The sequence below is a fragment of the Tachysurus vachellii genome, chromosome 1, assembly GCF_030014155.1.
Source record: "Tachysurus vachellii isolate PV-2020 chromosome 1, HZAU_Pvac_v1, whole genome shotgun sequence".
NCBI classification, from domain to species: domain Eukaryota; kingdom Metazoa; phylum Chordata; class Actinopteri; order Siluriformes; family Bagridae; genus Tachysurus; species Tachysurus vachellii.
The window spans coordinates 34615655-34745553 of NC_083460.1; the positions used below are offsets into that span (position 1 = coordinate 34615655).

At 37.8% G+C, this 129899-nt stretch overlaps 5 protein-coding genes, 1 long non-coding RNA gene and 1 pseudogene across 6 annotated transcripts; 5 read left to right on the forward strand and 2 right to left on the reverse strand.

Moving 5' to 3' along the window:
• The first annotated feature begins 11885 nt into the window (after positions 1-11885).
• On the forward strand, positions 11886-12197 carry LOC132842444 (histone H4-like; annotated as a pseudogene).
• Positions 12198-14780: 2583 nt separating this feature from the next.
• Positions 14781-17981, forward strand: LOC132842451 (uncharacterized). The gene is made up of 10 exons (XM_060865127.1): positions 14781-15008; positions 15129-15307; positions 15445-15538; positions 15615-15958; positions 16066-16183; positions 16260-16351; positions 16625-16739; positions 16855-17127; positions 17228-17404; positions 17739-17981. The coding sequence occupies exons 4-10, from the start codon at positions 15827-15829 to the stop codon at positions 17948-17950; spliced, it is 1119 nt and encodes a 372-aa protein (XP_060721110.1). The 5' UTR covers positions 14781-15008; positions 15129-15307; positions 15445-15538; positions 15615-15826; the 3' UTR covers positions 17951-17981.
• Positions 17982-27111: 9130 nt separating this feature from the next.
• On the forward strand, positions 27112-28238 carry LOC132842462 (uncharacterized). Its single transcript, XR_009648030.1, has 3 exons — positions 27112-27229; positions 27347-27978; positions 28080-28238. It is a non-coding gene; the product is annotated as an uncharacterized LOC132842462 (long non-coding RNA).
• Positions 28239-29998: 1760 nt separating this feature from the next.
• LOC132854536 (uncharacterized) lies at positions 29999-34141 on the forward strand. Its single transcript, XM_060883052.1, has 4 exons — positions 29999-30180; positions 30297-30472; positions 30611-30920; positions 33555-34141. Exons 1-4 carry the CDS (start codon positions 30015-30017, stop codon positions 34139-34141), a joined length of 1239 nt encoding a protein of 412 aa, XP_060739035.1. The 5' UTR covers positions 29999-30014.
• Positions 34142-34145: 4 nt separating this feature from the next.
• Positions 34146-36726, forward strand: LOC132842463 (E3 ubiquitin-protein ligase TRIM39-like). The gene is made up of 4 exons (XM_060865145.1): positions 34146-34196; positions 34293-34455; positions 34607-34642; positions 36147-36726. Exons 2-4 carry the CDS (start codon positions 34305-34307, stop codon positions 36692-36694), a joined length of 735 nt encoding a protein of 244 aa, XP_060721128.1. The 5' UTR covers positions 34146-34196; positions 34293-34304; the 3' UTR covers positions 36695-36726.
• A 4125-nt stretch (positions 36727-40851) lies between these two features.
• Positions 40852-47682, reverse strand: snrpa1 (small nuclear ribonucleoprotein polypeptide A'). Its single transcript, XM_060884345.1, has 9 exons — positions 47486-47682; positions 47035-47182; positions 45151-45229; positions 44673-44719; positions 43893-43995; positions 43088-43167; positions 42660-42735; positions 42480-42573; positions 40852-41156 (listed from the first exon to the last, which is right to left on the reverse strand). Exons 1-9 carry the CDS (start codon positions 47565-47567, stop codon positions 41005-41007), a joined length of 861 nt encoding a protein of 286 aa, XP_060740328.1. The 5' UTR covers positions 47568-47682; the 3' UTR covers positions 40852-41004.
• Positions 47683-57074: 9392 nt separating this feature from the next.
• Positions 57075-113445, reverse strand: pcsk6 (proprotein convertase subtilisin/kexin type 6). The gene is made up of 21 exons (XM_060884355.1): positions 113022-113445; positions 109131-109235; positions 106817-106927; positions 104841-104984; positions 103190-103266; positions 100734-100822; positions 93037-93209; positions 91185-91397; positions 89281-89381; positions 84663-84766; positions 84419-84536; positions 78808-78996; positions 74515-74654; positions 73382-73555; positions 72822-72924; positions 71661-71857; positions 70714-70801; positions 68605-68708; positions 66007-66136; positions 61125-61237; positions 57075-57322 (listed from the first exon to the last, which is right to left on the reverse strand). The coding sequence occupies exons 1-21, from the start codon at positions 113181-113183 to the stop codon at positions 57225-57227; spliced, it is 2733 nt and encodes a 910-aa protein (XP_060740338.1). The 5' UTR covers positions 113184-113445; the 3' UTR covers positions 57075-57224.
• Between the last annotated feature and the right edge of the window lie 16454 nt (positions 113446-129899).

The following is a 129899-nucleotide window of genomic DNA, read 5'->3' on the forward strand; positions in this document are numbered from 1 at the left end:
GGAGATGTTGTGTGGTATGCCCTCCCCTGATTTCTGTTTGAACACAGTATGACATAATTTTGAGTTGATGTGTCAAGGTATTTTCTCAAAACAATAATTCAGTTTTACACAGAAAAAAAGGTACTTACCTGCAAATGTGAGGCAACACCTCAGGCAATGTCATAGACTACTCGCAGGTGTATGTTCTTGTCCTCACATCTTTGAAGTAGCGCATCGATGACACACAGGGGATAGGCTAATCTATTTCAACACAAAAATGTGAATGATAAAACACTTTATACTGAGGAAAGGTTACAAATAATTACACAATCTCAATAAGAACACTCAGAATGATCCAAAACATTTTTCATGTTTTCTTATATTAGTGAATATTATAGAATTGTGGTAAAGTTTACATTTTGTAATATTTTGGAATCTCTAATATACATTCCATGAGGTTTATATTTGGTGACTAAAAAAATTAAATAAAATATGGCTTATGTTAGGGTCATGCTATTTTAGGCATTTTATGAATAGCTAGAATCAAACAGGGGAATTATCATTCTGGAACACTGGGTAAATAGTAAGAGATGTCACTACAATGGCACAGACTTGCCGTTCTCCTTGGCTCATGTTGACAAACATTAGGGGCATTTCATGACGACAGGATGCTCCAAACACTCCTGTAACATCAAGTTTCTTTGCTTGTTGTTGTGTCCTCAACACGTTGCCAGCCTTAAAGTTATTGAAGTCCTAAAGATTTAATGAAAACATTGAATTTATGGAAGGAATAATGGTCTTTTTCCCACAAGTTAAATCTAATATTTTATGGACTCAGTCCTAATAAAGTATTCTGCAACTATGACTAACTTCGTGGGGCTTTGAACTGTCAAGATGTGATAGCAGGTAGTCCTCCACATCCTTTTCATCAACAAACATGCGGGTTCCATGTAATGGCTCAACCGCACTTGTCCCTGAGCTTTGCTTCCTCACACGGTCAAAGTTGGCATCCAATGTCACTATCATATCTCCATCCACCTAGAAAACAAACAGTTACAGTAAACCTGGTTTTGTGCCTGCACCAGGTTTATACACTTATGCTGTTACTGTTTTAGTATAATACTTTAACCATAATTGCATTTTCCATGACCTGATGGCATTGAATTGATATCTGCAAATCAGATAATTTTGTATAATCAAAAAAGAACCATGCTAGAACTAGAACCAACCTTTGGACATGCTGGGCATGTGGTCCCATCATCTAATTGTGAGCAAACATCTACCAAACTTCTTTGTCGGAAGTGGTGATGCCTAAAATGGGCAATGGATTCTCCCACCAGGGCTCTGTGAAGGGTGTTAACCTACGGTATAAGCAGCAGTCAGTGAAAACATTACAGTTTCACATATTACATCTGGTGATGGTGGTTCACTCAGTTGTTGTTATTTTATAGAAAAATATCAAGAATACTTTTGCATGCAACTGTACAATCCTAGATGGTTCCATAAATGTTTATTTTTAGTTGTGATATTTAATCATGTAGTACAATCAAGGAAGAAAGTGTAATTTTCACATCTATATGCTAGGGCTGCTCAATTATGAGCAAAATCATAATCACGATTATTTTGGTAAATATCATAATCACAATTATTTAACACGATTACCCAGTGACTTTGAAAACATGCATTTATTTAACCTTTTTGTCATGTAAATGTTGAAATAGGCTACACATGTCAAAGCAGTGGTGCCTTCGAAGTGCCTTACAAACACATCGGTCCAGCAGCACGCAATTTATAATTGCACAATAATTGTTGCACAATATTGTTTTACCTCAATTATCTTCTTTTTGTAATTGTTTGAGCCAAAATTTAAATTGAAAATCAAAAACAATTAATTGCACAGCCCTACAATATGGACTCGTTAGTCTTCCATGAAAGGAACAGAAATGGGTTGGCGCAAAACTCTGCAGGAAATTGGATCTCGAGTAGGTCATGTATTGATCTAACAATAGTCTCTGGAACTATAGCTTTAGAATGTAAATAGGAAGTACTAGAGCAATCTACATTGGGAAGTGATCATTTTCCAATTTTATGCAATGTGGGATTAGAAATTTATCAACAATGCCAAATAGATGGAGATTTGATAAAGCTGATTGGGATAAATTTAACAGGTTATGTATTGATGGAATGGTGAATTATAGCTTAGATGATGATATAGATTTGTGTTCTGATCGATTAATTACAATTATTATAAATGCAGCTTAAGAATCCATTCCTAAATCAGAAGGTAAAGTAAGATTGAAAATTGTTCCATGGTGGAATGATGAATGCACTAAAGCTGTTAAAGATAGAAATAAGGCTTTTAGAGAGCTTAAGAAAACCTTAATACCTATAACTTTAATTAGTTATCAGAACAAACGGGCTCAGGCAAGGAAGATAATAAAGCAAGCTAAAAGGAAGTATTGGCAATCATTCTGCTCCACAATAGGAAGGGAAACCCAAATAGGAGAGGTATGGGGTGTCCTCAAAAAAATGGTTGGGGTTTATAGAACTCAGAATATACCAGTACTAGTAGATGAAGGGAAAACAGCAGTGACGCAAGAAGATAAAGCGGAAATGTTTGCTTCCATCTTTCAAAAGGCACACAGCTCAGATAACCTAGGCATAAATTATAAGAGACAGAGAGAAGAAATATTAAAGCAAAATCAAGATTTTTTAAATAAAAAAATGGCTAGTAAAACAGCTTTGGATGCTGCTTTTAATTTGTGAGAAAAGAGTTTTAATGAGGGTTAGAAGTACTGCTCCTGGGAAAGATAGAATCTGCTATATTATGATTAAACAGATGGATGATGTAATACTTAAAGTAATATTAGATCTTTGTAACAAAATTTGGAGGGAAGGATAATTACCGCTATCATGGAAACAAGCAATTGTAATCCCGATTCACAAACCAGGGAAAGATGCTACTATAGCAAGAAATTATAGGCCGATAGCGCTGACGTCTAACCTCTGTAAAGTAATGGAAAAAATGATCGTTAATCGACTATATTATGTATTGGAAAGCAAATGATTAATGGCTCCTTATCAGTATGGTTTTCGACCAGGTAGATCCACCCTAGATGCACTAATTAGATTAGAAATAGCAATGTAAGTGGTGTTAGTGGCAGTATACTTTGACATTGAAAAAGCATACGATATGATGTGGAGAGAAGGATTGCTGTTAAAGTTGCAAAGAATGAGAATTGAAGGAAGATTTTATAATTGGGTTTTAAGTTTCTTATTCGGACGATCAATACAAGTCAAGGTAGGAAATACAATTTCTGAGATGGTGAAAGTAGAAAATGGAACACCACAGGGAAGTGCCATTAGTCCTTCATTATTTAACATGATTAATGATTAATGATGTATTTGAAGGAATTCATCCAGGAATTAAAACAGCTTTATATGCAGATGATGGAGCAATGGTGAAAAGGGGAAGAAACGCGAAATATATAGTGAAAAAATTCAAGAAGCAATTGAGATTGTAGAGAATTGGTCATTGGAATGGGGATTTAGATTTTCTATATCCAAAACGTGTTGTCAGTTTTCTTACTAAAGAGGATTGCAGAAAATATTAAACTTCATCTGTATAAACAGCCACTAGACATTTTAAATATTTAGGTTTATGGTTTCACTCAAAATTAACATGGAAAATTCATGTCAAATATATTGAAGAGGGATGCAGCAAAGTTTATTCTCAAATTTAATGAGATGTATAGTAGGCCAGGAATGGGGAACTGACAAACAATCTATGATCAACATATACTGTACTCTTTTAAGATCCGTTTTGGATTATGAATGCATTATATATGGATCTGCAACAGATAGTATGCTTAAAAGGTTATACTTAATTCAGGCACGAGCGTTGAGATGTATTACAGGAGCAATTAAAACAACTCCAATCTCAGCAATGCAAGTGGAAACAGGAGAGTACCCATTAGAATTAAGATGCCAAAAACTAGCGGTTGCTTACTGGATCAGTTTACAAGGGCATAAACATGAACAATGTACTAAAGCAATTATTGAGGGGAGTTGGGAGACTATAAACTTAAAAGGAAATGGTTTTGCTTGGAAAGCAAAGGAGTGGGCTTCAGGAATGTCGCTAGATAACATATCATTCTCATTAACGGCAACTATTTCCCCAATACCCCCGTGGTTTTTTAGCCAACCTGAAGTTGATTTACTAATTCATGAGAGTGTTAAAAAAGGAAATATTGATATTAAGAACTATACAACTGAATATATTAGAACAGTTTATTTTTCATTTCTCCCAATATACACAGATGGATCAAGAAACCCAGAGATAGGTCGTACTGGATCAGCATTATGTTCCTGAATTTAAAATAGGAAAATATGGGAGATTAACTGATGGGACCTCAGTATATACTGCTGAACTGGTGGCAATTCAGATGGCACTTAGTTGGGTGGAAGAGGTGATGCCAAACAAAGTTGTGATTTGTTCAGATTCTGTGGCATCACTTATAAGCCTACTAACTTATCAAACAGTTAGATCTGATATTTATGTAGAAATATTGAATATTTTGTATAGATTAAGGCAAAGTGGAATAATAATTAAATTTGTTTGGGTACCAGCTCACGCAGATATACCAGGAAATGAAAGATCAGATAGAATGGCTAAAGATTCACTTAAATTGAACTCCCCCAATATTACTGTTGCATTAATTAGGATAGAAGGAAAAGATCATCAAAGAAGCTTGTAACTAGAAATGGCAAATGAATTGGAATGAGTGTAAAACGGGAAGGCATTTATATAATATACAAAAAACCGTAAGACAAAGTAAAACGACACTAAATTTAAGTAGGGAGGATCAGGTTATTTTAACAAGACTAAGGATGGGACATACTAAACTCAATTCTACACTTTATATTATAGGGAAACATGGTACGGGATTATGCGAATTATGCCAAGTAAAGGAAACAGTTGAACATGTGCTGGTTTTCGGCCCCAAGTATGATCAGGAAAGGAATGAGTTAATAAGAGAGCTACAGGGAATAGGTTGCAAAGTATTTACAACCAATAGCCTATTAAACACAAAACTTGGATCCGGGAAAATTGTAAGGTTAGTTTTAAAATTCATTAAGCATAGTGGTCTTAGAAATAGAATATAGACATATTTTGACATACTCCTACACCAGAGGTATTCAACTAAAATTTAAAGAGGTCCAGTAAGAGAAAATTTCTTGAAGCAAAGGTCCGGAAGATCATAATGTCTAACTAGTTAGTGTGATATATATTTAAGTAGCCTAGTAGTTGTATCAACATCTGCAAGCAATCAATACCTGACTGTCAAATCAAATAAATTCAGTACAATTCAAAAACTAAATATTTATTGTATGATTGTAGATATGTATAACGTTCTCTCGTTAAATAAATAAAAGTAGGGCTACATTTCAATAAGAGAAAATAAATAAAATGTGAAAATTGTGTTTGTTTAAATAAAGTGTTTAACTTTCCCTTTTATATCTCAGTGAGAGAACTGAGCTCTAGCTTGGCTTGGGGTTAAACCTGGGCTTGAATGGAGTCAGGGCCGCTCTCATACACATGTGGAGGTGCTCATTAATGACCCTGGAACCATATTTAGATTGGATTATGTTCATTGTAGAGAAAGCTGCACAGTTGTATGTAGAGCCAAATATGGTCAGGATGTGTAGGGCTACTTCCCTCACACTGTCTTCAGATTTGAGTGGAAATGTTTGTTCAAAACCTTTATGTTTTGTCTCTTAATGGTGTTTCACATTGTCACTTTTAATAAGTGCCACAGTTTCTGTACATATGAGACACACTGGTTTAGTGTGAACATAAATGAGTCTGTATATTCTGGAGTAAATGTTTTCGTTGTCCACTTTTCTTTTTTTTTGGAGAGCGGAATTTGTTCTTTATTCTTCCTTTCTCCGTCTCACTCTGTTTCTCTCCCTTTATTTTCTACATGTATCGCTATCTTTCTTTCTTTCTTTGTGTAACTTTACTCTAATTCTCTCTCATCTGTCTCGCACTGTTGAGTCACAGGGTTTACTTCAGGAATGCACAGACTTGATTGGCTGAGTGGTATCACGTGGGATGGTTTAACTCATATGCAATTGGTCTGTGTGTTTACATTACCTTTACCGTAAATATAGCAAAAGCTGCACCGGTGAAATAGAAGCGCCCCGTCAAGTTTTAAATCATAACCTTTTGTTTTGGCTGTAGGTCCGGGTAGTGACCTATGTCCTAGACTGAAATCACTTCACACTCCAGCACAGGTGGTGGCGGTATACACCATAAAGTTGATATACGCCAATAAATCCAAAGAAGAAGAAGAAGATTGGTTGTCTGGTCCAGGGAGGCGGGGCCTATGGGGTAACAGAGAAGGCAATGGCCATAAGGCGGCTATAAACTCACCCTCGGCTGGTCTTTAGTGATGGGGAAGAATCTCCGATTGAAGCTGTCAGCAATCAGCACGGCCTGGAGCGGCTGTTCCTCCTCATCCTGCTCCCCAGAGCCGCTTTTCCTCCACACACAAACACTTACAATAAACAACACCAGTCATAATCTCTTTCTCTCTCTCTCTCACTCTCACAAACACGCACACACACACACACAAATTAATAAATGGAAATTAAACTAATACTTTGTATTTGGTTAAATTTGCGGTCAGCGATCCTTACCCAACACAACAACGCCCCCATTATTGATTTTTTTTGTTTTGTTTTGTTTTTTAGGGGGGGATGTCACGCTTGCCTGTCTTGCCTGAGCCCTGATTTCATGTGTATTTTGCCTGTTTGTACAAGGCTTTTGTACCCACTTCTGTAGGTATCCTCTTTGGCCTGGCGAAGCTGATTGAGTCTTGTGCTGAACCAAAGGTTTATCGTTGTTGAATGTTTAATAAGACCCAAATGTCCTTACAAAATCTGATGTCACAGTGTCAGTGAACTCATCCACATCAGTAACTACAGCCTCAAACACACTGTGAGGTCGAAGCTCTGTTTAATTTGTCAGTCTGTACAGGTCTTACAAAAGGACTACATGACTATTGGTTGTCAGTTTTGTTTTTGCCTTTCATCGGGCTTGCTATACAACTTTTACCGGAGAAACGTAAAAGCAACGTTCAGAAACATAACAAACGCAGACGCGCCCCCTGTAAATCGAATGATGTCCGGGTCATCACGCACATCCTCCACGAACCGTCTGGTGTGACGTCATGACGTAACGTTGTACCGCTCATGTCCATCCATCCATCCATCTTCTACCACTTATCCGGGCAGCAGTCTAAGCAGGGACACCCAGACTTCCCTCTCCCCAGACACTTCGTCCAGCTCTTCCGGGGGAATACCGAGTCGTTCCTAGGCCATAGTCCCTCCAGCGTGTCCTAGGTCTTCCCCGGGGCCTCCTCCCGGTCGGACATGCCCGGAACACCTCCCCAGGGAGGCGTCCAGGAGGCATCCGAAACAGATGCCCGAGCCACCTCAGCTGACTCCACTCGATGTGGAGGAGCAGCGGCTCTACTCTGAGCTCCTCCCAAGTGATCGAGCTCCTCACCCTATCTCTAAGGGAGCGCCCAGCCACCCTGCGGAGGAAACTCATTTCGGCTGCCTGTATCCGGGATCTTGTCCCTTCGGTCATGACCCAAAGCTCATGACCATAGGTGAGGGTAGGAACGTAGATCGACTGGTAAATAGAGAGCTTCGCCTTGCTCTTTCTTCACCACAACAGACCGGTATATCGACTGCATCACTGCAGAAGATACACCGATCCGCCTGTTGATCTCCTGCTCCATCCTTCCCTCACTCGTGAACAAGACCCCAAGATACTTAAACTCCTCCACTTGAGGCAGGAGCTCTCTGCCATGACAGGCACGGGAGACCTTATGGCCACAGCTCTGCACGGCCACGTCGACAATGGAGGTGGAGAACATGGTCCACTCGGACTCAATGTTTCCAACCTCCCTCGGGATCTGGTTGAAGCTCTGCCGGAGGTGGGAGTTGAAGATCTCTCTGACCGGAGACTCTGCCAAACGTTCCCAGTGGACCCTCACAGTACGTTTGGGTCTGCCAAGTCTGTCCAACTTCCTCCCCTGCCATCGGATCCAACTCACCACCAGGAGGTGATCGGTTGACAGTTCCGCCCCTCTCTTTACCCGAGTGTCCAAGACATATGGCCGGAGGTCAGATGAAACAACCACAAAGTCGATCATCGACTTCCGACCTAGGGTGTCATGGTGCCATGTGTACTGATGGACACACTTATGCTTGAACATGGTGTTTGTTATGGACAAACTGTGACTAGCACAGAAGGGGGGGGGCGTTCCTCCCAATCACGCCCCTCCAGGTGTCACTGTCGCTGCCTATGTGAGCATTGAAGTCCCCCAGTAGAGCGACGGAGTCGCCAGTCGGAGCACTTTCCAGCACCCCTCCCGGAGCCGCCAAGAAGGTCGGGTACTCTACACTGCCATTTGGCCCGTTAGCACAAATAACAGTGAGAGACCTCTCCCCGACCTGAATGCACAGGGAAACGACCCTCTCATTGGGGTGAACTCCAACACATGGCTGCTGAGCTGGGGGCTTTGAGCAAGCCCACACCAGCCCACCGCCTCTCACCGCGGGCAACTCCAGTGTAGTAGAGAGTCCAGCCTCTCTCGAGGAGTTGGGTTCCAGAGCCCAAGCTGTGTGTGGAGGTGAGCTCGACTATCTCTAGTCGGTATCTCTCAACCTCCCGCACCAGCTCAGGCTCCTTCCCCCCCAGCGAGGTGACAGTCCATGTCCCTAGAGCCAGATTCCGTGTCCGGGGATTGGGTCGCCGAGGCTCTCGCCTTCGACTGCCACCCAATCCACATTGCACCAGCCCCTTACGGTTTCTCCTGCTGGTGGTGGGCCCACAGGAGATCAGCCCTTCGGGCCGAGCCCTGCCGGGCCCTGTGGGGTAAGACCCGGCCACCAGGCGTTCGCATGCGAGCCCCAACCCCGGGCCTGGCTCCAGGGTGGGGCCCCGGGTTGCGCCATACCGGGCGACGTCACGGACCTTGCTTTATTTTTTTTCATAAGAGGTTTTGAACTGCTTTTTGTCTGGCCTGTCACCCAGGACCTGTTTGCCTTGTGAGACCCTACCAGGGGCAGAAAGCCCCAGACAACATAGCTCCTAGGATCATTCAGACACGCAAACCCCTCCACCACAATAAGGTGGCGGTTCAAGGAGGGGTACCGCTCATGTGTTTGAGTTATTTAGTTAAGATGGCGGCGGAGTGTAGAAGTGAATGGGCGACGCGAAGTGTACAACTGTAAAGAATGTTTCCAGCTCTTTTACCGGATCCCGCTTTACGACAAATACCCAATTCGAAACTCGCTAAAGGCATTGAAATCAACTAGGATGGTTATATTATGACACAGAGCAAAAAGAAGAAGCGGGTGAATCGCAGTCTCCTGCTGGCCAAAAAGATCATCATCAAAGATGGCGGCACGGTGAGTTCACTAAATAACAACATTCACCTCCTACAGCACTCTGTCCTGTCTGTTACTTATTCATTCTGTGGTTAAACAGCAGATAAACACCACTACACACTACATACAGTCACATAGACAAGTTCATCAGGACAACTTCCTCTGTTTTAGACAAACAGCAACTTTCACCTGTACTGAAATTTATTAACGATCATCTCTAAAACCTACCAGTTTTTACTGTGTAAACACTGTCATCATTAGTGTCATCACAGACACTGGGTAACAGGAGTAATACTGTAGGTGTCATTATCACACATGTACGTTGATTAATCTCCTGTATACACACATCCTGAAGTGTTTATCCCTCTTATACAATAACAAAATTGGCTGTTCCTGTTAGCACTAATGTTATAGCAGCTATAAGCATCAGCCTCTTTCTCTCTCTCTCTTTGTCTCTGTCTCGCTCTCTCTTTCTCTCTCTCTCTCTCTCTCTTTCTTTTTCTCTCACTTTTGCTCAAAAATGTTAGGGGAAAAACTCCAGTATTTCTTAATTGACTAATGGTTTTCAAATGTGGATCACTTTAGTTTAGGTTTTTATTCATGACTGTTTAGAATCTTTTGAAAACGTAATTCTTTATCACTATAACATTGTTATTCAATCCTAAACACATTTTGCACCCAAGGGACATCAGTTACTGTATTGTGGGAACAGCCACTGGTTAATCCATGCAGTGTCAGACTGCCTGGGGAATGTTTCACAATGGCATGTCAGCAGTAGATTGTGTCAGAGATGATTTATTTCAGGCATACTTATTTACTAATTGTTTAGCATTTTGGTTCCTGGTTTTAGGATATATCTGTGGATCCATATCCATCTTTGGCCATACTGTATATGGTGTTGTGTTCCTTAAGAACTCCAGCTGTTACTGTGTTCACACTTTGTTTATGAGTACAGAAAGACAACCAGTTATCCTATGCTCAGTGATTAAACATGCCCCTTCTTCCTATAACAGAAAATAAAGTATTTTCTTAGTGTAGAAGAGTAAAAAAATATCCACTCTTCTTTCACACCTGTTTTTTTGGGACTTTGTCACAGTGTACATGATGTAACTCAGCTTCTGGTTTGTTCTTTCATGGAAACGTACTGATTTCTGTATGAAAATAAATTCACAAACCTTGAATTTCCCCCACAGGGGCACGGTGGCTTAGTGGTTAGCACGTTCACCTCACAACTCCAGGGTCGGGGTTCGATTCCCGCCTCCGCCTTGTGTGTGTGGAGTTTGCATGTTCTCCCCGTGCCTCTGGGGTTTCCTCCGGGTACTCCGGTTTCCTCCCCCCAGTCCAAAGACATGCATGGTAGGTTGATTGGCATCTCTGGAAAATTGTCCCTAGCGTGTGATTGTGTGAGTGAATGAGAGTGTGTGTGTGTGTGCCCTGCGATGGGTTGGCACTCCGTCCAGGGCGTATCCTGCCTTGATGCCCGATGACGCCTGAGATAGGCACAGGCTCCCCGTGACCCGAGGTAGTTCGGATAAGCGGTAGAAGATGAATGAATGAATGAATGAATTTCCCCCTGAGTTTTTAAATTTGTTAAATTGTGTCAAAGAGCTGATATATAAGAAAAAAATCTGTTTGTAGTTTTGTGACTTCACAACTAAGTCTCTTTTTAAACTTGTTTTAAATTATTTAGATACAGATTTCTTCACAGAAATGTCTTTATAGCTGTAATATATATTTACATTTACTCACTGCGGTTAGGACCGGTGATTAGAGGGTTTAGTGTTTGGAATGGTATTAATTGACTATTTAAAAACATAGAAGCCACTGGTTAAACTAAAAGGAATCGTTTATTATGAAGTCGCTAATTGTCAGAAGTGTAGCGGTGTTCAAAGCTGAGTAGCCAGAACTAGACAGGAGTTTGTTTTAGTTGTGGTCAGTAACTCTGTGTTCTTGAGTGTGTTTGATATAAGATATCATAAAAGATAAATTTGGGGACATGACTGATTGAAACAGATTAAACGCAGACACAGATGTGCTCAAATGGATGTTTTACATCTAAACAGTGCAGGTTAATGGTGTACAACCACAGAGTGCTGTTACTAACCTCCATACATTGCTGGGTGTTTGTCTGTATATTTTTATTGAAATACTCACTTTGCATACCTTAGCTTAAATTCTGCTATTACTACTAAGCCTTATAACAATAATAATCGTTATAATGATGATCCTTGTTTGTATATAGAGGTTGCAGCAGAAAAATACACTAGTAAGTTAAAAGCTGTGGCTTTCTCTTTGTTTCTGAACGTGTTCTATCGTGTGAGCGCTGGACTTAGACCCGCCTCCTCGCCTGTTCTCAACTGGGTCCAGGAGACGGGGAATAAGTATTCGGCATCTGTGTGGTGTATTTTATTGAGCGGCTTCACTTCGAGAGCAGCATCATGTCTGGTAGGGGTAAATGCGGTAAGGGACTCGGCAAAGGGAGCGCAAAGTGTCATCGTAAGGTCCTTCGCGATAACATCCAGGGAATCACCAAGCCGGCTATTCGCCGTCTGGCTCGCCGTGGCGGTGTTTAGCGTATTTCCGGCCTGATCTACGGAGAGACTCGCGGTGTGATGAAAGTCTTCTTGGAGAACGTCACCCGCGACGCCGTCACCTACACCGAGCACGCCAAAAGAAAGACCGTCACCGCCATGGATGTGGTGTACGTCCTGAAACGCCAAGGACGCACTCTGTACGGCTTCGGCGGATAAACGTTCAACACCGAACTACGTGAATACAACGGCTCTTTTAAGAGCCAGCCAAATATCCACAAAGAGATGTTCTTTCTTTACTGCGTGTGTGTGTGTGTGTCACAAATGACGTCAAAAGCCGATATATATATTTATATAATGGATGCTCTTGAGTACAATAATATACAAGTTAATTGATTTTATGTACATCTATCGTTCTCTTTTGCTTTCATATAGTGTGTGTGTGTGTGTGTGTGTGTGTGTGTGTGTGTGTGAGAAGACTGTTGGTAGGGACAGGATTTTTTCCCCCCTTTTCTTTTGTCAGAAAGCACAAATTTGTACATAATAAAAAATAAATAAACGTTAGGAAGTTAGGAAACACCAGACCACATGCTCTGGAGGATCTGAGAGGAACCTTTACAGCTCGGCTGTCACAACTAATCTGTTCAGAATGACAAAATGTTCATGAAAACCTGATTATCTACTGCTTTGTTTCTCTTCGTCAGGACACACACACACACACACACACTCACAATAGCAAAAGGCACTTTTAAGAGCCACGTCTGTCTTGTTATCCTGCTCTCTCTCTCTCTCTCTCTCTCTCTCTCTCTCTCTCTCTCTCTCTCTCTCTCTCACCCTCTCTCTCTGTCTCTTTCTCTCTCACTGTTTACATCTGTTGTTGTTGTTGTTGTTGTATCTGTTCGTCTTTCTGTCTGTTTCTGTTTCTGCCCCTCACCATGAGTGATTCAGAACTACAAGAACAGTTTATGCTGCTGGATAACCTGGTTGAGCATCAAGAAATCAATGATGAGCTCCAAAGTCTTGATGACTTACTTCAAGAGCTGCAGGGAGAGGAGGAAGCAGCACCAGTAAAAACACCTGAACCAAGGGTACATTGGAGAAAGAGAGACAGTGATGGAAACCTTGTCTATGCAAGACCAAGATCAAGCAGGAATCAGTCAAACGAGGGTCAGTATAATTTTTCATTCAAGATATATTGAACATCTGGATTGTTTAGGCACTTATGAATGTATCAAACAAGGAATATGATGGAAACAATCAAACCAGAAGCACTGATTTTTAACATGAAAATAAATTGTATTTGTGTAAAGAAGTATAAACTTCACTAAATGATTGGTCTTGGTAAGGTTTGTTTGAAGCAGTTTGTTCTGAGTGTGTTGTCAGTGGCCAACCAGCTTTTTTTTATGATCTGCTTCTACAACAAGCATTTTTTTGCTTTCCTCATCTATTTGACAACTTATATACAGATAACTGCAAGCAATTGAACTGTCTACATTTGGGTTTGGGAAATAAAAAGTCTGCTAGTCCTCTCGACTAAATGTTAAACAGTGAGTTGGGACCAATTTACACTGGTAATAAGGGAGATAAAATTGTGGGACAAGTTGTAAATGTTCTGAATGTTGTTCTTTATTGTTTTTATGTGGTACAGCTGATCACATTCGGAAAAAAAAGGATGCTCACTTCAATGCTCCTGACACTAACTGTGAGGTGACCTTTTCTCCAGAGACTGTTGGTGTGTACTTCATTCTGTAAATTACATTATTTATGTATATATATGTGTGTGTGTGTGTGTGTGTGTCTGTGTGTGTGTATGTGAGTGTTTAATATTCCATACTATTTTAACAGAGTGTTTCATGCAAGATCTCCAGCACTCACTGAGTGATTCTTTAGATGATGATGCATCAGCTCTTGGAACCTCAAGAGATCCTCTCCTAGTTTCCTCAAACTGGAGTACAAGACAAAGTCTCATTTCAGAGAAGTGGGGGGCAGAGAGACCCCGCCTGGTGAATATGGCTGTGGCACGAGAAAATGTGGTAACACACATCTGTGTGGAATAAATCCAGCTGCAGTCCGGTGTTGTGACTGTCGACCACGGCCCTTCTTTTGTGCTGAATGTGATGTCATCATGCACACCAGACATGTTCTCCATAACCGAGATGCCATGACTCCTGGATTCTACCAGCCATTGCCTCCAACAACTTTTGTTGTAGATAAGGCTCTTTCCCATTGTGGTAAGTTCTTGTTTGTGTCTGGACAACATAAATATCATTCTAGGAATTGTTACATAAGCTTTATTATTTAAATATGCCTTTTTGTCTCTTGTTGTTTGATATTGAATTTATGTGTACACTTCATGTCAGTCAGCTTTTTGAGCATCTCTGTATACTTTTTCAGCAATGTACTTCAATACCATAGAATCGTTCCAATGTTATATTACTCAGTCAATCCAGATGAGCTTAATTCAGCTTTGATCTTGTTCAGTGCACCATGTGCCTGTGGAGGTTCCTGACAAAAATTGAGGTTGTTCACCAGAGTCATTGAGGGTCAGCCCAGGGAAGACTGTTGCTGTGATCACAATGAATGGTAAGTGTGTGAAGATAAAAATGTATACATGCTCATGATCACAGCAACCAGCAATGGTATTGAAGTACTGTACATTGTAAGATCTACACATGACTTCTGAGTAATGTTTAACAAAGTCTACAAAGTATACAAAGTCATGTAAAAAAAGGTTGAAATAATCCTATAATAATGTAAAAAGGTTTACATTAAAGTGGAAATGTTTCTGATTTTTTCAGGACGATATGATCTAAGCATGCCTGAGTTGAGTTGTGAGGCATGCCAAGCCACTTGGGCTGCTGGAGTGGTCGAGTTAAATCGAAGTGACTACTGGCCTGCGACCCTTAACCTTGCCACAATTTATGCCACAGATGTCTTTTTTCATTTGAAGAAATGAAGATGGTAGCACCAGGACTGTCCTGCCAAGCTTTTTCAAGAATGCTGGATCAGCGAACTGTCCGTTTTGGTCGTGTGAGTATTGCATTTATTTATCCTACAGTATTGGTTCTTTCTGTATTCTGGGTTGAAAGGTGTTTGATGCTAATGCATTTGTTTTACATTATTATCTGTTGGTTTCCTTACTTTTAATAGACTGGCAAGATCTCCACAGACAGTTTTCAGAAAAGCTTTTTTGAGTGGGTGGATGTCCGTTTTGAGGTGGACAAAATCTGCAAGGAAGAGCCTTTCATCTGTCCTGCATGCACCCCAGATATTCTGGCAGTTTCAGTAGATGGAAACCGCAAGCTTTACCCTTTCAAGAATGCAGCTAGGTATACCAAAACTGTGTATAATGTCACACTGTTGAAACAATATTAATAAGAAAAAATATCCATTTAATCTGCACACTAAAGTTAAATTAGATTACAATGTATCATTAACTTTTGTGTGCGTTTTTTTTTTTGTATAGATCTGAAGAACAGGCCATATTTGAAGACGTCTTTATAGCTATGGATGAAGATGTGACAAGATTTGTGGACTACATTCACAAGGCATCCAAATATGTACTGTAAAATCACAGATGATTAGATTTTATACAGGAGTACAATTGCCTCCAACTACAAATTTTCTATATTATAGGTCAGTGGAAGAGGTGTTTGTGGAGGGGAGTGGTCAGCAGCCAGAGAGACCTCCCAAAGATCTGCTAGAAAGGTAGACGAGGAGGGACTGGAGCTTGCGGTGTGTCGGCATGGAGTGCTACTCTGTGCGTTAAATATGTACGGGGGGAAATTTATGCTTATCCCCTGTACCTGCAAAAATGGCTGGCTAGTAGGCAAATCACCTTTTTTTGTATGGATGTGACCTGCAAATATTGGCCTTACCTCCAAAGAATTGCAAAAAGCTGCCCAGAGCTCCAGCACCTTCTTAACATGAAGCCCTTTCTTTCAGTATTCCATGCCAAAGCCCATGATTTTAAGTGCGAAGTAGGTGTACTTTGCTATGAGATTAATAAAATCTGCAAATGAATATCAAAAATATCAAAACTGAAAAATATCTCAGCATTATATTATTATTTTTCATTCCTAATCAGGTAAAATGGAGTGGAGCATATCAGGATGGGGCTGGTTTAACACTAGGAGAAGAGGTGGAACAGTGCAATGCTTTCCTCTCCAGGATTGCAGTGACCACAAAACACATGTCTAAAGCAGGTAAAATGACCTTCTACTGCACTTGTTACATCATTACAGGGGGAATATGGTAACATGATATTTTCTGTGTTTGCAGGACACACAGACATGCTGACTCTCATGGCCATGTGCTGGAATCAACAAAAGTTCAACAATTTGGCCACCACACTGAGCTACCGATATCAGAAGGTAAGATAGAATCAGTAGAATTAGTTTTAGATGCTCAGTAATGAATGTCATTAATTTTTGAAGCTGTACAGGGTTATTCAAAACGAATGAACCGATATCATGACGCATTGCTTCAGTTCTCAAGCATTGTCATGGAATGAGTCAGTGACCGTGAGTTATCTAAGTTGATTGTGAATATAATACTTGTGACTTGGCTGGAGTTTTCTTTTTTAATTAACCCTGTATTTTGAAGATTTATTTGTTTTTATACTATCTGATTTCTTGTCATTTCAGACCACGAAAGCTCTGCAAAGCCAGTTGCAAAACCTAGAGTGCATGAAGGTCGAACTGACAGTGACAGAGAGCCAATTGGAAGACTGGGTCAATGATGTAAAGGAGTGGGCAGACGGTGAGGAAATGACTAGTGTGTGTGTGTGTGTGTATACTGTGTATATTTATGTTACTAGTAATACATTTAGTTGTAATTAATTGTAATTGTTACTCTTGTTGTAATTTCTTCTCAGCAACAACAACAACCACCACAAGTGATGTTGATGCTTTGGCCAGCAGAATTGAGGTGCTGGTGGCGAGTATCAAGAGGCGTTCCCAGCGTCTCTATAAAGATACAGATGGCAACAAAGGTCGTGCCAGGATCCGCCGCAAGATCAGGGAAGAGAAGGGGATCCTGACATCGGTTGTGGAGAAATACAACATAATGGTTCCAAAAACAGAAACTCTGTGCTTGGAAACCATTTTGTCTGGTGAGACAGCTTGGCCATGGCAGCTACCACACAGTGGTATGTACAATAGTCTGACAATTCTTTTACATAATGACACATCAGCCACACATGTCAATCTGCAACCCGATATGACGTAATTTTTTCTCATGCATTCCAGACACTGTTGATTTAAGGACAAAAAGAAAGGCATTCGACATCATCATGTCACTAAGGCGACTTCAGGAAGAGCAGAAAATTGTTGTTGCAGAGATGAATCAACATTGGAAATATCTTTCAACTCGTGCAGAGACCCTCCGAGAACTGTCTTGCTTGTTTGCCAGCGAGAGTCTGAAAAGTAAGAATTTGTAATATATGGCACAAACATAAGCATAAACAAAGGGCTGCCCCATTTTTTTTTCTGGAAAATGAACTCAAAACACAGTTCCAGTTCCATAGCTGAGAAAGAATGTTATAAGTTAAGTTATTTCAGCCATCACAACTGTAAGCTTATCTTTATTTTACTGTTAGTAAGAGTCTGACTGTTTTGACTAGTGCATATTCCTATAACTACATAGGACATGTCCTGTCTAATCATTAAAGTAAAAATCCCTAATAAACATGCACAACAATGATGATTTTTTATAAGGTTTCTAACGGAGGGTTAATGTTATTTTGTTTTTCTTTTTAAGATTCACAATGTGGCCTAAGTGAAGAAGGTTTAAAAGGTCTGCAGAGCATCATCCACAGAAAGCAACATAAAATCAGAGATATGAGGGTGCAAGCAAGAGACTGTTACCGGCATGTTTTGTCTGGAGCTGAGAACATCAACTTTTTAAACAAATCGCCAGCTGATGACTATGACAGTGACAGTGACTTTGAAAATTCTGATGATGAACTGTAATGTAAAAACCTTTTTTTTTCTTGACAGTGAACCAGTGACCTTAATCATGAATCTAAAGTGTGTAATAAAATCTGCTTTTTGTCATTTTATAAATATAACCAAACTGTAGTCTTTTTTTCCCATACATAGAAATACAAGCAGTCAGTGATGGAAATGAAGTGTGTTATTGTAAGGCTAAGTACTGTACTGTACTAAAGTATAGATTTCAGGTACTTGTACTCTAGATGATTTGTTACTTCTCATGGCTCTTTGTAGTTGTAAAGTACTAGGCTGCAAAATACTTTTTACTGAGCTTATAAAATACGATATTTTGGTATGAATAAAACTACTCAGTAGTTCTCATATAGAATAAATACAGCCAAAAGAATATTAATATGCCAAGAAAAAAACAAAGATTTATAACTCGTTGTACAGTAATACAGTTGTCTACAAAATAGTTCAAAATGACCTCCACCAACTACAACACTAAATAATCATGAGTTTAATGAGTAATAATAATCAAAGGAAATTTGAGTCATATTGGAAATATGAAGAGTTCAGGTGCAAAAGCCTCTAATCCATTTGGAATTTTTTTTTTTTTATAAAATGAGCATTTTTCTTAGGTGCCAATGTTTATGTTCAGATTATTCACTTTAATGGCAATAAAAATAACCTATTTCATGCCATTAAAGTGGAATTAATGGACAGAAAAAGGAGTCTAAGAAAATGCCCATTTCAGAAAAAAATTTTAAACACCACTTACAGGCTTTTGCATCTAAACACTTTAAATGAAATTTTAGGTCTTCATCCCTGGGCTGAGGAAAAACAACTGTGGCCACATGCCTGTGTTCTATATTAGGGTACTGTATAACAGTTGAAACCTGTTTATAGACATGGAATAAGCAGCTTATAATAAGGACATAGACAAGCAAGACAAAGAAATCTATTATGATAAGGAGGAATCCTTATTTCCCAACACTTCCACAAGTTCATTTATTGCTGTTTTGCTATTCAGGTGTTCAAATTATGCAGACTGCTTTTACGAACATTTGTGAAAGAATGAGTTGCTCTCAGGAGCTCAGTGAATTCCAGCATGGTACCTTGACAGGATGCCACCTGTGCAATAATTTCCTCACTACTAAATATTCCACAGTAAACTGTTAAAGGTGTTATAACAAAGTGGACGCGATTGGGAACGACAGCAACTCAGCCAAGTGATAGAACATGTAAAACCACAGAGCGGGTCAGAGGATGCTGAGACACATAGTGCACAGAGGTCATCAACTTTCTGCAGGGTCAATAGCGACAGTCCTCCAAACTTCATGTGGCCTTCAGATTAGCTCAAGAACAGTACACAGAGAGTTTCATGGTCGAACAGCTGCATCCAAGCCTTACATCAGCAAGTGCAATGCAAAGCATGGGATGCAGTGGTGTAAAGCACGCCGCCACTCGACTCTAGAGCAGTGAAGACTTGTTCTCTGGAGTGACTTATTACGCTTCACTGTCTGGCAATCCTATAGACAAGCCTGGTTTGGGGGTTACCAGGGGAACGGTACTTGTCTGCACTGTGCCAAGTGTAAAGTTTGGTGGAGGGGGATTATTATGTGGGGTTGTGTTTAAATAGTTGGGCTCGGCCCCTTAGCTCTAGTGAAAGGGACACTTAATGCTTCAGCATACCAAGACATTTTGGACAGTTTCATGCTACCTATTGTACTTTGTCGGAGCAGATTGGGGACGGCCCGTTCCTGTTCCAACATGACTGAACACAAGTGCAGAAAGCAAGATCCATAAAGACATGGATGAGTGAGTTTAGTGTGGAAGAACTCGACCGTCCTGCACAAGAGTCCTGACTTCAACCCGATAGAACACATTTGGGATGAATTAGATCAGAGACTGTAATCCAGGCCTTCTTGTCCAACATCAGTGTCTGACCTGCCGGTGCTTGAACAGGAGCAGCATCTAGTAAGTCCGTCTTTATTTGTGCAGAAGTATAGAAATTTCCACATAATTTATTGATTTTCTATACATTGAATTTTTTTCGCCGGATAAATCTGCAATATGAAAAAAAAAATCATTTTCATTACTGAGCTTAAGGGTCTGAGTGGCATTTTAGTCAATAACTCCTGAGCTAAACGCTGTTACTACATAAATAACACCTCTGTTCTATCGTAGTAATGTAGAGAAGCAGCTACAACTGCGTTGTGCTAGTAACAGCGTTTAGCTCAGGAGTTATTGACTCGGGAAACTTCAATCTGTTTATACATATACAATATACATATGCGGCCAACTTCCCGCTCCTTCAGTTCTCTCCAGCGCTGGAAAGCTGATCCTATACTAACACGGGTCCTACTTCTGGCCTTATCGTAAGCCTTTCTTAGCTTTCTTTCTTTGTTTTTATCCTCCATGTCAATGTTAAAACCGCTTTCAGCAGGTTGACGGCGGCGACAACCCGCCGGAGCAGCAGCAGGTTGACGGCGGCGACAACCCGCCGGAGCAGCAGCAGGTTGACGGCGGCGGCGACACGCCGGAGCAGCAGCAGGTTGACGGCGGCGACACGCCGGAGCAGCAGCAGGTTGACGGCGGCGACACGCCGGAGCTTGAACAGGAGCAGCATCTAGTAAGTCCATCTTTATTTGTGCAGAAGTATAGAAATTTCCACATAATTTATTGATTTTCTATAAATTGAATTTTTTTCGCGGGATAAATCTGCAATATAAAAAAAATCATTTTCATTTTTGGCAGAACTAACAGCAGATGGTGGTACTGAGCTTAAGGGTCTGAGTGGCATTTTAGTCAATAACTCCTGAGCTAAACGCTGTTACTACATAAATAACACCTCTGTTCTATCGTAGTAATGTAGAGAAGCAGCTACAACTGCGTTGTGCTAGTAACAGCGTTTAGCTCAGGAGTTATTGACTCGGGAAACTTCAATCTGTTTATACATATACAATATACATATGCGGCCAACTTCCCGCTCCTTCAGTTCTCTCCAGCGCTGGAAAGCTGATCCTATACTAACACGGGTCCTACTTCTGGCCTTATCGTAAGCCTTTCTTCGCTTTCTTTCTTTGTTTTTATCCTCCATGTCAATGTTAAAACCGCTTTCTGCTAATGTCACACATGCACACTGAACACTCTCTCCGCCGCATATTGACAAGACCCGCCCCTTACTGCTCATTGGCTACACGTTTGTTTTGATTTTTGTTTTGTTTGGTGGCCCGTTGCACAAAACAAAACCTTATTCAATAAAGGACAATTCATTCAGTATAAAGATTTATAGTTTACTACTTCTTTGCACTAATACAAAGAAAAAAGTGGACTTATTGTTAGTTCTATGTAATTTTGCTATGAGTTTACCGGTCTGGCCCCCTTGAGATCAGATTAATGTGTTTGTGGGCTCCAGACCAAAATGAGTTTGACACCCCTGTACTAAAATGTAGGTCATGCTAATGTGGTCATGTGGTGTTTCTCTCTTGCAGCCTATCAACATAAATGCTTATGCTACAGTGAAAACCACAGCTGAGTTTTTAATGTCAGGGTCTGCACTGTTCGGCAATATAGCCGAGATGGCTATATCGAAGGAAACCTCTGTAATCTGCCTGGCTGCCATCATCATTACTGTCCAATTAGTGTTGATGGGTCTCCTTTTGTTCATGGGTGAGTATTGCAAAATTATTTCTTTTTCAGCCATAAAGGTGTATATATAGCAACAAGCTTTCCAGATATGTTCTGGCTGTTAATGTTTTCAGAAGGAACATCTGATTTATGGACTTTCTTTTTTCTTATCCCCTATCAGCATGCAAAGACCTGAACAGAAGGAATAATTTGGTTTGTTTAAGAAAGATGAATTTAATTAATTTAACAATTGCTATTTTGCTTTTTTTTTTTAATCTTGCTTTCACAATAGTGGTCAGTACATTAAGAGCCAATGAACAGCCAAAATAAAAAGAATGAAGTTTGTGATGTACTGACCACTATTGTGAAAGCAAGATTTTGAATGTAATTTATGTAATTTGTTTAATTTTTTGTAATTTTTAATGAAATGTTTTTAATGTAGTTTAATTTGTTAGTAATTTTTTAATGTAATATGTTCAATTTGTTTATTATTTTTTAATATCATTTTTTGATAATTTTTTTTATCAATTTAATAAATATTTTTTAAAAATTAATTGTTGTGGTTTTTATTATTTTATTTCACAGTTTAGCTCCAACTTTTTATATATATGTGTGCACTGTAAAAAATTTCTGTAAATTTACATAGAAATTTAACAGCAAATTGCTGTTATCATGAAATATCAGTAGATATTTTGCAGTGCATTGTGGGAAGGCTTGTTCATTTCAGGTTAGTGGTCGAGCAACAACAGTATTTCACTGTTATTTTAACGGTATTATATCATATTTTTTTATTTGTGCGACGTGGATTATCACCACAAGGTAGTTTGCACCTTTATCTATGTTTGTCATATCTTTAAAAAATAAATATTACATGGGAATTTTAAATGTTTTAATCAGAGAAAGCAATAGTTATCGCAAAATATATCCGTTAAATATAATGTGTTGCAATGTATTTCTAAAAATAAAGTCATGAAAATATATGGGTAACGGATCAGTCAAAACATAGACCGTCCTCATAATTGTGTGCCGCGGACTGATTACGAAAATTGTGAAATTCAAAGCTCTGGAGCGAAGCAGCGCGGACCTGCGCAACTCTCCCGGTGTGCGACCCCCCATAATGCCTGAAATCTGCCATCGTGTTGTTAACAGGTAAGAGTTCGCTTTTATTCTGCTTATTTGACTAAAAATCTGCAAACTCGGCTCTCAAATTAGATTTTTGTATTATTTTACAATTTAACGTTTGATTACACCATATGTTACTCACTGTTTTATTGGTATTGCTTTCTAAAAAGCATGCGGTAAAGATTCGGTCAAGTCGTTAGCCGTTAGGGGCTTGAAACTTTCCAAAATTGTGATCGGGTGACGTTAACGTTCAAATACAAGAGATATGCTTGTGCCATTTTACCTCAGTTTAACTTTACATTGTCAAACTCTGTACGTGTACCTGTAGTTGGAAAGACAGGTTTATTTTATGCTGGTTTATAGTGAATGGTTATAGGCTATAATTATCGGCAGATTACTGTGAATGTGTTCATTAAAAAAAAAATCTAACGTCAAATCATCTTGCACTTTCGTCAGCCATTTTATCTTTTGAGCGCGACTCGAATTCATCAGTAATTTGTTAGATATTGTTCCTGCTGTCCTTTGCATTATGTTTCCCTGTCATTTCTGTGGGGAAACATGTGCTACCCCTGCGACTTACGTGAAACACATGAGAATACACAGTCATGTCTCAAATTGTGCATTCCGTTGCTGCATACGTAACTGTAATCGACAGGCACCATAAAAGATATAAGTCAGAAGCCACAATGTGCACAACAAATTCATTATAATGTCATGTTGATTTGTGTGGTGCCAAAAGTACTAGTTTACCTGACTTTATTTCTCATGTTAAAAAACACATTAAATAGGGTCGAGGAGTCACATGTCCTTTTATGCAGTGTGGTAAAACGTTTGCTGTTATATCAACATTTACCTCTCATTTGTCCAGAAAACATAAAGACACAAGTCAATCAGTCACACCACCTGAAGCCAGCTGCTCGCAGATTCAGGAGGATAATTTTCAGTCTGATACACAGAGTGATGAAGGTGAGAACTGTGAGGAACCAGATGTAAGTCCTGAGTTTTTAAGGAATCTTGCTCTGTTCTATTTGAAACTGCAAGCAAAACTATTGCTTCCAGCCTCAGTAATTCAGACAATCATTGAAGATATTCAGTCAATCCAAAAACTCAACTCAAAACAGAGTGAACAACTAAAATAATCTCTTTTTTCACTGTGCATCTAGGTGTTCCATTCTGACTTTCATTCTGTGCACTGTATAGACAGTTAGATATTAAATGTTGAAAATATGTATTTTGTGTCAATATTAACAAAAAAAGTAAATAAACGGTAAGAAGTATACATTTGGATAAGCTATTCTTGTTTTAATACGTACACTGTGGAATATTATTGGGACAAATGTTTTTTTTTGGAGATTTTAATTTCTAATTCTTATCTTTACCAATAGATGTCTGCCACTCCTGCTGACCTTGAGAAGACTGGTAACTTACCTGTGACTCCTCGATTGATTCTGCTTGGTAAGTATATGAAATATGACATGACTTCATGTTCAGTAAACAAGGATCACACTCTAGGCTGGCTGGCACAACTTTTTACCATCAGTAGAAAATCCATCATTATGTGCCTCATTCTGGCCACTGTATAAAAATGTTTGATTAAAGTGTACTTGTGTAAAACAGGAAAATATTTTGTTATGCCTGAAAGAGTTTGTGATGTTTAGTTCGCATATCCCTTATTATTTTCAGAAGATTTGTTGGAATAAATCCAGAAAAAGGGACCAAGGCTGCAAAAGGAAAAGTGACGTCTAAAAAGACAGGGAAAACAGTACAAAAGAAGACCATGACAGTCAATCTGAAAGTGTCAAATCTTTTAAAAAGATTGATGAGCTTTGAGTGACACTTTATTTAAAATGTTTTTTTTGTTTGTTTGTTTTTTGTTTTTTGTTTTACAGTGGTTTGTATATACTGTTATTATTTTTGTGTTCTATTGTTTATATCCAGAAAGGGTTGGTGTTTGTTAAAGTCTTAAATAAGGTAAGGTAATATTTTGATGATTTATTGTACTTTTTTTTGCCACAACAGCCTAACAATTCATTTAATGTTAAAGAGAAATAAAAAAGGACTAAAACAATAAGTTGGCCTTATTTATTTAGTTTTCCACAAATGTAAAATGCAGGGTATAATAGCATTTGCAATTTAGAATAATTGGGTTGTGATTGTAAATATAAACAGCAAGATGCTGTTTTGTTAGCAACAGTATCCTACTGCTAAATAACAGTTGTATGCTGTTTCTAACAAAACAGCATCTTGCTGTTAATTTTGATAACAGTAACCCACTGTATTTTAACAGTACAATGCTGGCAACCACAGCTGCCAGTAGGTTTCTGTTTTTTTACAGAATTTTTTTTACTGTGTGTGTGTGTGTGTGTGTGTGCGCACCCGCTTTGAATGTTATCCTTCTATGGATGTTATTCAGTCCTGCCTTCGAAGTGCCTTACAAACACATCGGTCCAGCAGCACGCAATTTATAATTGCATAATAATTGTTGCACAATATTGTTTTACCTCAATTATCTTGTTTTTGTAATTGTTTGAATCAAAATTTTAATTGAAAATCATTCATTCATTCATTCATTCATCTTCTACCGCTTATCCGAACTACCTCGGGTCACGGGGAGCCTGTGCCTATCTCAGGCGTCATCGGGCATCAAGGCAGGATACACCCTGGACGGAGTGCCAACCCATCGCAGGGCACACACACACACACTCATTCACTCACTACGGACAATTTTTCCAGAGATGCCAATCAACCTACCATGCATGTCTTTGGACCGGGGGAGGAAACCGGAGTACCCGGAGGAAACCCCCGAGGCACGGGGAGAACATGCAAACTCCACACACACAAGGTGGAGGCGGGAATCGAACCCCCGACCCTGGAGGTGTGAGGCGAACGTGCTGACCACTAAGCCACCGTGCCCCCTAATTGAAAATCAAAAACAATTAATTGCACAGCCCTACAATATGGACTCGTTAGTCTTCCATGAAAGTAAGAGAAATGGGTTGGCGCAACCTCTGTGTTAATGTCTTGAGTTTTAAAATCTTTCTTACAGAATGCCTACTATGAGCCATCCTCCCTGGGGTTATTCCTATATTTACCTGAAGGCCATAACACCCATACTGTGTACACAAAGGACATGAAGGTCATTGTTAGCACAGGTTTGTTATTTTACAAAATCCTGCTTGCTTTAAATCCTGATTCCAATAATATGCTGATATGGTTGTCTCAATAGTAGTAGTTGTTTATGTTTTCATTTACCTCTTTTAATTTGGCAGTATGGCTCTGCACCGTCACAGTCAATATGTGTGCGTGTGAACCAGAAACCTGCACACTGCTAAGGTATGGGCTCTGGCCAACAACAGCCGACAAGCCCCAGACAGCCTTCTCCATCCCTCTGCTTGAGCTTTTTGTTTGTCTGTCACTGGAGTGTCAGGTTTCTGTTGAGGGTTTTTGCAACACCCTGCGCTGGAAAAATAACCTCACACTTGCAGAGGTAAGTCAGTTTACAGAGGTCAGTTTGAAGTCTTGTCTGAGAAGTGAACATTTCTGTTACTTTCATAGAAGACTAACGAGTCCATATTGTAGGGCTGTGCAATTAATTGTTTTTGATTTTCAATTAAAATTTTGATTCAAACAATTACAAAAACAAGATAATTGAGGTAAAACAATATTGTGCAACAATTATTGTGCAATTATAAATTGCATGCTTCGAAGGCACCGCTGCTTTGACATGTGTAGCCTATTTCAACATTTACATGACAAAAAGGTTAAATAAATGCATGTTTTCAAAGTCACTGGGTAATCGTGTTAAATAATTGTGATCATGATTTTTACCAAAATAATCGTGATTATGATTTTGCTCATAATTGAGCAGCCCTAAAATATAGATGTGAAAATTGCACTTTCTTCCTTGATTGTACTACATGATTAAATATCACAACTAAAAGTAAACATTTATGGAACCATCTAGGATTGTACAGTTGCATGCAAAAGTATTCTTGATATTTTTCTGTAAAATAACAACTGAGTGAACCACCATCACCAGATATAATATGTGAAACTGTAATATTTTCACTGACTGCTGCTTATACCGTAGGTTAACACCCTTCACAGAGCCCTGGTGGGAGAATCCATTGCCCATTTTAGGCATCACACAAAGAAGTTTGGTAGATGTTTGCTCATAATTAGATGATGGGACCACATGCCCAGCATGTCCAAAGGTTGGTTCTAGTTCTAGCATGGTTCTTTTTTGATTATACAAAATTATCTGATTTGCAGATATCAATTCAATGCCATCAGGTCATGGAAAATGCAATTATGGTTAAAGTATTATACTAAAACAGTAACAGCATAAGTGTATAAACCTGGTGCAGGCACAAAATCAGGTTTACTGTAACTGTTTGTTTTCTAGGCGGATGGAGATATGATAGTGACATTGGATGCCGTGTGAGGAAGCAAAGCTCAGGGACAAGTGCGGTTGAGCCATTACATGGAACCCGCATGTTTGTTGATGAAAAGGATGTGGAGGACTACCTGCTATCACATCTTGACAGCTCAAAGCCCCACGAAGTTAGTCATAGTTGCAGAATACTTTATTAGGACTGAGTCCATAAAATATTAGATTTAACTTGTGGGAAAAAGACCATTATTCCTTCCATAAATTCAATGTTTTCATTAAATCTTTAGGACTTCAATAACTTTAAGGCTGGCAACGTGTTGAGGACACAACAACAAGCAAAGAAACTTGATGTTACAGGAGTGTTTGGAGCATCCTGTCGTCATGAAATGCCCCTAATGTTTGTCAACATGAGCCAAGGAGAACGGCAAGTCTATGCCATTGTAGTGACATCTCTTACTATTTACCCAGTGTTCCAGAATGATAATTCCCCTGTTTGATTCTAGCTATTCATAAAATGCCTAAAATAGCATGACCCTAACATAAGCCATATTTTATTTAATTTTTTTAGTCACCAAATATAAACCTCATGGAATGTATATTAGAGATTCCAAAATATTACAAAATGTAAACTTTACCACAATTCTATGATATTCACTAATATAAGAAAACATGAAAAATGTTTTGGATCATTCTGAGTGTTCTTATTGAGTATTTAGGTATTGAATGTGATGCTGGAGATTGTATAATTATTTGTAACTTTTCCTCAGTATAAAGTGTTTTATCATTCACATTTTTGTGTTGAAATAGATTAGCCTATCCGCTGTGTGTCATCGATGCGCTACTTCAAAGATGTGAGGACAAGAACATACACCTGCGAGTAGTCTATGACATTGCCTGTGTTGTTGCCTCACATTTGCAGGTAAGTACCTTTTTTCTGTGTAAAAATGAATTATTGTTTTGAGAAAATACCTTGACACATCAACTCAAAATTATGTCATACTGTGTTCAAACAGAAATCAGGGGAGGGCATACCACACAACATCTCCTTGGCAGTACCAGCATTTCATGTTTATGGACACAAATTGCCCTGCCAGGTAATTCACATGACTTCATAGGGACATCAGGACATGTTACACACATCATTCACTCCCTGTTTGGCCTCCATTTTTCCTGTCTATCCACTGCAAAGTGAAGTAATTATACTGACATACGTGTCCTCTAGTGACACTTGTTTTCCGATTGCGTAGGAAACCCTTCCACAATCCCACTAAAGGATGTGTCCTAGTTTGCATGGGTTAGTATTGAAAACACAAGATCAACAATTAGAGTTGACGACATCTCTTGCCTCCAGGTGAATGCACACCGATAACTGGTTCTAAAACCCTATTTATACTATTTATTAGTATGATTTTATAACGTCATTCTGCTTCTGTCAGCATCCTGTCACTTCTCTCATGAGCTCATACTTTTGCAAAACATCCTGAGAAGTCTCAGTGGTTGCATGGCTGACTGTGTGTTCTTATTCTGCTGGCACAAAGCTGCTGACACAAAACTTGTGATTTCTTTTTAAGCTTTCACTGTTACTCTCTGTCTTAATATCTAAACATACTAATGAAAATTATATAATTTCTTAATCACACAATGGTTACATAAATTCATATAAAGGTAAAGGAAACTTATCATTCTATAAAATGGAAAAGAAAACTTAAAACAATTCTATAATCTTCTTTCAGCAAGATGATGGGTCTTGATCTAACTGTCTGGGTACAGTGTCTGTTCCTCTTTGGGTTGAATCAGGTTCCTTCTAGATCTTTTTCTTTACAGTTTTAATCAGATATATTTAATTTCTTTGTCATATAACAATTTCCCCATTTCTTTTAGTTTATTTTCCACAGCTTCCTTTTTCCTTGCTCTCTGTCTTTGTTGTCTTTTATTTCGTTTCTCTCTTTTTGCTGCATTAATTTCACTCTGTTTCTTTATAGTATTGGATGAGATAATATAAGGATAACCATGTGCATGTTGTATGGCAGTTACTCCACTCCTAACATTTCTATTCACAAAAGCTGAAATTAGCTAGAAATACCTAAAAATAATTTTTAATCTAACTTTTTTCTAACCTGGTGTTTGTCTAAACTTGTTTCAGAGATACAATGTGTAGGACAATCCAGTGGAAACCGCTTATCTCAAATCTGTCTGGGTCAAACTAATCACTATAAGCAGAGGATTGTTATAACCAATTTAGTTTCCTTTGTTTAATTTTATGCAGATTACCATCTATTTTTTTATAATAATTACATGAATATAAAGTAATAAAATTAACAGCTTTGCTATTTTTATTAATTTAAGATAAAATAACATAAGCTGACCCCTAAGGCCCTCTCCTGCTCCGGGCCTTGTCTGAATGGTCAGGGTGAAGGCATTGCACTCCACTTACATTACATACAGTATACCTCTCTGCTGCTGTGAGAGTGCAGGGATTTTAATTATGCACCATTAAAGTCCCATAACACCAGCAGCGCATTTAACAATAGTTGAAGATGGGAGAATTTTACATTCCATTTACAAGTGCATTTTGCACAAAAGTGTGTAGGATTGACATCTTGGTTTCTGTTATTTTTGTTGTGTAGTGATGGTTTCTGAAGGAGACATGGAGAGATGGAAAAAAGGGGAGATGAAGCTAGCCCAACAGAAACCAATAAGTAAGGAACTGAAGTTAATGTCTTGAATACTGTAAGAAGGTCATGCATGTTATTAAAAAATAACATTGCAAATGTTATACATACCTTTCCGTGTACAGTAATAAAATATAATCCTGTAAGCTATGTGAAGAAGTTACATGAAATTAAGGAGGGTGAAACAGAATAAGTAAGCAGTAATCTGTCTGTCAAGTGTGTACATAACATTTAATAATAATTATTTGCTTTCCATTGTATAATTGAGGACTCTCTGCTGAACATGGAGAAAAAACACCGCATTAGGAGAAGATGGCAAGAGTCTGATTCAGACTTCCAGTCTACCCTTAAAGATGTGGAACGTGAGCTCAGAGGCCAACTGATCTGCAAGGCTAGAACTGAATCAAGGGAGAGAGCAGTCCTCCTCCACCTGAAAAGAAAATATCCAGGTAAAGTGCTGTGGATAAATAGATACAATAAGACATTAAGTTTCAACTTAAAAAGGACTATAATGCAAACGAATACATTCATTTTTCTGCATGCGTGTTTCCTAACTTTGCTTCAGATGGGCAGGGCATTAGGCTCTCTAAGCAGGTAGCCAGCTCCAGCAAGAGACTGAGACAGGCAATAAAAGAATACAACAGCATTCAATGGCCCCCGCAGATGAGCATCTTCCCTGCGATTGATTTTCAAGAAGCATGTGATCCTTCTTGGTATGTCTACTTCTGCTCTGATGACACTGTAAGTATAGTTACTTAACCCTAATAACCACACAGCAGTCACTCTAGTAACCATCTGACAAACTAACTACCTGCCAATCATATTAGAAACCACCTGGTAACATGACATAGCACTTTGTTTTCTTTTGTCTTCTCCTAGATTGAAGAAGATGATGTTTCGAGGAGTCTAAAAAGGCGAGGGATTGATGCCTTACATATGAAGACTCGGGCAGCTATGGAAAAGCGCATGCTTTATCAGGAAATGAGAAGTGTACCTGAACACCTCCATCAGCAGCATGCCTTTCTGTGCTCTGCCATCAAAGACACTGAGCAGCCTGGTGCAAAAGCTGCTCTCATTCAACGTCTCCAACAGCTGGAAAGAAAACGACATCAAGCCATTGTGATGTTTCACCCACATGTACCAGACATTGTTCCTGCAGACAACCCCCACTTTTATTTTTACATTCTTTGTTCAGTGAATTTATATTACATTTAGTTTTATATAGTTCGTTGCTATGGTGGTTGCTATTGACCCTGCTATCACTGAAACCATCTAGCCAGAACCGATGTTTCTATCCGAATTCTACCCCAAACCTAACCCTAAATCGCGTAGCTGTATCCCATCTAGCCAAAAACACTGTTTCGGCTAAAATATCTTAAAAAAACAACTTATTTACATTTGCTTAACGTAGATCATCTAGATGCAGTATAATTAATAGTTTGACTGAACCAGATGTTGATATATTCAGTAGATAAATGTTTTAACAGCCCTATTTTGCAAACCAGAAAAACTACAATTTTGGTAGTTTGCTTTTTTTTTTTGTCAAGCTGCATTGCGCACCTGTAGGTAATTGTACTTTTTTAAAACATTTGTGTTTTTCTTGTAATTGGAGCTCGTAAATAGTGAGTTGAAAGTACAGTGAGGAGTTTAGGGGATTGTAAACACATTTATGCAATCAGATTTTAAATATTTAATTGTTAAATAGGATGAAATTAATTTTAAACATATTTGACAGTGTCCCAAGTTGTTGACTGTATTGACATGATAACTGAGGTCAAGAGCTCTCATTAACAGTTGGTCCCATGTCTGTAGCCCCTTTTGTTGCCTAATTATAAGCCTTCAAAAATGCACCAAGGTGATGTTTCAAAGGTCAGTATTTCAAAGCAGGAGCCATGTAGATTCTTCATACTGACATAATGTTATTCTCCAGGTCAAGACCTTTCTAACGATGTATTTGGCTTAGCTCTACAACAAACTTTTCATGTTCTCATTTCAACGTACACAAGCCATCTCAGGTGTAGTTTCAGAGAGCACTTTGAAGGCTCAATAGGGTTAGATAAAATAAAGCTTTTTGTTTGTTTGTTTGTTTCTGGCTGTGTAAACAGACCCCACACCTTGAGGAATACCTGGTCAGTGGTCCATTTCTGTTTGGGCTTATATGCATAGGCTATGCATATCTATGTATGTTAATGCTGCTATGATAATTAAAAACATACCATTAATAAACAAGACCATGGTCTGATGGGTAGTCATCTCCGATTGTTGGCTACTTGTAGTAGATGACTATTAGGCCTGTTGGTTGCCAAAACCTAGATTAGCAAACATTATACATTATCTTTTGCATCTTCTGTAGCCTATTTATTTCTGTTAAAATGTTTTCTTTTGAGCTCTACTAAAAATGGCAAACAGGCCTATTTAGTTTATCCATTAGAGTACCATTTCCCTCCTTCCAAAACCTGTCACTGTGAGAATGTAAATGCTTCAGCTAGGTGTGCCAAATCCAGTATATGAAGCCTACAGTATGTATTGTTTAATGTTCCTTCTTGTCCAGGTTTCTAAGCACAAAGACAGGCCTGAGCAGTATGCAAACTATACCGTGAATGTCTATGGATCGGGTGTGTCCGGTCATAAAAATTCTGCCCACATAAAAAAGTACTAAAGTAATTTATAGTAAATAAATGCTACAGCATACTGTAGAGTAATAACTACACTCTAAAAACAGATGTGTTAAAACAACACAATCAGTGTTATTTTGGGAACAACACACTAAATGCATCTCTGTGTTATTAATGGAACACCACATTTTGTGTTACTTGGGTTGTCACTGATTAATTTTAACACAAAATGACACATAATGTGAAATTACTTAATCATTCCAAAACATTCCTTACAACTGAGCATAGCCAGTTTTTTAACTCATGATTTCTGAGTTTTTTTACTCATGATTTCTGAGGTTTTTTTTTAACTCATGATTTCTGCTTTCTGGTCTCAAATTTTTTGTATTACTTTCAATTCATATATAAATATATATTTCTGTCATGACGGTTCATTTCATAACATTAAATGTGGTAAAAGTTGCTACAACTTTTATCTGTATGATGGAGAAAAATAACTTTGATAAAGCAGATACATATAACATCATCATCCTCATCATCGTTCATAGCAACCATTATATTTAAAGTTTAAAAATTAAATTGTACTGTTCAACTGTATATCAAAGTACAGTATCTACAAGTATCACTTCTGCTCTGACATACAGTAAACCAACTTTTCAATATCCATTTTGCCAAATACCTCTCAGTGACAGCAAGACTGCGAAAAAGAAGTGAAAGTTATGTGAAGTATCTAATCATAAAATGAAATTGTACTGTGACTCACTGTATTGTACGTATTCTGTAAAAGTATGGTGAGGTCCTTGCCAACACCCAACCCTACTGAACCATTGATAAAAGATGAAACAATAGGCTACTTATCATTTACAACCTGTGGACTAAATACAGTACAACACCCGCTTCGAATGTTATCCTACTATTGAATGGATGTTATCAGTGGTTAATGAGACCATCGATACGGTCCAGTTGGGGTATGTTGTGGCTACTGGAAGGCTCAGAATGTTGTTATCATCTATCAAATGTTCAATCAATGATAACATTTGAATCGGGTGCATTTTTACACTAACAGTAACTGACACCCCAACAAGTGCCTTTACACAGTTTAGGAAAACTTGTAGACATTCTGGTCTGTGATTTTCACAACTAAACTACAGATGCAGTTTACTCTATTTACACCGTTTATCAACAATGTGTGACATTTTCTTTTCTAGTTTCTCATGACTCCAGCAGTCTCCTGTCTAAAGATCAGCTGCTGTGTTCGATCTGTGTGGATGTGCTCACTGATCTAGTCCCCACTCCATGTGGTCACAACCTCTGTAAGAGCTGCATTATACAGTGCTGGGACAAGAATCAACTCTGTCACTGTCCATTATGTAACCAGATACTCTCCAAGAGAACTAAACTGAAGATTAATATAACACTGAGAAAGGTTGCAGATTACTTCAAGAAGAAAAGTGGTTCTGACAAACCTGAGGTTCTTTGTGATGCCTGCAGTGGAGAGAAGCTGAAGGCCCTGAAATCCTGTCTGGATTGTTGTGCTAGTTTGTGTAAAACCCATTTAGAGTTTCATAATAAAATGCCCAAACTTAAGAAACACAAACTATTAAACCCTGTGGAGAACCTGGCGGCCAACATATGCCAGAAACATGAGAGAGCTCTGGAGCTGTTCTGTAGAGATGATCAGACGTGTATGTGTCAGTTCTGTATTGAGACAAAACACAAGAATCACAACACTGTTCCTATAGAGGAGGAGAGCAGAAAGAGGAAGGTGAGAAATGCTGATAAACTTCCAGAGTAGAGACACTGAGCTGGAGCAGCTCTCACACACTGAGGAGCATCTCCACCTCCTACAGGTCAGTGTTCCTCTCTCTGCTCACTGACAATGCAGAACATCACAGAACAACACTAACCATGCTGAGGGATTTCTCCTCTTTCCTGCTCTACTGTAGATTTACTCCTCCATGTGCAGCCTTCCACACACCAAGAACTGGACTGAGATCAGCATTAACACTGATGTGAGTGTGGACACTGTGAGGACAGCTCTGTCTCAGCTTCAGCAGACTCTGAATGAGAAACTCACTAAATCACTCAATGACAAGTTAAAGGAAACAGGTGAGAAATTATTTTGTACTTTAGATTTGATTAAAAAAAGTCTAATAATAGACTAAAGTAGATGTTTTAGATAAATGTTTTGAAAAACCTAAATGAAATCAACCAATAACTGATCTGAAATCTAATGACAGTGATGTTTTGTTGTAATTAGTTTCCACAGAACTGAAGAGGATTCAGCAGTATGCAGGTACAGTGAGCTTTCTGAATTCCTCTCATATTAAAATGTACATATCAGCATTACACCACTGCATCATCAGACTTATTTTCATCTCTAGATCTTTCCAGATAAAAGGAGTATTAAATTGTTTCATTATCCTCCTCACTATAGCTAATTATTACTTTCAGGCACTAAAGCCCTTAAACCCTTTTCTACTTTAGAAACACTGATCATCTTCTTACATTTCACTAATAAAATAATGCAGGAAACCTGTATGTTTGTACAGAGATTAACTTTATACCTTTTTTAACTGCATGATAAAAGATGGATTTCTTTGACTATCAGTGGTAAAGGTAATCTTTATGTTGTCCAAAAGGTGAGAGTTTTAAAGTGATGCAGTTAGAAAAGAGTTTTTACACCATGCAGTGTTTCTGTCATTTACAAATAAGCTTGAACATAAAAGTCATGAATGTATTCTACAAAAATATATTTTTTACACTAACACTAACTGACTATCAATAACTGAGAGAGCTTCATTTAGTACAGAGAGAGAGTGTGTTTGGGAATGTGCTGTGTGTGTGTGTGTGTGTGTGTGTGTGTGTGTGTGTGTGTGTGTGTGTGTGTGTGTGTGTGTGTGTGTGTGTGTGTGTGTGTGTCTGTGTGTGTGTGTGTGTGTGTGTGTGTGTGTGTGTGTGTGCTTATGGTGGTGTGATTTATGATTTCTTCAATCTTCATCATTTACCCAAACGTCTAGCTTTTAGTGTAAAACTCTACAAAACAAACAAGTAAACAAACAAATAACTAAAAAACCTGAGAGGAAACATTTAAAATGTGATTATTCAGTATCCTATCAGGTAACACAATACATACCTGTCAAGTTCATCAACATTTTACTGAATTCATATGGGTCATTTTATTCTCACAAAACACAGAAACAAGGCATTATGTATTGGAACAAAGCTACAGTAAGTTCAGAAGTAAAGACTCTAGGAAAATCCACTGGTGTCCTAGGGGCAGAAACCAGAGGTGTAGATTCTCCTCTGTCTTCATCATATACATAGTAAAATGTTAAAATCTCACTATAAGTAGAAGCAGCACCTCTGGAGCAGAGGGCTTTTTTCTCAGGGGCCCAGCAGGGGCACCTTTAAACCCAATCCTGATCATCAACACAGAGACTTAACCACTTTAACTACCAGTGCCCCCAAAAAATAACACCAAATAACAAACAAATAAATAAATAAATGATGTTTACATGTTTTAATCAGTTACAGACTGCCTTCATTTGGACATATAATATTTTTAATGAAACAATAATAAATGCTTGTGGACAACAGCTAGATTAGACATGAATGGATGGACTGAATCAGTAGATTGATTGAATGCTAGATAAAATGATGGGAATTTCATTTTTAAAGAGAGCTTTTAAAAAATCTTCTACAAATCCTTTTATAAATCGATAATGAATATGATCCACTGGATGATGATTTAATATTTTTTACCTGTTTACTCATATCACACATTGTGTTTCTCTCAGTGGATGTGACTCTGGATCCTGATACAGCTCATCCATATCTCATCCTGTCTGCTGATGGAAAACAAGTGACACATGGAGACAAAAGACAGAATCTCCCTGATACACCACAGAGGTTTAATCAGTGTATCTGTGTTCTGGGAAATCAGAGTTTCTCCTCGGGGAGATTTTATTATGAGGTGCAGGTCAGAGGGAAAACTGGCTGGTCATTAGGAGTCGTGAGAGAGAACATTAACAAGAAGGGGAAGATTACACCGACTCCTCAGAATGGATTCTGGACTGTGAACTTGAGGAACGAGAATCAGTATGCTGCTTGTACTAGTCCCTATACCCCCCTCACACTGAGAGAGAAGGTGGAGGTGGTGGGGGTGTTTGTGGATTATGAGGAGGGTCTGGTCTCCTTTTATGATGTGAAGTCCAGATCACATATCTACTCTTTCACTGGTCAGTCTTTCACTGAGAAACTCTATCCATTCTTCAGTCCTTATTTAAATGAAGGAGGTAAAAATTCAGCACCACTGATCATCTCTCCTGTATTTAAAACCGAATGAGTTTTCACCAAACAAAATCAATCAGATATTAAATGTTGAGAATAAAAATAAATAATTTCCTATTTTGTGAATTTTAGAAATACATATATCCTTTTAAAATGCTGTACATATTATTTTAATACCTGGTTTTGATTGTAATCCTACAGTCTGCTTGTTATGATTATGGGACATTATGACTGTGGAACTTTGTCATTACAAATCACATATAAATAAAGATCATTTACAGTTTACTCTGAGTTTTACTGCAAAATTTAATTTGATCAAAAATTGTATAAAGTTCAGCTGCTGATGTCTGTAGATAAAAACAAACAAAACTTTGTTTCTCTTTAAAACTTCATCAAACACAAACACAATCAGATTCATATTTTATTTAGAAATAAAAATCTCAGGTTAAAATCTCTTTATCAGCACTAATAAGCAAATTTCTAAAAGGATGGACAGCAGAGAGAGCTTCAATAATATTCACAATGTAAGTGCTATCTACAGTAATATCACTAACATAATGTAAGTGGTCAGTGAAATGTTTCATATGGATGTAACTGTATGTTTTTAAATTCTTTTTATCTGTATGATTATAAATCTCTCAGCCTTCTTTGTCCAGCAAAACAACAACATTCCCCTCTGATAGACAGAGTTTTATACTCATCACTTTTCCACATACATGGTGTAACAAATCATTCTGTCAGAATCATTCATTATTTCCACACAATGTTTTATTAACATCTACAATCTTTCATTTCTACAAGTGAAGCTGAATTTAATCCAATCATAAAGCTGAACAGTGAAGGTATAGCTGCACTGATCCAATAAATAACAGCCACCAACCATACAGATGTCTTGTGCAATTTTACTTTGTGCTCTCTCTCTCTCTCTCTCTCTCTCTCTCATTCTGAATACCAAACAACAAAGAAAGAAACAAACACTGTGTGCGTCTCTTGGACCATATACAGAGTTTATAAGTTTTTAAGAAGCCGCATGTCACAGCTTGTTCACATCCATATTGCATCTTCTCTGACCCACAGGAACATTACATTTTAACTATATTTTTATATCTACATGAACTTAAACAACATGAATTTATGTAAGCAACAACAACAGTCATTACAACGTGTCTTGAGACATTTACAGAAGGGGAAAGAACAGTGGAAATTGGGTTCTAACCTTTGGGGGCGTATTTAATATCAGGGAACACAAAACAGTACAACATGCTCCAGGCTCGATTGTCTTTACCTAGCACTGAGAAACCTGGACGATAAACTTCACTTTACTATGTTGAAAAGCTGAAATACTGAATCTGAATTTGTGAACACTGAAAAAATATATTTGATTATTGACTTGATTTTTTTTTATCTGAATTTTAAAATGTGAATCTCTAAAAATCTCTCTAAAATCTTTTAAACTCTTGAACACAGGCACTCGAAACTTCTCATTACATAAGAAAATTTAAAAAAGAAAAGTAAGAATAAAGGTAGTTAGTGTAATGTTTACTTCCGGTTAGTTATCATCAATAATGTCTCTGCACTAGAGCTTCAAACCAAATGTCACATTGGGAATGATTATACAGTGATGAATGTAAATGTAAGAGATTTTACACTCCATGATAACAGTGTTGCTATACAGAACAGAGGCTTTTCTCCCATAGACAGCTCTCTGATCTTCATGCAGGTTTTTCCTTTTTAACAACACATTCTGTATTCACAAGTAAAACTGGAGACTAAAACCAAGTGTAGATGTTCAGAACTATTTATTATTTAAATGATCAATCTAACAGGACACACCTGGGTAATAAGAAACACATCACATTACATTTATATATTTTTAATATTTTTCTCATCTAAAAATTGCGTGGTTTGATACAAAATGCACCATGATCTATGTTATTTACCATAGAAACAAATCTGCATATAAATATTAGTAAATAAAATATTCATCGTTAAACATTTTTTTTTATTTGTAAGAACATCATCTGCTTTCGGGTTAACTTAAATATAAATTTATTATTATTATTATTATTATTATTATTATTATTAATGGTGCTTGCAAAGCAACATTACTACTATTGTGCCGGACAAAACTTTGGCCTGTAACTTGTCCCACAGCTTTTGTCCTAGACCCATGAATGATATGTCAAATCGACCGGCTCATTGAGGAGAGGTGTGCTATGATTTTTATAAGCGATCCAAGTACCGGTACTTCCGGTACCGGTCTCAAAGTGGCCTTTTTTCCCCATAGACTCCCATTATACCATATAACTCTGCAAGCTTTTGAACTATCTACACCAAACTCGGCCAGCTGCTTTAGGGTGATACTCTGAACAAACTTTTAAATTGGTGTACCAACTGGCCTTCGGTTGTGCCGCAGCCCCGCCCCCAAAATATGCAAAATCAAAAAACTTCTTACAACATGGACAAGTGACATATCAAAACATTCAGAACAATGAGGGGAATTTGCCATGTGCAAGCACCATTCACATTTTCTTCAGGAAATGTACGTTCTAGTTATTAATGGTGCTTGCAAAGCAACATTCTTACTATCCTGCAAACTCTTCCGGACAAAACTTCGGCGCGTAACTTGTCCTGCAGCTTTTGTCCTAGACCCATGAATGAGGTGTCAAATTGACCGGCTCATTGAGGAGAGGTGTGAGGAGAGCGATCCGAGTACCGGTACTTCTGGTACCGGGTCTCAAAGTGGTCTTTTTTACCATAGACTCCCATTATAAACTTTCGAACTAACTACACCACGTGACGTCACGTGAAAATCAAAATTTAGCACAACATGGACATGTGACGTATCAAAACACTCAGCACAATGAGGGGAACTTCCTCAAGAGTATTCAGATGACATCACATGCTCGTCTCCACTAGCCTCCGAGATTTGCCACTTTTTTGGCACGTAACTTGTCCCGCAGCTTTTGTCCTAGACCCATGAATTGACCGGCTCAGGAGAGGTGTGCTATGACTTTTATAAGCGATCCGACCAACGATGTTCGCACAGCGGATGAAAAAGCGGCCAAAAAAATCCCATAGAAGTGAATGGGAAATTCCTAACATTCCTTTAATCTCTCACACACGGCGTGCACAGAGCTCAGGCATGGCTTCTCTTCTGTGTTCTCCTAGTCAATGTAGATGTGAAGGAGACTGTCAATACATGTAACTATCAACTCCACACTATCAAGCCGATGATTCTAAAAGAATTGGCCCCCAGTCAATACATTTACCACACCTCTATCTATCTATCTATCTATCTATCTATAAGTAGAATCCCATAATGACTGCAGTATTCACATGAAATGTCCAAACCCTCAGTAGCCACTTTTGTCCAAAAGTATTGCCACCCCACCGGGTATTCTGGTGACGGCACTCACAATGAGGGAAATTGCGTCACGAGTATTTGGATCATGTCACATGCTCATGTCCGCTCGCCTCCAAAAGTATTGCCAACCTAGCGGTCTTCACAAGCTTTCTGTCCACTTGCCTCAAAAAGTCTCACATACCCATATGTCCAGTCACTTCCAAAAAGCACCGGCCTTTGCCAATACTTGCATCATCAAAGCCAACATCAAAGTTTGTCACGACCCATTCAACTAAATAGGTTAATATCTATATTTAATAACTTTTATTAAACAATTATATTTAATAACCACATAATAGAACTCAATAATTTCTGCAATTTCTATTATTACTCATCAAATTATATAACATTAGTTTTGTTTACTATGTTACTGTATAATTTATTGGGACACCAATCAGATAAAAAAAAACACTACAAGCCTTTTAAGCAGCACATAATTATATACACCAACTGTACCTCATTTCTAAAGTAGAACAGTGTTTCTTCTTACAAGGACCAACTATTGGCTTCCCTGAGAACGAACAAGATTATTGGATAACTTTAATTTCTTATTCTCCAAGTGGTACACTTCAATTACATCTAAGTTCAACTCTTGCTTCATTTGGAGTTGTGCAAATGTTTTTGTTTAATAAAAATGCATCATAATCCCATTTGTGAGTTTATTGAGAAGATTGTGTACTGGACAGGTTATATAAATTTTAAATACAGACATGCTGACTGTAGCTTATCTGTTACTCAGTTAGACTTCAGCTAAAATGTAAAATTAAATTATAAAGTATTTACACACATTCAAGATAGTATGAAACTAGAAGAAAGTACAATTTTATTTTTAAATCATAAAAAAACACTGGTTGAATGTTTCACTCAAAACAAAAAAAAAAAAAAGAAGAATACAAAGTACTCTGTCCAACATTTATACACAAGAGATTTTACTGACAATCCATACAACATGAAATCAACTACGATCCATTAACATGCATGTCCTCCTCTCCGTTTTCCACACCGTCATCTTCTATCGCATCCGCACCAGCAATATTGTACATGGACACAGACTCCTCCATCCCCATTTCAGGCTCATCTTCCTCTTCTTCCTCAACCATGCCCTGTACACCTGGAAGATTGTGCAAATGAAAGACAGTGTGAACAATGTCTCAAAGCAGATTTTACAGGAAAATGTCTTTTGATTGGCAGTGGCATCAATTTAACTTGGTTCCGTTTATTCTCAAATCTAGTTGTTCAGAAGGTGGTGGATATTCTGAACAGGCAGCAAAGGCAAACAACAGGCTTACATTAAAGGTGGGGTGCATGGTTGAAAGCCAATGTTGACATTTGAAATCACCAAAACAAACACCCCTAACCCAAATGGGTGTCACCCCTGTTTTGATAGCTCCGCCCCACACATACATACGCAACCCAGGCAACTATTATGGCGGAACCTGCTGGGGCAGCTGGCCGAGGGGATATTTTTATCAAAAAATGAACTCAATGAGTAATACTATGGTAATACAGGTCAAATGTGTTTTTGTAGTACTGTGTGATGTACCATGAAAGGTTTACGCGGAAGACCAGTTCTCTCCAGTGTTAGAAAGCTAAACCCATATTAACACGGGTCTTGCTTCTTGCCTAATCGTAAGCCTTTTCGCTTTTTGTTTTTATCCACCAGGTCAATGTTTCAATCGCTTTCTGCTAACGTCACACATGCGCACTGAACACTCTCTCCGCCCCATATTGACAAGACCCGCCCCTTTCTGCTAATTGGCTACAAGTTTGTTTTGTTTGTCGGCCCGACTCAGTTTTCTGAAGCATTTTTCAAACATCGTGCACCCTACCTTTAACACCCTTGTTTGAATACACAACGTTGTTTCTGTAGTAGACACTCCATATAAACCAACATTAATAAATGGGTTAAAAAATAGATGCTGTCAGTTAACAAGGAAAAGCGTAATCACTGATATAGTGAGAGTTTCTGGAAGTCTATGTTTCTCACATTGCGTTGTAATATGCAGAGTAAAAGCTATACGAATTTGGGTGCAGATATCTGTATCTGACAGGATATCAGATCCTCCTTAGCACCAATCAGATTAAGACATTTAATTAGATCAGATATTTGCTGATCTGACACTTTCTTCCATTCAGCCAATCTAAATGATGTGACTTCTTTCCTGTTCACTTAGACTCTTTGTGCCTGAGTGACATCTAAAGAAACTGAGCTTTTTGCTTAAACATGCTAGCATTGTAGTTTGTAATCAAATGAGCGACGATCTAATAGAAAACACAAATAACATCATCTAATATGCTGGCAAACAAGCTGTGATTTTACCACAACAGTATTATTCAGTGAATGTGCGATTTTTATTCCAGCTGTTCCAACTGAGCAGTGCCACAAAATGAAAGCAATAGTTACTATAGAGAACTGAAGTGATCCCTGTGTTACCTTGTCTACTTTCTCTTCCAGGGATCTGTCCAGACTGCAACATTCCCTTCAGCCTCTCCACTTCAGCCAGCGATGTCGCGTTTGCAATAGCAGCCTGTTTGGGGTGAAAGAAGCCACCTTTAGACATTTAATTGATCAATCACCTCCACATTTTATTAGGGGAACAAACAAATCAATGACCTTGATGGCCTCCACGTCTGCCGCAGAAGGCCCCATTTTCACTTTCTCAGCCTGCAGCCCGGCTCCTGGTGTGAACCTGAACAAAACATTCAAAGGGTTTCTCAGGGGCTTGTTCATGCAGTGCTGCTTTTTCAGCCTTTTAACCACTGTTCTTCCAGTCAGTGTAGTATCTTGTAGATCTTATCATTTTTTTAATAAGCTGATACAAAGAGAGAAATGCCTTGAGCCAGCTCTCCTGGAATACACTGCAGATGGGTTACAGTTGTGGAGATTGTGGTTTTTTTTTTGTGTGTGTAAGTTTTTAGTAAAGCCAATTGAACAGTTTGCGTTGAAAGCCAGATCACTTCACTAAGGTCTGAAGGCCCAATAACACACTTCAATTCCAGTGATTCAGAAGAGCTATGCTTGATCAAGGGCTTTCGTCTTACGTTTTTGTGCGCTTGGCAATATCCTTTGCAAGCTGAGCGCCCCGTTTGCCTTTGAACATTTTCTCAGCCTCTTGACGTTCCTAAGGCAATACATCACAGAGTTAATGCGAAAAAGATATCAAGCACGATTTGACTCCATTCGAAATGAGGAACAGTTAAGCACCACAGAAGAAAAGAATGTACTTGAAATAAGGAAGGTCTTCAGGAACACAGGTTAGGCTGCAGTGGCAGATTAGGATTAATCAACTATTCTGTGCTAGTTTAGAGCTCCAGCTCTTTTGAACCTTCAGATCAATGACTAGACCAGATCTTGTGTCACATCAGAGGATAATAAGGGCTTCGTTTTTTTAAGACAGGACTATTGCAAAAGATGCTTTAAAACTCAGATTATCCTTTTGTGCATACAATCCAATCTCAACACCCATTTCCCCCCACTTCAGTCATGACAGACCTAATTTACAAACAAATACTAACTGTTTAGTACATATGGTGGTTTATGACTGAAGGACATAAGTTAAATCCATCACTGCGTCCAGTGTCTCACTCAATCACTGAGGATGTCTGTAGAAATGTGACCCAGGGGTTAATCAGATTTGATAAAAGCATCTTCCACCAAATGCTCTTGCAGATCAGCCAACTCTGATCATTACCTAGCAGCGTCGCTCTATTAACACAGCTACTGACTCTAAAGAGAAACTGGTTTTAGGAAAAGTGAGAGATTTCCTGCTTCATACAGTGTTACATTTTAAAGTCTGGCCTTCCGCATTGAGCTTAATGCTTTCTCTTCATCATCATCATACCCTACCTTTAATTTCACCTTCTGGAAATCCAGAACACGTATCTGTGGAAGTTTGTTGATGACATACAGCCTGTAATGCTTCTTGTTGGTTACTGGGTTCCTTAAGAGACTGGAGGAAAAAACAAAAATGGAAATGTTTACCTTCTCTAAAGAGCAGAAGGCTTTGAACATGATTGTTCAGCTGTGCATGGATAAAGTAACCTCCTCGAACCTACATTTACATTCAGCCTTATAATGTGCCATTCCACAGCGCAGTTGAACGCTCAAATCTGATTGGTCGGAAAGGTGTGTGTTACTTCCGGAATATAGTTCTGACTGTAACTTGATTGATGGGTTAATATTTATACGTTGCCATTTGTTTAGTTGATTGATTTAAATCTGTGTTCTTAGCTACGATAGTCATTCTTATATTTGTGGATGTGGAGGGTTTTTATTTAGGGAAATGTTAAACATTGATGGAAGGCTTTTTTTGTTTCGGTTGTCAAGTAAATGGTTGTGATAGAAGCAGAAGAACACGATAGACTGTCTTATGAAGCCTGTGTTGAAGCGTGTTGTTCCTTATTTATTTTATAACTTAACCATCTTAAACAAATCATTTATTTGTAGCCAATAGAAAAGGTGCATATTCTATTAATCAGAAGGATGACCATCATGTACACAAATCTGAACTCTGATTACTTCTCCACTTAGAGAACCGCAATCAAATAAAGCTAATAACACACTGTTTCTGCTTGCAGGATATTTATTTTACACTTATACTATGTGAGAGATTGTGATCACAAATACCTGAGAAGATTCAAGGACTTGACTGAAGCGAGAGGATCCAGATCACCCTGTTAAATAAACACAAAGACAACACAGTGTTTAAACATGACAAGAGGATGTTCACAGCCTGTTGGTGCTTTAGAGCAGGAGGTCCCGGGCCACGGCAATGAGAGGGCGGGATCCTGCAGCTGGACCACCAGGAGGCCATATGTGATGTAGTGTATGTAATATTATTTAAACTTAACTTTTATTGTTCTAGTTAAATTTATAACACTGTTCACGTGTAATATGTAATAAAGTGCAGTATCTCAGCTGTTTACTACTACAACTACACAGTATTTTACCTGATCACTTGCTTATACTTTTCTTTTTACTATTGTATGCACCATAAGAACTAACACTTCATTTCATTCTACCATGTGCAATGGCATCTTTACATCCATCCATCCATCCATCCGTGTGAGCAGATTCTACATCATCTCAGCGGAACATTACTCACCAGCTCTTGGATGTTGTTACTTGTAAGTATCAGCTCCTTAAGATTTGGCAACGAATGCTCAAGGTTTTCACCGATCCGGCTGCAACAAAAGCACATCAGCGTTCACATTTACGTTTCTTAAACAACTACATCTGATGTTGTACGTTTGCATACATCATGTAGAATATGCAAAATGTGAATCTTTTTTTTTTTTATTAAATTCATAAAAGAATTTTTTTTTTTTTTTTCTTCATTGAGTTCTGCCCAGAATAACTTTACTGCAGTTTAATCTTTCCAAATCATCCAAGAATCCTTGACAGCAAGAGGCTGCTTGGCACTACTGCTCGTGTATATACCTGCAAGGAGAGCTGGTATAAATGCTTTAGAAGAGCCACGCGCATTCCAAAAATAAATAAATAAAAAATTAAAGCCATCATAGTTAAAAATGCCTCAAACATATACTGAACTTTCACATAAGAGGCGTAAAGCCATCAACGCTCTTCAGACATTAACAAAAGCTTGTGATGGAGTCTGGAGTACAGATGTGTTGCTCAGGATTTTCCAGCAAATACCGACAACTGATTGTGTATCATGGTAATTGGCTGAGCCCGATCTTCAAGCTTTATAGAACTTATGTAAGCTCTCTGCTAACTCTCTCTCTTAACCTCTTTTTCAGACAAAGTAGTGGCACAGATGCTGGTTATATTATTCACAATACATATGTATATTACTGTTAGAGGATCAAATAAATAAGCATAATTAATATTCAATTTACACCGAGTTATTTAATATGGCTCTAAAAACTTTATCTATATTAGAATACTTAAAAACAAATACACTGCAACCCATAAGGTGCTTGTAGACATTTTGATAACTTCTGAAGAGCTACATCGGTGAAGTATTTGCACCCTGGTATACGTTCTCGTGGTTCAAGATGTGCAATAAGGCATTTAAATCCAACGTCTACTGTGATGTCTACATCAACTAGTAGCCGTTGGTCGTTTTAAATTTCCCGTGGTCAGGATTGTCGTATTAAATTCTTTAGCCGGTGTTCCTCCATGAGATATTTCTTTTGAACATACACAGAAAATGAAAAATTTCAATGTTTCTTGAGACGTCAACTATTCCACACCAGAGATGAAATGACTGTTGGTGCTAAAGTTTGATATTATGCGTGTCCTTAAGTTAAGTGTTACTTCAGCACATTGCGACCGGTTCATAAGTTCGGGCAAATTTAATAATTAACAATCGAGGTGTTGAATGTGGCTGATGGATCGATCTGAGCGTCCCCAGTCTGGAGCGGTCTCTTCAGTTAAAATCCCCACGAAAGCCGGGCGTTTGTTTTTGAGGGATGCCAGAATTCGAAGCCATGACTGTTAATCTCAGGAAATTCAGCTGTCGAGAAATTTCAGTTTCTGTAGGTAAATAAACTACACTGGCTTCTTCAATCAAAAACTAGGGTTTAAATCTGCATCCCATCACAAAAGCACAATCAAGAGCTTCAGATTTTGAGCCAACCGCAAAGTTTACTTTATTCCACCAGAGACTTAAAATCTGTTAGTGTGACTTTTTAGTTCTTGTTTTTTGTTTTAGAACCAAAGAGTTGAATATTTTCGGTGTAAAGTTGGAGCAAAACCCCACATGAAACACAATAAACAAGTGTGGACTTGAATCATTAAAGTTTGCTCACATCATTCCAACTATGCCGTTAATGAGACTTTATGTATGAATGTTGATATTGGATTTCAATCCTCTCCAACCCTATCCTTTATCATCAACACCAGAATTCACTTTAACACCAGAAACCAAACTCAGAAGTTCATCTAATCATTAATAGTAACATTAACAGTAATGTTGACCTAACAAACACGTTATACTGTTACACTGTCCCTCCCTCGGACTCACCAGATGCGGTTGTTGTTCATCAGCACGGTTTTCAGTCTCCCGAGTAGCGGGAATCCGTCCAGCTTTCTGATCTCATTATCGGAAAAGTCAATGGTATCAAACTGATCCAGAGTCGCGCCTAGGTTCTCTAAAACCGGGATTTTATAACCTGCAACAACATAAACACAGGATTTAAAGACACAGACTAGAAGGGAGGCGTTAAATGGGGAAAAACACAACAAGTAGAAGATAAATACAAAGCACGGTCACTTTATACAGTGTGTCGTGTAGCTCATACAGCAGAAGCTCCTAAACTAATCACCTGAATCCTCAACGACTTGTTGTTAATTATATAAAACACACTAAAGGTTTATATTGTAGGGCAATAACAATTAGAAGCAGCTTGAAATTCAGCCGCGTCGATGCTAACTCCGATGCTAACTCCGATGCTAACAACATTTAGCTTCATTACCTCGCAGATCCAGTTCTCTGTCTCGGACCGGATTCGTGTACTGAGCAGCCTGCTCGACTAACTCTGCCGACAATTTCACCATGTCGACTGAACAGGAACAAAAACAAAAGCACAATAAATTTATTCCAAATATCGCGCGTCCTGCCTGAAAGAGCAGAAGAACAAATACTAACGTCTAGCACACGCTGCCGCCAGGAAGTACCAGAGTATATGTTTTACTTCCGGCGTTAAGAACAATACTGCCGTCCTGCCCCCTGCTGGACTGGAACGGGATCATAGGAAAATCATTAGAAAATAGGACAGGTTTTTTTTTTTTCCCTCAGCACTAATTATTGTCATTTTGGGAGTCTTTATTTCTAAAAAATAGACAGAAATAACCAGAGAATGCATGTCTAAATCGTTATATTTGTAAAAATTTACAGATACTTTAATTAATACTTAGGCAGGGGTGTAAACAATGGACATTATAAGTGTAACATTATATAAATGTGACATTATAAGGACAAAATGTGAAATGTTTACGTTACCTGATGAGCAAGCCAGAGGGCAAAGAAACAAAACTTGAGAGGAACAAGGTTTATTTATCTGTGTGGCACCGGATAATATGATTATAGATAATTCTATAGCTTCTGTATCTGTATTATATGGAAAAGAGTGCGGTTGTGATGGTCTGGGACATAAATAGGTCAGCTACTGTACTGTCAACAAAATTAAGTGAACCATTAACTGTGAGCCAAAACACTTTATGCCTGTGAATCCTCTACATTTGCTCCTTTAACTAAGAAACACTATTCGCACAAGGCTTAACTAGTACAAATATGTTGTCAGCCTAGAATTAAGCACTTAGACTGTTTTGGAGTCCCGAACACTAATTGGAAGGCTGTTTCATAATAGCAGGGATTTGTATAAGACTCTGCTGTAGCCTTTACTTTTTGAGGAACCAACAAATAGCCTTCACCTTTTGATCAAAATAGCTGTGGCAGATCATAAAAGACCAAAAGTTTGCTTAATAGGTCAGTAGTAGCATTTAGTAATATATGCAGAATTTGACTGCTAGCCAGGGCAGTTTTGATAAGAAAGCAGTGATGTGGACATATCTTTTGGTTCTAGGAAGGACTCTTGACTACTGCATTCTGGACTGACTGGAATTTATTTATGCACCTACTGGAACACTCAGACCGTAATTTCAAATTCAGACAGGCACTAAAATAATCCAACCTAGAAGTAACAAAAGCGTGAGCTAGTTTTGCGGCTTCATGTTGTGACACCTTTTCTTATCTCTGCAATATTTCTGAGATGAAAGAAGATTATCCTAGTGATTTTATCCACATGAGCTTCAAATAAAATACTGAGTAATAATCACACTAGGATCTTTTGCTGCAGAATATGATGAAACAGAAAGATCATCCAGAGATACTATATAATCACAGAGCTTACGTCTAGCTGCATGTGGTCCTTGTACATGTACCTGAAGCAGAATTGGTAGGATTGCCTACTCTAAATTGCTCCTAGTTGTGCATGTGTGTGTATATATGTGTGTGTGTGTGTGTGTATAAGAGTGTGCGTGTATATGCATGTGTGTCTGGATGAGTGTGTATGTGTATTTATGTGTGTGTATGAGTGTGTGTGTATGAGTGCGTGTGTGAGTGTGTGCGTGTGTGTATGAGTGTGTGTATGTGCGTGTGTATAAGAGTGTGTGTGTGTGTGTGTGCGTGTATGAGTGTGTATGAGTGTGTGCGTGTGTGCGTGTAAGAGTGTGTGTGTATGAGTGTGTGCGTGTGTGAGTGTGTGTATGAGTGTGCGTATGTGTGTGCATGTGTGTGCGTTAGTGTGCGTGTATGAGTGCGTATGAGTGTGTGCGTGTGTGTGTATGAGTGTGTGCGTGTGAGTGTGCGTATGAGTGTGTGTATAAGAGTGTGTGTGTATGTGCATGTGTGTGTGAATGTGTGTGTGCGTGTGCGTGTATGAGTGTGTGCATGTGTGTGCGTGTGTGAGTGTGCGTATGTGTGTGCGTGTGTGTGTTAGTGTGCGTGTGTGTGTACTGTATGAGTGTGTATGAGTGTGTGCGTGTGAGTGTGTGTGTATGTGTGTTTGTGTTTGTGTAGTCCCAGCTCCTACACAGTGTTGTTATTATAAGCTCTGGAAGATAAAGCATTTAAAGACATATGTATGAATATTTAGATGGACTTCACTGATCAGCCTTCATGCTTGTACCACAGGCAACCACATGCTTTGCCAATCCTGTAGCTATACGTCTGCTTTAAAGTAAGGACTTGTATTCCATTTCTGTCAAACATAGTTATAAAACAGAAGCATACCGTTTGCTGTTTTGTGATTCCCTCTTTGCTTAACACACATATTTTCTATTGCTCCTGCACCACAGATTTAAATTCTGATATTAAACACATGACCTGACATTCATTCCTTGTTTAAGGAATCAAATATAATTTATATGTATTTTTATTTTTATCTAACAGAATGTTAAAATTCAAGGTATTTCACAGACCCACTTACCCATAACTTTCCCCTGGTGCCAGAGTGAAAACTGGACATTTTTAGGGCTAGCCATTGCTTTCAGCTGTGACAGGTTCATAAAGAGTCTGGCAGATGTTGCTTGGTGTAGTGAAGGTGGAAACGGATGTTTGTATATTACTGCAGGAAAATTTATTCGGAACAGGACGACTGGACGCAAGCCAGAAAAACAGTCAGCAGCCTTTGAGATTTATTCTCCAATAAACAAAAGACTGAAACAGACCTCCTGGGTTCGGCACCATATAAAATCATATAAAGTTTGGGTGGAAAAAGGAAATTAGATCCTGCAGGAGTGCAATCAGCAATCTTTGCCACAAAGGAGTATCAACATCTTTGTAGATTTCTCTGTGCTCTTTTAAAATGTAAAGCCAAGCTTTTTGGATAATTCAAAATAAATAAATCCATAAAGCAAAGGACTTATGCAAAGGATTCTGCTACAAACGATGCATGGGTAAAAAAAAATGAGGGTTTGTAGAGCTTCTGAGGCATGTTGTGTTAGCTTTCTCACTCTCAATCTCACATCCTGCTTTCATCAAAAGTCAAAAGAGACACGGCCTCACAATGCATTCGATTTAACGTCTCAGTATTAACCGTTTCCTTCCTGTCACAGTCTGACCTCGATCACTACATGCTTTATGAACATCCATCACAATATCAATAGAAAAAGTATTGCTGGTCAGTGAAAGACAACTTTCTGATAGCATGCACCTTATAGAAAGTCTCTTTCATATCAAAGTTTCTCTAAAAAGAATAGAGAATCATTCACTTCTCAGAAAGGATAAGCTCATAATCAAAAAGGCATCAAAAGAAAGGAATTCAAATCTTATAAAGCTTTTGTCTATTTCTCTCTCACCATGATGCTCAGCTGCACTGTCTCTTTTAGAAGCCCTTCTTTTAAAGTCAGCAGGGATTTACTGAGCTGGTTCTGCTCTGTTGAACTTCTTGTCCAGAAATAATGGATTTTTTTTTACTTTCTCTGAACTGGCAAGAATGCAGGAAGCATAAATACCTTGTGTTCTGATGGAATGAAAAATACTTGAGGAATAGCAATCAGTCCTGCACACTCAATCAAGAAGGTGAAATTATAAAAACACTGCACATAAGCCTACTATCAATAATAAAACGAATGTAAGGGAATGGATATGCATTGAATTTTTGCATTCCTTATATAGCTTTAGGTAAACGGTGTCCTATCAAGGGGAATTACTGCCTTTATGTGCTTTATCATAGTCAGGGTCACAGTGGAGCCAAAGCCTGAGGCAGGAATGTGATTTACTGTACACTGTATGTGACTGTCTTGAACCTTTCTATGGCTCATCAAAGCTCACCTTTTTAGGTTACTGCATCTGTCTCCGTGTGGGTTTCCTCCAGGATTTCTACTTAGCTTGAACCTCCGTACAACATGTAGGTTGATGGACTAATGACTCTAAATGTGTAAATGATTGTGCATAGTGTCCTGCGATAGACCCTCTTCGTGTCTAGTATTATCTGGAAGAGGCTCTAGGATCTATTGCAACCAGGATAAAACAGGTTCTCAAGATGTATAAAGAAAATGTCTAATAATTTCTTACATCAGGTTGTATATAAACTGGTATAAGAAATTACAAGGACAAAATGAAATCAGAGGATTGTCTGGTAAGCAAATTTGCTTTGGCATGGGTTTTACACACCGGATACAGCATACACTATATAAATAGCCAAAATCTTACTAAGGTGTTTGTACATAACAAGTTTCACAGAGCCTTGCCATACATTCTCCAAGCTTCTCTGAAACTGTATTGGATTGTGTTTTAGTTGAAAAGAGCTCAATTGATGATGGTGGTACAAAGACACACACTTTAGTTGGGTTGAGGTCTGGTGACTGTGAACGCCACCTTATTTACTCCCTCGTCAATACATTCAGTGAGCCCATGGAGTATCCTGGAAGTGAGAGACATGTTTCACCATAGGAGCTGTCATGAGATTGTTGAACTGATTTGCAGAGAGTCCTCCCTTTAAAGTGATAAGTAGACCCGTCGCATGGCAGCAAATTGCCCCTACAGCCTAACAAAGCCACCATATTCAATGAGCGCAATGGGAACAATGAGATAAATACATGGGTTTAACTTTTCTCTTTCAGATCCAAAAGTTCATTTTTTAATCATTCTTCCTTTCCTTCATCCTTTTTTAATTACCCGTTCATCTCCCTTCTATTATTCTTCCTTTGTTCTTCTCTCTGAGTGATTTAATACTTTGTGATAACTGCAGCCATCTTGTTAAGCTCAAGGCCTAAACAGAATGAGATTAGTGCACCTATATTAAAGTGATGTGTCTGCTATATAAGTGTCAGCCTTTGAGCATGTAGCACAGCTCTCAGTTCTCTGCTTTATCTTCACGCTGAGTGGAAGGAGCTCACCTTGACAAGGTGTTTATCAAAGGGCACAGAGGACTTGTAGATAGCTGTGCAATTTAAATCAGAGAAATTTCATTTGCATTTTAAATACTTAACTAAACGTTTTGTTAATTCCCCTTGCAGCGTGCGTACAGGTGTGCATCAACTTTTAGATGGAGGCTGTTTGAGAAGTTTTCCTTTAGTGCCTGGTTTAATTCCTCAGCTCGAGTTACTGTCTGTGAGAGGTTTTACATGTTCTATACATGTACAATCTGGGTTTTAGTTCACCTGTTTTATTTTTGCTTGTTCTGCTGTTTGTTTTTTTCATAAGTTCTGCACTTGAGGTTTACTTGAGAGTTCAGAGGGTCAGCTCACAAACTTGACTTAAGCTGATATTTTTTCAGGACTTCTTTTAATATTCTGACAGGGATTCCATTCATACTAAATGGAAATGTAGACGAACAGGTCAATAATTGTATCCTGATTTTGCTAAGTAACCAGAGCCCTAGGTCAAGAATATGGCTCTTTACAAATGCCCTTTGTTTAGCATGAAATTCGGGTACACATAATAGTCCAGCAATATTAGCACAACTTGTCAGCTACCCATATAAAGGACTGTGCTGACATTAGCAATCTACATAGATTAGTTAGCATTATCTCACCATCAGTACTTGTCATGATGTTAATTAGCTAATGAACTAATATTGATGTTAATCATTTAAGATAGCTAACAGACTGTAATGTTACATTTTGTAATTAGAAGTAAAGTCTAATTTATTCACTTTATTTAAATTGTTGTGATGTTATGATACTTGTGATTGTATTAATAAGGAATAAAACATGATCATTTGTGCTGGTAAAGGTAAATAATCAAAAACAGTGCTGTGATGCTGTGCTTATTTAACAGCAGCTATTTAGAGACACTACTTTGGCCTGAAATATGATCGGGTACAATTCCTGTTCATGACCAGGTTTTATCAGTTTGGACAGTGGTTCTGAACCGTTTATATCTGGTGAAAATTTTTAGTATGATTTAACTTGACTAAAATTCACACAAAACTAAAATATTGATAAATAGGCCCAGTACCGGAACACGGGGAAACTGCTTTACACAGTTGTGCCATTTGGTTCCTTTGCTGATTTAGATTCTGACTGAACCCATGGTGTCTGTGTAAGCTGTTCAGTTAAACACAGTATTATTTGTGACAGACTACATACACTCCTATCAGCATAATTAAGTCTTGATTGCAGTTGTTAACTAATTACCATTTCTCTGTAATATGTCCACTTGTATGGATTCATCACTGCTCTTCCCAAGTTTTCGCTTCCCAGTCTTTTAACCCATAGATGGCATATACCGCAAGGACAAATGTAAACTGCAGAACTTTTTAACTGCCTGAACTTTTATCATGGTTTAATGACATCATCAGGTCATTTTCTCTTTTAGCAGATTTTCAGCTGTGACATTTCTTTCTGTATTTTGGCTGATGAACAAAATATTCAGAGAACAGATGGAAAACTGAGGCTTTAATTTAAGACAGCTGTTCTTATGCCGCCTTCCACACGAAGTAGATTTTTATCTCAGGAGTACAAACAGTTTTCAAATGTTCTTCCTATCTAAAGGGTCTTGTTTACCTACCTTAGAAACTTTATATGAAGAATGCCTCTTCTTGTTCTACTTACCTGGGAATTTAAGCTCGTCAACCTTTCCAAGAAAAAGGAACATAGCATGATAGGTTTGATAAAAGGAGCGATAGATCCAGGAGAAATGAATCACAGAATCATGTAATCTTGTGCATACAAAGTTAAAACAGATCAGATTTTGTACTGAAAGAATATTTTAAATAAAAAAAAAAGATGGTTGCAAGTGTGCAAAATATGCAGTGTAGTTATAAATGTGACCAAGTGGAGGAGCACATTGGCAATACCAGAATATCACTCTCTAATGTACACATTTACAGGCATCATTTTCTATATATTAATTTGAGATGTACTATATGGTAAATGTACTGATTATGGGTACTGGGTACTGGCTGTGGCTTTCAAGAGGTTCTCATGTGTATCCAGAAAACATTCCCTATTATATTACACCAACACAACTGTCTGAACTGTTGACACACAGCAGGTTGGGTCTAGGGTCATGCTGTTGACACCAAATTTTGATCCAGCAGAAATGTGAAAAAAAAAAAAACAACAAAAAAGTGACATTCTACAATCTTTATCTGTCCATTGTCAATTAACACGTGCATATTATAGCCTTCCAGATCTTAGTTGACAGTAGTGGTATCTGCCGTTCTGCTGTTGTAGTCCATCCACCACAAAGTTCGACATGACATATAATTCTGAGATGCTGTTCTGCTTGACATGCCAAATGCTGTAAATGTAAATGTTAACGTAATGGTTATAAAGATGCTTATTGTAGTTTACCATAGATTTCATGTCAGCTTTGTTGTTCTTGTGTAAACTTTAGACTCTAGTTTTTTCTGTTTTTAGTATGAAGAAGTTTCTCAAAGCAGACAGACATTCTGATGTTTGATGTGAACATTAACTGAAGCTCTTGACCTGTATCTACATGAAATTTTTCACTTTGCTGCCGACATTTGTTTGATGATTGGACAACTGTAAAATGAGCAGGTGTGCAGGGGTTCGTAATAAAGTGCATGGTGATTGTACGTTTCTGATATAAGTCATTCAGAAGTCATTTTAAAGTCAATTTGGAAGCAACTTAGATTCTTCTTTTACGAAGAATCTTAATCTACGGTCTGGCAGGCAGTAGAATAAAGCCAACACAGTGCCACATGATAAATCTGGTTCCTGTATGAAGGGTCCTGTAATCTGGAGTAGGCTGTTATTAAGACAATAACAACTGCCAAACCTCGTGTGTGTGTGTGTTTATTTCATGCTTTCATCAAACCCACTTCAGCTTGCATAAATTCATGTCCTGTTTCCTTTTGTTAGTCTGGGTGCTTCTAGTAATAGATGACCGAGAATCCCGTCCAAAAAACCCACATTAGCGCCAAACATTTACCACTTAGGCTATCCAAGTGTGGGAAATAAGCAACAAGATAAATAAAGAAGTCATCCTTAAGGTTCACCATCCAGTCGTTCAAGTCATGGATGCAACCTCATCTGTGACAAAAGAGTCATTCATTCAGTGCACAGTGCTCAAACAGCATGCTTAAAAAGTTCATGATCTCGATATTTGGCAAAAACAAACTTCCGAAAGCCAGCAATTTACCAGTGAAAACCAAGATCAAATTCTTGCTCCAAAAGGTCACTAAGAGAGTGATGCATTTCTCAAGATGGCTCACACAGGGTTATAGAGAAGAAAAAAATTGCATTAAACAGGCCACTTGCTGGTGGCAACAGATCATTTAGTTTATTCTGCCACTCTTACAGAAGCAAAAAGTTTAAACATTACATTCACACTCCAGTATATACAATACCTGGGGTAATTATTCATCTTTCTTGGTCAATGATGCTGTTGAATGTTTTTGTTTAAGAGATTCTTCACTGCAGTTTAAAACAATGAATATGGTGTCATATTCATCAATTCAGCTTAGTGCTGGAAATCAGTTTATTGAGGATGCGACATATTCAACATATTCTTTATATTCGCACACAGCTCCCTGCTGCAAAAAAACACTGATTAGCCATAACATTAAAACCACAGACAGGTGAAATGAATAATATAGAATAACTCATTACAAAGGCAGCTGTAAAGGTGTGGGATGTAGTAGGCTGCATGTGAAAAGTCGTTGCTTGAAGATGACATGTTGAAAGCAGGACAAATTGGCAAACCTTAGGCTTTGGAAATGGACAAATTGTGATGGCTTCTCCAAAATGACAGGTCTTGTGGCGTGTTCTTGGTATGCAGTGGTTAGTACCTAACAAAGTGGTCCATGGAAGGACAACCGCTGAACCGGCAACAGGGTCATGTGTACCCAAGGCTCATTAATGCACATGATGATTGACGGTTAGCCGGTTTGGTCCAACAGAAGAGCTACTGCAGCAGAAATGGCTGAAAAATGATCATGTGGAGTGAAACATCATGTGTGTTGCTTTCCTGGGGAAGAGATGGCACCAGGATACACTATGTGAAGAATGTAATCTGATAGAGGCATGGTGATTCTCTGGGCAATGTTCTGCTGGGCAACCTTGGGCCCTGGCACTCATGTGGATGTTATTTTGACATGTAGCACCAGTCTAAACATTGTTGCAGACCAAGTACACCACTTCATGACAACCGCTTAATGGTATTCCCAAAGTAATCTCTTTTAGCAGGATAATGCACCCTGTTACAATTTTAAAAACATGTTCAGGAATGATTTGAGGAACATGACAGAGTTCAAGGTCTTGACTTGGCCTATTTCACACATCTCAATCCAGTCCAACATCTTTAAAATGTGCTTCCGATCCATGGAGGCCCGACCTTGCAAAACATAAAGGATCTGCTGCTAAGGTCTTGGAGCCAGATAACACAGCACACCTTCATAGGTCTTGTGGAATGCCTCAATGAGTCAGAGTTGTTTTGGCAGTATGAGGTGAACATACAAAATATTAGGCGAGTGGACTTAATCTTACAGCTGACATGTAATTCTGTAATCTCATATCAGAATAAAAAGTAAACTACACATGAACTATATGAAGTTTATAAAACAGATAGCTTTAAAAAAATACCTTATGGCAATCAAATAGCACCCTTTCAGGGTTTTATTGAAATGAGGTGTTCGGGTTTGAATCCAGATATAAATGGATAAAACATGTACATCAGATAACAGAGCCATATTAAATGTAGTGACCTGTCCTTCTCTCTTTTACTCTCTTGTTACTCATTCATCCTGTCATCAAACAGGTTCTGCAGCAGAACTGTCGGAAGAGTTTCTTCTCACACAGCCGGTTGGACTTCACCATGTCGCAGAACACTTCATCCGCTTACAGAGAGCAGAGAGAGAGAGAGAGAGAGAGAGAGACAGAGAGTTAGTTAGACCACTCCTTCAGTTCAACGCATGATATAACCTCCTCATATAAACTGCGCTCCCAATGTAAACTTTCCAATGTAAATCTACTACTAAGCAATGTAAAAATTACTACTAAGTGTTAATCTTTAATTGTTATTAATCGTTAGTTAATTACTTTTTCATTTTAGTGACAATTAATGTTGGTGGCCATGGCCAGTTTACAAGTGCCCCTTTTCCACCAAGGCAGTTTAAGCGCTAGTTCAGAGCCAGAGTCTAATTAAAAATCAGTTCTTTCTTTTTCGACAAAGCACCGGCTCTGAACCAGGAAAAGTGGTTCTTAAGCAGCACCAAAACATTGCTGGTCTAGACTTAAGAACCGCTTGAGTCAGAGGCTGGGGGCAGGGTTACTGCCGTTGCTGATGATGTGTTTGCTGCTGCTGCGCTAACGTTGCTGTACAATGTTGTATACAGTGAAGTGAACCGGTTATTAGAAGGCTCGCTGGTGGAACCAACTTCGAAGCAGCACCAGCACTAGCTCTGAACCAGCACCTGGTTCTTTCTGGTGGAAAGGGGGCAGGTAATTCTAGAAAAATTTACAAGCAAATAAATTAACACTTTACACTTCCATGGCAGCAGAGGTCCCTACATCACCTATGAATTATTAATAATTATATAATAATTTCTGAATTCTGGCTATGAAAAAAAAAATGCACCATCAAATCAGAATTCCTATTTGGGAACTCAAGATTGTCTCACACATCCCCTGTTCTTTCACCTGTCACTTTGATGCAAAAAGACATTACCATTTAATTACCATAGAAATTAACATTTTTCTTGCACTGTTTTACTTCTTTTTAGTGGAATTATGTGTTAATATTATTGTTTAATCAATCCCATTTGACGATATGTCACTGCATCTATCTTGTGTTATTCAAAACAACTCATGTCACAATGCATGTTATTTCTACAGTAAAAATAAAAGCTAATAATCCAAGTATATATGGCCAAACGTCTAGGGCCACCTGACCTTCACACCCATATGTGCTTTTTGAACATTCCATTGCAGATGTAATCCCATCTTACTATTATAATAATCTCCTCTCTTCTGAGAAGGCTTTTAGATTTTGGAGCGTGGCTGTGGGGATTTGCCCATTCAACCACAACAGCATTAATGAGTTCATTCACTGATGTTGGGAGAGAATTGGCTTTGAGTGCAGTCTGCATTCCTTTTCATCCTAAAGTTGTTCATTAGGGCTGAGGTCAGGGCTCTGTGTACACCATTCTAGTTCTTCCACTCCAACCTTGCCAAACCATGTCTGTATGGACCTTGCATTGAACATAGGAATATTGTCATGCTAGAACAGGATTGGGTTTCTTGGGTCCAATGAAAAAAAAATGTAAAGCTATAGCGCAAAGAGACATCCTGTATTCAAGCTTTGTGGCACCAGTTTGGGGTAGAACCGTATGTAAGTCTGATGGTCTGATGTCCACAAACTTTTAGTCATATTGTGTTTATGACTAAAACATTTTGTTATATCTACGGTAAAGTATATTCAACAACCAATTAATTGCAATTGAAATCAGTACATACTATCAAGCCGTATAAGGCTACTCTCTTTAATACCTGTGCAATAATCCAGGGGCGATAACAGTAGTTATTAACCCCTTGATATATTTATGGGCATGTTTTTGACATATATCTCCTGTTGAACAAATTATGAAAAAAAAATCTGTTAATTCTAAAATATGGTGTGCATCAAAAAGTACACTCTTAAAGTGTCTGACATCCAGTCATTCTACTGTATGTTCTCTCTTCCCTACTGCCTGTCTTGCTGTTTACAATCCTCTACTCTTTTGCCTCCTCTCATGCCCATGCCTCTTCTTTCACTCCACATTCTCGCCTGGCCTGGTCATCCCATTTGTGCTGTTATGTAAGCCTGGATAAAAGAGAGTTTTGGGTTAATGTGGGATAGAATTTTCTCAAAGCAGCATTGTTGGCACCCTGCTGCAGCGCTTATTCACAACCTCTTATACCCTATACCTCCTCATCCAAGTCCCTTGGTTCTTCCCAGCCTCTTATTTGTTGTTGTTTTATAGTATCTCTCTCTCTCTGTTCCTCCAATAAATTCTCTTTTCTTCTAGCTTGCTTTTCTGCCTGCGTGTATCTCCCTATCTATTTTATTGTATTTTATTTTCCTCCTTCTCTCTCTGTCTTTCTAATGAATAAGTCTTGAGAGACAAAGTCCCCGTGGGCCATAGTTGAGCCGTCTGCAACCAGCTTTGTTAGAGACAATTTAAAACTCGAGTGGCCTCTAAAAGCTCTCTGTTAAAGAAACCGCAAAAACAAAGCTGTAAAAATGGAGTGTCAAAGCGCAGCATGACATTGCAGCTCTTGTCTAGCTCAAATCTGTTCCAGTAAAATTCACCGTTACACAATTGGTAAACAACTTCTCCCTACAGCCTGTATTGCAACAAGTGCAAAAGCCAACTTCAATATCATTGCTCAGTGGTGCAAATAATGTAATGTAAAGTTTCTATGTTGTAGAACTCTAAAGTGGTAAAGAACTGGATTATTTTCTTGCCTCAAGCATGTAGCATATGTAATTTTATACCATTGTGCTGTCGAATTCCCGGTTCTGTTTTTAGGTCTGAAGACATTTCTATAGCAGCATCTCTGGCATCAGTTGTGGCTGTACTTCAAATTGTACATTATATTATACTACAGCATCAGAAGGTGGACTTTCCAGCTTTATGTGCTTATTGTGATACATTATTATTTGTAATAACAGCTCATACACAGGGACTTGTACAACAGATGCTCTGCTACTAAAACTACCAATAAGATTTTTTTTTTTTAAGATGTTTCTTGGTCAAATGATAAGCTGAATATTTTGAGTGAAAGACAGAGAAGGATATGTTGGTTGTTCTACAACCTTAAATTTGGCAATAAACTGTGAAGTGTTGCTCATTAATAAATTAAAGAGTGTAATCTAATAAAACACACTAGATTTCCAGATGGGACCCCAAACTGTGTGTGGACTGGTCATACAACAGATATCGTTTCTGTAGTACCAGGTAATTTAAAAGAATTGAACACATCATTTTAGTCTAGACTGATTAAAAAAGTTTACCCTATTTAAAAATTGCGTTCTACTCCAGGATCAACACAGCAGCAGTGATTCATCAAACCTGACTACAGGTTTGTATTAGTAGTATTTCAGTATTATACATTGTTATATAATGATTCCATTACATAGATATACATATAAGCTAAGGTTATGTCAGGCCTGATGAGCTCAAAACAATAATGTCAATAAAATAAGATATATAATAATACAAGATATATTCTAATATATAATAAGTAATACATCAGTGGTGGCTCAATAAATAAAGGTGGGGGAGTTCAAACTGACCTGATGCTCTGACGTCAACTTTCTAACAAGCTTGTATATGCGAAGACTTTCACTGGTCTATAATATTTATGTGAATTATTTTTTTATGAACCCTATGATCTATTCTATAATGGGATTTGTAACCAGTAAACATCAACTGCAAGTCACCAATTAAACTCAATAAACTGCCTGAGGATATGGCAGTGCCACTAGCAGCCTTCCCACTGTGTGTCCTTTCCCGCTATAAAAGTAAAATCTAGAGAGTGTGGAGAGAGGCATAAGGAGAGCTAGAGGCAATGTGTCCTACAGTGCAAGTGAAACATTTCAACCAAGCAATGTGGTTTCTCAAAACTTTCAGGCTGTGCTGAATCTTCTGTGCTTACTATTGTTACAGGTGGCTTTGATTATGCAGGTACCGCTGACCAGGTTGTATCCATCTCTGCACTGAGTACAGATTGTTCCAGGTCCGTGGCAGCTCAGACAGTTCTCCTCACATCTGCAAAACATAACATGCAAATCACACACATGCATGAGTGTAAAAAAATATTCACAAACATTGTTTTTAACCAAAAGTCTGTTTTTTTTATAAATCAAAGTGAGAAACTAACTTTCTGCTCTTTATGGATGAATGAACCAAGGCAATAAACTTGGACCATCATGATATTAATATGTATGAGGGCATCGGCCGGCTGATGCTGGCACACTGTATCCTTCTGGCTGCTCCACTGATTCTCAGCAATCGGTATGACGCACAAATGTTCACACGCTCAGATATAAAGCCAGACATGAGGGAAATCATATGATGAGAGTGAGCATGTAGTATTGGAAAATGTCGGATTAAATTTGGAAGTGTGAGACAGGAAGTTGTTGTGCAGAATCATTATTCAATTCAAAAGAACATGGCACTCAAAATTCATATTCATCTAGTATGAACACTAGTATCCACCAGATAACGCTATGCAAACATCTTTTATTTTTTTTTTACTTCCCATTGGATCATTCTATGTTTATTCTATAAAGATTCCCATTAAACCTTCTGCTGGCATTACGTTACATCTTAATTAGAATGCCAGTGACACAAAGTTCCTATGAAATTGTTTTAAAACAGTGTCATAAGTAATTTCAGTGGCTAGATAATGAAATATGCTAAATGAAATCACAGCATTGTTTGTACAATTAAACTGATAAGTGTGACACGCTCTTGAGGCATAATTAATAATGTTAATAGTCTCATTAAAATACCATTATGACAGTTCCAATGTAAATGATTAAAATAAAGCATGTTTATATCCCAGTGATGCCATGGTCATCTGTGCCTGGAATTGTAAGGGTCCAAAATTGGCTGTGCTCTTTCTCCTGTCAATCACAGTCATTCAGCATGACCGTGTTCACCATCCCTGGTTGTTAGGTTTTATAGGATAGGAAAATGCTGGCAAGATATTTGCTAGATAAATGCTAGAAATCGACCAAGACTACATTACTGAAATAACTGGGGAAATTAAAGGTGAAAAACATGCAAACAAAAACAAACAAACAAACAAACATACAGCATTTTGCGTATGTTAACTACCCATCCATTTGAAACTGTAAGAAAAATATTTCTTGGGTACACCTAGGACTGTCACCTAGGGTGATGGTTAATTGTCAAATAAATAATTGGGATTATGACGATTTATTGCCTGTTTTGGGGCTTAAGCTATTAATTGTTTGTTTTAGACTTAATTGATTGCAGTATAAAATTAACACACTTCACACATTTAAAAAAAATTAATATAGTTATTTATTCAAGTGAATAAATATATACGGTATCTTTCAGAAATATGAAAATTCTGTAAATAGTAAAAAAATCACAATACAGTGACCATAAAAAAAGATTGTAGATTCCAAATAAAACCATATTCACATTTTCAGAAATTTGAAAAAAAAAAGAGTTCAGTCAGCTGTGAGTTAATGCACTGTACATGTAAGCTCATGTACAAGGTCATGTTTGAACTGAACCAAATGTAGTCTGTAGTAGCAGAATAAAAAGGAATGTGTTTCAGATCTTTGACAATATCTTCCTTCACTTGACTGTACAAATTCTTGATTGCCATTGTGGAAAATGTATGTTTTTCCTGGCAATTCAAATTGCTTGTCAAAATTCTGGAGCATTTCTTTAAAATGCTGTTTTTTCCACCGTATTAAACGGCTGCATCTCCTTCGAAATGTACCTCGTAAGATTGTCTGTCAGTGTGCGCCATTTGATGCATCACATTCATATTTTATTTTGGTAGCAGGAGGGATATATGTGCAGCTGTGGATGCCTTGCAAACTTTGGCAATTTCAGTGGAATGATGTGTCTTTAGATGGTTTCTAAACAGATTTGTGGTGTTGGTGCCTTTCGCTGGTATTTCTCTTTTACATATTCGACACACTGCTGTGTCAATGTCTTTTGGTCGTCCTTTTTTCGTCAGGTATAAAACCAAACAGGTGCCGTCGTTTTCGGCTTTGATATTAAATCCATCTTCGCTGTATTATTATTGTGATGATATGGCTGAGTGATGTGTCATTTAAACTTAACAAGCGTATTTGCTTAGCGTAATGTGTGCAGAGCAATGTTGGAGGTAGAGTGCTGCAGGTACTACAAGCTCCCACCTTATGGCTAATATAAGTGCGCAATAATTGCGGTTGGATACAACAACCGGGGTTATGTCAAACAACTGCGATCATATTAGTTATTTAATAATCGTGACAGCCTTAGGTACACCTCTAACTTAAAAGTAAAAACCATTGGATTAAACGCCTTATCAGCTCAGTTCTACAAACAGTTCATAGCTTAGAAATGGAAATGTAGAAGTGGTAGACACTGTAAAGGGGATGCTTAATATTAGTGTACACCCGACTCACACAAGTTTTTTAACTAACCACACAACAAAATCAGTACATTTAAAATAAACACCAGACGCACTAGGACAGGCTGTATAATTGCTCCACCTTCCTCTAGGGTTCCAACTTCATTTGGAAAAGCCTCAAACTTTATATTGATCAGTGGAGCAGCAGAAGGAATATACATTAACAAATACTTTTTCTTTGTGACCTTGTGGAAGTCAAACTTTTTATGGTGTGTTTGTCATGCCTGCAGTGGTACATGGTCTTAAGTAATGCTCTTTATTCTGTACATTGTTTCTCAGGGTCAAACTTTTACTGCTGTCTGGTCTTGCAACCCCTCACTACTTCTCACATCCTCTCTCTCTCTCTCGCTTTCTCGCACACACACACACGATTCACCTTCCTACACAACCTTTTCATTCCTCCAGAAAAGAATTCATTCACCATCCGTGACCTTCTTATAAAGCCTCTATTTGCTTTGAACATCTTTCATAAAGAGAAAACCTCCTGATTTATGAGCCAGACTGACAAGGTAGCTTGAGTTCTGTCTGACTCTATAGTGACCCATTACAGACATCTAAAATGTGGTGATAGTGCTGTAAATTCAACCTTTCTGCAGGAGGTGAGCAGGGTGCTTTGCAACAGATGTTTACAAATCCATAATTCCCTATTTATGGAGAAAAAAAGGGACGGCACAGTGGTGCAGTAGTACTGTATGTTTAGGAATTATACATGCTTTCATTATGTATAAAATGAGAACCAAGGTTAATACATTGAATGTAAAGCATTTAAACACTTAAATTCGTTTTTGTTTCATATGCTGACGTAACAGTAAATATGGTGTGTAATGACACTGTTGACTGACGTCAGCATAACATATTCCTAAAATGACTAAAAATAATTAAAAAATATTATTGGCTTTGGGGCTGTACTTTGATTAAAGCAATAGATGTGAGAAAAACAATTGTACACATTTCTCCTTACTACAAATGTAGAAGATCAGTCATGGGTGATGGCCAATATTTGCTTCTTTAATATTGCCTTGGAGCAACAAGACTAATGTACCTAACCAGTAATTTAGCTCCATTATACCTGAAGCCTATTCCATAAATACACACACAAATCTTCATAAATGTGCTACAAACAACACCATTAATCTACATAACCTTGTTTTTTTTAAATAAAACTGCCTCAGCCAATATTTACGAATTAAAGTGCAGTTTTTCCCTATAGTGTGTTTGCGTTATGAACAGGACCACCTTTTATTGGTTACCAAAGTCGTCTGCTTCAGGGGTGAAAATCTTATTCTTTATTTATTTGTATTTTACATTTCCTTTTCTCTTACAGGTATCACACATTTATATCATGTAATAGGTTACCACAAGGACACTATTGTACTTCTCAAAAGACCCTGCTTGTGATTGTTTGATCCTTTCTTTGTTCTATTGTTCTATTGCTCATTTCCAATGTTGGTGGATGCATAAAAATGACCAAGATAAAACAAAGAGGGAAAGCAGAGAGCCGGCACTGTCACAATCCCTCTCAGACTGTGTCACAGTTCCCAGTGTGGCAACTGCTGCTAGCATGTCATATTGTGTTCTTATTTCATTGTGTCCCTGTGCTTTCCTTACTGTTTTAATTCCGTTTCCCATCTCCTGCTAGTTCAGTAGTTTTCACTTGTTGTTTTGCTTGCTTGCTTATGTCATGTTGTTAGTTAGTCAGGCTGTGTGTACAGTATATTTTTCTTTCATGATTTTGGTTATTGCATGATCTTTTTTTTTCTTATTTCTCATCTTCTTAGTTAACTTGTGTGTGTTTTCCTTAAAATTGTTTAAGCAAAGTAAAGAATTTATGGCAGACCTTTCAATACAAAATCTGGTGCTTGTGATGATAGGAAAAGCAGCATTGAGAAAGCTAAATTGAGGTCATGAAAAATACATTACAACAGATCAGACTGTCTTTTAACACAAACTAACAATTTGTGTAACACTGCTAAAAAAAAATCTGGATGCAATATAAGGCAGATATTAATGTAAATATTTGGGTGAGATAGATTTCCATTACTTCAAAGCTCCAGTGCAAAGCAAAGGAAGCAAAAACAGACTTGTCTTGGCTGCATTGGGAGTTAAATTAGTGTATAATTCATTTCTCGACCCGTTGCTTCAAAAGCTCTAAATTTATAAAAACTTTAACACAGCTTCAGCAGTATACAGCACAGTGTCCAATAACTGAGGTCAGCCCCAGGAAACACAAAAAGTGCCTTGACTGAAATCAAATAGCACTAATGAGTGTTTCTGTTATCTGAACAGAATCCTAACTAGGAGTTTTAGTCCTGATGTTAGGCTACAATTAGAACACAAATTATAAACTCTTATAGCTTAAAACATAAATACTGACTTGCGGCACATCCTCTGTGGAAATCCTATGCTTTCACCCTCGTAGTGCCCAGGGCTGCATTTCCGCACGCACCGCCACTCCTCCTGCAGGAAGTCACGAGAGCAGTGGAGACATTCCTCCATACCAGGCCCTATGTAGAAGAACACAAAGGAGATATCAATAACATTATGATACCAACACTGATCTCCTGAGCCTTTATTTCTTTATTATGTCTCCAGTGAAAATATTATGGAGAACATCATACTGAGACGTAGTTTCGGATTCATTTTAAAGCTTAGGGCTAAATTAGATAGTCGCGTTATTGCTCAGTAAGAAGCCATAAAGAAGTCATCAAGCCATTTAATCACAAGAGTAAAACCTCTTTCCAAATTTCACAGTCACACACACATCTAATATAAAACAACACACTGCGCACTTCTAGCCAGTGGTGTGAGAAAGAGCTTTGACTGAACTAATTAAGCTGTACAGTCAGATCATCATCTCAAGGGGATACACACATATATACACACACAGACACACAAATACCAGCGAGCTGGTTTAATCTATTGCAATATATTCCCCTTACTGCTGCAGGTCAATCACACCATCTATGTGCACTCAGAAGGCAAAATTCCTCATGCCTGTCTGTCTCACATCCCCAGGAGAACGTAATGATTTAAACTGATGTCTGTGTCACGGGCAAATATAATTAATGCTCTTTAGTTGAGAGCATCATTTCGCAATGACTTTTACTGCAAGGACAATGAGTATTAATTTAAGTAGATGTAATGTTTAATGTTAACATCTCTTTCTTTTCTAATATAGTCCAGTCTATTCCGTAGAACCTCAAGTCACAGCATCCGTATCTATTCATTATGTGGCAAATTTTCATTAAAACATTTCTTTATATAAATGTGATTTATTCTAAATCGACTCTCCACCACATCTCCTAGCCAAATAAAGAAAGCTCAGTTGCCATGCAACAAAGGCAAGGCAAGGCACGTTTTACTAACAAGCTCACTAACAAGTTAGCTAATCTGAATGTCTGCAGAAAAAGACTGCTGCTATTCTCCATGCAGGGCAGTGTTTAGCAGATGTAGATAACATATTTTGTGAAAATGTTTCTTGCCCTCTAAATCTTTAGGTTCGGTGTAAAAGAATTTAACACAGGCAGGCTGTTCAGCTTATGCTCTGCAGCCAAATTCTAGCCCAATTACTATGCTTAATATAATGCACATTACTGCAGATGCCTGTTCATTACAGATGAACAAACATTTAGAAATTCCATCAGCACCATAAAGCATGCACAAGACAACGTCCACATACCTGTTGGGCAATTCGATGGAACACAGTGTGATGTGAAAAAATGAGTACACTGTTAGCTTCTCAGCTGGAATTTACTGACTAGTAATCAAAATCACATCACACATTAATTACTCTTTCTCTGACCCTGAGGGCTTTCAAGTCACCACCAGATTCTCAAAATGAATTGTGCACTTTTATTAATGAGACAATATACTTCATCCATTTTTTCCTGGGCGGCTCGCCAAACTATCACTTACAGTATATGTGCAAAACACTGGATCTGGTTAAAATCTTATCAGGACACAACCCAGATACAAAGAGTCATGAAAATCATGTATAAATGAGGTATGTGTGAAAAGTCTTGACTATACATATCTAAATGCATGCTAGCAATTTAAAACACTCGAATGTCTACAAAAATAAATTATTTAAAAGCATTTAATTACTTTAAATAATTTATTTTTAAATGACAATAGCACAGACTCTCAGAAATTGTATTGTACTGAGACTTTGTTTTCCAGTGATTTATATTGCTTTCTATCACATCATTGTGGATTTCTCAAGATGTTGTTTATTAATTTTATATACCAGCAAGTCTTGAACAGTATTTATAGTTTCTATGGTAACACCTTATACACAGTGACCTGTATGGCACGCACGCCACATAATATAAGACTAATAAAAACTGGATTTTTAAAGTTTCTTATTTAACAATGAAAAATATGTAATCCTTGATATGATATTGGGTTTGTTAGGAAACATTTAGTTAAGATTTATAAAAGGAGTCCAGCCATTTGTAGCAGTTATAGTGCTTTATAAAGTTTCCATCATGGGAAAGTCTTTCTTGTTTCATTGTACAATAACAAGCTGAGGGTTTAGAGAGAAAGAGAGAAAATGACAACGTGAGAGAAGGAGATGCTGGTGGAGCTATTTTAGAACGACCCTGTTTATAACACATGATAACAGGAACTAACTTGTCACAGGATTAAATCTTAACTATTGCTATTAAATTGCACAACATGTTAATAAATAAAATATTATAATCATTAACAAAGCACTGTGGAATAAGTTGAATAACACCTTCCAGACCATTTGGTTACACAAAATAATATCTAAGCATATACACACACACACACACACACACACACACACACAGTATATATATATCGGTCTTATAATGCCTCCAAAGATATATATGTCCATATATATATATATACACATACATACCAGCCCAGTCTGATCTGTGTTATCATTGTTATTATTTACATATTGCTTAGCCATAAATAGAAAAAGTACACCAGAAAAGAAGAGGACCTGTGCAGGTGGAGCAGGAGACATGGCAGGGGCTGCACTTCATCTCCTCCAAGTTAAAGAAGGTTCCATTTGTGCACTCAGGGACACAGGTCATTCCTGCTAAACTACAAGAAGCACAGAGGAGAAAGAGCAACAAGAACAAGTCAATATATAATACAGAAGACAGAGAGATGATGTCTTTTAATTTGGGCTGTCACTGTTTTCGATCTCATTGTCCATTGCCTGCTGCTCTTTGAGTGGTTTGAGCTTTAGCACAAAGTTTGCAGCGTTCTCATTGGGAGCCAAGGTTATAGGGGTTAGTGGTTGAAAATGAGAAGCTAAACATGCTTTCATGTTCTTCTCATTCTCTGGAACTCAGCATGAAGAGCCTTGGATCTAAAGCTCAAAGAGTTCCAAAAGCTTCCACAAACTACTTCAATGGTACAAACTAGAACTTTTGAACGAGGCAGATAAAGTGCTATAGGGTCCCCGTCAGCTCATGACTTGAGGCATGTGAAGATTTGCTCTGAATAAGGGGAATAAAGAAAGGATTTCTTTATAAGTATAAAGCTGCAGGAAGTAAACCGCAGAACAGACAGCACATACTGTATAAAGATGACCAGATGTACCCTAGACAGTAAACTAACACAGACCGCTCTTTACCTCAATGTAACCTATTCATGCTTAGACTGGAATTTTTAAATTTCCTTTTCTCCAGCTGTACTCAGAGATCCACAGAGATCTGATCAGAGATCTGATCAAAATATAAATCACTCAAACCAAATGGCTGCAATCTTTGACCCCAAAAAGCCTATTTAATTCACATAATCCCTTGAATGAAAGACTTAAAAAATACAATACAAGTATGAAAAAAGCTCTCACAAAAAACAAGGACATGTAGAGTCTGGCTCAAGTTATATACTGACAATTTTTGTAAATATGTATGCGTTTAAAGAAACAGTATGCATAGACTGTAACCAAAGTTGATTAATGTCAGACATATGAGTAATAACATTAATAATACAAAGTGACTTGACCCATAAATTTATAACAACCTCTGCCAAAACAGAAAATAATTGTAAAAAATAAAAAAATAAAAAACAGAACAGGAAAAATAGAAACAGTTTCCAATGAGCAATGGATTATTATTCTACAATAACTATAACAGCATTATATAACATTTTTCCAAAATAAGATTTTGAACGTTATTCTAAAGTAGTTTTAGTAGTTAGTTGTTTCATTTAGTATTTCATGTAGTAATTCATTTTCTTCCTTTTATTGTTTGGGGTTGTGGTGGTAGCAGACTTTATTCATCCAGACTTTATCCCCAGCCACAGATCCCCATACTGTATGTTCACAAGCCAGCTGTGAGATAAAATCTCTCCACTGGGTCCTGGGTCTGCCCCAGGGTATTTTTGCCCGATGCATCTCTAGTTGGAGCTGATCTGCAAACAACTTGCCCAAAACACCTCAACTCATTTCAGAGGAGCCACGGTTTTCCCGCGAGGTTTTCAGTCACTACCCACAGCTGAGAAGAAGGATGAAAAATGACCCATAAACAGAGCGCTAGTTCAAATAAAACTTTAACCACTAATCCAAGTCAGAATTATGCTGGGAATTCCAGAGACTGTGCTGGGCCCAGATCACTGTAGCTTGGTCTCATTTGCATATGTATGACAACAAGCAGACTTTCTGGTAAAAGTACACATTTAAAAGAAGTTTTAAGACATCGCCAATAGCTGAATTATGGCTGCTTGCCTGTGCTGGATTACCCCCACCCCCCCACTCCCCTCCCCTGTTGCAAGTCATGTGTTTATGGCGTACTGTTTATGTGCTTATGTTGCTGAGGTGTTTTTTTCCTGTTCCCACACTGTACTCCCCACCGGAGCATAGTCTGGGGGTTGTTGTTTTTTTCTCCTCCCTTCCCTCATGTTATGCTGTATTTCTTTTCAATCCCCTGTCTTCCTGTCCTGTCCTCCCCTTGTATTGTATGTATTGTATGTATGGGCAGGTTGATGGCTAATTTCGCTGGTACCTGTGACCAGTGACAATAAAGGCTACTACTACTACTACTACTGAATAATGAAACTTAAGTCATGTTTTCAAGTGTTTTTCCTCGATTTGTCTTACCTATAGCCTGTTATGCATGCGGTACATCTGTCAGAATCCTGCAGGCACATCATACAGTTCTCATGGCACTTCAGACAATGTCTCTGAACTGGCCGATGGAACAGGACCGTCAGAAAGTACGAGAAAAAACACACAAAGTGAGACAAAGGGAAAGTGAGACACAGAAGGGGGGAAATGGATGTGGAAATTCAGCGCATATTTGCAATAACACTGTAGATTAAACACATGGGAATCTGGATGCAATATATTTTACCAGAAGTGCAAATTAAATCTATTCAAGCAACCTCTGAAAACCCACTCCAGCAGCATCTGCCTGTTGTATGTGTCTATGTGTGTGTGAGAGTGTCTGTGAGCGTAACAGATGAGGCTGACATGTCCAAACACTGTTAATGCAAGTCAGGCTTTTCTATGTCTCTTTGTATCAGAGCTCATGAGTGCCAAGATGTCCAGTCAACACAATGATTTGTAGTGACATCAAGGACACCTCCAGCAAAACTGTGTAATCAAAATGGCACAAGACAATCCAGAAGTCTCTAGGTGTCTGTCTGTTGTGTGTATGGGGGTGGGGGTGGTTTGGTATCTGTTTGCAAGTGTGTGAAGTGCTTACAGTATTCGCTCAATATCCTGAGCCAGTTCAGTTCAGCTCAATTTGACACAGATGGTGTGCAATCGTTGCAGCAGCATTTGATGGATTAAGAATCAGATAATAAATATCAGTCTTGGGGCCTAAATCTGTGTGCCAGTGTTACAAACTCTTCTTGGAGTTGCATTTTCGAGGAGAAATCCTGGAAATCTTGCAGCTTACCCTACTGACTTAATGAGGACATGCTGTGCTTACCTGATACAATGTTCCTGTTATCATTCCTCTCTTCAAAACAAAGATTAATGTCACAAGAATCAGAAAAAAACTGTGAAATACTGGTACAGTGGAGAAGCCCTTCCCTCACCCTCATCATTGAAGTATCCAGTGGGGCAGTTCTCTACACACAAGCTCTCCTCAGTGTAGAAGTATAATCCTCTCCGGCAGGAGCGGCACTCGTTTGAACCTCGGCCCACACACTTCTCACAGCCTCGGTGACAACGCCTGCACCTTCGCGCCTCACTGTCCTCAAAATAACCCAAGGGACAGTGGCTAACACACCTCCTTCAGAAAGGAGAGAAGTATTTTGTTTACAAAATATGAAGCAAAATAATCCTACAATACACATTCATCATCCACTTTATTAGGAACGCCTGCTCAATCATGTAATTCTACAATGAGTACAATCAGGCATGTTGCAGCAGATGCATAATATCATGCATATAAAATATTTTCAATCCATGTTTATATCAAGCATCAGAATGGGAAAAATCTCAGTGGATCTTCGTAACGCCTGTAGAACGATTGTTGGTGCCAAATGGGGTGGATTAAGTATTTAAAAACCACTGATCTCCCCATTCTAGTGTTTGATGTGAATATTAACTGAAGCGTACTGTAATTGTAAGCACTGCTGCTACATAACTGGCTGAATCGATATTTGCGTAAGAAAATAGGTGAAGAAGAAGAAGAAGAAGAAGAATATCTGAACCAACCTCGCACTATATAAGTCACACAAAAGAAATGGAAAGTACTGGGAGATCAGTGAATGCATATTAAAGCTGAAAAGGCAAGGTTGTCTGATGAAAAACAAATAATGGCTTCTCTGCTCAATAAATTCTCCCTTTGTGGTCTTAAATCATGACTGCCAAGGAAGTCCATTAAGCTGTTTAAAAAGCATTTTTTTTAACAAGTTGCTTAAGAAGTCAATAGTAATTCTGTGAAGAGATGTAGGTCTAAAATGAGAAAAAAACAAAGACAAACGTGTGAATCGACTTTTAAATATGAAGTGTAACATAAGTCTAACGCTAACTATGTGCCTGAGATGAAAATGCTTAATTAATAGAGCTATAACAATTGAGTATTTTGGTTATACATAGTTTGCTAAATAGGTGGCCAATTTTTTAATACACTTTAAGGAAAAGAAAGTCTGAATGAAATCATAAAATCTGAATGAAAGGACAAATTTTACAAAACTCATGGTCAAAGTGAGTTAGTCATCACTCAAATAAAGTCATTATATATGATTTACCTCCCGGTCTTCAGGCTGCCAAGGCTGAAGTGGATGCAGTTTAGGCAGTGGTCAGCATCTGGGCCATCACAACCCTGATCACCACACTCATGATGGCATGGCCCTGAAAGCACAGAACAGAACTTGTCCATTAGCAGTAGAAAGTTAATAGATTTTGACCAAATTTAGATTCAGCTCTGTTGATGTGTTGCTTGGGGTAGCATCTATATAGGCTTGATGTTGCAATCTGACATCCCCTGTGGCTGTGTAAAATCACTGGCTTTAAAAACACCAAAATCTAACACTTTAGAAATGCGTAGATTACATGTAAACATATTCACTGTTGTAAGCAGCATCTCGTCCTTAAACATGTCAACTTGCATGTGCAGCTAAAAATAATGTTCTCATAGGATTTGTTTTATAATTAACTGGGAAAAAAAGAGATCATTTAAATAAACAAAATATCTAAAAGAGATTGGATTAAGGCTAATATGATATGATTCATAACTAATTTCTGAGAGTTTCTACCATCGTTATGAAGTGTAGCGGAGAGTTTTAATCACAAGGAACATTATTTGTACCAGTGTACTCCTCCTCTTCCTCCTCTTCATGTTGGATGGCTGTGCTGGATGAAGGCTCTGGATTCTTAACACTGGGAATCTCCAGCACCCGAACACGAGAGTGTTGAGAACTGTGAGACTGATAGGGGTGCTCAGATGTGCCATAGAGTATCAGAGTCCACTCCTTTAGCTTACCTAAGAGAACCACCAAGGGAGACAGAGATAAAGACATATCAAGGAGGAGGGAGTTCAGTAGAAAAAAAGAAAGAAACAGGATAGTCATGATATAGGACAGTGCCCAAACTACACCCTGTGGGCAATTTCTGCCTTGTCACGATTTCTTTGATCCACTGCCATTTCATTATTGTGATGGGTCAATATATGAAATTTGATCATCAGACACATAGATGACATTAACTTAAGTAATGCACCTCAACTGATAGATAAAGGGAACAGACTAGGAACAAATATAACTTAAATTCTCATGTGCTTTTCGAGCCAAGGTGGATACAGTGATAAACCTGCCAACCCTGAAGAGGAGTAATCTGTAGTTCCTATTAGAGGCCACAGGTTACTATAGTAAAACTTGATTGCACGTGTATACAGGGTTTTACAGTGAGGTTTTGGTGGCAACTGTAAAACCTATATATAGTTACTGTTTCTATTACCTTCTAATTGCTGTTACTGTTAAAATTATTTGTAAAATGCCAGATCTTATTCTTCATTGGATAAACGCAATTTACAAACATTCACCATATACCTGGAAGAAGGCAAGGGCACTGTATCAGGGCATATTCCACATAGGCCAATCAACACTAGATGAGAGCTCATACTGTGAAATGGAACTAAAGAGCTTCCATGGTGTCATGGAGCTTCTAAATATCGAAGAGTTTAAAGCAATAGTTTAATGGTTTGTGAATCTGCACAAACCCTTCAGAGATTCTTGTTGTTATTACTTGATCTCAATGTTTTGAAATCAGTGTATCACAGACACTAAAAGACTTTGACATGAAAAGCACTTAGACATGGCGTAAGAGTCACTCTTCTACCATAGTACTGGTTAAATGAAGAGATTTGGAGAGGTCCAGAAACACAGACATACCTCAGCAGTCTCTCAGCACCCAGGATAGAGCTCTAATCTTTATAGTCCTTACCTAGAACTTCACGGTTGCTGCGGAGCTGCGAGGGTGAGTCGGATATCTCCAGGGTCCATGTGCCTTCTGCCCTCTCGCCCCAGCAGTGCACGGTCATGAACTCCCAGTTCCTGAAGCCCTCATTAGAGTTATCAAACAACCTGTGATGCAGCCAACGAGGAGAGAAATCCGAAAATAGAAAAAAAAAACGCTTAATGAAGGAAAAACAATGTAATTTTATGTTTTTCTTTGCTGGAAGCTGCTCCGTGGACTAATAATCATAGATATATGCATCAAGACCATTAATGCATTCTATTATTGTGCATATTACAACCACTACAAAATTTAGCTTTGATAAGGTTCTGTGCTCTGTTCAGAAGAGCTGAGGCTAACTATGTCACTGTGAATTAAGTGCCAGATTAACTGCTTAAGCACACGATGACAATTTGATTCATTCTTTCAGCATCATGAATTGTTTTTCCAAAATTCACTGCACGTGTGTATCTGCACATGCCAGAAACAATATAATTAACAGAATGACACAAAGAATGAGCAGACAGAAGGCAGACTGCGTGTAGGCTAGGGTGGTTCAGCTGTAAATGATATCATATGTTCCTGTTTGAGATTTCTTGATCATCCTTCCATGACAGGCAGGAAAACTGTTGCTACTGCCCACATAACCTGAGCTGAGTGTGTGTATTGACATCTATATGTTTTTACATTCACTTTATTCTACTTAGCAACTCTCTCATGCAGAGGGATGTTTCTCTACAGTGTAATGATATAAAGTATTTCTCACAATGTTTGCCCTTCCGCTTCACAAAGTACATCAAAACATACAATAGAGCTCAATAGAACAATAGAGCTGCTTTGCTTAGCTTTCCTGCATTGTTAGCACATCAGCATTTTTGATTGAAGCATTCACAGAATCGCTCTCGGAAAAAAGAGTTGAAAACACTTAGAACAAAAGTAACTTGTTTCTGGCAAGCTCCATTTAGTGAGCAGGGAAATAACCCATTTTGTACTCAGACAATCACACTGCTGTGTAAAACGAACACTAATGTGCTTTACTAATATGTACAAATCATTAGTTCTCACCCTATGCATCTGTTCAGCATGCTAGATCCTAAACAAACTTCCGGACAAAACATATTGCAGATGAAATTCAAAGACTTGTGGTGTGTCTGGGGTTGAAGTGAACTTAGATCAAAGAAAACCATGCCTGGTTTTACACTGGGGCTAATTAGTAGTTTGAAAAAGGCCTACAGTTTCTAAAACTGGCTCTCCAGACTGTGCACAAATGAGCTGTTCACACAAATCTCTCTCATTTTGGCTTTGTATTCTCAGCTCACACACACACACACACACACACACACACACACACACACACACACACACACACACACGCTATTAAGGAATACGCTTTCTCTACAGGTCACTGTGACACAATAAGTGATATGAGCTACATGGACATTGTATAATTATTTTAATATACTTTAATTTCTATTTTGTTACTGTGATTTATTATTATGTGTAAGGAAGTACTTGCATTTTCCTCTACAAAACACTGCTTTTCAGCTAGACTGTAAATGCTTGTAGATGATCTGGGTCCACTCCTCCATGCTGAACATTTAAAGCTTGATCAGTTTTCATGTTCGGATAAGCGGTAGAAAATGAGTGAGTGAGTGAGTGAGAGTTTTCATGTTTGTGCATGTGGACAAACCTGTGCCCTGTTCTCTCTACACTACATGAGTTCAGTAGAGTTCCCATCTAAAAAACAGAGATTTTGTGTTTCTTTAATTGTTTCTGTGCTGTTTTGGAAGTATGTCTGGCTTATCATCTTGTGTAAAGCTCAGAAACTCCTGGCAGAAGCAACCAGTTTTTGATCTGAAATATCCTTAGTGAAATAATGATGCTAGGTATCGGCTGCTTTTGCTTGTATATGGTCTTATAATGCCTCCAAACATGCTGATTATGTCTCATCCAACCCTGCTGATTGTAGCTCTAAAGACACGTGGTGACGTTCAGGCACTGCATTTGGTGAGAACAGCTTTCAGGAACGGCTTCCCGCAACGCATCAACAGCTTGCTTGTGAAGTGCTGTTTAACAGTTGATTTAGAAGCCTAACACCCACAGGAATGAAATAAATGGTGTAATTCTATAACTGGGATCTTTGAGAACTTTTTACCCTCATAGACCTTCACCATCCTATCTGTGTCAGGGGAAAATTGTGCTTATAGCTCCAATTCCAGCTAAATTTCCAAGTGAGACTATTTTAATTATGTGCCAACAATTACGCATTTAAAAGTAGTATCACTCATCACTCTATAGTGATGAACGACAACAGGCTTTTACATGGTTAAAGACAGCAGCATTCGTTTAAAATATTCTTTAGTGCTATGGAACAATTTTGTGATAGTGACCATGTGTACTGCTTTTTACTAAAGGTCAGATTTCCCTCACGGTAACACTCTTATTTTGAAGCATGTGTTCAGACAGCAGTCTTTTGGATTTGAGCTAAAGCCGATCATTACTTGTGGATCTAAACCAGCTCAAGTACACACTGTCATTAAAGCAAAAAGGGAACAAACCATATACTAAGGAACTCTGAAATTTATGGAAACATTTAAAAAATGTGTTATATATAATGAGAGAAAATAGTCCTAAGAGAATCATTAGTAAAAAGATTAATTTGTCTTATTTTAAGAGCAGAAATGTTTTATTAATAACGTTTTATTTGTTTGTTTTGTTTATTTTGACCAAGGTGCCAATAATTCTGGAGGGCAAAGAACACAGTGCAAATCAAGTGTCACATGAAAAAATGCTCTGGGCTGTATATAGAATCATCGCGTTATACCCTGTAGCGAGAGAGCGGCCAAACGTGTAATCACTAATAAATACACATGATTCTTAGGGAGAACCATTAGCTTGTCATCTCTTGCCACATTTGTTACAGCTAAAGAGAGCTCTTTGGGGGAGATAACTGCACAAAGGAGGAATCTGACAGGTCTCTGTGGTCCTGTGCAGTAAATAATAAGAGGAAGTGTCACAACAAAAAACTCAGCAAGGACCTATCAGGACAGCGGGATACTGTTGCAGCCTTTTGAAGCTGACTTGTCATTATCATCAGAGGAAGGACAAGGTCACAGCAGTGTTTTTCATTGCTTAAAAAAACAGTTGAATTGCAATGTAGGCTCTGGCGTACTTAAGCTAAAAGCTCTTTTTTAAAACAGCATCAAAATAGTTATGTGAGTGACACATAATAAAGGAGTGTGTGTTTTAGCCCTGATGCCAGAATACCAGTGTCCCTCAAAGTTCATAATTGTAACCAGTGACAGTTATGTGAACGCCCAGCCAAGAGATGATGCCAGAGAGCACCACAAGAAGAGAAGGGAAGCTGAAAATCATGTAAATGAGTTACATCTGACAGGATCAACATCGTACTCTTTATGCCTCTGGAGACATTCTGAATCTCTGGAACTAAGAGACAAAGATTTCAACGTCGGACACAGTAAGAGAGTGAGGGAGTCAAAGCCAGAACAATAACACACAAAAGTATAGTATAAGCTATAAAAGTATAAGCATAAAAGTATAAAAGTATAAGCTTATTTGAACCTACAAGATTTAAAGTTGCTATGTAATAATTTAGTACTTTATTTACTTTAGTACATTATTTCACAGCTCTGGATTTGGTAGGAAAAAAAGCATTGAACTCATTGGAAACGGCATCCGGATTTGTACATGATTGAATGCCTCAAAGACTGTACAAGTGTGGCAGTGTGGGAAAACCCTTTACATTGTCAAATTTGGATATTTTCAACTACCTTTGCTTCTGTAAAATTTCCTTATCCAACAATGCTTCCCTTCTGAAAGCTCTAGCATTGAAAAATCTGTTCATCACTCAGTAGTGAAGATGAATGTCTTTTTATCAGGTCACGAAAACCTTTGAAACTTTGTCTGAAACAGTATGTCTGTAAAAAGTGTGGACGTGTCGTTCTCTGTTTGATGACGATGGACATTTTTACAACTGGTGTATGTAAAAATGTGATAAGGTTCAATTCATCGAAAACTGAATTGATTAGGCAAATGTCCATTTTGCAATGGCAACTTTTTCAAACTGTGCGAAAAGCTCACTACACTATAAAAAGCTTTTAAAGCAGCTTTAGAAAGACTAAATGTTTTCATAATTGTTGCTTGTTTCCAGAATTTAGCTGCAGTGATCTCTAACAGGTTTTCAAACACTACCACACACGTTAATGCTGTAACTTAACTATAACTCTGGTTAACATGCGTATGTAGGACTAATGTACTAACCTTTTGGCCAGAAGCTGAGAGCGTGTTCCTGATGGAGAGACAAGGCTGATCTCCAGGTCTCCCCTACGCGGGTGAACGATCAGCACGCGTACCACTACATGCTCCAGGAAGGCTACGTACTGATCTGGTTGTCCGCTGCAGCCTGTGCTACTCATGGTGATGTTTAGCTTCTGTTCTGGCCGGATGTACCTGCAGTGGGTTAGAGGAGCTCCTGAAATGAGCAGTAACCTTAATGTTTTTGTGTACTCTTTTTTTTTCTGTTTCGTATACAATTACAACTACAAAACTTTACTTTTACTTTACATACACATATCAAAACATACTCCTATGTTTTCTGTAATGTGAATTGCCAAACTCAAATAATTTTTTTAAAATGGGTTATTTATGTTATATGCACCTTCCTAGCTCTACAACCAGAGGCAGCTCATCCAGAGCCCAATCATTTATTTCCGGGAAGTCGTGGCCTAATGGTTAGAGAGTCTGACTCCTAACCCTAAGGTTGTGGGTTTGAGTCTCGGGCCGGCCACGACTGAGCAATTATATTAGCACTACATGTTCATCTCACATATAATACAAAAAATTTACTTTATCAAACCCAGTTAAACAAAGGTATGTCTAAAAGTTAATGTTGTCCTTCCCCACCAAAATCTATGGCTCACAAGCTGCTGTTGTTTCCGTCAACAACTGCACTAAAAGAGATTAATGGACATACAGTAATACTACACGTAATTGCACTTCCTGTATTACATATCAGATTCTTATTCTGTGTATATGGTATGCTGATGGTATATTTATAATGTCCATATCTATTCCTTTCTAATGACTGAAGCACAGATTGTACCGTTAAAATGAACATTTAGATAAAAATAACAAAAACAAAAAAAAACACTAGAACATTAAAAGGAGAAAACTTTCTTGTACTAAATAAAGTCAAAGTTCAGCAAAGAAAGAACAAACAGAACAAGGAGCACATCTAACTCTGAGCTTTTTATAGCAGAAAAGTAGAGAAAAAACCCTAGAAACATAAATCATCATTTTCATCTCTACTTGGTTGTGTTGCATGGCTCATTAAGTTCCAGTTGCACTTACTGTATCTTTTTTTTTTGGTCAGTTTGGGATCAATTTGAATCTAAACTGTTGTTCTCTGTGTGCTTCGTCATTTCAATGGATTTACATCACAGACCAGAATAACACTTTTATGACTGAGATGAGAAACAGCAGGGGACAGATGGAAGCAAAGTGAGTCAATTAAATCTTGGATGCTTATTCAACACACAATTCAGTAACAGTACTAATCGTCTGTTAAAACAGACACTAGTCACTTTACTCTATCAGATATACCGGTGCGAAGACAAAGAAAAACTAGCAATCAACCAAACAGCAAAGGGTCATAATCAGATTATTTTTAAATATTTTACAAATGTTATGCAAAATATTTTAGCTTCCTCAGTCAGATCGCACAAAAGGCTTAGTTTAATAGGTAATGTAAGGAGCTTATTTTTGGCATGTTTGCCTTTCACTTTTCCATTTGGAAGAAAATTTTCCTGCAATTTATATTAATCACATTAATAGGACCTCTCTAAAAACAGTTCAATTGATATAGAATTAGCGATAGCTCTGATATGACCCAGGAACTATATTGGACTGATAGCAGCAAAGAATGTGTATGGAATATCAAAGGGAACTGAATGGGATATGGAAATTTACTGTTTATACAATTTCCTATTATAAAATATATATTTTAATTTCGAATATGGGTCTTAAGATTAGTATTCACTGATTTCTAGTCTTTCTGTATAAAAATATAATTGTTATTGTGACCGAATGTGACTACCTATGAATGAAGTGTAACAATAGAAAATGCATTTTATTTTATTACCCCTTCAAATTAGATTAAAAAATAAATGTAATAAAATCTGTACATTAATCTGGGTATAAAGAACTAAATTAAACTCTGATAACATGAAACTGGCATAACATGTACAAATACCAGGCATGACACACATTGCATGGTAGAAAGATGAAGAACAAACTGTGAACTTTTGTTGCATTTTGCTTACGGCATGAAGCTATTAGATTTTTCACAGGGTTTAAAACCAATGGAAAATCAATAAGAGGCTGCTCTAGTCTAATGAAATTCAAAGCATGACCTGACATGAGCTCCTGTCCGTGTCCAACTGCCCCTCGCTAGCCATCTGACCACCATAAATAAAAGCCTAATCGTCAGTCAATACTGGTGAATGGAGTAAACTCAGCAACAGATTTATTGCTGTGCCGAAAGAGGTGTTGAAATGTGAAGGTGGATTACATTTTTTTTCTACAGAAATACCAAATTGATTTGAAAATTATTACAAACAAATGAGATTTTGCAAACATTTTAAGACCAGTTGGGTGTAACATAAGAGTGTGTGTTTTGTTGAAGAGTTTAAATGTAAAGTACATATAGTGCCTGTCAGATGGCTTAGACAAAAACCTACGGTTTAGTCTTTTAGAAAAACAGAACTTGGAATGTCTAATAAAAATAAAAAAAAAAACCTTTAATTAGTGTCTCAACAGCAAAGTTGTATCAGAAGCCCGATACACAAAAGTTGAGCAAATTCAGTCTCCTCTAACTGCTGACCAGATGTTCCTATTAAAGTGGCTGGTGACTGGATACAGATTTAAAATTTTGAGAGGCAGATTTATTTTATCAGCCTGAAGATACAAGCAAAGAGAATGAGGCTAGACTCACAAATCACGCTCTTTAGATGTTTAGATCAAATGCAGTGTGACAAAACAAAATAAGGATTCTTTCCTTTCTTCAAACGTTCCACTGACAGGCAGTGTGGATACTGCTAGCAATTGACCTAGACGCAGAGTCAAAGTACAGGAATTAGTGCCCACAATTCTTTTTTTGATAATTGCACCAATCCACAAGCATATCAACATGACAAATGCACTAAGAAAGAACCTAAACCGCAAGGAGACCAGCATACCGACGGACTACTAAACAAATGTATAAAAATGGGTCAAATAAAAAAAGAAAACATCAAATATGCTTTATATTACATTCAGTACCGCAGGCTAACTGCTGGAGTTGTGGTTTGATTCTTGTTCAACGAAGCGAATGCTCGAATATCTTTGGCCAGTTATACAGTTGCAACGAAACACTATAGATAATACCATCCTCAGATGATTAGACATGTCAATATATTAAGCTGATTAAAAACTCACTGATATTGCACTGATTATCACACATCTTATTAACAAGACCATCTTGAACACTAGTAAAGAAAATAAGTTGGGATTAAAATTCATTTAAACCAAATCTATGACAGTCTAGTTACAAACTGATTGCACTGATGCAAAACTGGTCTTAATATAATTTCTCTCAGTAATAGTAACTTACTCATTAATAAAACTGGAGAACTAACAAAGCATATTATATGTTCAGCTAATAAACACTAGTAGCACAATACACAAAATTCACACAGATACAGGTCAAGAGTTGAAAGTTAATGCTCATCTCTGAATGTCAGAACGGATAGAAATGTAATCAGAGTGATCTTGTTGTTGACAGATGAAGATTAGCTGAAGGTCAGGTGATGCCTTAAGAACCCAATGTGCTCTGCTGCTCTAGACCATTACCTTATGTTTTAATGTGTTGTGCATTCTGAGCTTTTATTTTGAGCTTTATTTGAGTTGCTATAGCCTTCCTATCGAACAGCTCTGGCCATTCTCATTTGACCTCAAGCAACAAGGAATTTTCTGCCCATAGAACTGATTCTCATTGAATGCTTTTTACACCATTCTGATTAAAGTCTTCATTGCTTTTGTGCTAAAATTCACTCAAATCAGCAGACCCTGAACTACTCAGACTAGACAATCTAGCACAACCAAATAACAGTAAAACAAGGATAAACAAATTCCATACCAGTTTCCTTATTCTGTCTATACATCAATGTCTATTCATACATTTTTTTAAATAAGAACATGAGCATGAATTGGAACATGCAGTCTGCACATCATGCAAGTAAAAGACTAGTCAGCAGGAGCTTGAATCCATGCAGCTGAAATAAATGCTTTAACTGCGTTCAATTCACTGCTCTTTTTTGTTATCTAAAAAACTTTCATCAATTGGAGAGATTTTTTCATACATCAGTCTGTGAACTCTTTTGTACAAAACTTGAATGTATAGCCATTATCTAAGCTAAAAACCCTTGTAACATAAACAACATACCCCAATCTGTCCACTAGGTGAATAAAACAAAATCTGTGTCAGAACAAAATGTTTCACTTTTTAACTTGATAAAAGGCAAAAGCCCTTGAATGTATGCCAGGCTTTTGTTTGGCCAATTCCCAGTTCTTCTTTTTACAGCTGTCCACAAAGCAAAAGGCTTCCTAATGGCATTGCCATGCTTTTAAAAACACTGATATTTGGCAAAATAACAATCAGACAAATGTTGTGCAAATGCAGGGAAATGTGAAAATGGGGTGAAAACTGGAAGGGTTCAGGAGTTTCATGACTGTAAGGAAACTCCTTTGTTCCCTGACAAGCTGTTTTTCTTGACTTCATTGCTGTCCTGAGTGTGCTGCAGTCAAATAGTTTTGGGATTGTCTCACATTTTGTAGCATGATACAGTCGGGTTTCAATCAAATCCTATAATGGGTCTACGTGAGGTTGACAAAGTAATGGAAACACCCGACCATTAAACACCATATGCTCACATTTGTCTTCACAGTAGTGTATGAAGTCTGATGATTGACAGCTGAGGCTACATGAAGGATTCATACTGTACAATGATGATGAACATGAAACCTTGGTCAGAGAGAACTACATTTCCAGCTGAAACAAACAAACAAACAAACAAATAAATAGAAGAGTTCCAGAAATCTAACTTTTGCCTTAAAATACTACAGCTACAGACAAACACGTAAAAAAAACAAACAAAAAAAACAGGAAGCCAACATTTGCCGAGAGTATCTTTAATGGGACTGTAAAATAAACAACTAGCTGACCTGCTAGCCGACAGACTACAAAGTGAAATTCTCTGCTTCGGGATCTATTTCCGCATTTCTATATACACTTGGTTATACTCAATAATGGCTTGGTTGTGAATGCCTTCAGTACTACAGCCTGTGGACCAAATCATGCTCATATGTAGCTCTGTTTATATACATCGGTGAGGTATGCTGATCATTTACAAATATGTATTTCACGCACAAGTGAAAAGAAGTAAACAACCTCTGCAGCAAACTACTTTCAATTATTAAAACTATAATACACTTTTGCACTTGCCACAAGTTTATAAAAAATAAAGTGCACTTACGGTGCATAAAAATATTATTTAAAAAGTAGTTACCTGCAGATGGACCTAAACCTTTGCATACAACTGTTAATCAAAACTAAATCTTAGTTAACATAAAATCATATTAATTATATTCTGAATAATTAAAACATCTGCACACAGTAGGAGAGAGTACGAGCACACAGGGCCTGATCTCTTACAGTTTCAAATCATTTTAGAATATGATTATATTCTGCTAATGTTTTAGCTTTGCTCCAGGAACATAAGATCTGTCTGTAAAAAATGTATTGATGTGATTTACAAAAGAAATGAATTCTCCTCACCTGGTTCTGCGATCTGACATCTTGGTGCATGTGTGCTGAGGTGGAACACTTCGCCATTTCTTGGCCTCTACGACCATGGCCTCAGCATCCACCAGCCCAAATCCATACAGGTGACTAACTACACAAAGATAAGGTGGAGGTAAGTTTACTAAAGGTAACTACATATTTCTACACATATTACTTGCTATAACGATCTCACAGGAAATACTTCTACAAACGTTTCTACATATAATGAATATGTTACCCTTGTGTCCTGCTGCGTTTGTTTTCCAGTCACTGGCTTTCAGATGAACAGGTCTGGATGTCTTTACCAAGAGATGTTGTACATCCCTCCATGTTATTAATGGGCTGAAATATAAGGTACATTCATAAGACCACATTGAAATTCTGGAACTTGTTCCATTTAATACTGTAAAGAATTTATTTATTTATTTATTTAGGGGTGGGCAATTTAGAACAAATACAGGAAATTTTGAAAATATTGACTATTTTTAGGTCACTATTTAAATGTGATATTGATGACGTCAACTCCTTTGTATAAGAAGGTTCTAAGATTCCACTTTTCACTTCAGTTACTGCTGATTATGCTATTACCTTAAAAAAATGCAAAACAGCAACATTTTCACTAGTGGTCTCAGACGTTTGTACCATGCTGTAAATACGATAATAAAAACTAAACGTTAAGTACCACAGAAAGTTCTTTATACTACTGCACAGGAGGACACAGCAGACACAGTACAATGCTACAATCTCACATTCAGCAACTTGAAACATGGACAAATGTTTCATTATAGCAGCAAGAAGGTTTTTTTTGTCAAGTGGAATGTAAGTTGCGCCACCCACTGATAAACATTATTACTATAGCAACCAGTATAAGGAACACCTACTGGTGACTACATAGTACAAAGACTGCAGACTTGTAGCGATAAAATGACTGCGTTTGTGAACATAGCTTAAGAATGTACTAGCTTTTTAGCGAGCTTTTTTATTTGTGCTCATACCCTTGGCACAGTAGATAAACACTAATGTAAAACATTTTTTAAAATCTCATTGCACACACACACACACACACAACCCCCCCCCCCACACACACACACACATACACACTCACTCACTGCCCAGAGACCCATGCAGACCCCTGTTAAACCACCCCCACCCCCATCCTTTTATAAATATTGCATAATTGTGAAAAATAAGAATGATATTGATCCGTGTCGACATTCTGGACTGAAATGTCGGCTCTGTCGCAACCTGAAATTGTTCTTGTTTTTGATTTTTAGTTGTGTACGTCACAATATTTTCTTTCACCATTGTAACATTTTTGTGTAATACTACACTGAGGACCACGTGATTCATTAATTTCCCAGAATGACTGTATTTTTATTTAACTCTACCCAAGAACTGAAATACTGTCATGTGAAAACAATATCCTTTACCAATTACAATAATTGCTAAAACCTAATGTTCCTCACATATAAACACTATTACAGTGTGTACAGTTGGAAAAGGACTCGTTTTTTAAAGCACTTGTCCGTAAATGTTTTTAATAAAAAAAATAAATAAAAATACCAAGAACATTTGCAAGAGCTTCAGGAATATATTTCCTTCATATTCAGGCCAATCTGAGAATGTAACACTTCATGTAGGTGTACACACAGCAGAGCGCATTAAAACTGATATCTTACATGCTGAATCACAAGAGCCATGCAGAGATGTATGAAAAGAAAACCCGTCTCCTTGGGAGTGTACTCCTTTGACTTTGACTTTGCTGTTGTGCAACTCCACAGTGGAATTCATAGCTGAACACATGAAAGACATGATCTACAAATTCTGACTCAGTACAGAATTCTTCATATGGGCTGATGCCAAGGACTAATAAAACAAGGCAATGAAGAAAAAAAATTCACTGCTTGAATAAAAATTGTACACAGTAAAAATGTCACGCTTCCAAATTCCTGACTGATAAGAGCCTTTAAAACAATGTACAAGTATTTGAAAATAAAGTAATTGAAATTGTGCCTCTTATTTTCCTATTAGAAACTAACCAAGTAAAACCTTAATGGAGGGACTTGTTTTTTTGATAAGCAGCTCCATTTATGAATAATGGATTAATACATTAATAAAACAATAATCACTTATCTATAACAAATCACAGATTTTAATTGATTTATCTACAGATCAGCAGTAGCCAAACAACTTGTTCAGCAATGAGAAATGCTTATCTGATTATATTGATATTATATTGATTATATACTGATTATATATATTGAAGGATATCATACATGTTTCTTTCAGGAATTCCACAAACACTTGAAACAAAATTGTAAAGACCTGAAAAAATAGCTCAGAAATTACTCAAGAGTCACCTAGAAGAAAAAAGTCATTATACCTTACTAATTAATGAGCAGTTATAAGTGCATACTCTTTTATCCCTATTAATACCCATAAACTGATTACTTTCCAATAAGACCACGGTGGTTTATTCCTCGTATATCACAGGAATCTGTCACTCACTCACTTTCAACTAACTGCTTTATCCTGGTTGATGTTGTGGTGTATCTGGGGCCCATCTCAGGAACAGCATGAGCTGGGAATAGACCCTGGATGAGATACCAATCCACCACAGAGCATTATGCACACACATTGACAGCTTGGGGCAATATATCTTAGGCAATTCAGCTACTAGCACATTTTTGGGAGGTGGGATGAAACCAGTGCAGCTGGAAGAAACCCACGTGGCCAAAGGTAGAACATGCACAGGAACTACACACAGACAGTAACCTGAGCCCCTGATCAAACCTGGGATTCTGAAGCTATGAGCTGGGACCCATGGCACCACCATGCTGCACCACTGTTAATTATTTATATATACACATTTAATGTTGTGGAATGTCCACAAGAGAAGTTGTATACAGCTACAAACAGCCGTTCCCATACCTGCTGTTTGTAGCTGCTCTTTGTTTTTTTCTTTAATGTTCCCCCTCAAAAAAAAAAAAAAAAACATCTGTAAGCATAAAATCATCTGTCTGGGAGACTTCCCTGTTCCCTGTGATGAAAAACATATTGATTGGAACATGTGCTTAGAGGCATGATACAAGTATGTGTGTTTTGTGAGGCAATCGATAGCCATGGTATGGGTCAGTAAATATAAGGGCAACATCAGAACAGGACAATCCATCACCAGAAACAGTAAGGAACAGGAAATGAGGCTTGGAAACACACTTTATGTCGCTTGTGAGATGAATGAGTGTGACATAAACTGTAAATGAACTACAGTTTTAAATTAATTAACACCTTCTTTTCAATCAGATTTGGCTTTGGTATAAATAACTTTAACTAAGAATATAACTCAGGTGCCTTCTGCTTTGCAAAACGCGGTGCCCGCAGGCACCTGGTCGCCCGCAAGGAGCACTTAAGGCGTCCCCGAGGCAAGTTCTAAAATAGCACTGGTCAAAATATAGCTCTGCCTAAAAAAATTTTCTTGCTGTAGTTTTTGAATAAAAAGCGCTTTTAATTTCATTTTATTTAATTAAAAAAAATTAAAACAAAAATGTTTTATGTATATAACAAACTCTGGCCTTTTCTGAAGTCAAATGTCAATATTGCGCGCACGTCACGTCTGACTCCTGACACAAGGAAGTGGTGCAGCAACGATGAGGAGTAAGTTGTGATTTACCCCCCAAAAAATGGCAGAAAAGCGACAGAAAACATAACATTTTCACAGTGTTTGGGAGGAAGAGTTCTTTTTACGTCAGTCAAAGAAAAGTGTGTGTGTCTCATTTGCGGGACGACTGTTGGCGACGGCAAAGCGGCACAATGTGGCGAGACACTTCAGTCTGCCTTTTTGGTTCAACCTATCTCTGTGAATCAGCCTTTTCTAAAATGAACTTTATCAAGAACAAACACAGAACACGCCTTACTGATGCACATTTACAAGACTCACTCAGACTTGCAGTGTCAAATTATTCACCAGATTACAGTACACTGGTGTGCAGAATGCAGTGCCAGGCTTCCCACTAACAGACATTTACAGACAAAGAAGAGATAACATGTGTTCATTGAAAACACCATAACATTAAACTAAAAATGGTGCACAGAAATGTGAACATTTTTTGAAAAAGACTAAATTACTTGTGAATATTCCTTCCATCATTGTTGTATAAATCATTGTTAATAATTGTGGAGAATAATTAACATTGACATGTGAGCAGTCTCTTCACCATAATATTATTCATTCATTCATTCATCCATTCATTCATTTTCTACCGCTTATCCGAACTACCTCGGGTCACGGGGAGCCTGTGCCTATCTCAGGCATCATCGGGCATCAAGGCAGGATACACCCTGCACGGAGTGCCAACCCATCGCAGGGCACACACACACTCTCATTCACTCACGCACTCACACACTACGGACAATTTTCCAGAGATGCCAATCAACCTACCATGCATGTCTTTGGACCGGGGGAGGAAACCGGAGTACCCGGAGGAAACCCCCGAGGCACGGGGAGAACATGCAAACTCCACACACACAAGGCGGAGGCAGGAATCGAACCCCAACCCTGGAGGTGTGAGGCGAACGTGCCAACCACTAAGCCACCGTGCCCCCCATAATATTATTATCATTATTAAAAAGTGATCTGTGCAATTTTGCTCTTGAGGTAGTTTGTATCAAACAGGTAGCCCTTCGTACTACTCAGTTCCCTTGAAGTAGCCCTCAGTCTTAAAAAGGTTGGTGACCCCTGGCTTAGACCCTCAACCGAACAGTCGTGGACAGAATGACGTGCACAGTATAAATCATAGACATAGAATGAATGAGAGATAGAGAGAGAAACAGAGAAAGTAAATAAAAAGTAACCTCACTTGGCTTCTAGCGCAAGAGCAATGATGCCAGCCACCATTGGTGCACTCACTGATGTGCCAGTGTGTCCATCTGTACAGCGCTGACGCAGGTCTGTAGTAATCTGACGGAAGCAAAAGCAAGACAATAAAAACAGCTATAATGGCACAGTTGCCACTGACATGACTTAAATATGTTTAAAAGAAACCTGCTAAGAGCCATCTGTATTTACACTCAGCCATGTGTATCAGCAGTTCAACAAGTTTCCTATGAATAAATCTATTTTGGGAGATCCAGATTTTATACATCATTTGGGCTAACTTGCAAATCTATCGCATGGGATCTTGATACAACTGCTGAACAATCACTTATTTAACACCTGAAACAACAGCTTGGCTAAACAATCCAACACTGTATTTATGACAATAAGCAAACCCATTTTGTGTTGTGTACAAGAAGGTTTAATTCAAATCCTATTTGAAGCTTCATGTTTGGAAGTTTTTGTGAGTAAAGGAGAGTAAATGTTTGGCCAAATGGGTGGCTTTAAAGGACTGGAATGGCCCTTTTAATCCCTTGCTCTGAAGTAATAAGTCATAAGCTGCAAATAAAGTCAGCTCCAGAATTATTGTCACCCTTGAAAATATCATATCATACAGTATCACAGATTCCTTGCTCTTTATTCTTATATCATCCAGCATTATTATGAAAAGTGTTGTATGTATAATGCACTAATGTAGCTCTGTTAAAAAAAAAAAACACTTTAAATAAAGTTTAGATTTCTCTAATATTTTCAGTGTGAGTTTACACTAATAAAGCTAAATCAAATATATTTTTCAGAAGATTGTTTTGTAGACATCTTTACCAGTAATTCTGGAGACTTTTATTCCCTTCCAGTGGGACCCCTGTGGAGTCTTGTTGGTAAAAGCCCGTGTGTTTATTTGTGGTGTTTATTTAAGTGTGTAAACCTCATGCTGCTTTCACTGGGTGTACAATGTAATCGTGGATAGGTGCGCTGCAATTTCAGAGGCAAAGCAAGAAAACTATCCTTAAGCTGTTGTCTGTATGCAGTAATACACAGTTAAACACACATACACACATGAACAAATGACTAAGATAACACCAGCATCCAAATAAGAAATAAAGCCGATCATGTCTTAAGTTTTGAAAGCCCTAGGGAACAGTCAACCTTAAAAAATGTAAAAAGATTTGGCCTGTCTCCCTGAATAGTTCTATAGATCATCGATTTTGTCAGCCAGATCAAATATTTAGCCAACATCTTTGGATCTTCTCTTCTCATTGCACAAGCAAACAGACAGAAGGGAAAAGACACAAATCTAACAAAGCATGTGAGACATCTTAGCTGTGTTGCAATGTGCCTGGTAAGGAAATGCTGTATCTGGGGGGTGGGAGGTGTCTGACAGATAGACGATGACTGCTTTTTGCCAGACAAGCATCATTCCTGATTCCTACAATCATTAAAAACTATATGAGAGGTGATCGCAATGTCAGCAGAAATTAACACGAAAGACATTAATGTTACAGATAAATACTGTAGAATATATAATTTGGTGGTGAATAAATGAGGCAAAATGAGTGATGTTAGTACAGAGCCTATTAAAAAATAGAAATCATTATCAAGCAGTCATATTCACTAAAGTATATCTTTCTGGAGAAAACTGGCTCAAGTAATTTTCATCCATTTATATTATTTATTTAAGGTACTTATGTATCTATTTTATCATTTTTCTGGGTATCAAATTTTCTTATTGCTTTCTATTTAAAGCCCTATTTAAAGATTTATATTATTATTATTATTATTATTATTATTATTATATTTGTAAAAATCATCATTTTATTCATGCCTCTACACATGATCATGGCTTCCCAGAACAGCACAATAAGCTGAAGAACTTAAGAAGGACTTAACTATTTTGCGGTCATAAAACTCTCCGCTGCTGTAGGTGGTGGCCATGGTGGACGAGCAGACTTCCAAGTACCAGGGTTTGTTGCCATTTTCCGTGCTGCTACTAACAGAGATGGTGTAGATGCTGTTGGTGTATCCATCGCATGAGCAGTGATCTCCCTGCCGACCTCCGTTACCAGACGCCCACACAAAGATTGAGCCCAGACCTTTACGGCCCTGTGCAATCACACGCACACAAATACACACAGCAGATCAAAACTTTACTTTACAGTATACTTTATCATAAATTTAACTTGCATTTTAAAATAGAAATAATATACTCTCCTTATGGTGACATGCGCTGTTTGCACTTGTCACTCATTCTGCATGCACTTCTGTTTATTTTGATGTGCTTTTTCTGGTTTTGGTCCTGTCTCTGCCACTGCCCTTTCATTGGTCTGTTACCAAATGTTACCTTTATTACCCTACCCTGTTAGTCGACAAGTAACTGATCTATGTACTGTAAACCCTGCTTTGCTTTAAAGTCTCTTCCCAGAAGAGTTGAAGTTGTCTTTCTTTAAAGCCAGAAGAATTGAATTTGATTCCAAAGAGTGAACATGTAAATCAAGAGTATCAACAGTCATGAACGAGTTTTGTTCTGAATCTCCTTTCATGTGCTTCTTTATTTACATTTGCATTTGTATTTTAGTTTTGGGATTTAAGTCTTATCTCTACCGCAATGGTGATTTCCCAAGTATGCACAGATTTCTAAGTTCATCCTAGGAATAATTTGTACTCTCCTGTGTCTTTGTTACATTGCAAACTCTTTTTAATATTAATGTGTGTTCTGAGCTGTTTTTTCCTATGTTTCTTTGTTTTATGTTTTTTTATTCTTATTAGACTTTATGGTTTCGACCTGTACTTCGTACCTGTTTTCTGTTAATGATTATGGATTAGAGTCAGATTTTGTTGTCTGACTATTCTCCCTGTCTAATGATGACTAATTAAACTTGCCCAATAAAATGGCCACTGATTTCATGCACTTGTGACCTGTCTCTGAACCGAGCAGGAAAAGTGCCAAACTGTGCTAGACTCTGGCACTCCATTGGTGCAGTTTGTTGAACTGGAATCTTGTGCTTGAAATTAGTTCATAACAGTTAGTTTTCAAATCAAAAGTGCCAACATGTGGGGAATTCCTAAGGACTGTTGGAAAATGATCCCAAGTGACTCACTCCTAAATACAGTAGTAACTACAAGTATGTGCAAATTGCTCATTTTTTGCATTCAAATTGCTACATTTAGTCCATTTGATCACTATATAATCCCATTTGGGATCTCACAGTTTTGAGGTCACAATCATTACAACAAATAATAATCTTCACTATAATCTTCACTATAATTTAAAAAATAAACAAATACAGAGAAAAGTAGATAAGCTTCTATGAGTCAACATGTCTAGACTTTTGACTAGGAAGCTGTTGATGATATTATTATATAACAATGTGTGTGTTATCCTTGCAAACCTGACCTTTAAATTCATAAATGGCTTTAGAAGTTAATCCCTAATCATAAACTAAGGATTTTTAATGTTTTGTTAGCGCCAGGCAACAGTATTCTACCTTCTAGTAACCCTTCCAACTAAAGGCATTAATAAGAAAACTAGGATAATACTAAAGTAAAATATGTTAATAAGCTTTGGAACTCAGCAGCTCTCTCAAAAGTCAAGCAAAAGCTCATTTAAAACTTGTTTAAACTTTTAGACTGTCTTTCCTTACTTATCATTATTGTCTTCTATTATACTGATCATTAGTCAAATCAGCTAGAAGAGTTTGGTTCGTCTAAAATAATGACAGGGTTGTGTATGTGTGTAAATGACCTTTTTAATGCCCACTTCAAAAGCCTGTTTAGCCAGTGGGCCTGGACCATCCACAGTTTTGCCATCATCATCAGGGCCCCAGCTGGCACTGTAAATGTCAATGTAGTCAGGCCGTATCCCGAGCGACTTGGCCTCCACCACATCAGTCACATCCCCATCCAGCATCCGAATGCCTTGGAGACCAAAAACATTCACAGACAGAAAGATGCAAACATATGTTCACAAATAGACACAAACAGGGAAAATAACAAACTCAGTTTTCTGTTGTAATTGTAACCAAAGCTTTTCTCACCCATCAAAAATTGTGCACGCAGTGTGAAAATTCTCTGCATGCTTGAAATCATTCCCTTTATCTCAGGAAAACAACCATCACCTGAAAATATCTAATTTCAACTCTATTTAAATTCAATTCTGATGCAATTCTGCATTTACTTATTTGTTTGTTTCCTTGTGTCTTGGACGAATAGCCTGCAGAATGCTTTCCGTTTTTTGGTTCATTATCCCAAGATCTGCATAAATTAGGCCATGTTTTTTTTACTTACAAATGGCTTGTGCAATATAACGATTTTATCATCTCTACATAATGTTACACTGCCAGGATATCCGTTGACATTCACAGAGATTATATTATATTACTAACAGTGTTTTTCTCCCCAATAAAACTAGAAAATGAGCCAAACGACATCTGAAACTAGACTCTGCACTGCCCTTGTGTTTTGAACTATCTGGTATTAACTGACAGTGCCTAGAAGGCCGGCCCACTTCTTCCTATCTCACATGCTCTCGAATGAACTTCTGCCAAATGTCATTAATGTAAATGTTGCAACAAATGGAGACTGTTTTGCATTCATTAAGGTGAACTCAATGTATGTTTGAGCTAGCTAATTTTAAACAATTACAAGGTTTCTGGACACCTGACCATCATGCATCACTCCATTACAGTTATAATAACTGGGGACCTTTAACTCCAGTGAAGTGAAATGACGCCGCCATTCAGCTAGATGAGCTCACCTCATTTCGTGCTGACAGAAATGCAGCTCTGTGTGGTAAGGCTCGTGGTGGTGGTGAGTGTGTTTATATCAACATGGAATGGTGTAAGAACTCTGTGCTTGTTTCTAGTTACTGCTCATCATTATTGGAGTTTGTGACTGTTAGATGCAGGCCATTTTATTCACCACGGTTTTCATTGTCAGAGTGTTTCATTGTCCCCCCCAGCTCTAATGCTAAAGAGGCTCTAGGTGAACTCTTTGAGGCTATTAGCGATCTGCGTGCGGAGCCCCGTCTCCTCCTCGGCTACTTAGACCACATCTCTGTTATGCTAATTCCAGCATACAGACCACTCACAAGATGCTCTAAACCGGTTCTGAAGCAGGTGAAATCCTGGCCAGCAGGAGCTACCTCTGCTCTTCAGAACTGCTTTGAGTGCACTGACTGGAACATCTTCAGGGAGGCTGCAAACATGGGCGACTCCGTCAATCTGGAAGAACACACGGCATCAGTGACCAGCTACACTGGCAAGTGCATTGATGACGTGACCGTCTCCAAGACCATAACCAAACGCTCCAACCAGAAGCCATAGATGACTGCTAAAGTGCATGCGCTGCTGAAGACTAGAGCCTTCAGAACAGGGGACGGGCATGGCCCTAAGAACAGCAAGGGCCAAACTGTCCCAAGTCATCAGAGAAGCAAAGCGTGCACATGCCCAGACAATCCACAGCCACTTTCAGGAGAGCGGAGACACCCGGCGCATGTGGCAGGGCATACAGGAGATCAAGAACTACAAGACAGCTTCACCTGCCTGTAATAGCAATGCCTCCCTCCCAGATGCGCTGAATGACTTCTACGCTCGGTTTAAGGTGCAGAACAACGTACCGGCAAGGAAGACCATCTCTATCCACTGTCGACATGAGGAGAATTCTATGCAGAGTTAACCCACGGAAGGCAGCCGGACCAGACAACATTCCTGAGAGGGTGCTCAGGGAATGCGCAGAACAGCTAACGGATGTCTTCACCGATATCTTCAACATTTCCCTGAGCATTTCTCCTATGTGCCTCAAGACAACCACCACTGTCCCCGTCCCAAAGAAATCTACAGTGTCCTGCCTCAATGACTATCGTCCTGTCGGCCTCACACCCATTGTTTTGAAGTGCTTCAAGAAGCTCGTCATGAGGCACCTCAAGACCCAGTTAGTGACCATCTACAGTTCGCATATCGTCCAAACAGCTCCACGGACAATGCCATTGCCATAGCCCTCACCCACCTGGACAATAAAGACATTTACGTACAAATGCTGTTCATAGACTTTAGTTCAGCATTCAGCACAATCATCCCTCAGCACCTGATTAAGAAGCTGAGCCTGCTGGGACTGATCACCTCCCTCTGCAACTGGATCCTGGACTTCCTGAATGGGAGACCTCAGTCAGTCTGGATCAGGAACAGCATCTCCAGCACCACCACACTGAGCACTGGAGCACTGGGCTGCATGATCTGCCCACTGCTGTTCACCTTGCTGACTCACGACTGTGTAGCAATGCCAAGATCAAAACATTTTAAGTTCCCCAATGACATGACCGTGGTGGGTCTCATCAGCAAGAGCGACGAGTCAGCATGCAGAGAGGAGGTGCAAAAGCTAACTGCCGGGTGTAGAGCAAACAACCTGCCTCTAAATGTTGATAAAACTAAAGAGATGGTTGTTGACTTCAGGAGAGCAAAGAGTGACCACTCTCCACTGAATATCGACGGATCATCTGTAGAGATCATCAAGAGCACCAAATTTCTTGGTGTTCATCTAGCGGAGAACTTCAACTGGTCACTCAACACCAGCTCCATCACCAAGAAAGCCCAGTAGCGTCTCTACTTCATGCAAAGGCTGAGAAAAGCCCATCTCCATCCCCCTATCCTGACTTTTTCCACAGAGGGACCACTGAGAGCATTCTGAGCAGCTGCATCACTGTCTGGTTTGGGAACTGCACCATCTAGGATCGCAAGACGCCGCAGCGGATAGTGAGGACAGCTGAGAAGATCATTGGAGTCTCTCTTCCCTCTGCCATGGACATTTATACCACCCGCTGCATCTGCAAAGCCAACAGCATTGTGGATGACCCCACACACCCCTCACACACAATCTTCACCCTCCTGCCATCTGGAAAAACGTACCGAAGCATTCAGGCCCTCACCCCCAGACGGTGTAACAGTTTCTTTCCACAAGCCATCAGGCTCCTTAATAACTGAACAAAACTGTACTGAGCACGACACACATGCACATCAACTGTATGGACTGCACAGACCTACACCAAACACAACTCTTCCAATATACATCCATCAAACTGTTTACATGCTGTTTTGCACATTATTTTTGCTCTTTGCACATGCTATCTCACATTTCAGATAATTGCTGTTTTGCATAATACTTCACAATACCTCATGTAACTGCTGCTATAATACTGTGTTCATTCCAGTATTTCTACACACACAATATTGATTAAACATACAGTATTTACACTGGTAGGTGCTGTCTTTTGTGTATTGTCTTTTGTGTAATGTCTTGTATTTTTTGTTTGCACTGTCTTTTGTCCTGCACTGTCTTGTCTGTCTTGTTTTTTTTGTCCTGCACTGTTTGCACCGGGTTGCACAGTTGCACTTTATGTGGCTAGGACTACTTACTAAGTCTTTAGCCCAGTCTTTGTTTTATGTAGCACCGTGATCCTGGAGAAACATTGTCTCATTTCACTGTGTACTGCAAAAGCTATATATGGTTGAAATGACAATAAAAGCTTCTTGACTTGATTTAACTTGATATAGGATACAAAAAAATCTATAAAATTGTGCTCTTTGTGAAAACCTTTGCAGAAGAACCACATAGGTGTGATGGTCAGCTGTCCAAAACTGTTGGTCATATAGTATATTCAACATCAGATATCTAGATCACAGATGTAAAATGTGAAAAATGGTCAGAAACAGAACTTTATATTTTGACAATGTTTTCACTTAAAACAAGTCTGTCAGATGTAGTGCTTTTAAAAGAATGTTAATGATAATTAGTTGATAATTAGAAACTGACTGATTACGGTTTTTGTGTGAAAATTCACGGGAACTTTTTCAGCAGCAGCAGAATGTAGAAAATGCCAGATACACAAATATTTGACAGCCCTTTTGAGAAAGTATTAGACAAATAATGTCCAGTTATTTTTTTGTTAACTATTTACAGAGCATTACCACAATACTTTACCTTAATACTCTGTGATTAAGCTGTGTTTCAAGATTGCTAAAACCTAAACCAGCTCGAGACTGTACAGCTGATAATATTATTATGCCCCACTGTATGTAATAATTAACATTTGAAAAAAAATCCTGAGCAGAAAAAATCAGTGATGGCTGGAAGGTGATATCTGCATAGCTGAGGCAGATTCATCAATTGCACTTGATTCACTGTTTGTTTTAATGCTGTTGGTTTGTTTCATAAATCAGACAGTGTCATCCTGTGTAATGTACATTATTCAGGAACCAAAATCTGTGCTTTTTGATTATTAACCTCCAGTGTGTGTTCTGTTCTGAGATGGCCCATTTGCCAAAGTTGCAGAGCTTATTATTTACAATTTACATTGTTATTATTTACATTTCTTATTACTTAATATTACATTTGCATTTTTTATTATTTACATTTTACATTTAAAAAGCTGTTGCACAGCTTATTTACATTTCAGTATTTACATTTACATTAGTTACTGTCCAATGTCACCCAAATGAGGATGGGTTCCTCACAAGGTTTGTTCCTCATATCATCTAATGGAGATTTTCCTTGCCGCTGTCTCCTCCGGCTTGTTCATTAGGGATCGGGATAGATATATAGTATCTTAAATTTTAAATTTATATTTTTAAATTAATTTTGAACTTTAATTCTATATATTGATTTATTTATTTTTATCCTTATTTTTTCTTCTTATTATATATTTATTTCTTTTTTCCCTCTCTCTCTTCTGTTCCCATACTTCTGTAAGGCTGCTTTGAGACAATGGAAAATGTTAAAAGCAGTATACAAATAAACAGAATTTGAATTTATCAGAGACACAATTATCAGTTCACTAGTGTCTAGTACTGCAATTGTTTTTTGGGTTTTTTTTTTTGGAACAACGCTATTGAGTTAATTACAGATTTGTCTTCAAGTGTGTGCACATGTATGTGAGACAAGCTCCTTGCAGCTCATACAGCCCCTGCAGTTGTCTCCAACCAACCCAGGCAGGGTATGACAGTTTTATTTGATGTTTCGAAGCTGGAAAAGTGATTACTAATTAGGAATTGTATGCAAAGATCAGAAAATCAAATCTATATGAGCACGCTATGTCTCTAAACTGGAAAAAAAATCATTAAGTTTACATTCAGGGAAACAGTAGAGGTGCCTCATAAAGTCCCCATAATGATCATAATGTGTGACATTTTTGCTCTTGTGGGGAAATCTGGCTTGTCCCCATAAGGAATATTGCTTTATCACCAGCCATAAATTTTATTTAAAGTTCTAAACAAGCCAGTTGGTTATTGAAGGTAGGGGTAGCTGCAGGAAATACCCCACAAAGACATACAAGTGTGTGTATATGCATGTGTGTGAAAGTGTAAGTGAGGCTCAATGTGTCTCTCTCATGTCTCCTCGCTCTTAACAAGCTGCGTTTCACTGCAAACTGATTTGCTGTTACCAAAATAGAACTGGGTAAACAGGATCTCAACACGTCTTTCCCTCAAGGGAAAGACTGATTCATTTGTAAGCCGCTAATTATGGCAGATATTCTCATGTAAACAGGCACTTTTAGTTTTTAGTTAGGTTGGCATCTGCACAGGAATTAAGTATCAAAAATATTTATTATGGCTCATGAAAAGCGTGCTGCCATTTCGCTGCCATGTGTCCGTTAACCACAAGGTCTGTTTAGCGTCACTTGGTTTAGTAATCATTCATAATCTGTAAAAGGTGTCCCAAAGGTCTCCATACATAAGAGAAATGAACACTCTTTAAAAAATAATAAAATAAAAAGAAAAAAAAATTGGTTTGTATGGAGACTTTTGGGACAACCAGCAGATATCTGCATTTGTGCTGTATACTGTATTTATGATGAAAACTATATATGCAATTTAAGTGTATAGACCTTTAACAGTAAAGACTTGAAGGATTCAGTATGGATGAGGATTTTCTCATACAAAAGTGAATATTATACTGAAAAATGTGCTGTTTTGCAACATTAATAACTAATTCAGAATTTTGACTCTTTTGCAGTTCACTTAAGACTAAAATATAACTGTTTTACTCCCTAGTTTGTCAACTCCTACCCACCAGCCAGCATTCCCAAATCATACAACTCTACTATCCAGGGAAGCTAAAGCGTAAGGCGTGCTTTCTCTGACACGGAAAGCCAGCCAAAGGCATTGTAGAAACTTCATCAACCATTTCTAACCAATCAGATTAGAGAATTCAACAGCCATGCAGTATAAGCAATATTTAAATAGGCTTAGTGTTCATCAGTGTCAGTTCCTTCTATAAAAGGTGTTATATATATTTATAACAACCTATAAAGGAGTCAAATATATGTTATACGAATTTACACCTTGTAAAAAAAAAAGGGGGGGGTTGCACAACACTGGCTGGCTCTAATTGACTAAACCTCAGTAAATCTAAAAATACTTTCTAAGCAGAATCATACTTGACTGCATCTTAAGCCAGGCAGAAAAAGCTTAGTATATCGGGTTCTTAACGCGTAAAGCAAGCCTGACATCTGAGTGATATTCAAGATAGGTCAGGATATAAGTACTGATGTGTCATTAAAAGAAATTGCATGAGACGATTCTCAAGACCTATCATGAGTACATGACTTATTGGTTAAGCATTCATGGAAGGTCTAAAGATACATTATTCATTTAAACCTCTGTAACCTGTTTTTTTCTTTGCAATTGCACAAGAAGACCAAAGCTCACACTAAAGGTGATTATAGCAACTGAGTAGGTAAGAAAACTACACCGCCTGAAGTGTAAAAGCTTTTAGCATATAAGAAAAAGGTGATATCAAATACAGTTCATAGAATAAAAAGCAGACAAAACCACATTTGAGTTTCTATTACTTTGGCTAATTCATGTAAATATGCTACAGACAGAATTAGCACAGTTACTCATAATTTCTTAAATGATCTCTCGCTCATTATTAAAAGCAAATATTCGTTGAAAATCACAAGGCATTTTGAATAATATCTTTAAGGTCCACATTTTTAACGAACCCACCGGGCCTTTGCACACCTCTTGTTTTTTTGTAGAGAGTCATGTTTTTATAACACTTTGAATGGTTCATTCTTTTAATTCTTAATAATAACATGACAATCCCATGGTTATTAATGACACTATTCCTAGCTGACCTGTCAGTCAGTTGACAGTGTGTTTAATGTCTACAGATATAGAAATGTACACATTAATCAACAGAACATATACCAGAGGCTAAAGCCACTACAGATGATTTTTTTTGAAAGACATCACTTTAGTAACAGAAATATATATATTCAACTGATAAAAATGATGACCTTATGGCTAATGGCTTGTTCAGGGCAGTCAGGTGAAAGAAAATGGCCTGCATAAACATATAAATAATCTCAGAGTAGAAACTAATTCAGAATTAGCTCAGATGTGTACTGCAGGACTATGCATTTTTTTTTTTTGAAAGATAACATACCTCCAATTCGGGCGTTGTATGCAATCCCCACAATGCAGTGTGAGTTGTTAGCCACAGCAGCCACCTCCCCAGCACATCGGGTCCCATGCCTGTGATTCAGACAGAGAGATTCATACAGAAGACAGTATTAAGTATGCATCCCCTGATACTCCTTCCCTAATGAGTTTATCACTGCATGCGAAAGCACCTTATTGGTTTGTACGCAGTCTCATTATGAAGCACAGCAGCAGAATGCTGAAAAAAGCACAGTGTTTGGAGAAACAAAATTGAATGAATATGACAGCCTTGCACATATTGCAGTTCTGCTGATAAAAAAAAAAGCATTTCAATTAAAGTGACCTGGGACTTTCACCAAGCATATTTCCTAATCCTTTAAAGAAGTTGTTTGGCAAAATAAATAAGATTTAAGCTCTGTTCAGGCTGGATATCTTTAATATGAGGAAGAGGTGTAACGCAATTATTACTGGTGGATCTCACGGATTTTTTTAATCCTCTCAGTTTTTTAAGAAACAACTTCTACGAAACGCATGCTAACTACTTGCAGACAGACGAACACTGATCCAGCACAGAACCACACAGGGGAGAAGGCACATCACAGCTGGACCCAGGGCATAGCCGGGCATAATGCAGTGTGAAAGTTGGGATTAAACAAACAGGGGAGGGCGAGACTACAAAGTGCGGAGCTGCAGAGGAGCAATTCCCTGTGGAGTTTGTGCCCTAGATCATTAATGTTGTATATAAATAAACCAGTAAAACCAACTCCTAATTTTCAGCCTCTGACAAGGAAAACCAATGAAAAGGCCCCCTCAATTCAAATTTAATAGTCAAATCAGACAAATGGTGTCAAATCATCAAGACTGTGGTATATAAAGCAGCACCGTTTTTTGAAACTTTTTTTTACTTTTAAATAAATACAGCTACATGTAAATGTATAGCACTAGATCAATCAATGTACAAATATATTAAGTTGTCATCAGTTAGCTGGCTAGACTGTTGCTAACAAAAAAAGGAGGCATCCGAGTTTTTCCACCTCCATAGCTCGAACATATTGTTGATTCTAAGTAAATAATAAAGATGCTAATACTTCCCTATCTACCTCCATCTTAATCTCTCTTGTTATCATTCTCCTGCTAGTATTTGCACTTTCAGTCTCTGCACCACCTAAACTTGCACACTTAAGCACTCTTTTAATTGAATTTCCCCCTACTTTTTCTGCTTCAACAGGCTCATTCCATTCTGCACAGATTAGAGCTCTAAGCGTGAACAGGAAAATTAATTGAGAATCTCAAACTGTTGAATGCATTGAAAAATCAAGATAAGGGAGACGTTTCAATTGAAGTTTTGCCACAGCTCCTGTCAGGTGTATCGTGGAGACAATTTGTAAACATGAGGCGGGAGAAACAAGAACAGATGTTAATTCAGGTGTTTATTGATGAGCAAACCCCTTTTTAATTAGAACCCAAGCCGTTCTCAATCCCGCATGATTTGGATGACTTCTGTGCTGTGCCTTGACAGCAAAACATGCCTCACTAGTTACATGGGAAAAAAGTTGGGAAACTATATTATGAAAGTGGCATAGTTTGAGACATTTGGGATTTGACACTCTTCACGCACATAGATTAGAAAGTTGTTGCAGAGGCCACAGAGCTTGTTAACAGATCTGTCGACCTAAATGAATATGACAACCTCACACAGAATGTGGTGCTGCTGAGAAAACAAGCTTTAACAGGAAGCAAAGTAAAATAGGACTCAAGTACCTCCAATACGCCAAAGGAATAGATTAGCAGAAAAAATAGTTTTGCATTATCTTTACATTTTGGGTGGGGTAATTCAAGTATTACTGGTGTGTGCCTGGGATTTTAATCCTGTCAGAAATTGGCATGGCCCCATAGATTGAGAAGTAACTGTACCGTACTTTATAAAGTCTGTCAACTTTAATTTACGGTAATTTACAGTAATTCAAGATCAAGCTCTTATTTACTATGATAAAGAAAACTAAATCTAAACAAAAAGAAAGACGCATTCTAAGATGAATTGCCATCTGATATTTTTTAAACTGGTAAGATCAGGCAAAAAAAAGTCATAAAATTTTATTTGTTTAGGTTGCTCTGTTTCTATGGTGATAGTGATCAGACCCAAAGAATAAGCTTTCTATTTTCCTGTGCACACTATACAGGGCATCCATACCAGCCACCATGATGGCTGTATCTTCTTTTATATTGTCTAAAGGTATTTCTGGAAAAGGTTTTGGTTTGACAAACCTCCATCATCTGTTAACAACAGAGTAGATTCGTTACAAACCTAAAGAAACCAACATCAGACCATAAACCAGTGTCTAAAAAGTGTAAAACCTCTTTTAACACAAGAACTAAATTAACAACCCAATTCCTTTTGACGACAGTGTTTGAATGTTTGAAATGCACAGAAATTTCTGTGGAATATGGCATACCACTCACTTGTTTTCATTGCTAGAGTCATAACGCGGCATCGGGTCATGGTCGTTGCCATTGACATCATAGCTGGCTAGATGGTCCTGAGTGCAAGCAAGAAGGAAAAGAACCAAACAAATCACCTCCAGCAACAGCCATAAACAGTGAAATAAATAAATAAATATATATCATATTATATTGCCCAGGCTTTCTTCCCATTTGGGTCATCTCTCATTTTCACACTATTACAGAGAAGGTTATAAATTGGGCCCTACACAAGACATAACTTAGTGTAGTAATCCAAAGTGTCAGGTAAAGAAATGAAATTTATTTATGGCAAGGTTACATCCTGTGATGCCAGAAGGAAGAACAGCACTAAACCTGCTCGCACTGATTGTATTTTCACAAATCAACATTAAGGTGTGTATAGCACTGTTTGCCCATCACAAAGAAAGCATATGGTTAAAAATTAATTTGATCGGCAGCCAATTTTTTTTATTTTTGTGAGTGTAGAGCAGTGGTCTACTTTTTGCATGTGAGCCACACTGATAGGACAAAGTCAATAGGAGAGCCACTTTCGCCGCAAAGTATGCCAAGTTATTCAGTCTTAAATAGCTTACCTGCTTAAATACAATGTACAATATTGCAATACAATAATTACTCGAGTTGTGGATGATGCATGCTCCCCATCAGTTACCTCTTTTGTCACTGTCACATTACTTTGTTGCTGTTCATTTTGTGCGCGGGATTGTTTGATAAGAAATCGATCCATTTTTTAGTCCGTGTGTACAGTAAACACAAGTTGTTAACTAGCATGAAACACAAACTAGCTTCTGGCAGGCCGCTAAAAACTGGCTATTGCGCAGAACGCAGTGAGTCAGTGACGAGTCAAATAATATATATAAATATATATTATTATTTTATGCTTCCCTGATTGTTTTTAATGTTATTTAAATGGAAAAAATTTTAACCACATGATCATATCATCGTATTATTTACTGCCATGCGAGCCGCATATTAAAGCTTGGCGAGCCGCAGGAGTCTCGCGAGCCGCGCAATGAGTAACACTGGTGTAGAGAAACACAAATGATAAATATTTTCTCTTATACAACAAGTCAGTTCCGGTTCACTAATTTGATGGTTGGAGTGCCATGGTCCATTTCAGTGTTTGTATCAGTCTACTCCGCTCTGTGCTGATGACATTAGGTTACAATTCGTCCAATAGTCTTTTACACTGAAAATGTTACTACACTTACTATGGGCTGTCACACAGTATACCTTGGCATAGCAAGACTATCCAGTTGCAACTTCTTTGGGAACTGTTTTCAATGATGGAGCAAAAATAAGCAAAATATTTGGCCATATTTTGTGCGAAATATCAGATATTGTTTTATGTTAATTTATTATATTTATATTAATTTTCCTGTTTCTAGAAGCGTTGTATAAAAAAGTAATAACACAATGTGCTATTGTATTCCATATATTCCAAGCCTTGCTGTGTTGATGTTCAGTCTTGTTCTTGTTGTACAAATTAATTACAAAGCAATCATTTTATTTCAATGTGTTTAAAGGGAAAATCTAACAGAATGGCTCGCTATAAGCCACACACCACAATGTGAGACATCTAAAAACATACGTCATTCACATTGGTCTACAAAGGTAGTAGAAGGCTGCTCACATAGTTTTGGGCCAGATCAGGATGGGTCCTCTCAATCCCATCATCTAGGATGGTGATGACAACATTTCGACCTGTATAGCCACGCTGCCAGGCCGCCAAGATGTTCATTTCGGAGCGACACCGGCTGTTTTTATCACTGCAATGCTGCAAAAAATGGCAGATGTTCTCCCAATACATGTATGTGGATTCAATTCAATGTCATAAAGCTTGCACGCAAACACAAATGAAGAGTGTCTCATTTATTTAAAAATTAAAAAATAAACCAGACTAGGTAATATTCAGAAATCAGCAGGTAATTGGAAAACAGAAATAAGCTGAACAAATCAAAATAAGCTACATGTAATGTGAACTCTGCTCAAAACAGGGAGCTAAAAAAAGCTTGAACTCACAATAGACTTCAAAATATCAACAAGGATCCCGGTTATTAAAAAGGGAGTAGTGCAATTGCAAACAAGCAAGAGTCATTAGTAATCAAGTGATAGCAAGAGGGGAAGGCCCTGTGATAAGGTCATGGTAAGAGGATTATGGGAGTTATGGAAACACTGACGTGACATTTAGGACATTTTGAATATCTGGCTTCATTTTTTCATATACAGTAATAGATTCACATATCCAGAGATTAGAGAATGATGTATCCAGAAATCTCGACAGCACATTGAATAGTCAAGGACCATTTGTAAAAGCTGACCATGTGTTTAATTCATACTGGAATGATAAGGGACTGAGAAATTTGAAAAGGGCATCTGGGAAGTTAGCTTTGCTCCAGCATTCGCCTTTGACATTTAATAGCCATCATGAAAATTGAATGGTGCATAATATTTAGAGAATTAAATATATGACAACAACCCCATGATTAAAAGTGCAGTATGCTATTCATTTTCAATATGCTAATTGCATAAATGGGTGTAAAGAACAATGGCACACACCACAATAAATACACTTGAAAGAAACACACTAACCATAAAACTAATCTCCGTAAACATCCATATTCATCAGTTTACACTTGCATTTTCTGAACCTAGTTATAGGGGATACATTTCAATATTTAACCACTATACTGAATTGATTTCTGACCCGGTGTTCTAAATATATAAGCAATATCCATTTGTATACAAGGCTTTAATCATTTTCATTTAATTCAAGACAATAATAAGTAATGTCATGTTTTTTTTTTATCATACTAATAAAAGAATGTTTTAGATGAGCTATACAAATGAACACAAAAGCATACAGGAATTTGGAGATCCAAAAGGTAGAATGGCATTTGTTAGATTTGCTGACTAATTTAAATTGTTTTGTTTAGTCCAGCTACTGCCTATTTAGCTATTCTAAACAAATAACGGCTGCTCAGCTTTGTATAGCAATCCTATTTAAAGTTGCAGTGTTCAGCTCTAATACTAAGAGTGTGCCAGAAATAATGGGGCAAAGCAGAAATGTATTTTTATGCAGAAACTAAATAAATAATTAGCATAACAATCAGAGGCTTTATACAACTAAAAAAGTGTTTTCTCACATTGTGTCACACTCTTCATATGATTAACTAAATGTCAAAAGACCACAACAGTGGAGCCATTAATTAACAATGGCCCTATATACACTCTCACATCTGATGAAGTTATAATAGTATTAATATTTTAATTGTATATTGTCTCACAAGTAGCAGAAGACTCTAAAGTATATAAACTATACTGTTAATATTAATATTAATATATATATATATATATATATATATATATATATATATATATATATATATATATATATATATACATACGTATACGTGTATATATATATATATATATATATATATATATATATATATATATATATATATATATATATATGTATGTGTGTATATATATATATATTAAAAGATTTTTTAAGATTTTTTACTAAAAGTTTTATTAAAAGAACAAAACACACAACTGTGCATTGTATGCGATCTGAACCTTATTTGTTATGAATAAAATACTTACAAGGTACCACGTGTTTGACCACTTGGGGTCATTGAAATAGATGGAGTTGGGGTCGCTGCGAGCATAGCGTTTCACTCGAGACTTTACTATCTGCTGCTGGATCCAATCCACCTGAGAAAACAAACCCAAACTTCACATGTAACCTCCAGAAACGTCTGAAACTCTGCATAACAGGGATAGTGTACAACACCGTAAAAGTGTGTGCATGCATTCTGAGATATTACAACAATGTCACATAACAAATTATGGCACAGTGTTTGCCATAAATACCACCATCATCCAAGATCATTCCCTAGAAACTTCAAGGCAATACCAGTGCAGGTTCCACACATATCTAACTAATAACATCTGTCAACGTCATGCGGAACAAGGCTCACCTAAGGTGCTCAGAGATGTCTCACACCACTACTGGGAGGAGCAATGGTAACTTCTGGAGCAGGTGCATGGAACTTTACATAGAAGAGTAGGATCTAGGCTGCTTATCTACAGGCTGAGGCGATGACAACCACTCCTTAGTGGGCTCACCTCTGCTTAGACAAGGAACAATGCTGTGTCTTACATCACAGCAAATATAAAGCCAGTCTAAGTATTAAATGGCTATAGTCTGGTATAAATAAGACCACAAGGCTCATACCAGGCACAACATAGATATTTTGGAAACCAAAATATAAAAGACAAGTTTCTTGCCAGAACTACTAAAGTTGATTTTTTTCAATGGCACAGAATAGACTTGTGTGGATCAGTTTGAGCAACAACAACAGACACCAATAATACATGTGGCACCCTGGCTGAACCTGGTGGACAAGCAAATTACATCCATTACATGCCAGGATGATGGTTAACATTCTCAGTGAATTCAGCTTCATGCCAGTGAGCTATGTGACCTGCATTGGTGTTATGAAGCTCTTCTGTGAATTCACAGGTACTAAATACATCTGCCATCCACAGTATATGAAATGAAATAACTACAGCAATTGGTTAAACTTTCTTAGATATAAATCTGCCACTGTTCATTTTAATTGTTTAAGGCTGAGATTTGACAAAACCTTAGACCCTGAAAACACAGGTGTTTGGCAGTGGAACTTTTTTACATTTATCGCTGTGAAATCAGCCAGGGTTTCTCAACTGTTTTTAATCATTGACCCCATTTTAAAGTCTCACAATTCTGTCTAGCCAAAAACTATGAGGTACAGTATAAAAATATGCTTATTGTGCTTATATTTTTAATAGCCACATTGCATACTGTAGGTGCCCAGTGTGATGAACATGGCAGCATGATGGACACTGAACTGATGTCGTCTTCTTTCAATAAGCAAAGTTCTACTGGCTGAGGATCGCCCATTTCCAGTCGTTGCCCTCCAGGTGCATGCTGGAGTCCTTCACATCCACACAGGTAACTCGATCATCAAGATATTTCAAACGAACACTAAAGAAGACACAGCACACAGCACTACACACCTTCATGTCTGTAGTTAAATGCACTGCATTACACACTACTAGTTAAATCCACTTGGCCAAATGGAATGAAGGTGGAATCAGTGCTAGTAAATAATAGCCCAATAATAATTATTACAATAACTGAAGAAGTCACTCAGGCATGGCCAAAAGCCATTTCATTAATGAATCAACTTAGATTTGTTAATCAAATGAAATTACAATGAGAAAACAAGCATTCTGCTGGCCATTTTCAAGAAGTCCTTTATATTTACCAACTCAATTAAAAAAATAATAAGGACTGCTAACATGGTTACGGTCTCAGCGGGTCTGATTTTAAGAGACCAAGCTCTATATAAATAACTCTATTTATATGCAGGTTCTATATCCTAATATCCCAGCTGTGTCAGATAAACCACTGGCAACAACAAAATGTAGACATGGACATTTAGTGTGGTTTCTCTGCTTAATGGCCTAGTACAGCAATGAAGCAACCCAAAGCCTCTAGCTTGAAATTTGACATCGTTTAAATGGATTATTGAGTATTTGCCACACCACTCCAGGCTATGGAGCATGATATGATCAGAGAGGTTTTGCAAAGCTGCTCACCAACTGAGCAGCACCTCAAGTTTTATTGCTCCTGGGAGCCTGGCTGTCAAGAGAAGATAATCTTGGCAGGAGAGGGGCAACTTCTGGCCCCTGGGAAACAGCTTAACTCTGAATGCCTGGCTGCACTGTCAAATAAAGCTATGGATAAGTGGATGCCCATCGCACTGTCATTTTAATGAGCCTGGAGCTGCATTTATAGGTGCAGATTAATAGAGCTGGTGCAAAGAGAAAGATGAGAGTGTGCATGGGATCTGGGGAAGAGATGACTCACCTTGGGGTCCATGTGAATGAAACTGTGTGTGCCCCTGGTGGCAAAGGTGGATCTGCGCACCACATGACTGTGATGGAAATGGTAGTGGTCCTCCAATTCACCAATCTGTGAGTAATAAATAAACAGGTACACAAACATGACAAACAATAAGTAATCAAAAAAGTAGCAGTGAGGTAAAGGATGTTAGCGCCTGACAAAAAAAAAAACTGAATATAATTTACTAAAAAAATCACATTAAAAAGAAATCTCAAGATCAAATTGCCTTTCAAAAAATGTACTGTAACAAATCATCTTAGGCTGACATTCTGGTATTAGTTAGCTCAATTTATATAGCGTATTTGGTCCAACAAACACATTCTCCTCCATCTGAAAGCTTGTGATGTTAAATAATGCACTCCAGACAAAATGGCTAAAAGTGTAGGCAAGAATGTGTGCACATGTGCATCTGGCAAAGCGCATTTCCATCACTGTGTGCAGGCTGAGATCATACAGTATTTTCTCTTTTGCTGACTTACTTTCTGACTTTGCTGGCTAGTAATCAGTATGATGTTCTCCTCATACTCATTCTAGTTAGTGGAGCTGTACAGTACATGCAAAAGCAACAATTAGCATAACATACATCCTGTGATGCTATAACAGGATATGTGTACTGTGTTCGTTAATCACAGCATCAAACACCTTCATAGTGTGACTTGAATTGGGGAGGAAAAAGTTGCTGTAAGCTCTCGAGTCTTGTGTTGTAAAGTACACATCTATAAAGCTACATATGAATTTGATTGTGAAGGTAAAAAGCACATTTCACCGCAGACCACACATGTCTAGACATCTTACCATGCCTCCTACAAAGAAGTCAAACAGACTGGCAGACAGATATTCTTTCCTGCTTGCTGTGGCATACCAAAGCTGCCCGTCACAAAAATATGGAATTTCAAAATCACAACTTTGTAAATCTGGGCTAGGACTCAGGAACAGGCCACACACGGCCACTGGTCAGAGATTTAAGCAAAGCAGCAATGATTTTCACAATCAGCAAAACAATTAATCAGCAAAATTTTGTTAATTGCTTTGAAAAGCTAAAACTTGCAAGAAACTCTAAAACTTCCATACTTCCATTTGCCAGAGCTGTAACTTCATACATTATCTATTAGTTCCACTAGACCAATTACATGTGTGTAAGATGAATAAATGAACAGCTTGCATGAATAGCTGCAACTTGTTTTGGGGTATATTTTTGTATGCTTGCCTTTTTTTTACCTAATTATTTGCTTTGCCTAATTATTGTGAAACATTACACTCAGAGTGAGGTAGAAATATTCCCTGGTTAGGACACGAGTCCAGCTCAGGGCACCATGCAAACACAATTTCACAACAACTATACTCACAGCATGTTTTTGGGAGATAGAACGAAATCAGAGCTCCTGAAGGAAACCCACACAGACCCAAGGAGAACATGCATACAATAACTGAGGCTTGAAATGCAGGGTTTCCCGCAGCACTTTGCAGTTCGGGCGGCCCGCCTAAGCTGGGAAACCCTACCGCCTTAACTAGGTCGTCCAAGAAAAAAATTCCGCTGCACAAAAGGCCGTCAAGTGCATCTCGGAGAATAACACGGACGCGCTTCACACCGTGAGCGGGCACACGTGCCACACAGCCGAAATGAGAGAAAGACGTGGTCCGTCACTGTCTGGAGGATAACTAATCAGTTGATAAAAAGCTTGTCCGTGAGAATTGTAAGTGGACTTATGTTTTGGGTTTATTTAAGCCTGTTACTGTATTAATCTATAGTTCTTGCAAATTTAAAGTAAGTTAGCTGGTGATTTTGTTGTTTGAGTTCTTCACCTGCTAGCTAGGTTGCACGTGCCTGTTTTTAATAATTGTTAAACGTAGTACAGAGTCTGTGGTCTATCTCACAAAGAAGACCCACCCCCCCACCCAACCTTACCGCCTTAACTAACAAATTTTCTGCGGGAAACCCTGAAATGGGTACCCTGGAGCTACAGTATGAGGGAGCTTTGTGTCCATTTTACATCGACAGCATTTGCCAGAGTGACTTACATTTTATACAACTGAGCAATTTAGGGTTAAGGGTCTTGCTCAAGGGCCCAACAGTGGCAGCTTAGTGGACCTAGGATCTGAACTCACAACATTCAAAAAAGCAGTCCGACACCTTAAACACTAAGTTACCACATCCCCACTAAATAGTCCACAAAATAGACACTAAGTGCCCACTAATTAGGTTCTCAAACATTTTACAGCCAGAGGCCTCTATAGCTGTGAAGAAAATTCCACAGAACTACTCAGTACAGATTTTTTTACATAAACATAGACTTCATTTTGGGCTCAATATTGGTGTACAGTAAGACACAAATACATGTGTGTACAGTAATATTCAGTAGAATTTTTTATACCTGGACTTTTCTATCCCTGCACACATTAGGCTGGGAGCTCTCACCCTTTTATAACCAGTGACCCCATTTTAACGGCTCAACATTCTGTTTAGTTAGAAAGGACGGTGCAAAAAATAAGCTCATTGTGCTTGTGTTTTAAATTGCCACACTGTGTGCTTGGATAACAATCTGATTAACATGGCAACATGATGAACACAGCACATCTGCAGCCAGATGTAAAATGAGTTTATGCTCCAAATTGAAAAAAGGCAAATGGAATTTAAATAATAATAATAATAATAATAATAATAATAATAATAATAATAATAATAATAATAATGATAATAATAAGCCAAGAGCATTTAATTATTATTTAAAAAGTGTCCACTTCTATGAATAAAACCTCACATTAAATATCAGCTGATAAATATACTCACCATTTCAAGAAAGCTCATGTAGGTTTGCAACCACAAATTGAAGAATTTATGTATTAGATTGAAGTTGACATTAACTTATAGGCCAATTGATTTTGTTATAGATGTATCAAGGCTTCGATTAACCGCATTCACTTCACAGTAAATATAAATGATGTACGTTTACAAGACTTTGTATAGGAAACTATTGATTTATTATTTTCCAGTATTGTGCTGTAAATGATGTGCAATTCAGAATATATTACAGTAAAATGTCAGAAAAAGCAACACATATTGGTGTATTTAAGCCTATGAATGATCGGCATTTTAGTTACCACAAAGAAAATCTGAAACCCTTAAAAAATCAGTTTGTTTATTGTTTTTGTGCCTTAATTTAGAAACTATTTAAGGTGACCACAAAGATTCCGTGATGTAAATTTATGCGCCAACTTTGGTTTAGTAAAAAAAAATGAAAAAAAAATGATGCTTAATGAGTTAATGAGTTCATTTGAAGTTAATTTTGGTTGAATTAGTGTACACCAGTTGTGGGAAGTGGAGGCTCGGTTTTTAAGCTTTCAGACACTAATTAAAAAGGCTGTGAGTTTAAATGGCACCATGATGAAAGTCCCTCAGCAAAACCTTTAAACCTTCTGCTCATGCCTCAACTATAAGTCACTGCCAAATAGGCCAACGTAAAGTAAATATTTATTTATTGTAAAGAGTGAGAAACCCAATAATAAACAAATAACTTTGATAATAATAAGCCACTTTAACAAACTTTGTTCTGCTTCACAGACCCCTGTGTCATCACGACTCACCCTGAAATGCACTTTAATTAAAGGTACACATTATATAAACATAATGTCCAACAACAGTGAGATGATTTTTTTCTTCCCATAAAGTCTGTAATAAAGTTTATCCACATGCAGACATTAGGGATTTAGTCTCAGATAGAGTATTTTTTTTTATAGCAGAGTTGCATCACAAGTGGTTTTTAAGGCTTAGCAGTGATGAAGAGTGTTGTTTAGGTTGTTGTTTATGTAGAAATGTGACTGAAAGTACATAAAGTAAATAATAAATAAACCACTGACCTGGCCCAGGTTTGTAAAGCCATATTTAGAAGCAAGTTTGTCAGCCTGTTTTAATCCTCCTCTGACTCGTACAGCCCAGTGATTAGTAAAAACGCTCTGAGACGCCGACGCTTTACACGCGACCAGAAAAGTGGACAAGAGACAAACAACAAACAGACGCATTTTTTCTTGTTAACTTTGTAGCGGCGGCGCGTGCAACACGGTCACAACAGCTCACCAGAGCGCACGAGGGAGCGCGTGGCGACAATAAACCCGCGCGTGACTTCTCCTTAAGGCGAAACTGCTGGAAAAAATACATGTCACACTGGCGAACGCCCCTTTACTATCCACAACCCATTCGGGAAGAATGTCAGCAATACGATACAGTTCTTACAATGATGTCAGGAGAGAGAGAGAGAGAGAGAGAGAGAGAGAGAGAGAGAGAGCGCGCGCGCACAGAAGCCAATCACGCAGCGGGTAACGAGCGGCACAGTCGCACAGCGCGCGCGAGCGCATGTCAACACAGCTTTCCAATGGCATCTTGGGTCAGAGTTCATTTGTTGGTTTCACATGTGCACAAATAATGCTGTGTCATCGACCCTAAGTGGTCAGATTAACTCCTGCTGTAACTGTAACTAGATGTAACTGTATCACTAGATGATGCAAAATCTAAAATAATTCAACAGCTCAGGGGGGCATGGTGGCTTAGTGGTTGGCAAGTTCGCCTCACACCTCCAGGGTTGGGGGTTCGATTCCCGCCTCCACCTTGTGTGTGTGGAGTTTGCATGTTCTCCCCGTGCCTCGGGGGTTTCCTCCAGGTACTCCGGTTTCCTCCCCCGGTCCAAAGACATGCATGGTAGGTTGATTGGCATCTCTGGAAAATTGTCCGTAGTGTGTGATTGTGTGAGTAAATGAGTGTGTGTGTGTGTGTGTGTGTGTGAATGAGTGTGTGTGTGTGTGTGTGTACCCTGCGATGGGTTGGCACTCCGTCCAGGGTGTATCCTGCCTTGATGGCCGATGACGCCTGAGATAGGCACAGGCTCTCCGTGACCCGAGGTAGTTCGGATAAGCGGTAGAAAATGAGTGAGTGAGTAAAACATCTCAGCAGATAATCCATTAATATCCCTGTACATTTAGACTTTTGTTCATTCTATGTTCTGTTTAACTGAATGGCAGTAAGGAAAACTCCCTGAGACAACATGAGGGGGAAAAAAAACATGGAAAAGAATCAGGGATTTTGCTGATAATTTAACTTATATGTTAAATAATTCCACAAATTGGGTTCAAGTAAGCTTCGATATTTCTTAAATAAATAATGATATGAATATATATATTTATTATAATATATATTTATTATAAAATAAATAAAATAAACAATCTTCAGCAGTGATTTGAAGAAGATTTAATACATTAAAAACATTCAGAGTTAATCTGTCTCAGGAAACAATAACAAAAAGTATTTTACCTTTACATCCACATTTGTTAATGTACATTTGTTAATGTACATGTTAATATAACAGCAGCAAAGCATAAATGGCACAAAAACTGTAAAATAAAATTGCAGACTGATATATTTTTACACATATATAGGACTGGGTTTTTATTTGAGATTCATCCTGTAGCAGTATGCTCAATATTACCTTATTTACCGTGTAGTCTACTATATAGGGAGTTTTGTCATCTTGTTTCCATGCCAGAAATCATAACGGAGTATGTAGTGTATTCATGAAATGCCACAGTGCACTGCAATGCAGGTTACAGAATACCCATAATCCACATAATGCCTTTTGTACTGAATATGAAGTAGGCTGTCATCAGACTCAAAGCAATATTGCCTGAAAATGACTTCCATACATTGGAGATGCAGGCAGATCTCACTTGTATACTGTAATGTAGAGGAATGAAAATGCTGCTATAGAAATAAACTAGTCATGAATTGCCATGGGATATATTGGTACTCTAAGCCACTGGGGCTTTAGGGCTTTTTGTAGGCAACACTTAAAATCTTTGAATTATGATATTCTAAGCAGGTTAATCAATAGCAATGATAGAAAAGATCTGGCTCAAGTATTTTCTCCATGTTCATATACAAAAAAAAAAAAACTGAGAAGCAGAACTCAGTGTGCTAAAACAGTTAAAGTCTTCGAAGGTCAGTGTCTTGGTTTATTTTCCCAAGATACTGTATGTGATTATTACAGGAATGAGGGTGACTGAATTATTCAGATTGAGTGAGAGGATAATTGCCTTCAATTACAGCAATCATATTGAGAGTGTCTTATTTGATTCATAATCACTTCAAAAGTTAAGTACTGTATGGTATTTGACCAAGGAAACTGAAATAATCTGAAGTGTTCCTTCAGAATAAGCTGTTACAGAACTTATTGCATCATTGAAACACATATTTTTCATACTAGTGTTGTCTCTTAACAGTAGTAAGAATCTCTTCTTCTGGATCATGATACCTGGTCAAATAAAAGATTGCATGAGAAGTATTGTTAAAGCAGTCAGCAATTTAATATGTGAAAAAAGCACAGCTCTGATGCAACACATATGGTGCAATCCAGTGAGATATAATGTCATTTGAACTGTGCAAACAGTTTGTGCAAACAATTTTAACTGGAATTGACAGGCATATGTCACACCACCTTTACTGGGAATGAGAGAACGGTAATGCCACGTCACTGCTGCTAAAGTGAAATTGAAAAGTGAAGAAAAAAGCTTAAGTTGAAATGAAATCAATTTATTTCACAAAAAAAAAACAATTAATTGCAAAAAAAAGAGGTGCAGTGGCTGGTAGCCATGTTGCATCAGCGGTGACTCTTCTAGCAACTTGTTACAAATCATTAGTGAGAAGAAACTGAACAAAGAAAATATAAGCACGAACAAATACTGACAAAAACTGACACTTCGCATGTGTCTTAGTAATGGAATACGGTATTAAGAAGTATAGAAGGGTGACTATGATAATGGAAAACCATTTGATGCTAATCCAAAATGCAAATAGTCTACTAACGATCTGGATGTTCGATGCAACCTCAGATGTTCTCAGTAGTGCAGTAAAGACTCCTGTTGTCAAATCAAAAGTTCAGGACCAGGACTAAGTGAAATCGAGCTAAGACGGATTCATGCTTGGTCGAAGGCCATGGCAAGATTGAGACTAAAACCATCAAATCTTTTTTTTTACTTCAACTTCAGCTAGATGTATTTGTGCATTGTGCCAATGACTGGGCTGTTTTCTAGAAGAAAGAATTATTTGTTTACATGTTTTTACTTTCAAATTTTGTGCATAAGAAAAAAATAGATAACATGAGCAATATTTTTTCGAACCCTTGGTTGACAACGAGACCACATTTAGCAAGATCAATAGCCAAGACTGAGACAAGTCTAGGTACTAATGCCAATAATTCTGAGACATGTCCAATCCAAAAACGGCTCAAGACTAGACTTTGAGATCTACAGCCCTATTTTTAGACATGTTGATGACTAACATGAAATGATGGCCATGTACAAGATAATTTGTTTTCACCATTACTGCTCAGTGCAATATTGCAGGTAAAATATAAACATTGTGATTTAAGAAGAGTAAATAATATAATGAATTTGAATAAATAGACATGAATAAACAGAATTATGGCAGTTATTATATGCATAAGAATAGTATGTGCAAAACAGGAATATGTGCCAGTTTTATAGACAAAGTACACTATGTCTAAAAATATATAATTATAACATTGTATGTACAAGTGTAGCCAAGAAACATACAGTGCATGCACTAATAATATTCATAAATGAATGTAAACAGTGGGGCACGGTGGCTTAGTGGTTAGCACGTTCATCTCACACCTCCAGGGTTGGGGGTTCGATTCCCGCCTCTGCCTTGCATGTGTGGAGTTTGCATGTTCTCCCCATGCCTCGGGGGTTTCCTCCGGGTACTCCGATTTCCTCCCCTGGTCCAAAGACATGCATGGTAGGTTGGTTGGCATCTCTGGAAAATTGTCCGTAGTGTGTGATTGTGCAAGTGAATGAGAGTGTGTGTGTGTGCCCTGCGATGGGTTGGCACTCTCTCCAGGGTGTATCCTGCCTTGATGACGACTGAGATAGGCACAGGCTCCCCGTGACCCGAGGTAGTTCGGATAAGCGGTAGAAAATGAGTGAGTGAGTGAGTGAGTGAATGTAAACGAGGCTATGCAATGAATGTACAGTTATATACAATTATAAAGGGTAGAAAATTATGTGACAGAATGTACAGGATGAAGCAGAACTGCAATGTGATTACAGACAGTGAAGTATTAGTGAGACATCAGGGTTCTAGCAGTGTAGTGTAGAGTTCAGTAGGTTTATGGTTCTGATCTGGATGGTCCTGTATCTCTTCCTGGATAGAAGGAGGTTGAACATGGCTGGGATATAAATGTTTTATAGACCATACAGGCATTTGAAATAGAATCTCCTACATTTTGCTTAACATTCTGATACACTCACAGTACTGAAGTGGGAAACAGTGAGAGAATAGAAAGGCACACGGTCATGATTAAAATTAATGTTTAATGTTTGCAAATTATAGACATTGCAATTCTTGCTGTGCTGCTCAGGCATGCTGAACTTCAGCTTGTTCCGTTGCAAGGTCTGTTGGTTTGTTGGTAAAATATTGCCTTTGGTTTTAATGATAGCTTTTAGCACATATCACTTATCTTGATGGGAGCAAGTAAATGAGTGTTAAATTCACTTGAAGTATTCTTTGCATTTGATTTGTAAAGTTTCCTCTTGGTTGAAATGAAAACATTAATCTCTTAAATGAAAAGATACAATAAACTATAACGGGGGATTAATAACTGCTATTAAACCAAACAACGTGATAAATGAGTCTAACTGTACAGCTTATTAAAGCGATGCCAGAGATGAAGCTCAGATTTATGTGATTGTTCTCATATCCCAAGTATATCCCATTTGACCAAGGGTGTTTTGTGTCTGATATGAAGCTAATAGTATTAACAAATAAGGAAATATTATGGCTGCCACTTTAACACTGAGCAAACTGCATGACTAAATAATTCTACATTTGCCTCAAGACATGTTATAATATTCGATTTCTCTACACCAGATCTGCATGTTTGGTTTCTTACACATCGACAGCCATTTGGAGCTGGAATCATTCTTTAGTTTAGCTTTTACAGTGGGATTTAGCATTGCTACATAACTTCTTCTATGGGAAAACACGATCACGCTCTTACACAAGCAGCAAAACTTTATTCTTTACCTACCTCTAGAAAGGGAAAGTAAGGGTTTGCCTCTATTACACCCCTGTGGGAGGTATTTATATAACTCTGCTGCCCACATCTAGCACATATTGGCAGGTGTACATGTGTTTGTTGTTTGAAATTGGAAGTCTAATAATGTCAAAGCTCTCCTCAGTGTTGGCAGGCAGGTCAGCGTGTGGTTCATAGGTGGTTATGGCACTGTGTCACTACCCTGTGAGTCATTTGTACAAACAAACAGATGGAAGGCTGATGTGGCCAGCATGGCTTGGCATATTTGTTATTTTTTGTGTAATACATTATTTTAGTGTCTGTGATCTGATTTAAGTGACACTTAGATCTAAAGTTTGCAATTGCTTAGGTCATTAGATTCTTTCTTTCTTTCTTTCTTTCTTTCTTTCTTTCTTTCTTTCTTTCTTTCTTTCTTTCTTTCTTTCTTTCTTTCTTTCTTTCATCCATTCATTCATCTTCTGTAACTGCTTTATTCTGGTCTTGATCAAAATGGGTTCAGAATTCTTCATATAAGGATGGAATTCACTTGGATGGAACATCAAGCTTTCAGAGTCCTCAGGACACAACACACACTCAAACACACAGAAGTGCACACACATGTGAGCACACACACAAATGTGCACACACACGCACAAACACGCATGTACACTCCAATCTTCAAATCTCTACCTACCGTCATATATTCAGGAGGTGAGAAGAAACCAGAGATCACGGAAGAACCACAGCTGGACAAAGAATGAACATGCACAGAAACTGCACGAAAAGTAACCCAAGGTCAACTATGAGGAGGCAATGCTTCATTAGCATTATATGCACTTACATCGAAATCATGTCTATAATTACATTATGATTTTTGCAATAATAGAAATAAATAACTAATTGTTCTGACTACAGTCCCTTTATAAATTAGTTTATTTAGCATGCAGAAACAATGAATAAGTCTCTTTAGTAATGGCTTGAATGTTGTAAATTCAGATCAGGACTGCACTTAACCCATAAGCAAGACACATAACCCTGGACTGGAATGAATTCTACCTCATTTGTAAACTGCTTTAGGTAAAATCATTTCCTAATGAATTAAATGAAAATTAAATCTCCTCAATAAGTTTTAAAAGGGAAGTGGTTTAAAGACATGAATCTGTAGACCAGTGCTGCCATCTAGTGTGCAGACTTTAGTAACACCTTTCAATGACAGTTTGGACCTTCCCATCTTTTCACATCCAAAAGGTTATGTTTAACCATTTAATAACGTGTGAATTACTATGTACGTGATTGTAATACGTGAGAGAGTCTATAATAAAATAATACAGTGTGACAGTAATCTCAATTACACTCATATTGATATAATCCACAATCAGACAAAAACTCTAAAGTAAATCCTTAACAATAAATGAATGAATGAATGAATGAATGAATGAATGAATAAATAAATAAATAAATATTCTGACTAGTAAATTTACATGATTTGTTACATATTACAAGGTGGGTGGAAATTTTAAAGAACAAATTAGATAAAGGAAACACATTTTGCATAATCCCAATTTATGTAATTATGAAAATAAACTGAGTGAATATTTGGTAGATATTTGAAGATCTTCATTTGTAAAAAGTCATTCACTATTAGACATCAGACATGACCGACTAATTTGACTTTCTGAGCTTTCTTAATAAGAAAAAAAAAACAACAGGATGGTGTAATGTAGCCAGACATGATACAGAGCCATTGATATAGGCAGTATATTTTTTTGTGATGGTACATCTAGCAATGTTTTATTACTCTAATATACCAATGATTTAAAATAATTCAATTTATTAATGAATTTCACATTATACACAATTTCATAGCATCAAACCTTGAGGTGGTACGAGCTACAACAGCAGAAGACCGTATCAGGTTCAACTCCTGTCAGCCGAGAGCAAGAATCTGAGGCTGGGTGAGCATTCATAATTGCTTGGATGAGCATGTGTACAGGTTTTCCTAATTAAGTGGGTGGTAAGTGTATTTTAGAGAAAATAAATTGTCTAGGATTGAAACCCAAAACCTCAAGCACTACTTGAAAAATGACTAGAATGTGTATTATCACACTGCTCATTTGTGCCATGGAGAATATCAGATGCTTGCACTAACATTTTGTTTCCTGCCGGAGAGCTTTCTAAATCCCTAAAAACCTTCGCACCAATATGCTACTTTACATAAAAATAGAGTGATTTGCAATATTGTATTAATTTGACACTGAAATATGATGATATATGACTGGAATATGAAAAAAAAACAGATCTGAATGAAATATTTATTTTCAGTATATTTAAAACTCATCTGTAACTACTAATGGTAACGTATGGAGCTTCCATCGTGTATATTGCTGTATTTGTATTTCAGTCCCAACCTGTTTTTTAATGAAATCCGTCCAACAGTTAGTTAGCCAAGCTAATCCCAAATTCCCAATTCAGCAGTCATTCCCTGCTTGAAAGCTATCACTCCATTAACATTAGGCCTTAATGAAGCTGCAGAACTTAATCCAAAAAAAGGGATTAACTCCATTAAATGAGAAAGAAATCAATAGTGAACATTAGGCAAGGACAGACGATAATGCGTTCAACGGTGGAAATGCTTTTAAACTCAACCCTTGTCCTAGCACTCTTCTATATAATTCTATTATTGCACATTGCATATTTAAAATAAAATAAACACAACAACAACAACAACAACAACAACAACAATAATAATAATAATAATAATAATAATAATAATAATAATAATAATAATAATAATAATAATAATAATATGTATTCTGTCTTGATTTAGAACTGAAATGGTTAATACATACTAAAATAAACAATAAAAAAATAAAATATAATTTGAGACAAGGCCTGTACTAGCTTTTACGTCCTGGAGGGGGTTCTTTTCATGCACTTTAATCACTCTTTCATGCACATGCACTCTAAGCTTGTTTATAGCTTTGGTAAGCCCTGATTACCACAAGGTTTATGAACCAGATGAGCTTTTGAGTTAGTGAGGAGGAGTGTTAATTGGCCCAAAACAGTTGCCATAGGAACAGGAACAAATCAAATGCACACACAAAAAAGACTAGTGCAATTAAAGGTCTCTCTCTCCATTCTTGCTTTCTCCACCATCTTACACTCCTTTCCTCTACCTCTCGTACTCGTTCTCTATTCCCCCGTCACGATGCCTTTTACTTTTTCACTCCTCTTACTTTTCTAGATCTTTCACTGCAAAAATGACATCTTAGCAAGTAAAATATCTTGAACGTAGACGCGGTTGTTTAAAATTTCAAATAAAGATGATAATGAACAATGAATATAAGATCATTAAACTCGTCATTTTAAACATATTATACTCATTTCAAGCTTGAAATCAACAGATTCTAATGGCAGATTTTTCATTTTGTAAACTTTTTTCAGTCAAGTAGCACAAATATCTTTCAGTAGAATTTTGTATTATATTTTTCAATAGCACATGTTTGAAATACTGTAAGTAAAAGCATCAAAAAGCACACATAATAATCTCGTATTTGGTTTAGAATAATTTAATGTTAAGAATTATTTGAGATTTTGTGGCTCAGACAAAAAGCTGAGCACCAGAGTTTAGTGTTATGAAGCTGACAATACAGGGACACATTATATGTCCAGCATTTGACTAACAAATGTGTTCTCTCACTAAGTAAATTATTGTCACTCGTTCTGCAGAGACAGAGTTCTAGGCTGTGACACAAAGTGGGGAAAATCTTATTGCTGTTTTTTTTATTCCTTTATTATTATTACTTTTGAAGACTCACAGCTTCAGGAGCAGAGTAATTTGGAGTAATGAGAACAAAATTGATCTTTATAGTCACAACCATAAACACTATGTTTGGAGAGGAGACAACAAGGCCTACAGTGAAAAGTACACCATCCCCACTGTAAAGCATGGTGGTGGATCTCTTAGGTTTCGGGGCTGTGTGAGTTCCAGTCACTGGAATCCAGTGGCACAGGAAAGTTAGTAAAAATTGATTTCAAGATGAATGCAGGATGTTATCAGAAAATACTGGCAGACAATTTGCATTCTACAGCACGAAAGCTGCACATGGGTCGCTCTTGGATGCTCCAACATGACAATGATCCAAAGCACAAGGCAAGGCTGACCCTCCAATGGCTACAGCAGAAAAAAGTGAAAGTTCTGGAGCAGCCATCACAATCTCCTGACCTCAATATCATTGAGACACTTTGGAGAGATTGCAAAAAACTTACAGGAACTGGAGGCATTTTGCCAAGAAGAAAGGGCAACAACACCACCTGAGAGATTTAAGGCCCTCCTGCACAATTATTACAAAAGACTGCATGCCATCATTGATGAAAGGGGGGTTTGTGTGTGTGTGTGTGTGTGTGTCTGTGTGTCTGTGTGTGTGTCAGTGTCATTGTCAGTGTCAGTGTCAGTGTGTGTGATGTGAAAAAATTAGGACACCCCATTTGTACCCCATTAGATGAAACTGAATGTAAACAACAATAGCATTTGCACTGAAGAAAAGTTAGGAGTGTTTTCCCCTTTGGCTGAAATAACCTCAATGAGACTTTTTTGTAGCCATCTCCCAGTTTCTGACATCGACTGGAAGAAATTTCCCCCACTCTTCAATGCAGAATTCTTTCAGCTGTGTGATGTTTGAGGGGTTTCTTACATGCACAGTTTCAAATCACCACACAGGATCTCAGTAGAATTTAGATCTGGACTTTAACTTGGTTATTTGAGAATTCTTAATTTTTTACTTTTCAGCCATTTTAGGGTTTTTTGGAGAATTCTTTAAGCATCTTTGAGTCTGCTCTTGGGGTGAATTTGCTTGGATGACCTGACCTGGCCATTCTGCCAGTTGTTTAAATGTTCTCCACTTGTAAATTATTTTCCGAACAGTGTAATGGCTGATTACAAATTCTTTTGAGATCCTTTTATATCCCTTACCAGACTCATATGCGTCAACAATCTTCTTTCTGAAGGCCTCAGAGAGCTCTTTGGAGCTCACCATGGTGGTACCTCTCACTTCAACAACTAAGAGCAAACCTAGCTAAATATCTTAGGTTTAAATAATAAAATCCATCTTAAAAATGCTCTGTAACAATGTTCTAATAATTTAAAAATGATCTATTCATTCATTCATTCATCTTCTACCGCTTATCCGAACTACCTCTGGTCACGGGGAGCCTGTGCCTATCTCAGGCGTCATCGGGCATCAAGGCAGGATACACCCTGGACGGAGTGCCAACCCATCGCAGGGCACACACACACTCTCATTCACTCACGCAATCACACACTACGGACAATTTTCCAGAGATGCCAATCAACCTACCATGCATGTCTTTGGACCGGGGGGAGGAAACCGGAGTACCCGGAGGAAACCCCCGAGGCACGGGGAGAACATGCAAACTCCACACACACAAGGTGGAGGCGGGAATTGAACCCCGACCCTGGAGGTGTGAGGCGAACGTGCTAACCACTAAGCCACCGTGCCCCCCACAAATGATCTAATAGACCTGTAATTAATTTTATACATTTTAAACACAAATAAATGTGGGGGTGTACTTACTTTTTCCTCAGAAGATATTGGATTTTTTAAAATTACACTTTACAGACCATTTAAAAAACATTTGCTTTTATTTGTTTAGTAATATTACTTGAATCTTTCAGTATTGTTACAATGAAGATAAAATGCCCATATGTTTAACTATGTAAAAAAAAACTCAGCTTTTCATGGAGTGTCTTAATTGTTTCACACAAGTGTGTATGTAAAGATATATATGAAACTGTGACTTGTGAGTGTTTAATCCTTCGTTGCAATAAGTATATAATAAGTGTCAGATTACAGTTTTTGTGATTGTTTACCGTAATAACTCATTCATACTCAACCAAGCTGTAATATCTATATATATAATGTCTAGGAATGCCACACATTTTCATAAATATTTCCTGGTTGGTCAGGCTCATAACAACACATATGAAAGTACCTCATTGTATAACACTGTGCTGCCACATGAACAGAAATCAGCATTAACAGAATAAAAACATAACAGCTATTGTCTTTCCAAATACCACAACGACAACTGCATTGGAGTTCCTGTGTACCAAATAAATTTTATCAATTCAAATAGAAGCAAATTTGACTTCAAATACCTGCTAGACAAATATAGTCAAATTGCAGAATAATTTCCTAAAATAAGTTTCCTAGAACATTAAAAGATTGCTATTGCAGTTGAAATCTTAGTTGATCATGGAGTGAACATTTGGGAGTGAATATTCCTATTGCACCATACTAACATGACAAGCTTCAAAAGAGAAAAAAGAGAAGCTGGTAACAGGAACAAACTAGTTCTGTGGACTTTCCACCATTACATGTACAGTGCTCAGAATAAATGAGTTTGAAAATTAAGATTTTTCTTTTTTTTTTTTTTATCAAATTCTCAGTAGATATGAGAGCAATTTGCTGCACTAAAAAAACGGTTTTATTAAACATTTCATTTTTGTTATCATAAGAGTGTGGTCACCTAACATCTTTAGAATAAGAAAAATGAGTTGTTGCAAAAATTATTACACCCTACAACAAATTTGATGACATACAGCTACATCTACCATTTTCCAGATCTCTCTTTCAGATCCTGGATGGAGAATTACATTCAACTTGTCTTTTCAGAATGCCCCACAAGTGTTTTATTGGGTTGAGGTCTGGTGACATGCTTGGCCACTGAATCACTTTTACCCTTTTCCTCCTCAGAAATGAACCACTGAACTTAGATATGTTTTGGGTCATTATCATATTAAAAGAGTGCCCAGTGACCGAGTCCATGGAGTGATGGTACAGTAGCACATTCTTTTTCAGTATTTAACAGTATGTCTGTGAATTCAGGATGGCATCTATGAAATGCAACACCTCAACACCCGCAGCACTCGTGCAACCCCACACAAGAACACCGCCACCCCCATGCTTTACTGTTGGTACCATGCATTTTTCATTGTACTCCTCACCCTTGGGACATCATACCGTTTGGAGCCATCAGAGCCAAAAACATTAATCTTTGTCTCATCACTCCAAAGTACCGTATAGAGTCTCAGAAGTCTTCCCCTTTATCAACATGAGCCCTGACAAATTCTAGAGGGGCTTTTTGGTGCATGGGCTTCAGCAGTGGCTTCCTTTGTGGACGACAGCCATTCATGCCACTCCTCTGCAGTGTACGTTGTAGGGTGTCACAGGAAACACTCACCACAGTGAATTTCTAATGATTAAGCCAACTGTGCTGAACTTGCATGGCAATATTCTTAAAATTCACTCATCAACCAAACACTCTTGACAAGGTGTAAACTTGCACGACGGCCTGGATGTCTAAGGGAGCTTCCCACAAGACCATCTTTATTAAATTTTTGAATTATTTTTGCGACATTCAAGCTTACTAATTTTCTTATAGTCTTGACTTTTTTTGTGCAAAGAAATGCTTTTTCTTCACATTTCTTTTCCATGTGCTGCCATTTTGTCAGCATTATATGGGTAGTGGATTTCCTCTCTTAAATACCACTGTAATGTCAAGTATTCTGTGGCCTTATGTATGTTGATGGATTAGAATCATCTGCTGGTGAATTCCTGTTGATTACAAATTCATTTTATGCTTTCTTCTAACACATTCATTGGGTGTACTCATTTTTGCACCATGATCTTAAATTATTTTGTTAGAATAGTTCCAATTTTGCTTTTGGTACTGACTAATCTCATTTAAAACAAATTGACCAGATTTGCACAAATATTTCATTGCATAGAATCCCATAGAAAATATTAATTTTAAAGCAAGACGAAGGTTTTTCTGAGAAATCTGTCAGGGTGATAGATAGATCAATCTATCTATCTATCTATCTATCTATCTATATATCTAGATAGATAGATAGATAGATAGATAGATAGATAGATAGATAGATAGATAGATAGATAGATAGATACGTGTATGTATATATTTGTATATGCCATGATGTTCTTTACTGTATAGTACACTTTATTGGTGTACTATAGGATGAGTAGAATTCTCTGGTTAAGAGTAGCATGCACTGCTGTGTTATTGATGCAGTATTGAGATGGATGTAAATGCAAGTGCAGATAAGTTATAAAGTGCAATTAACACAACCAAAAATATAAGAACAAGAAGACATAAACGAATTATGGAGACAAGGTAAGAGACATAATGACTAGACCCAATAATGTGGCACAGACAACCTCAAACTACAAAAAAGCTTGATGATGAGACACTAAAAGACATCCAACCATAAAATTCTGACACTGTTTTAAATCATATACGTTTAAGACTGCAATGTAGGGCTAACACCACAAAAGTGATGCTAACCATGTCTCTAAATTACACGTGTGAAACGTTCCTCTTCCAGGGTTGCTCTCCTGACCCTCAGGAAGTCTCTCTCTCTCTCTCTCTCTCTCTCTCACTTCTGTTGGCTGCTGGGCGTTTAGATTGGTGACCGCATTTTACATTTCACAACATTTTGTGGCATCAATTGACATGAGAATGACAAAAAGTATGTTGTTTGCTCAAGTAAAACCAAATTTATGTCTCACTGATGTTGTCAGTATTAACAAAAGAATTTATAAAATATAAACTAGTCATAGTACATTCAGGTGGGTTTTGTCTGGGCTCAATTGCTTTGTATTTCCTCAAGTGTGCAAGTGTGGTTTCACAGTATTCTATTGAGCTACACCACCCACAAAGTTATTTATATATACTGCACAGTTCACATACAAAGGCTTCATGCAGTATTGTTAGAATTTCATTTCTGTTTTCTCATGTACATTAATAATTCATGCTAAAGCTAGCTATTTAGTGTTTAATGCTGCAAGTTGTTGCTAAAATCCCCTAACATAAAATCCAAATCCTCTTTTTAGATCATGGCATGAAAATACGAGAAGTAATAACTGTTTAAGGGGAGCCCTATGTTTTTCAGTACATAAGGGTCATCTATACTGTATGTGTGTATGTATATAACTGTGTTGGCATTATAAACTTTGTATAAGTGTGTAATATCTAGTGTGATGTATAAAGCAAGAGCATTTTTAAATCAGGTAAAACTCAGGCAGAAGTTGCTCTCAGCGTGTTAGATTAAATTAGGAGAACTTGCGAAGAGGAAGCCATGGTCTCTGTAACACTTCTCTTTGCCTCTTTCAGGGTTTGGCCTTCTCACAACATTAACCAAACTGTATGCTCTAGCAACACCACTAATCATTACCTTTCAGGGTAAAAATCTATTAATACTAATAGACATTAACACTAAAAACTAGTATTAAAAATAGTATTTGTCTATGCATCTTTCGCCTGAGAAAATGTATGTAGTGTCTCTTCATAACTAAATTACAGTACATAATTGAAGTACTGTCGTGCTTTTAAGTTTAATTTACATTCTTTGTAGTTTTGTATATATACTTGTAAAGTATGTTTTTAAAAAAAATTAAAAGATTCTGTATGAATCTTCAAACGTATGAGAGGTATAAAAGTCCTGTCCAAAAGCTTGTCCTCTTGTTTTTGTCAGCTTTTAGTAATTATAATATAGACCCAAACCCATGCATGTTCAGAAAGACAAAAAAGTGGTAAGCCAATTAATACAACCTATAATTAAGTTTGGGTTAATTTACTCAACAGTGGTTAACATTGTGGACTTCTATCGTAATATCGTGCATATGAGATACATGTATACTTCTGTTCTCATCTGCAAATTTAACCATATCTTCAGCAAAAACTGCATTTTACAACAACAGCAAAAGGCATCAATGGAACTCATTTTTATTTCATAGTAACTTTTGTTACTATTGTATGGTATAAGGCTACTATAGTCTATTGCATGTAGATTTCTCTGGTCTTAACCATCTGAGACTCTCCGAGGTAAAATTTATTAGAAGAAGTGCTGCAATTGCAAGTATCACATTTGATCTCTCACCCTCCTGCAAACAGAAGTAGCTTACACAGACTGTGAAAACTATGATAATGTATAGTGTACACATCAGATTTTAGTTTGTGAACTTATAATTTCATTAATATACCAACAAAAGGCTTTTGAAGGCTTTATTCCTATCACATACACATTACAACACAGTGAAAATCTTTTTTCCCATATCTCAATCTTGGATCACTTTAGCTACTACTGGTATAGACAAGCATTTGTATATGCATTTAAATAAGTCACCATTGCATGTAGGCCCAGGTGATACGGACAAACACATATCACATACATAATTTCATATCTTGAATAATTTTATAGATGTAGACATGTGGGAGGTATGGTAGCCTAATGGTTAAGGTGTTGGTCTACCAACCGGAAGGCTGTGAGTTTGAATCCCAGGTCCACCAAGCTACTACTGCTAGGCTAACTCACGATTGCTCAGTTGAATAAAATGTCACTCTGGATAAGGGCTTCTGGTAAATGCAATAAATGTAGTGTGAAAAATAAATTACACTTTCCTTCAAGTCTGTCATTTATTTATCACAGCCAAAATAACAATAACGTCAACATTCTCTCTATAACTGATTAAAAAAATAATCTGTACATTATAACTGCATGCATTTGTGACTGGTCTGCAGCATGTGTTTTTCTGGTCAGTGTCTGATTTGCTTTGCCCACAGCACATCCCAATAACAGAAGTACCTCCCTTTTTACGTACACGTTCCGCATCTTTTGCAGTTGCACTGATGCCTGTTCTGTGTTGCTGGGAGTGTTACAGGGAGTTTCACACTGTGTCACACTTCTCCATGCTTGTTTTGTAGTTACAGCATACCTCTAGTAGTTTCTAGCTCTGATCTTACTGATATAAATCGGCTGCCAAAAAGTGGTTTTTGAGACATTGGTGATATTGGAAAATATTTAGCAACAGACATTTAAAAAAAAAAAAAAATTCTACTATAAATACTCTGCATCCTCAAAAACAGCACAGATATATTTACATATTCTATTTCTCATCAGATTAAAAAAAGCTGTCTTTTACAATATTAAAGTAATAAAATCCATAAATGAGGTATGGTATGCTTAGTGGTTAGCAAGTTTAGCTCGCACCACTGGGGTTGGGAGTTTGATTCATGTCTCTAACGTTTTCCCTTTTCTGGGGTATCCTAAGTTTCCGGGGTGTTTAAACGGGTCCTCTGAGATAAAGCTCCAGATTCCTGGTGACCCTGTGTAGGATAAGTGGTACATAAAATGGCTGGATGAACATACGCCATTAACCTATACAAAATTGACTGTATCTATGTTACATGTTGCTTTGACTGACTTCATAGAAAATCACCAGAGAGCTCAAACTGAATTCAGTTTGTTCCTTCTGAATGTAAACAATGCTCAAAATTCTATAACTTTAATTCTGCTTTATATACACACAAAGCTTTCACAAAAATATGTAGTGTTTAGGAAAATGTAAAGTAGAAAAATTTGGGCATGTGGATGATTTTCACAAGTCTCCACAAGTATCATTTTTCACGTAGTGTCTCTCTCTAGTCAATTCAGTTCTACTCACTTCTGCTCTATTCATTTCACTCACTTAAATGAATCGATTCCTTTGAACAGCTTAAAAAGAATCGAGCTTTGGGCGTTTTGATGAATTTGATTCACTACAACAGACGGCATCCC

Bases quoted from the DNA above. Each gene is read 5' to 3' on its own strand.
- LOC132842463 (XM_060865145.1), top strand. From the start codon at position 34,305: ATGTGCAGCCTTCCACACACCAAGAACTGGACTGAGATCAGCATTAAC. The intron at 34,456-34,606 runs GTGAGAAATTAT...TGTTGTAATTAG, and splicing joins TGACAAGTTAAAGGAAACAG to TTTCCACAGAACTGAAGAGG. The intron at 34,643-36,146 runs GTACAGTGAGCT...TGTTTCTCTCAG, and splicing joins GAGGATTCAGCAGTATGCAG to TGGATGTGACTCTGGATCCT.
- LOC132854536 (XM_060883052.1), top strand. From the start codon at position 30,015: ATGGAGAAAAAACACCGCATTAGGAGAAGATGGCAAGAGTCTGATTCA. The intron at 30,181-30,296 runs GTAAAGTGCTGT...ACTTTGCTTCAG, and splicing joins CCTGAAAAGAAAATATCCAG to ATGGGCAGGGCATTAGGCTC. The intron at 30,921-33,554 runs GTTCAGTGAATT...TTTCTTTTCTAG, and splicing joins CTTTTATTTTTACATTCTTT to TTTCTCATGACTCCAGCAGT.
- LOC132842451 (XM_060865127.1), top strand. From the start codon at position 15,827: ATGGATGTGACCTGCAAATATTGGCCTTACCTCCAAAGAATTGCAAAA. The intron at 15,959-16,065 runs GTAGGTGTACTT...ATTCCTAATCAG, and splicing joins CCCATGATTTTAAGTGCGAA to GTAAAATGGAGTGGAGCATA. The intron at 17,128-17,227 runs GTATGTACAATA...CATGCATTCCAG, and splicing joins ATGGCAGCTACCACACAGTG to ACACTGTTGATTTAAGGACA.
- pcsk6 (XM_060884355.1), bottom strand. From the start codon at position 113,183: ATGCGTCTGTTTGTTGTTTGTCTCTTGTCCACTTTTCTGGTCGCGTGT. The intron at 100,823-103,189 runs GTGAGTGGTATG...TCTGAATCACAG, and splicing joins GACTCTAGCAATGAAAACAA to GCATGGGACCCGATGTGCTG. The intron at 57,323-61,124 runs GTAAGCACAGAA...GCTCTCTGTAAG, and splicing joins CAAAGCCACCTGTAACAATA to CGGATGAAGTGTTCTGCGAC.
- snrpa1 (XM_060884345.1), bottom strand. From the start codon at position 47,567: ATGGTGAAATTGTCGGCAGAGTTAGTCGAGCAGGCTGCTCAGTACACG. The intron at 43,168-43,892 runs GTAGGGTATGAT...GTATTGCCTTAG, and splicing joins TCCAGAAGGTGAAATTAAAG to GAACGTCAAGAGGCTGAGAA. The intron at 42,736-43,087 runs GTAAGACGAAAG...TGTTTTGTTCAG, and splicing joins ATTGCCAAGCGCACAAAAAC to GTTCACACCAGGAGCCGGGC.